We start from the raw sequence: 144,179 nt of genomic DNA on the forward strand, positions 1-144,179 counted from the left end.
TTCTCTCTTCCTCTCTCTGTTTTTCTCTTCCTCTTTGTTTCTCTCTTCCTCTCTCTGTTTCTCTGTTCCCCACTGTTTTTCTCTTCCTCTTTGTTTCTCTCTTCTTCTCTCTGTTTCTCTGTTCCTGTTTCTCTCTTCCTCTCTATTTCTCTCTTCCTCTCTGTTTCTCTCTTCCTCTCTGTTTCTCTCTTCCTCTCTTCCTCTCTGTTTCTCTCTTCCTCTCTCTGTTTCTCTCTTCCTCTCTCTGTGTCTCTCTTCCTCTCTCTGTTTCTCTCTTCCTCTCTCTGTTTCTCTCTTCCTCTCTGTTTCTCTGTTCCCCACTGTTTTTCTCTTCCTCTTTGTTTCTCTCTTCCTCTCTCTGTTTCTCTCTTCCTCTCTCTGTTTCTCTCTTCCTCTCTCTGTTTCTCTCTTCCTCTCTCTGTTTCTCTCTTCCTCTCTCTGTTTTTCTCTTCCTCTCTCTGTTTTTCTCTTCCTCTCTGTTTCTCTGTTCCCCACTCTCTCTGTTTCTCTGTTCCCCACTCTCTCTGTTTCTCTGTTCCCCACTCTGTTTTTCTCTTCCTCTCTGTTTCTCTGTTCCCCACTCTCTCTGTTTCTCTGTTCCCCACTCTGTTTTTCTCTTCCTCTCTGTTTCTCTGTTCCCCACTCTCTCTGTTTCTCTGTTCCCCACTCTCTCTGTTTCTCTGTTCCCCACTCTCTCTGTTTCTCTGTTCCCCACTCTCTCTGTTTCTCTGTTCCCCACTCTCTCTGTTTCTCTGTTCCCCACTCTCTCTGTTTCTCTGTTCCCCACTCTCTCTGTTTCTCTGTTCCCCACTCTCTCTGTTTCTCTGTTCCCCACTCTCTCTGTTTCTCTGTTCCCCACTCTGTTTTTCTCTTCCTCTCTGTTTCTCTGTTCCCCACTCTCTGTTTCTCTGTTCCCCGCTCTCTCTGTTTCTCTCTTCCTCTCTCTGTTTCTCTCTTCCTCTCTCTGTTTCTCTCTTCACACTCTCACTGTTTCTCTGTCCCTCACTCTCCTGTTCCTCTCTCTCTCTCTCTCTCTCTCTCTCTCTCTCTCCTCTCCTCCAGTGACATGACAGATCATTACATACCAATCCAGTGCAGGAGGACTGTATTTGTTGCAGGATTAATCAACCCGACACAACTGGGTCACACACACACACACACACACACACACACACACACACACACACACACACACACACACACACACACACACACACACACACACACACACACACACACACACACACACACACACACACACACACACACACACACACACACACACACACACACACACACACACACACACACACACCTGGTATTGTTGTCCATTAGTTTTCTTCAATTAGGGGAGGGGTGGTAGCATTAGGGGAAAATATAAAAACATATTTAAAATACATATATTTACAACTCTCTGTAAATAACCCACCCAATTGTACCTACCTCATCCCCATACTGTTTATATTTATTTACTTTTTTGCTCTTTTGCACACCAGTATCTCTACCTGTACATGACCATCTGATCATTTATCACTCCAGTGTTAATCTGCGAAAATGTAATTATTCGCCTACCTCCTCATGCCTTTTGCACACAATGTATATAGACTCTTTTTTTCTACTGTGTTATTGACTTGTTAATTGTTTACTCCATGTGTAAGAGGAACAGAGAAACAGAGAGGAAGAAACAAAGAGATTCACAGAGAAAATAGAAAACTAGAGAGACAGGGAGAAAAAAAAGAGAGATAAGGAAAGAGTATGGAATGAGAGTCTGTTCACACTGCTATGCTTTATCTTGGCCAGGTCGCAGTTGAAAATGAGAACCTGTTCTCAACTAGCCCACCTGGTTAAATAAAGGTGTTCTCAACTAGCCCATCTGGTTAAATAAAGGTGTTCTCAACTAGCCCATCTGGTTAAATAAAGGTGTTCTCAACTAGCCCACCTGGTTAAATAAAGGTGTTCTCAACTAGCCCATCTGGTTAAATAAAGGTGTTCTCAACTAGCCCACCTGGTTAAATAAAGGTGTTCTCAACTAGCCCACCTGGTTAAATAAAGGTGTTCTCAACTAGCCCACCTGGTTAAATAAAGGTGTTCTCAACTAGCCCACCTGGTTAAATAAAGGTGTTCTCAACTAGCCCACCTGGTTAAATAAAGGTGTTCTCAACTAGCCCACCTGGTTAAATAAAGGTGTTCTCAACTAGCCCACCTGGTTAAATAAAGGTGTTCTCAACTAGCCCACCTGGTTAAATAAAGGTGTTCTCAACTAGCCCACCTGGTTAAATAAAGGTCTTCTCAACTAGCCCACCTGGTTAAATAAAGGTGTTCTCAACTAGCCCATCTGGTTAAATAAAGGTGTTCTCATAGCCCACCTGGTTAAATAAAGGTGTTCTCAACTAGCCCATCTGGTTAAATAAAGGTGTTCTCAACTAGCCCACCTGGTTAAATAAAGGTGTTCTCAACTAGCCCACCTGGTTAAATAAAGGTGTTCTCAACTAGCCCATCTGGTTAAATAAAGGTGTTCTCAACTAGCCCACCTGGTTAAATAAAGGTGTTCTCAACTAGCCCACCTGGTTAAATAAAGGTGTTCTCAACTAGCCCACCTGGTTAAATAAAGGTGTTCTCAACTAGCCCATCTGGTTAAATAAAGGTGTTCTCAACTAGCCCATCTGGTTAAATAAAGGTGTTCTCATAGCCCACCTGGTTAAATAAAGGTGTTCTCAACTAGCCCATCTGGTTAAATAAAGGTGTTCTCAACTAGCCCACCTGGTTAAATAAAGGTGTTCTCAACTAGCCCATCTGGTTAAATAAAGGTGTTCTCAACTAGCCCACCTGGTTAAATAAAGGTGTTCTCAACTAGCCCACCTGGTTAAATAAAGGTGTTCTCAACTAGCCCACCTGGTTAAATAAAGGTGAAATAAAAAAATAAAAAATAAACAACCACAACAAAAAATTGGGGGTCGGAAATGATGCAGATAATTACATTGATGGAAGCCACAATCTCTCTGCAATATTAAATCTGATACCCCTAAATTATTTGTATTTTTTTTACACATTCCCAACCCTCCCTCCTCCAGCCTGTCAGAAGCCCACAGTAAACAACAGTTTCATCATTAGCATCGCTAACACTGCCAGCTTTCTTTCTCTCTCTCTCTTTCCTCCCTCCATTTGGCTCCCTCTGTATTTTCTCTTTCCTCTTTGCCTTACTTGTCTCTCCTCCTCTCTTCTCCCACTGCCTGTATGATGTTTCTAGGGCTGTGTGTGTGTGTGTGTGTGTGTGTGTGTGTGTGTGTGTGTGTGTGTGTGTGTGTGTGTGTGTGTGTGTGTGTGTGTGTGTGTGTGTGTGTGTGTGTGTGTGTGTGTGTGTGTGTGTGTGTGTGGTGTGGTGTGGTGTGTTCATCAACCAGTCTAACAGTGTTTTCTCCTCTTGTCCTGTAGGAGGCGACAGCATTAGAAGTGGTTTCCTGCAGTCAGGAGAAGGAGAGTCTGCCCCCAGAGAAGATTCCTTCTAGTCCGGTTTACTCTGAGAGAGAGGCCTTGCTAGTTGGTAAGATAATCTAAAATTACAATAACCTTACTTCAACATTATAACAATGTTGTGCTAACCTAACTATAGAGGAGTAGATCACCCCAGTCCAGTCCACTCTGAGAGAGAGGCCCAGCTAGTGGGTACATTCACCTAACATAACTATAACGTTACTAGGCTTATAACATTAGTATAACATTACAATAACATCACTATACCATTACTACAACATCACTATAACATTTCTATAAAGTGAAAACACTCACCCAGAGGCGGCACTCCTAGAGGCCGGGGACTTTAATGTAGGGAAACTTAAATCCGTCTTACCAAATCTCTAAGCATGTTGTATGTGCAACCAGAGGGAAAAAAACCCCGGACCACCTTTACTCCACACCCAGAGATGCATACAAAGCTCTCCCTCACCCTCCATTTGGCAAATCTGACTATAATTCTATCCTCATGATTCCTGCTTACAAGCTAAAATTAAATCAGGAAGCATCAGTGACTTGATCAATAAAAAGGTGTTGAGATGAAGCAGATGCAAAGCTACAGGACTGTTTTGCAAGCACAGATTGGAATATGTTCCGGGATTTCTCCAATGGCATTGAGTAGTTCACCACATCGGTCATTGGCTTCATCAATAAGTGCATCAATGACGTCGTCCCCACAGTGACCATACGTACATACCCCAACCAGAAGCCATGGATTACTGGCAGCATCCCACTGAGCTAAAGGCTAGAGCTTCTGATTTCAAGGAGCAGGACTCTAACCCGGAAGCGTATAAGAAAACCTGCTATGCCCTCCGACGAATCATCAAACAGGCAATGCGTCAATACAGGACTAAGATTGAATCGTCCTACACCGGTTCTGACGCTTGTCAGATGTGGCAGGGCTTGCAAACCAATACAGACTACAAAGGCAAGCACAGCCAAGTGACACAATCCTACCAGATGAGCTAAACTACTTATATGCTCACTTCGAGGCAGGCAACACTGAAACATGCATGAGAGCAGCAGCTGTTCAGGAAGATCACGCTCTCCCCAGCCGATGAGAGTAAGACCTTTTAACAGGTCAACATTCACAAGGCCACAGGGCCAGACAGATTACCAGGGCGTGTACTGCGAGCATGCGCTGACCAACTGGCAAATGTCTTCACTGACATTTTCAACCTCTCCCTGTCTGTAATACCAACAATGTTTTAAGCAGACCACCATAGTCCCTGTGCCCAAGAACACTAAGGTAACCAGCCTAAATGACTACTGACCCGTAGCACTCACGTCTGCAGCCATGAAGTGCTTTGAAAGGCTGGTCATGGCTCACATCAACACCATTATCCCAGAAACCCTAGACCCACTCCAATTTCCCTCAACGTGATCAAGACAAAGGAGATGATTGCGGACTAGAGGAAAAAGAGGACTGAGCACGCCCTCATTAACAAATCGACGGAGCTGCAGTGGAGCTTGTTGAGAGCTTCAAGTTCCTTGGTGTCCACATCACCAACAAACTAACATGGTCCAAGTAAACCAAGACAGTCGTGAGGAGGGCAAGATAAAACCTGTTCCCCATCAGAAGACTGAAAATTTGGCATGGGTCCTCAGATCCTCAAAATGTACTACAGCTGACTGGTTACATCACTGCCTGGTATGGCAACTGCTCGGCCTCCAACCACAAGGCACTACAGAGAGTAATGCGTATGGCCCAGTACATCACTGGGGCCAACCTTCCTGCCATTCAGGACCTCTATACCAGGTGATGTCAGAGAAAGGCCCTAAGAATTGTCAGGCTACAATCACCCAGACTGTTCTCTCTGCTACCGCACGGCAAGCGGTACCGGAGCGCCAAGTCTAGGTCCAAGAGGCTTCTAAACAGCTTCTACCCTCAAGCCATAAGACTCCTGAACATCTAATAAAATGGCTACCCAGACTATTTGCATTGCTCCCCACAGTCCTCTCTTTTACATCGCTGCTACTCTCTGTTGTTATCATCTATGCATAGTCACTTTAGTAACTCTACCTACATGTACATGTTACCTCAATTACCTCAACTAACCGGTGCCCCTGCACATTGACTCTGTACCGGTACCCCCCTGTATATTGTCTGCTATTGTAATTTTACTTCTGCTCTTTAATACTTGTTACTTTTGTTTCTTATTCTTTTTCATATTTTGAGTAAGCATTTCACTGTAAGGTTTAGACCTGTTGTATTCGGCGCATGTGTCTATGACTATGATTTTATTTTATTTTTTTGACATTGTTTGCTAACTGATGTGTGACACGTAAATGAATTAATGCCAAAATAACATGCAAAACAGGCAAGCCCAAAGTTGTATTTTATCATGTTTTTTTGCAAAAAATGTGTGGCTAAAAATGTACGGTGTCACGCCTTGGTCATTGTATTTTGTGTTTTTGTTATATGTTTGGGTAGGCCAGGGTGTGACATGGGTTTATATGTTGTATTCGTATTGGGGTGTGTATTATTTGGGATTGCGGCTGATTAGGGGTGTGTCTAGTTAGGCTCGGTTGCCTGGGGCGATTCTCAATCAGAGTCAGGTGCTTGTCGTTGTCTCTGATGGAGAACCGTATTTAGACAGCCTGACTTTCGCATTGTAATTTGTGGGTGTTTGTTCCTGTCTTAGTGTTGTAGTCACCAGATAGGCTGTAATAGGTTTCACGTTTCGTTTGTTGTTTTCATATACAGTTATTTCATGTACCGCGATTATTTTCATTAAAGTCATGAGTAACCTACACGCTGCATTTCGGTCTGACTCTCTTCATACAACAGACGAATGTGGTTACATACTGGTTGCCCCTGGCTGAAGGTTAGCTGCAGGTTAACTGTAGCGAAATGTCGGCTATTCTCGGATGCTATTTACATGAAATCAAAGATAACGAATTGGCTATAAAAAAGAGACGCTCTCTGCTGTGCACTTCATAGCTGATTGTTTATCTGAAGGTGTCCTGTAACACTGTGCTAAGTGACAATTTTCTCTGTTGTGGTATTTTCTTATTGATTTAATATATTTGGTTTGTGGTTAAGCTGTTGGACACAAACACGAACAGTTATTTAAACTCAGAGACTTGTATCAGTGTAGAGTTTTATTTGTTTTACTAATGACACTTTTGCTTCTCTTTCAACAGGAGTATAGCCTACTTGGCGGCATCCATTTGCTATTTAAGTGCATAGATGTTATGTATTTTTTTCCCATGCCCCTGTTCAGAGACAGGGGCTTGATAATGGTTCATTCAAAATCAAAACTAATTTCACACATTTATTATTTAGTACATGAAAGACAACATTAAATTAAGAATAGTCTGATGGGTGACAATATTTGCCTATCACTTGTGAATGATATAAACTCAGCAAAAAAATAAATGTCCCTTTTTCAGGACCCTGTCTTTCAAAGATAATTCATAAAAATACAAATAACTTCACAGATCTTCATTGTAAAGGGTTTAAACACGGTTACCCATGCTTGTTCAATGAACCATAAACAATGAATGAACATGCACATGTGAAATGATCGTTAAGACACTAACAGTTTACAGACAGTAGGCAATTAAGGTCATAGTTATGAAAACTTAGGACACTAAAGAGGGCTTTCTACTGACTCTGAAGAACACCCAAAGAAAGATGCCCAGGGTCCCTGCTCATCTGTGTGAACATGCCTTAGGCATGCTGCAAGGAGGCATGAGGACTGCAGATGTGTCCGGGGCAAGAATTGCAATGCTCGTACTGTGAGACACCTAAGCGAGCGCTACAGGGAGACAGGTCGAACAGCTGATCGTCCTCACAGTGGCAGACTACGTGTAACAACACCTGTACAGGATTGGTACATTCGAACATCACACCTGCGGTACAGGTACAGGATTGCAACAACAACTGCCTGAGTTACTGTACATCAGGAACGCACAATCCCTCCATCAGTGCTCAGACTGTCCGCAATAGGCTGAGAGAGGCTGGACTGAGTGCTAGTAGGCCGGTTGTAAGGCAGGTACTCACCAGACATCACCTAAACAACGTCGCCTATGGGCACAAACCTACCGTTGCTGGACCAGACAGGACTGGCAAAAAGTGCTCTTCACTGACAAGTCACGGTTTTGTCTCACCAGGGGTGATGGTCGGATTCACGTTCATAGTCGAAGGAATGAGCGTTACACCGAGGCCTGTACTTTGGAGCGGGTTAGATTTGGCGGTGGAGGGTCCGTCATGGTGTGTGAGCGGTGTGTCACAGCATCATCGGACTGAGCTTGTTGTCATTGCAGGCAAACTCAATGCTGTGCGTTACAGGGAAGACCTCCTCCCTCATGTGGTACCCTTCCTGCAGGCTCATCCTGACATGAACCTCCAGCATGACAATGCCACCAGCCATACTGTTCGTTCTGTGCATGATTTCCTGCAAGAGAGGAATGTCAGTGTTCTGCCATGGCCAGCGAAGAGCCCGGATCTCAATCCCATTGAGCACGTCTGGGACCTGTTGGATTGGAGGGTGAGGGCTAGGGCCATTCCCCACAGAATTGTCTGGGAACTTGCAGGTGCCTTGGTGGAAGAGTGGGGTAACATCTCACAGCAAGAACTCAAGAACTGTCAAATGGTGCAGAACTGGTGCAGTCCATGAGAAGGAGATGCACTGCAGTACTTAATGCAGCTGGTGGCCACACCAGATACTGACTGTTACTTTTTATTTTTACCCCCCCTCCCCCTTTCTTCGGGGGCACATTATTCAATTTCTGTTAGTCACATGTCTGTGGGACTTTTGCTTAAGTTTGCTGAAAATAGTATGTTTCTTTTTTTGCTGAGTTTATTGTCACATGTGAATGATGCCCAGCTGTTTAAGGCAAGAAACAGCGCATTCCGTATTTTTTCAACTTGTTCAACTCATAGTTCAACACCTCATGTAGCATAGCCCATAGGCCTATATGTTTTGATAAGGTTTGTATCACAACTAAAGTGGCCAAATAACTTCTTAAAATGAATCACATTAATCCGCTTTACAACTAGTCTAGATCCTAATTGGTATACATAGGCGGCACGTGAGTTTTGAGTTTGGAGAAGATCATTTTCACCATAAAAATGCACATTTATAATAAAGCATTATATGCATAATCGCATTTGTGGTCACTTTTGAGAACAGTGTTTTCCTGCTAATTGATAACATTTTAGAACATTCGCGCTTATAGCCTACTGATACTGTATGTGCGCATTCCCATGCTCATAATGTGAAGAAATAGCTAAATGTTCTGATCTGTTGCATCAGCCTCATTTCTTTAAAAAAATGTTTTGATGCAAGTGGTTGTATTAATTTGGGATCTATCGCATCCCACAACTGTTATAGAGTATGTTTTGGAATATTTATTTCTTGTTATAAATTGATCAATAGAATAGGTCAACTTTTGTACTATGGGCGATAGCAGATTGACATAGGCTAGTGATTTTGCTGTTCATTAGGCCTACTCATCTTGTTGGCTGACAAAATTAGGCTAAATGTGGACAGTTCTTCTACACTATATATGCAAACGTATGTGGACACCGATTCAAATGAGTGGAACCGGCATTTCAGTCACACTCATTACTGACAGGTGTATAAAATCGAGCACACCGCCATGCAATCTCGATAGCCAAACATTGGCAGTAGAATGGCCTTACTGAAGAGCTCAGTAACTTTCAATGTGGCACCGTCATAGGATGCCACCTTTCCAACAAATCAGTTCATCAAATTTCTGCCCTGCTAGAACTGCCCCAGTCAAGTGTATGTAACAGTAATGCTGTTATTGTGAATTGGAAACGGCTAAGAGCAACAATGACTCCGCTGCGCAGTGTTAGGCCACACAAGCTCACAGAATGGGACCGCCGAGTGCTGAAGCACGTAAAAATCATCTGTCCTCGGGTTGCAACACTCACTACCAAGTTCCAAACTGCCTCTGGAAGCAACGTCAGCACAACTGTTGGTCGGGAGCTCCATGAAATGGGTTTCCATGGCTGAGTAGCAGCACACATGCCTAAGATTACCATGCATAATGCCAGGCGTCGGAATTGGACAGATTCGCCGCAATTGGACTCTGGAACAGTGAAACGCGTTCTCTGGAGTGATGAATCACACTTCACCATCTGACAGTCAGACGGAAGAATCTGTGTTTGATGGATGCCAGGACACTACTTGCCCCAATGCATAGTGCCAACCGTAAAGTTTGGTGTAGGAGTAATAATGGTCTGGGACTGTTTTTCATGGTTTGGGCTAGGCCAGTGAAGGGAAATCTGAATGCTAAAGCATACGTACAATGACATTCTAGACCATTCAGTGTTTCCAACTTTGTGGCAACAGTTTGGGGAAGGCTCTTTCCTCTATCAGCATGACAATGCCCACGTGCACAAAGCTAAGTCCATACAGAAATGCAGCCTTGACCTCAACCCCATCGAACACTTTTGGGATGAATTAGAATGCTGACTGCGCGCCAGACCTAATCGCCTAACATCAGTGCCTGACCTCAGTAATGCTCTTGTGGCTGAATGGAAGCAAGTCCCCACAGGAATGATGCAACATCTAGTGGAAAGCCTTCCCAGAAGAGTGGAGGCTGTTATAGCAGCAAAGGGGGACCAACTCAATATTAATGCCCATGATTTTGGAATGAGATGTCTGACGAGCATACTTTTGGTCACATAGCATAACATCTTCAATATGTACCTCGAAATTCGATAAGAGGGACAGTTGCGCCCCCCCCCCCCCCCCCCCCCCCCCCCCATGTGTCTGTCTTCTTAGCTGAGATGGAAATTATAATTATTCATTATTATTATAATATAATTATTATATTCATCCCAAGTGTAAGGGGTGCGTGTTGGTGGCAGGGAAGTCAAGTGCAGGAGAACGAACTTGGTGTAAACGGAGTTGTTTATTAATTGCTGACAAAACTCCACATTTTATCACTACAGCCTTATTACTTTACAGTTTTTTCCTCATCAATCTACACACAATACCTCCTAATGCCAAAGCAAAAGCAGGTTTTTAGAAATGTTTGCTAATATATACTTTAAAAAAATGAAAATGTTACATTTATATACACTACCGTTCAATGCTGATGTTGAGACTGGTGTTTTGCAGGTACTATTTAATGAAGCGGCCAGTTGAGGATTTGTGAAGCGTCACTGTAGGGATGGTGCCAGGTTTCCTCCAGATTCTTGGCATTCAGGCCAAAGAGTTCAATCTTGGTTTCATTGGACCAGCCAGTCTGGTTTCCCATGGTCTGAGAGTCCTTTAGCTGCCTTTTGGCAAAACTCTAAGCGGGCTGCCATGTGCCTTTTACTGAGGAGTGTCTTCCAACTGGCCACTCTACCATAAAGGCCTAGTGGAGTGCTGCAGAGATGGTTGCAGAGATGGTTGTCCTCCTGGAAGGTTCTCCCATCTCCACAGAGGAATGTTGGAGCTCTGTCAGAGTGACCATCGGGTTCTTGGTCACCTCCCTGACCAAGGCCCTTCTCCCCCGATTGCTCAGTTTGGCCGAGCAGCCAGTTTTAAGAAGAGTCTTGGTGGTTCCAAACTTCCATTTAACTATGATGGAGGCCACTGTGTTTTGGGGAACCTTCAATGCTGCAGAAAGTTTTTGGTACCCTTCTCCAGATCTTTGCCTTGACACGATCCTGTCTCGGAGCTCTACAGACAATTCCTTCGACCTCATGGCTTAGTTTTTGCTCTGACATGCACTGTCAACTGTGGGATATTATATAGCAGACGTGTGCCTTTTCAAATAATGTCCAATCAATTGAATTTACCACAGGTGGACTCCAATCAAGTTGTAGAAACATCTCAAGGATGATCAATGGAAACAGGATGCACCTTGAGCTCAATTTTCGAGTCTCATAGCAAAGGCTCTGAATATTTTTGGTATTTCTGTTTTTTGTATATTTGCTAATTTTTCTAAAAACCTGTATTCACTTTGTCATTATGGGGTATTGTGTGTAGACTGATGAGGAAAATGTTTTATTTAATCCATTTTAGTATAAGGCTGTAACGTAATAAAATGTAGAGAAAGTGAAGGGGTCTGAATACATTCCGAATGCACTGTATGTCACGGGTAAGCGTATCCGAGCATAGAAGATGACGCGCTAGGTTAGCTGTAGGTCAGTTGTATGTTAACTATAGGTTAATAGAATACAGTTTGATACTCTTATGTCTATTGAATGGCATATTCTCGCTGGCTTTCATTTAGGACAGATGGGTAAATCAACACTCAGACTGAATTGAGGTGTTTGTACGTATGATTGTAGGGTTGTAGTTTTCGAGAATTAAACTACATGTTAATATGGTATTCCAGTTTGATTGACAGATGTATTGATGTCTCTGTTTGTTCTTCCTCAGGGATCATCTCTACGTTCCTCCATGTCCACCCGTTTGGAGCCAGCATCGAATACATCTTCTCTTACCTACAGCAGCTGGACACCAAGGTACTGCTGGCACACACACACACACACACACACTCACACACACACACACACACACACACACACACACACACACACACACACACACACACACACACACACACACACACACACACACACACACACACACACACACACACACACACACACACACACACACACACACACACACACACACACACACACACACACTGCCACACATGAAGCTGCCAGTGATCAACCATTTTCAGCTACAATAATGATAGTTAGTTAGGCTACATGGAAAGTTAGGCTACATGGAGGGGATTATTGGGTAGTCAGGCTGACCCCTAGTGTTCGCTTGAAGTTAATTAGGGATGATGAGGTTGTGGCAATGTGAAGATAAGAATTCCAGAGTATGGTACCTTTGTATCTGAAAGAGAATTGACTATGTGAGGTGTGGCAATGGGGAGGGTGAAGGTTATTGCAGTGTCTTATGTTAAATAGATGGATTTCAGAATTAACCTGGAAGAATCCATTGAAGGTTTTAGATAAACTGTCTAAGTATGAGTGTTTGTAGATGAAAGTGCATAATTGGCGTACATTAATGTCGTAAATAGACAAGAAATGGAGTTTCTTTAAACAAAGGTGTAGATGGAGCCAGGTAATGACAAGTGGTGGCTAAGTCTTGCTGTATGATGAGTCATTTGTGTTGGTAGGAGTCCTATGTACTGTCCCAGACAATATTATAGTTAATGAGATATGGATAAATGAAGCTATAGTAAAGAGTTAGGAAGCAAGCCTGATGAACCAAACCACTAATATTTATGAGAAATTGAATATGATCTTTCCAGGATTACTTTTCATCAACTAGAACTCGGGGGAATATAGTGGATGTGACTTGTTCCATTTCATTACCACCAATTTAGATTCTGGCTCTTTCTTTTACAATATTTCTTATTCTTACTAGTGAATACAATAAAGTTAGATTTTTTTAACATTTAAAGATCATTTGTTTATCTGACACCATTCCAAAGATGTGGCCATACCTGAGTTGGCTTCATTAATTAGTGAACCAACATTCTTGTGCGATAAAATCAAATTGGTGTCGTCAGCAAAGAGAAGGGGAAGTACGGTAGAAGACACAGCAGCAAGGTCATTGGTATAAATTAGGAATAACAAAGGTCCAATTATAGAACCCTGTGGCACACTGCAGGATGACTTGACCCTGGTAAATGCACAGCCGTTTGCATAAACACATTGTTCTCTATCATAAACATCATTATATAATAAATCATATATATAATCATGGAAACCTTAATAATACAATTTAGAGAGTAATATTTCATGATCAACCGTGTCAAACGCTTTGGATAAATCTAAAAAGATTCCAAGAGCGTATTCATTGTTGTTAAGGGCTGTAAAAGCTTTTATCCACAAGTTGCAGATGAGACATATCTGTGGAGTAGGTTTTACAAAAACCTTTATTGGTGCTCATATAGAATACAGTGTTGATTTAAATGTTTCAACATTCTCTTATCCACCATTTTTCTAGGATTTTTGTCACAAACGCCTGGAGTGGTGGGTGCAGAGTCAAATGCAGAGAGCAGAGGATACTGGGGAAACCGACTTTATTAGGATTCACAAAACCAACGCCCAGAACAACGGGTGAGAAATCGACAGAAAATAGTCCAACCCAACACATGGCACAAACGGACAGGAACACAACACGCACAACCTGACTAACAGAAAAACAATCCCGCACAAAAAATAGGCGGCCTAACAGGCTTAAATAGAAACGAAATAAGAGACAGGTGCAACCAATAAGACCAAACAAACAGAAAAGTTAAAGGGGATAGGCTTAAATAGAAACGAAATAAGAGACAGGTGCAACCAATAAGACCAAACAAACAGAAAAGTTAAAGGGGATAGGCTTAAATAGAAACGAAATAAGAGACAGGTGCAACCAATAAGACCAAACAAACAGAAAAGTTAAAGGGGATCGGTGGCGTCTAGTAGACCGGCGACGACGAGCGCCGAGCGCCGCCCGAACAGGAAGAGAATCCACCTTCGGTGGGAGTCGTGACAATTTTAGAAAAACATGGTGGTGCAGATATTGGACGATAATTTGTTAAAGATCCCAGATTTATAGAGGGGTATAACTTTGGTAATTTTGAAATCTTCAGGAACAATACCAGTTTGCATAGATTTGGTGAAGATATACGTTAGAGGCTCAGTAATCGAGGAAGACACTGATTTCACCAAAGAGGCACCAATCTCATCATGACCTGCTGCTGATATCTTTAAATGATCAATTACCTCCATCACCTCCATTACATCAGGAGGATCAAACTGAAGCATCTTAAAGCGCTATAAAAGACACCTGTCCACAACCTAAAACAGTCACACTCCAAACTCCACTATGGCCAAGACCAAAGAGCTGTCAAAGGACACCAGAAACAATATTGTAGACCTGCACCAGGCTGGGAAGACTGAATCTGCAATAGGTAAGCAGCTTGGTTTGAAGAAATCAACTGTGGGAGCAATTATTAGGAATGGAAGACATACAAGACCACTGATAATCTCCCTCGATCTGGGACTCCACGCAAGATCTCACCCCGTGAGGTCAAAATGATCACAAGAACGTTGAGCAAAAATCCCAGAACCACACGGGGGGACCTAGTGAATGACCTGCAGAGAGCTGGGATCAAAGTAACAAAGCTTACCATCAGTAACACACTACGCCGCCAGGGATTCAAATCCTGCAGTGCCAGACGTGTCCCCCTGCTTAAGCCAGTACATGTACAGGCCCGTCTGAAGTTTGCTAGAGAGCATTTGGATGATCCAGAAGAAGATTGGGAGAATGTCATATGGTCAGCTGAAACCAAAATATAACTTTTTGGTAAAAACTCAACTCGTCATGTTTGGAGGACAAAGAATGCTGAGTTGCATCCAAAGAACACCATACCTACTGTGAAGCATGGGGGTGGAAACATCATGCTTTGGGGCTGTTTTTCTGCAAAGGGAGCAGAACGACTGATCCGTATAAAGGAAAGAATGAATGTGGCCAGGTATTGTGAGATTTTGAGTGAAAACCTCCTTCCATCAGGGAGGGCATTGAACGAAACGTGGCTGGGTCTTTCAGCATGACAATGATCCCAAACACACCGCCCGGGCAATGAAGGAGTGGCTTCGTAAGAAGCATTTCAAGGTCCTGGAGTGGCCTAGCCAGTCTCCAGATCTCAACCCCATAGAAAATCTTTGGAGAGAGTTGAAAGTCCGTGTTGCCCAGCAACAGCCCCAAAACATCACTGCTCTAGAGGAGATCTGCTTGGAGGAATGTGCCAAAATACCAGCAACAGTGTGTGAAAACCTTGTGAAGACTTACAGAAAATGTTTGACCTCTGTCATTGCCAACAAAGGGTACAAAAAGTATTGAGATAAACTTTTGTTATTGACCAAATACTTATTTTCCACCATAATTTTAAAATAAATAAATTAAAAATCCTACAATGTGATTTTCTGAAATGTTTTCCCTCATTTTGTCTGTCATAGTTGAAGTGTACCTATGATGAAAATTACAGGCCTCTCATCTTTTTAAGTGGGAGAACACAATTGGTGGCTGACTAAATACTTTTTTGCCCCACTGTAAGACCACTGAAGACTTCAGAGGGTTATGACATTTAGAGCAATGTGTGTTTTTGGTCATGAGGGTAGAGTTGGGTCCTCATTCAAAGGCTAGGGCAGTATAAACACAAAGAGAACTGAGTTATTTTGCTTGTTTTACCCCAGATTCCACTTTAAAGAGGCCTGAGATTGGTTATTTTTATGAGGGCTAGGTATGAAAACACCCTTACAATACATTATCACACACATCACACACAATCAGCTGAGCAATAGAGGCATCCTGGCACCTTGCTCCACGCGCACGCACGCACGCACGCACACACACACACACACACACACACACACACACACACACACACACACACACACACACACACAGCGAGCTGTCCTGCCTCCTCGCTCCAACACACACACCATGTCACGGATTAAGCATCCCCACTGGGTTGACATATGGGCCTGATGTATGCCAGAGCCCCACTGCGCAGTTTGAGCCTCCCGGCTCAGTCAGCCTTGAATCCCCTAGTGCGGGCAGAGTCCCATGGTGCAGCCAAAGTCTTCTCGTGCAGTCTCATCTAATTTCAGGCCCTTGATGCAGGCTCAGCTTCAGGTTTGAGTTGGGGTTGATGCTAAGCCATTAACTTTCCTCTCCTCTCACTCCCTCCAGATACAGTGTATGCTATTTCCTATTATCTCCCATAGCTCCAGCACTGTAGACACAAGGAAAGGATATCTCTCTGTATCTCCCAGTGCTTCAGTACTATATACATGAATATAGGATGTACAGTTGGAAGTTTACAAATACATTGAACTCAGCTTTCACAATTCCTGACATTTAATCCTCATCTTAGGTCAGTTAGGATCACCACTTTATTTTAAGAATGTGAAATGTCAGAATAATAGCAGAGAATGATTTATTTCAGCTTTTATTTCTTTCATCACATTCCCAGTGGGTCAGAAGTTTACATACACTCAATTAGTATTTGGTAGCATTGCCTTTAAATTGTTTAACTTGAATCAAACATTTTGGGTAGCCTTCCACAAACTTCCCACAGTAAGTTGGGTGAATAAGTTGGCCCATTCTTCTTGACAGAGCTGGTGTATCTGAGTTAGGTTTGTAGGCCTCCTTGCTCATACAGGCTTTTTCAGTTCTGCCCACAAATGTTCTACAGGATTGAGGTCAGGGCATTGTAATGGCCACTCCAATACCTTGACGTTGTTGTCCTTAAGCCATTTTGCCACAACTGGAAGTATGCTTGGGATCATTGTCCATTTGGAAGTCCCATTTGCGACCAAGCTTTAACTTCCTGACTGATGTCTTGATATGTTGCTTCAATATATCCACATATTTTTACCTCATGATGCCATCTATTTTGTGAAGTGTACCAGTCCCTCCTGCAGCAAAGCACCCACACAACATGATGCTGCCACCCCCGTGCTTCACTGTTGGGATGGTGTTCTTCGGCTTGCTAGCCTTCCCCCTTTTCCTCCAAACATAATGACAGTTCTATTTTTGTTTCATCAGACCAGAGGACATTTCTCCAAAGTACGATCTTTGTCCCCATGTGCAGTTGCAAACCGTAGTCTGGCCTTGTTATGGTGGTTTTGGAGCAGTGGCTTCTTCCTTGCTGAGCGACCTTTCAGGTTATGTCGATATAGGACTCGTTTTACTGTACATATAGATACTTTTTGTGCCTGTTTCCTCCAGAATCTTCACAAGGTCCTTTGCTGTTGTTCTTTGCTGTTGTTCTGGGATTGATTTGCACTTTTCGCACCAAAGTACGTTCATCTCTCCTTCCTGAGTGATATGATGGCTGTGTGGTCCCATGGTGTTTATAGTTGCGTACTATTGTTTGTACAAATGAACGTGCTACCTTCAGGCATTTGGAAATTGCTCCCATGGATGAACCAGACTTGTGGAGGTCTATTTTTTTCTGAGGTCTTGACTGATTTCTCTTGATTTTCCCATGATGTCAAGCAAAGAAGCACTGAGTTTGAAGATAGGCCTTGAAATACATCCACAGATACACCTCCAATTGACTCAAATGAGGTCAATTAGCCTACCAGAGCCTACCAGAAGCTTCTAAAGCCATGACATAATTTTCCAAGCTGTTTAAAGGCACAGACAACTTAGTGTATTTAAACCTCTGACCCACTGGAATTGTGATACTGTGAATTATAAGTGAAATAATCTGTCTGTAAACAATTATTGGAAAAATTACTTGTGTCATGCACAAAGTAGATATCCTAACCGACTTGCCAAAACTATTGTTTTTTAACAATAAATTTGTGGAGTGGTTGAAAAACTAGTTTTAATGACTCCAACCTAAGTGTATGTAAACGGTCCTTCTGTAGCTCAGTTGGTAGAGCATGGCGCTTGTAACGCCATGCTCTACGATCCCCGGGACCACCCATACGTAGAATGTATGCACACATGACTGTAAGTCGCTTTGGATAAAAGCGTCTGCTAAATGGCATATATTATTATTATTATTATATATTATTAAACTTCCGACTTCAACTGTATCTTTATCTCCCATAGCTACAGTACAATAGACATGAATATATTATTTACCTCTGTATCTCCCAATGATACAGTACTATAGACATGAATATAGGATATCCATCTGTATCTCCCAGTACTACAGTACTATAGACATGAATATAGGATATCCATCTCCCAGTGCTACAGTACTATAGACATGAATATAGGATATCTCTCTTTATTTCCCAGTGCTACAGTACTATAGACATGAATATAGGATATCTCTGCATCCCCCAGTGCTATAGTACTATAGACATGAATATAGGATATTTCTGTATCTCTCAGTGCTACAGTACTATAGACATTAATATAGGATATCTCTATTATCCCAGTGCTACAGTACTATAGACATGAATATAGGATAGCTCTATTATCCCAGTGCTCTTGTGGAAGTGTCTCAGTGTGATTTCCCTGGACACTGAGACCTGTTACATCTGGATCCTTCCTGTCTCTCCCTGACAAAGCAGAGCGGTTTTATTTATTCTGACACTTTGCTAAAACACCCGTCTCCATGTCGGGCTCCTCAGGGGCCTTTCTGGGATCTCAGCACTCCTCTGCTCTCGACTGTCAGATTGATTCTGTTATTTTCTCTCCTCCACATATGACCACCACACTCACTGACACCTCCGCAAGGAGGCCATCAGATATGCTATATGGCCAAACTTACTACTACCTCCATGATGAGGCCCTCAGATATGACTACTCTTACTGTCACCTCCATGAGGAGGCCCTCAGACATGACTACTCTTACTGCTACCTCCATGATGAGGACCTCAGACATGACTCCTCTTACTGTTACCTCAATGTGGAGGCCCTCAGATATGACTACTCTTACTGCCACCTCCATGAGGAGGCCCTCGGATATGACTACTCTTACTGCTACCTCCATGATGAGGCCCTCAGATATGACTACTCTTACTGCCACCTCCATGAGGAGGCCCTCAGACATGACTACTCTTACTGCTACCTCCATGATGAGGACCTCAGACATGACTCCTCTTACTGTTACCTCAATGTGGAGGCCCTCAGATATGACTACTCTTACTGCCACCTCCATGAGGAGGCCCTCGGATATGACTACTCTTACTGCTACCTCCATGATGAGGACCTCAGACATGACTCCTCTTACTGTTACCTCAGTGTGGAGCCCCTCAAACATAACTACTCTTACTGTCACCTCTATGATGAAGCCCTCAGGCATGACTCCATTTACTGCCACCTCCATGAGGAGGCACTCTTATACACTACTTTACCAAAAGTATGTGGATACGAGCTCGTCGAACATCTCATTCCAAAATCATGGGCATTGATATGGAGTTGGTCCTCATTTTGCTTTTATAACAGCCTCCGCTGTTCTGGGAAGTCTTTCCACTAGATGTTGGAACATTGCTGCGGAAACTTGATTTGATTCAGCCACGAGAGCATTTGTGAGGTCAGACATTGACGTTGGTTGATTAGGCCTAGCTCGCAGTCATCGTTCCAATTCATCCCAAAGGTGTTTGATGGGGTTGAGGTCAGGGCTCTGTGCAGGCCAGTCAAGTTCTCCACACCAATCTCGACAAACCATTTCTGTATAGAACTTGCTTTGTGCACAGGGGTATTGGCATGCTGAAACAGGAACGGACCTTCCCCAAACATGAGAGCGCCACCTTCCCCAAGACCTTCCCCAAACTGCCACACATTTGGAAAAACAGAATTATCTTGAATTTAATTGTATGCTGTAGCATTAAGATTTCCCTTCACTGGACTAAGGGGCCTAGCCCGAACTATGAAAAACAGCCCCAGATCATTAAATCTCCCCCAACAACTTTACAGTTGGCCCTATGCATTCGGCAGGTAGCGTTCTCCTGGCTTCCCCCAAATCTAGATTAGTCTGTCAGACTGTCAGATGGTGAAGTGTGATTCATCACTCCAGAGAATGTGTTTCCACGGGTCCAGAGTCCAATGGCGGCGAGAGTCACACCACTCCAGTCGTCACTTCACATTGCACATTGTGATCTCAGGCTTGTATGCGGCTACTCGGCCATGGAAACCCATTTCATGAATCTCCCGATGAACAGTTATTGTGCTGACATTGCTTTCAGACGCAGTTTAGAACTCGGTACTGTGTGTTGCAACCGAGGATAGACCATTTTTACAACCTCTCTGCACTTATCAACACACTGACTCATTCCTTTTTTCTCCGTTTTTTGTTTTCCATTAAGGTCTGAGGGTGTGTTTGTTCCCCCGCTGCTTCTCTGTAACACCACACAACAAGTCCACAGAGCTTTGTCAACAGTCATCGCTGGATTCTCCACTAACTACATTACTCTCTACTTATCTACTGTGTTCATGATTCACTACTACATTGTTGAAGATGACACACCATTGACATCTTCATGATATAGTGTTTAATACATACTGACAGGGTTTTACCCATCTGGTACTTACACATGTTTTTTCTCGGTATACAATGATACAGTGCTTCCTGCTGTCATTGTTTGGTGTAATCTCACCTTTTTAAAGTGACGCTATATCCTAGTTTGATGCTATTGCATATGTACAGTTGAAGTCGAAATTTACATACACCTTAGCCAAAATTCATTTAAACTCAGTTTTTCACAATTCCTGACATAGTAAAAATTCCCTGTCTTAGGTCAGTTAGGATCACCACTTTATTTTAAGAATGTGAAATGTCAGAATAATAGTAGAGAGAATGATTTATTTCAGCTTTTGTGTCTTTCATCACATTCCCAGTGGGTAAGAAGTTTACATACACTCAATTAGTATTTGGTAGCTTTGCCTTTAAATTGTTTAACTTGGGCCAAACATTAATGGGTGGCCTTCCACAAGCTTCCCACAAGAAGTTGGGTGGATTTTGGCCCATTCCTCCTGACAGAGCTGGTGTAACTGTGTCAGGTTTGTGGGCCTCCTTGCTCGTAAAATTTTTTTCAGTTCTGCCCACACATTTTCTATGGGATTGAGGTCAGGAATTTGTGATGGCCACTCCAATACCTTGACTTTGTTGTCCTTATGCCATTTTGCCACAACTTTGGAAGTATGCTTGGGGTCATTGTCCATTTGGAAGACCCATTTGCGAGCAAGCTTTAACCTCCTGACTGATGTCTTGAGATGTTGCTTCAATATATCCGCATCATTTTCCTACCTCATGATGCCATCTATTTTGAGAAGTGCACCAGTCCCTCCTGCAGTAAAGCGCCCCCACAACATGATGCTGCCACCCCCGTGCTTTACAGTTGGAATGGTGTTCTTCGGCTTGCAAGCCTCCCCCTTTTCCCTCCAAACATAATGATGGTCATTATGGCCAAACATTTCTATTTTTGTTTCATCAGATCAGAGGACATTTCTCCAAAAGTATGATCTTTGTACCCATGTGCAGTTGCAAACCGTAGTCTGGCTTTTTTTATGGTGGTTTTGGAGCAGTGGATTCTTCCTTGCTGAGCAGCCTTTCATGTTATGACGATATAGGACTCGTTTTACTGTGGATATAGAAACTTTTGTACCAGTTTCCTCCAGCATCTTCACAAGGTCCTTTGCTGTTGTTCTGGGATTAATTTGCACTTTTCGCACCAACGTACGTTCATCTTTAGGAGACAGAATGCATCTCCTTCCTGAGCGGTATGATGGCTGCGTGGTCCCATGGTGTTTTACTTGCATACTATTGTTTGTACAGATGAACGTGGTACCTTCAGGCATTTGGAAATTGCTCCCATGGATGAACCAGACTTGTGGAGGTCTACAATTTCATACATTTTCTTTTCTGAGTTCTTGACTGATTTCTCTTGATTTTCCCATGATGTCAAGCAAAGAGGCACTGAGTTTGAATGTAGGCCTTGAAATACATCCACATATACACCTCCAATGGACTCAAATGAGGTCAATTAGCCTACCAGAAGCTTCTAAAGCCATGACATAATTTTCTGGAATTTTCCAAGCTGTTTAAAGGCACAGTCAACTTGGTGTAATGTAACTTCTGACCCACTGGAAATGTGATACCATGAATTATAAGTGAAATAATCTGTCTGTAAACAATTTTTGGAAAAATGACTTGTGTCATGCACAAAGTAGATGTCCTAACCAACTTGCCAAAACTATTGTTTTTTGAACAAGACATTTGTGGAGTGGTTGAAAACGAGTTTTAATGATTCCAACCTAAGTGTATGTAAACTTCTGACTTCAACTGTAGGTGTGGGTTTGTCAAATCAAATCAAATGTTATTGGTCACATACACATGACTACCAGATGTTATTGCGAGTGTAGCGAAATGCTTTTGAAATGTTTCTAGATCCAACAGTGCAGCAGTATCTAATAGATAATATCTAACAATTCCACAACAAAACCTAATTTTTAACAAATTCCACAACAAAATCTTATACACACAATCTAGTAAAGGAATGGGATAAGATTATATAAGTATAAAATATTTGGATGAGCAGTGACAGAGCAGCTAAGATGCAATAGATAGTGAAGGATATAGTATACATAATATACATATGAGATGAGTAAGGTGAGATATGTAAACATTATTAAAGTGGCATTATTAAAGTGACCAGTGTTCCATTTATTAAAGTGGCCAGCTGTAGGTAGGCAGCTGCCTCTCTGTGCTAGTGGTGGTTGTTTAACAATCAAATTACCTTGAGATGGAAGCTAATATTCAATCTCTCTGTCCCAGCGTTGATGCACCTGTACTGACCTCGCCTTCTGGACAGAAGCAGGGTGAACATGCAGTGGCTCGGGTGGTTATTGTCCCTGATTATCTTTTTTGCCTTCCTGTGACATCGGGTGTTGTAGGTGTCCTGGAGGGCAGGTAATTTGCCCCATGTGATGCATTGTGCAGACCGCACCACCCTCTGGAGAGCCTTGCAGTTGTGGGTGGTGCAGTTCCCATACCAGTCGGTGATACAGCCCGACAGGATGCTCTCAATTGTGCACCTGTAAAAGCTAGTGAGGGTTTTTGGTGTCAAGCCAAATTCTTTCAGCCTCCTGAGTTTGAAGAGTTGTAGTGGCACCTTCTTCACCACACTGTCTGTGTGCATGGACCATTTCAGTTTGTCTGTGAAATGTACACTGAGGAACTTAAAACTTTCCACCTTCTCCACTGCTGTCCCGTCAATGAGGATAGGGGGGTGCTCCCTTTGCTGTTTCCTGAAGTCCACGATCATCTCTTTTGTTTTGCTGACATTGAGTGAGAAATTATTTTCCTGACACCACATTCTGAGGGCCCTCACCTCCTCCCTGTAGGCTGTCTCGTTGTTGTTGGTAATCAAGCCTAACACTGTTGTGTAGTCTGCAAACTTCATGATTGAGTTGGAGGTGTGCATGGCATCGCAGTCGTGGGTGAAAAGGGAGTACAGAAGGGGGCTGAGAACGCACCCTTGTGGGACCCCAGTGTTGAGGATCAGCAGAGTCGAGATGTTGTTTCCTACCTTCACCACCTTGGGGCGGCTCGTCATGAAGTCCAGGAACCAGTTGCACAGGGCGGGGTCAAGACACTGGGTCTCAAGCTTAATGATGTGTTTGGAGGGTACTATGGTATTGAATGCTGAGCTGTAGTCAATGAACAGCATTCTTACATAGGTATTCCTCTTGTCCAGATGGGATAGGGCAATGTGCAGTGTGTTGGCGATTGCATCGTCTGTGGACCTATTGGGGCGGTAAGCAAATTGAAGTGGGTCTAGGGTGTCAGGTAGGGTGGAGGTGATATGGTCCTTGACTAGTCTCTCAAAGCACTTCATGATGACAGAAGTGAGTGCTGCAGGGCGATAGTAATTTAGTTCAGTTACCTTAGCTTTCTTGGGAACAGGAACAATGGTGCCCATCTTGAAGCATGTGGGGACAGGAGACTGGGATAGGGATTGATTTAATATGTCCGTAAACACACCAGCCAGCTGGTCTGTATATGCTCTGAGGACAAGACTAGAGATGCAGTCTGGGCTGGCAGCCTTGCGAGGGTTAACACGTTTAAATGTTTTACTCACGTCGGCCACGGAGAAGGAGAGACTGCAGTCTTTGGTAGTAGGCCACGTCAGTGGCACTGTATTGTCCTCAAAGCGTGCAAAGAAGTTGTTTAATTTCTCTGGCAGCCAAGACCTCGATGTTCGCGACGGGCTGGTTTTCTTTTTGTAATCTGAGATTGTCTGTGGACCCTGCAACATACATCTCGTGTTTGAGCCTTTGAATTGCGACTCCACTTTGTCTCTATACTGACACTTTGCTTGATTGATTGCCTTACAGAGGGAATAACTACACTGTTTATATTCGGCCATATTTCCAGTCGCCTTGCCATGATTAAATGTGATGGTATGTGTTTCCAGTTTTGCGCGCAGTATGCCATCAATCCATGGTTTCTGGTTAGGGAAGGTGTTAATAGTCACAGTGTGTACATCATCTCCTATACACTTCCTTATAAACTCGCTCACCGAGTCAGCGTATACGTCAATGTTGTTATCTGAGGCAACCCAGAACATATCCCAGTCCATGTGATCGAAGCAATCTTGAAGCATGGAATCCGATTGGTCACACCAGCAATAGATAGCACAGGCGTTTCCTGTTTTAGTTACTGCCTATATGAGGAGAGCAACAAGATGAGGTCATGGTCAGATTTGCCAAAAGGGTGGCGGGGGAGGGCTTTGTATGCAATCATCTTGTGATGAGTATTGTGTTGGTGTTGGCGTTTGTCACTCAGATCAGTTCATCTGAGATGTGGGGCTCTTTGAGTTTGTAGGAGCGTGTATCAAATCTGTGTGTTACGTTTGTATTGTGATTGTATCTGTGGATGTGTTTCAGTGTATGTATCAAATGTGTATTTATAGTGTGTGTGTGTGTGTGTGTGTGTGTGTGTGTGTGTGTGTGTGTGTGTGTGTGTGTGTGTGTGTGTGTGTGTGTGTGTGTGTGTGTGTGTGTGTGTGTGTGTGTGTGTGTGTGTGTGTGTGTGTGTGTGTGTGTGTGTGTGTGTGTGTGTGTGTGTGTTTCAGATAAACACCGGACAGGTGGGGGCTCTACTGGGTCGGCTGCCCTGTACCTTCAGACAGGAGCTGACAGGGGTGGGTGCCAGCCTGGAGAAACGCTGGAAGTTCTGTGGTTTCGAGGGAATCAAGACCACATAGAGCATTACAGAGACACAGCGGATATCACAGAGACACAGAAGAAACAGCATTAGGCTGCATTATGAGGGCACTGAGGAAACAACCTCTGTGTACGTGACAGAGAGGGTGACTCGTCTCCAGGGTGACACCTCCAACACCACACTGCTCTGCTCTGTGCCCGACTCTGCAACGCCTCATGAGATAGAACACTGGGATTCCCAGAGGAGTATCAGTCCGAAGGTGCTAGGGGATTGGCTGTTAGTCCATCACATTGGTGGACTGAACCGTTCTCAGAGCCTCTAACTGGTTAACTCTGCTGTCAATCAACCAAGACTACTACCCAGGGCCACGTTCAGTTGCCAAACGTTGTTGAAAGTTGCAAATGGAAATGCCATGAATAGCCAACATGATTCCTCAGTCAACGAGTTCGGAAAGGCATGTTTGTTCTATGTTGTACATTTCTATTGGAAAGTTCCTAAATGTTGTGGTCTGCTGAACGTGCCCCAGGGAGGATATCAGGGTCTGCTGAACACTTTCCACCTCCTTCTGCCTTTCTCTTTTCTCTCTTTTGTTCCTTGTTTGGGCAATTCTATAAATAGATTGTATATATATCCATACTTTTTGTATGGGCATCTTCATACCAGATGATTTCAGGAGCTATCAGGTGGTTGTTGTTTGTTTTCCATGTGAACCAACTGAAAATTCTCAACCAATGTGTATTCAGTTTTAATTTAGTATTCAGCACTCTTTGTTTGAACTCAAAGAATAATCAAGGACAAACAATTAGCATTTCTTATGCCCAAGTCTAGGTAGTCCCTCCCCGCTACAATCTGCATTTTTCTGTTTGGTAACTACAAACCTGGTAAACATAATGGACTTCCAGCAGTTGGCAGGGGTAATAGCGTTTTTATGAGTATACTTTCATGTGGTAGGGGTGTTAGGTAGTCTAGGTTAGAGCGTTGGGCCTGTAACCAAAAGATCTCTAGTCGAATCCCGAGCTGACAAGGTGAAAAATCTGTTGATGTGCTCTTGAGCAAGGCACTTAACCCTAATTGCACCAGGTTTGCTGTTGATAATGGCAGACCCTAGCTATGATCCCACTCTCTGAGGGTGGATGCAAAAAGCACATTTCCAATTTGCACGTGTATTAATACACACTTGTACATGTGTGAAATATAACAAATATAAGCACCCACCAAATTATTATTACGCAGTGCCTTCCTGTTGTGGCTAGTTCATTTGAGGATTGTTGGGATTGTTTGTTTGTATGTTTTTATTTTCTTATTTTACTTGATATCAACCATACTTGATGTCTTACTGTGTAAAAAAGTGTTATCATCATATACAGCATAGTAGTACAGTGCCCCTGGAGAAAGTTAGGGTTAAGTGCATTGCTCAATGGCACATTGACAGATGTTTTCACCTTGTCAGCTCGGGTATTCAAACCACAGAACTTGCTGTTACTGGCCCAACGCTCCTGCCGTTACTTGACCAGCCAATCATTTGATGTACATTTTTGTGTCGTTATTTGAAGATGTTTGGTGAAGTGCGTTTTGATAAAAATGTTAGTTTGATGACACGATGATGTGATTTGTTTTGTCAGAGGGTAAACATGATTTACATGCATCTCAAACAGCTTAGAGAATAACATTAGGGGGTTATGCGGTGTGTAAAAGTGAACAACCATATCCTGAAATGCAACAGCGATAGATTAAGGCTACTACATGAAACTTAAATTTGACCTATACCCATCATGAGGTTGCTACAACGTATGAATGAAAGTTTACAACATAGGTAGATAGACAGTGACATTCAATATCACCTTGCACACTCTTCCCTGCGTCTAGCTGATATAGGGTGTAATCATTAGTCCAACAGTTGCAAACAAGAGTTCATTTTGGACAAACTCAGGTATGTTTATCCACCTTTTGCTCCGTTTGCTTCCGTTTAAGAAGTGTTTTACAACAGAATCGGCGGAATGAATACCCCTGATCACGCGTAAACACAGTTTACTTTCATAGCCGCCACATTGTATTCATTCTCCCAACTCTCTTCCTCTCACCTCTTCCATTTGCTTGTGGAATTAAACACACAACACTTCAGCTGTATGTGACCAAGAAAAAAAACGTTCCAAGCCAAACCTCTGCACACAGCCGACATCATTGTCAGCATATTAGCTAAAGTCACGTCATAGTCAGCATAGCTAATAGAACTAATGCGCTAGTAAACCCGCTACAATCATGCAGTAACGTTACTGTACAGTCAGTAAGCAGTTATACCGGCAGGCCCCAGTGACAATACATTTAGTAATACTAAAAGCATACCTTGACTTGGAAGAGTTCCAGTGTTGTGTTGGAAAGTCATAGCCAGCTAGCTAACATAGCATCTCTCTGTTTAAGCAGGGTGTTTCAGTAGGCTAAACTAGCTAGCTGCATTTGCTAGCTAAGTAACTGAAACTGAAAGTGAAAAAGAATGACGAAATCTCTCTCTATTTCTCTCTTGCATCTCCTTAATTTTGGAAGGAATTAATTTGTTCAAAACTGTTCAACTATTGTCTTTCTCTCTCTTTTTTGTTAACTACTCACCACATGTTGTACACTGCAGTGCTCGCTAGCTGTAGCTTATGCTTTCAGTACTAGAGTAATTCTTTGATCCTTTGATTGGGTGGAAAACATGTCACTTCATGCTGCAAGAGCTCTGATAGGCTGGAGGACGTCCTCCAGAAGTTGTCAACAATTACTGTGTAAGTCTATGGAACGTGGTGAGAACTATGAGCCTCCTAGGTTTTGTATTGAAGTCAATGTATCCAGAGGAGGACGGAAGCTAGCTGTCCTCCGGCTACACCATGGTGCTACCCTACAGAGTGCAGTTGAAGCTACTGTAGACCTTCTTTGCGAAATTGTGTTTTAATCTGTTATTTGGTGAGGTGGTTATATTTAGTATAGTTTTATCTAAAATTGATACCTTTTTTAAATGTTTCACATTTTTTTCTTATCAGGTCACATGGTTTAAAAAACTCGGACAACTCCTGGCCTTAGGGAGGATGAAAACCCTGTCAAACTGCAGCAACCATGTACTGTTCATAGTAATTATATTTTTAAAGAAGTCCTTCTTTAAAGGAGGGTTTCCTATACACAGGGAAGGCAACATGATAGGACAATTAAACTGACAGGGCTTAGCTTGCTATATGCGGTTTTGCATCTTGTAGTCCTGCACTATACAACTGTAGGTCTAATTAAACTGGAGTCCGAGGGGGTACTGCAGGGGTTTTGTGATCAAAATATTTTGGGAGGATTTTTACAAGTGGGGATCATGTGCTAGCTGCAATAGAATAACATTGTGGATAGCATTTTTATGTCTCTGTGTTCAGTATGAAGGAAGTTATAGTTTCACGAGCCAATACTAACTAGCATTAGCACAATGACTGGAAGTCTACAGGAACAGTTAGCAGGTTAGCTGTTCCTCTTCTTTCAACTCTGGGGAAGTAGAGAAAGGGCTTCATTGCTAAAATCTCAAACTATTCCTTTAATATGGAGGAAACTACATTGGAGCTAATTACATAATTACATAATTGTGAACAATTATTTATTTGCTTTTATTTTTGCATGTGCTAAACAATTACAGTTTCAAGATACAATACATACACATACTGTATGTACGGTTCAGTAGGGGGGAAACAAGTACAACATTTATAAAAACAAACAAAAAAAGTACACCATACAAATGAAAAAGGACAAAACTGAACAGATTAAAGACAAATATGTTTAAGTATTTCCAAATTCAGTCGGTCCATTCAAATCTCATTCTCAAAGGCTACCAACCCAGAGTGGTATAGAAAACAGATAAATGACAGAGCCGGGCAGTGCTATCTCCCATCCACCAAACCAAACATTGTTGTTAAATTAGCTCTTGCACGTGGGAGATAGCATGTGACCAAATGATCAGAGTTGCGGGCTTGGCCCCACGTGTTCTGACAGTGGCTCTTTCCAGCTGTGCAATGTCCAAGTACATAAACAACCAACATCTGCAAAGGGTAATACTGGGTTCAAAGTAACTCCTTAGAATAGTTTTTGTGACTGCTGTTATTGCAGCCATAACAATCCGCCTCTCTTGATAAGACAAAATACACAATCCATGTCAATTGTCTCAAGGCTTAAAAATCCTTCTTTAACCTGTCTCCCCTTCATCTACACTAACTGGAGTGGATTTAACAAGTGAACTGAAGACTGACAATGTCAAAATCCAAGTCTCCAGGTTTGGATGATATCCCTCTTGAATAACTGTTGGCTGTGTCGAATTTAGTCATATCTGTAATACTAGACTTAAAAACCCACTTGCTGGAGATTGGGACATTCCATAGCGACCACAAAACAGTTCTTATTTCCTTGCTATTGAAAGGTGGCAAGAACCCTCTTGAATGTTCAAGCTACAGGGCCAATTTTGAACTGCGCATTTTAAACTTAGCCAAGGTCTTGTCAAAACGACTAGGAACTTGCATATCATCATTGGTTAATCCTGACCAATCAGGATTCATAAAGGGTCGGTGGTCCTCGGACAACATACTATTCCATATTATAGACTCCGCCGCTTCTCAACCACAGACTTGCACTGTCCTCTCATTAGATGCGCAGAAAATGTTTGACTGTGTGGAATTGGAGTATTTATGGGCTGTTTTGGAACATTTTGGCTTCGGATCATAATTTACTAGTATGGTCCGCACCCTATAGACCGGCTCAACTGCAATGTCCGAACTGGTCATTTCGCTGCCACAGAGTTTTCCCTACAAAGACCCACAAGACAGGATTGTCCTCTGAATCATGGCCTATTTGCCCTTTCATTAAAGTGCTAGTCCATTAGGCAAATATTAATATCTTGCCTATTAAGATCAAAGAAACAGTATACCATATCTCCCAGTATACTGATGTCATCTTACTGTATTTGTCCAATGTCTCTAATGCTATACCATACGGACATGACATCTTTAAAGATGTAGGCTCTTTATCTGGATATAAATGTAACTGGTCCAGGTCTATCTTAATGCCACTAAATCCCAAAGTCGAACAAGTCAGATTACCTTCTTACCTATCGCTTTAAAAAATAAGCGATTTACATACCTGGGCATTCAAATTCGATCCAATTTGCAACTCATGATTAATGAGGATTTTAGTGCAACATAAATAAAAAAGATCTAAGTAGATGGTCCCCACTTCATGTTACTCTTTATGCGAGAGTTTCGTTATGAAAATGAATGTCCTCCCCCGTATGAATTTCTTGTTTTCAATGCTTCCTCATTATTCTTTAAGGACATAAATAGATATCTCGGTGAGAAATGTAATTTGGAATGGTAAACATCCTAAAATTAGTATGGAGGGATTTCTCTACCCAACTTTAAACTCTGCTATTGGGCATTTAAGCTGTCACTGAGTATTTGGCTTGAATCTTCATCTGATGTGCGTTGGTGGAAATAGAGGAGGCCAAGTCTCACCCAATTAGAATTCAGGACCTTCCTTCTTCTGAGATAAAGCTAAAAAACTGCCTAATATTTTATGGGATCTATTGTAAAAAATCAAAATAAATACCTTTGTTAATAGCTAGCTATCAAAATAAAACATACACTTATGTTTGGTTTACCTCTCTTCATAGCTCTAACAAGCAAAAATACTAGAACTGGTATTGGTGGTCTCTTTTTAAAAAGCAGCTAGCCAACTAACGCTAACTATGGACAGACAGCATAGCTATGAAGTAGCTTAACTTAGCTAGATAACTTGATAGAAAATGTTTCTAACAAGGAAGAAAAGGAACTTGCCCCAAATGCCCAGACAACTAGAATTGCCTGCCAGAGACTTTTTTCAGCTTGTAGTCCTAAATAACGGATATGAGTTAACTCTGGTTCGTTCAGTCCGTCCTATGGGGAGAGTTAATGGGGAAAGAATAGGGTGTTGGGATAAATGCAGAAAATAAGGTCTGAGGTTAACACAGGCTTAGATCTTATACATTTGGTTCTGTGAGATAATATCATTCAGCTAACATGACCTTTATGAATTGTGAAGCCTTTTATGTGCTTTTTGTTCATTAAAGATGTCCATTAATTCTAATCCACATACCGTGAAACTGAATCTCAAATAGACGCCTGTCCCTTTTAATAGGAACACACATTTAAGCAAATAACCTCCTGTTTCAAAGTAACACAGGGTGTACATGAGTTGTTTAGGAGTGTACTTCAGTGAGTACTGTAAAGATTACACAAAAGAAGAACAACATTATTGCCATGCATGAAACAGCAGGGTGATTTGACATGTTTGTAATGAACCCGAGGGGCGACAGAGAGCAGGTTTCAAGCGCAGGGCACACCAGGTGTTTATTGCATAGGACCACAGGGGCAGGCAGAAGGCCATACACAGGGGGTCCAAAAGGGCAACAGTACAGGCAGGGAAAAGGCTAGTAGTCCGGGAGATCAGGCAATAGGTAGACAACAGGAAATCCGATCGGCTAAAGTACAGGCAGGAAATAGGGGTCGTTAGTGAGGTAGGCAAAAACTATCATTCCCGGTGGAAACCAGCACTTTGAAGACGTGTGTCACAAAACAAACAATACCTCACAGTAATGGGGTGCAAAGAACTGAACTAAATAGTGTGTGATAATGACATACAGGTGTGTGAACAGGTGATCAGAATTCAGGTGATTGGGATCTGGAGAGTGAGCTGCGTTCAGGGGATCTAGGTGTTTGAGAGTGTGGGCTGGAAAGTGAGCTGCGTTCAGGGGATCTACGTGTTTGAGGGTGTGAATTGGAAGCAGACATTGCAATGCTCGGCTTAACTAGTGGTCTTACTTCAGTATTCAATGTTTGTCCCAGGGAGGGATAAACATCTATGGTGAAGTGAAAGTGGGTAAGGGTTAAGGTTGACGGTTAAGCATAAACAACTCGACGATTAAATTGCTCCTAGTGGATGGTTTTAAAGGCAACTCCCAATGTCCTGGGAACCTGGACAAACGTTGAATACTAAAGTCTATCTGGTGTGATTGTGTTGCAACTACAGGGGATACAAGGTGCAAGGAGGTGCAATAACTAAGATAATGGTGCTGAAACACAAAATAAGGGGTATACATATGATAGGCAGCCTATAGTCTCTGTGATGGATTTGTTACTATAATGTTTATACGGGTCGTACTGGTCACAATAAACAGTGTGGGAGTTTTTTCAAAGAAAAAGCTGTTTCCAGAAAGGAAATAGACGCTTGGCTCAAATAGAAGCCTGTCTCTAATAAGCGCCATTATGTTCAGTGATTGAAGCCCTGGGCTATTAACTGATTTTCCCTTTCAGTCAGTCACTCGATACAACATACTATGGAGGAGTCAATGAACAATCATATTCACCTGAAGAAAACAGAAATCACGCCCAATGGGCCAATGGATGCCGAGCCCGCCCTCGGAAGCCCCGCCTTCCTAGCTATAATACCAGGGCTAGCATCCATTTCCTCAATTCTTTGCTCTTCAGTTCCCCTGAAGAAAGAACGAATCAAGCCATTTTCAAACTATTCATGCAGACTAAGACTATGAGATTTGGCTCCGGCATAGGTGTCTTTTATTGGGAAGAGAGTACTTGTCCCCCTAGTTGTTGACAGTTTTGGGTCTTGGTTTCGGTTTTTGTGTTTGCTAAAAATCCATTACTTTCTGCTCTGCTTGTGGAGCCAGTGCTTCTTTGCTTGAGTAAGATGGCCAGTGGTTAAGTTAAAAAAGGCTAACCAGCCAAGTTTGAAACTCCGACCGTGCCCTAGTGCTGTCCTGTTTACCTGGGGTGGCTTTGGCTCAGACCAATTGATGTGACCAATGTTGCCCACTGGGCTCAACTTCCATTGGATGTTGGGCTGACTTTGTGAGAAAGATTGGGGCTGCTGGCAAAGGGTCTGGCATAGCAATTCACTTTTTGGGGCAAATCCAATACAACACATTACACACTACCCATCTCCATATTTTCAAGCATAATCTTTGCTGCATCATATTAATTCCTAACTCATTTTTAACTGTAGCCAAGTATGAGACAGAGCCCCACAGTGGAGGTGTCATAATAGTCATAACACCTTGAGGTCAAACAGGGAAATGGTTCCGATAGTTTTTCCACCATTCATTTTTCCTATAGGGGATTTTAGAAACACTTCAAAAAAGGGCTGTGTTTTGTTTAGGCTTACCCTGGCGTGACGTTTTGATAACCATGTGCTGTAAATCTCTCTCGGTCAATATGATTTTTATCAACATTTTCGGCTCTATTTACTTTCAAAATCGAAAATGCTAATTTGCATCAAAGTAGACTTCATGCAAAACTGCTAAACATATATATATTATTATATATATTATATATATATATATATAAATCAAAGTAGACTTCATGCAAAACTACAAATCCCTGCAAGTTCCTGCATGTCATCTCTCGCTGACACATTTGCTGACAGGTAGTGTCAACAAGACAGTTCACAAAATTGTTAATTTGAAGAAAATGTTTTCGTTACTACATTTAGTAACATTGATAATTAATCCAGAGATTCTTACCTTTGTCTCGATTCGACTATGTCTCGATTCCGCAGTCTCGTCCAGATCGTCATGGCATGTGTAGTTCTTTATGATAGCCTTCACGAAACACAGCCCTGATTTGAAGTGATAAATATGAATGGTGGAAAAACTATTGGAACCATTTCCCTGTTTGACCGCTAGATTTTATGGGTATTATGACTCATACTGTAGTACTCTATTATCATTCCCTTATACAAGATATCAGAAAAGATAAGATATCAGAAAAGATATCAGGACACCTTGCAATCATAACACAAAATGTGCCTACAAATACTTGTTACAAAGTTACAGAAAGCTAAGCCAACAACCACACAAAACCACGGAAATTTGACACATTCAAAACGCTGGTCCAACGAATACATTATTTATTTATTTTTTCACTCACCACGTACTCAAACATGGTGAGTGAAGAACATTAATTTCTCTGGTCCCTATTGTTGCAGTCATGACGCATGTGGAGCTATGCTGTCAAATTCTAGCATGACCATCTGTTTTCAGCAACTGGTATTTTAAAAGTTGGTTGTTATATTAGCAGATTTTTTAGCAACAAATTCGGGCAGGGCCGACTTAGATCTTTACGCATGGAGAGAAAACGCGCATTGTAGTCTGTTCTTCTCGATGAAGGGTCTGGCCGCTTGGTCTGTCAGGAGGGTGTGTTGTTTATTCTGGTGGCGCCACTTTGGCCCAGACAACGCTGGTTCCTGGATATCATCCGCCTGTTGGGTGGAGACCTGTTCAGTATTGTCAGAATCTATTGTCTCATGCACAGGGGAGAGTTTGGCACCCACAACCGCAGCAATGGGATCTGTGGGTTTGGCCCCTGAAAGGTTGCATTTGACGGCTAGGGGTTTACCCTCGAACCTGATTATGACTATACAGTTGGCGCATGTGCCTTTTATGAGAGGATTGCATACATATAAGTGGAGAACGTTTAAGGGTCGCTTTATGCATGAATGGATAGGATCAATGATATCCGTGTTTGTGAGCATTTTTGTCTGTTTCGCTAATCCAGCTCGGGATAGGACGTTTTCTAAGCAACGTCTCTCATTGAATTGTGGAATCTCTCTCTCTGACGTATGACAGCGAAGCACAAGGGTTGCCTAGCGGTGTGTGTGTTCACACTAGAGGTGTGGAGGCTGCTTGGGCATTATCCAGGGCATAACAATTGGTGAAATCTCTGCTGCAGCGAGGTGGGGTTCGTGAAATATCTTTGAGGTTTTATCACTTGCATGTAACTGCTCCAAGTGTGGCTCATAGTGTTCGTATTGCTGGGCCCGGGATTGGGTGTTAGGCAGGATGCAGGTTGCACATTTATCCAGGTTACCACAGTTCCCAATAGGTTTGAGCCTTCAAATTAAAGTTTATTCGCCACGTGCGCCGAATACAACAGAGTGAGAGTGAAATGAGTGAAATGCTTACTTATAGGCTCTAACCAACAGTGCAAAAAAGGTATTGGTAAGTAAAGGAATAAAAACAACAGTAAAACGACAGTGAAAAATAACAGTGGTGAGGCCATAACTGTAGCGAGGTTACATACAGGCACTGGTTAGTCGGGCTGATTGAGGTAGTATGTACATGTAGATATGGTTAAAGTGACTATGCATATATGATAAACAGAGAGTAGCAGTAGCGTAAAAGAGGGGTTGGCGGGTGGTGGGTGGTGGGTGGCGGGTGGCGGGACACAATGCAGATAGCCCTGTTAGCAAATGTACAGGGGCACTGGTTGGTCGGGCCAATTGAGGTAGTATGTACATGAATGTATAGTTAAAGTGACTATGCATATATGATAAACAGAGAGTAGCAGCAATGTAAAAGAGGGGTTGGGGGGAGGGTGAACACAATGCAAATAGTCTAGGTAAGCATTTGATTACCTGTTCAGGAGTCTTATGGCTTGGGGGTAAAAACTGTTGAGAAGCCTTTTTGTCCTAGACTTGGCACTCCGGTACCATTTGCCATGCGGTAGTAGAGAGAATAGTCTATGACTGGGCTGGCTGGGGTCTTTGACAATTTTTGGGACCTTCCTCTGACACCGCCTGACACCGGCGTGTCTGTGTGCATTGCCAAGTTGCAGCAGGTTCTGGTTCCTTATATGAGGCTGTAACAGTTCAGCCCTCGTGAGGCTCTGACAGTTCAGGTGTCTTGGTTAAGTATTAGGGAACAAAGTGGCTTCTGGAACCCTTTTTTTGGAGCCGGTGGAACTTGTATGTGTTTGGGCTGCCATGGGTACCCTCTGAGCCGGCTTGGGGCGTGATTGTATTTCCCCATAGAATGTTATACAGAGTGACCGACTGAAAGGAAGTATACAGTTATGAATATAACCACTGTTCCTTGAAAGAGGGAATGAGGTGTAACATATTTTTGCCCAGCGCTCTCAGGGGATTTATGCTCGGTGAAATGGGTGCAGGCCTGTTGGGTGTGATTTCATGTTTGATTGGTCGTTGACTCCCCTATAGTATGTTATAACTCATTCCCTTCTTCAGGGAACAGTAGTTATATTATAACCGTATGTTTTGCGGTAATAATTCTAATGTATTGTTGCTTCAGGATTATTTTCCTGCTGTAGCAAACTGTCTCAAATTAAGATCTTATATCTGGATCCTAAAGATGTGGTTCTGTTTTGTCTTGAAGTGGAGCAGAATTTATCACATCAAAGGATCTGAATGAAAAGTGCTGATAAACTGTCAGTTATTAGCATACTGTTGATAATACAAAACTATTGTACTATTCAAATGACTCTTCAATCTGGTGGTTTTTGCAGATTGTGTTCTTGTCATAAGTCTGCCCATCCATGTTCAATGTATCGTGGTTTTCAAACAGGATCATTTAATCAATTGGACTTTTTCTACAATGTTGTGCTTATGAGTTTCTGTCTCGAAATAGCCAGCATTGACGTAGGCATACGAGAACAGCCTGTGTATGGTAATTGTGAAGGAGTTGTGCGGTAGTATTGCTCAGGTTCTTTAACACTGATTGCTGCCTGCCAGCATGGATGTTCTGGAATCACATTTCTATTCCTCAAAGATGGGATGTCATCCAGAACCTATTTGAGGTATATGTTCACTCACCTAGATTTATTGTCAATTTATCTTAAGTGAAATCAAAGTTTAGCCGTTATTGTAAATAAGAATTTGTTCTTAACCGACTTGCCTAGTTAAATAAAAGGACTGGAATTCAATCCAACCGCGCTATGTCAACACTGAACATTTTATGTTGGTAAACACTGCATATGTCAATCCACATTTTTATTATGTTTTTTTCCACCTCATAATGTGGAAATATAATTTAAAAATACAGGGAAATTACGTTTTTGACTGCACTTCCCTTTAAAAAATTCCACTCTACTCTGAAGTGTTGAAGGCAAAACAATTTATCTGACACAGCTGTGATCTTTAGGGAACAGTTTGTTCATAACACCTTTTGAAATGTATACATTGGCTTTAAAAGCAGTGACACTAGAAACCACTGCAAAGAACAGCTGACAAGTAACAAGTCTGATAATAAGACTACACAGAACTCTCCTCTGAAAATCCAGGTTTAGGTTATTCTAGGTGGGTTTATAGTGCCATCTATTGGGACAATTGCACAGGGTGAACTCTCTCACAGATCTGCAATGTTGTGAAACTATCAACCAAGAACTCGAAAGGGAGGACTGTTTTACACGTCTTCAGAATGAGGTAATACAGTACAGAAAGTGAGCAATATGAACATGTTAATCTGTTGCAGTGTGATTATAATTAAATACAAACATTCAAATCATTTAAAAGGCTTTATTCGTTTGGTAACAGCTTAAACAGCAGGAAAGCAGTATACTGTGCAACATATTTGTTTGTTTTACATTAATATCCTGTATGTTACTTTGTAATTGCTGAAGTTATGGCACAATTGCATTGCAATCTGGCCAATTCATTGTGAATTGATATTGTATAAGTAACCAAAAATATTGAACTATAAACAACCATGACTATCTGCAGATCCCAGCCTAAAACCAAAACAATGTTGATCTTTATAAATGTTTACCTTATTCATATACAACAATACAATGAGCTTAAACATGTTATATAAAGGTAGGATGTGGGTCAGGGGCAGAATTAGATAATGCCTTGTGTTGTGCAGAATTTCTCATAATACAATAAGAAGAGAGATTAAAGAGTATGTTAAATATTTTAGCAACTATATAGATAAAGCAATTACATAGATTAAGCAACTACTGTACGTCAATCAATCACATTTATTTATAAAGCGCTTTTTACATCAGCCGATGTCACAAAGTGCTATACAGAAACCCAGCCTAAAATCCCAAACAGCAAGCAATGCAGATGTAGAAGCACGGCTTATACTTAACAAATAAAAAAGGTGAAAATTGTGGTCCATCTAGATTTCAATTTCAGTCAACTACCGGTTGCAACCCAGTCACAGTCTAGTACTCTTGGAGTCAAAGGGCCTTAACATGTACTGAGTCAAAGACGTGTAAATTTGGTGTCCGAAGGCCATTCATTTAACATAAAAAGATAAATATGTATGAATATAATATTAAATCACTCAACTCTTACCCTTCTTTTCACCCAGAAATATTTGTGTTGCAAACTATTAAATTAAGAGATTTATTGAGCTCTAAACTGTCAAAATGTCCTTCAGTGTAACTGTCCGGGTAAAAATTTGAATTACAAAAGTGTTTTTAAAATGTAAAAATTCATCCTAAAAATATAAATGAACACCCATGGCATAATTGTGTTAGTTTTTGTAACAATATATAGAATAATGGGCGACATACTGTATCTAAAAAATATTTTAAAACTTTAATAACTTTTGTCCGGAATTTTGAGTTTCATCAAAGTCATTCAGTATAACAAAGGTAAAAAGCCATTTTTAAGCATATCACATGATGGTAATCATGTGACAGTGTGTGACATCACAAAGAAGACCCATTGAAGACCCTCTATCAATGTGATGAGGTGAGTAAATCTCTCTGAAATATTTGATGATTTCACCTTTCATTGTAACGAAAATGCATGTCCTTCAGTACAATACAGAAAATAATATTTTAATGTTATTATTTTATAAAAAGCTCTATTAAATATAAAAAGTAAGAATAATCTTTATTCAATGTCATTCATTTATATAGATGGCCAAGGAACTGCCTGTTAAATATGTTTATTTATGAAATCCATCCTTAAGTATCACGCTTTTGTTCTTCAGCACAACAAAAGTTTCATGTTATACCACATTGTCACCATTATGCTGAATGACAGTAGCTTTGTTATCCCATGTTTTCACTAGTTTACAACATTTAATCATGCAATTGATATTTACTTGATGTTTGAATACTGAATATTAACATTGTAAACAAATGTATGACATTTTAAGGTTTTTCAAGGCACATTATATTTATACTGTAGATGCCGTTGTCTAATAAGAAGAGGGCTGCACGACACAGACAACAGATTAATGCAGATCCAGTTGCTAGGGAGGAAAGACTAGCCAGAAGAAAAGCAAGGTATTGTTTTAATTGTTTCATGCTACTGTCAGCAACAGAATAGGATACAATAGCATATAAAGCTGGGTGGATAACGCTTAACATTAAGTTGCACTATTACACTGTAGTTAATATTTTATTGCACTGCAGTTAAGGTATAACTGATGGTGTATATTAGTTCATATAATATTACAAACACACACACGATTATGAATTAAAAATGGATTTTGGTTTATTGCTGCTTCACATTTGGGGCATTATATGAAAAATCGAGACTGTACAAATTTGAAATGAAGTAGTTTGATGGCCATTTTATGTAGCTATTTTGTGTAGGTATCTTGGAATTACATGTGTACCTGCATTAAATATACATTTACCAGTTACAGTGTAACAATGTATAATTATAACATTAACTATTATGTAATAATCGTGTAATAATGCAATTTAATGCAACGTAAAGTGTTGCCACAGGCTCAAATTATAGTAAAGTGATTATTATTAACATTAGCAATGAAATAGTAACAAAACATGTTTGGAAGAGAAAAGGAGAGGGAGTTGATTTAACTTTTAAACTTTGATTAAGTGTTATCATTGTATAGCCTACTTTTAATAGACTACTAATAACATTTCATGGATGTGAATCCTATTCTGTGCCAGTGTCATAACTATTACATTTGAGTTTTTTAGCTATCAGAGAAGAAAGAAGGATGTCTATCCTGATCATCCACCGATCCATACAATGACAATCTCATGCTGAAAAAGAGGGAAAATGTGAGATTAAATTAGAGAAAGCACCGTGAAAGAATCAAACAAATGAATGTGGTGATGAAACTCTTTTGAGCAGCCACCTGAACAACTTGTACAAGTACAACATGAACCTGCACCTCCAGAACTGGATTAACCATCTGAGTCCTTGAAAAATACTATTGTGGCTACTAATAATTATTCATAGGATCATTATTGTTGTTGCTAAAAGGAATCACATTTAATCAATGTTTTTGGGCCGTAGTGATGTGTCATTCAGGGTAACAAAATATTGTCGTACAGTATAATACCAGTATATTATATTAAAATGCAATAACTTAACTCGGATAGATAAAAACAAATCTCAAAGGATGAAGTAAAAGATATTTTCGTCGATTTTACAATTTTTACAAAGTTTTTGTAAAAGACCTTCATTAGATTTTGAGTTGTACCTGTGACACATAAAATATGTGGTATTCAAAATAAAATAATGGTCATTTTTTCTGGGTAGTTATATTTCTGCCAGTCTAAGCATGAATATAACCTTGGGATTATGAAAAATGGGCATACATTTTTTTTAAACACTTAGTGTTATACTGAATGACATTTTACTAGGGTACATTCATATGAATCACATTTTTTTTATTGGCTTTATTCTTGAATATAACTAATATAAGGGCATATATGACACTCCAATGAACATAAAAAGGATTTGAAGGGAATTGTAATTGCTGTTTTATTTTTTTGCTACTTTGAAAACCTTATATGTCTTTGACCCAGTTTACAAAATAGATTTTGTATTTTAGGGGGCTCAAATCAATTCATAGAGCTGAAGATTTGCACTGTAGTGCGATTTTACATGAACGGTAATTTCTGATCGAGCCTTCTTTGAATGCAGTCTCCGCAAATGCGGGAACATTATCTTTAAATTTCTATTGAGCTTTAGCGTAGGTCTTCAACGCTACAAATTGAATCAAGGCCTTGGTATCAGTCCTTTTAGAGTTCTCCCTCCGTCTGTCTACATGTGCTGAGAATCCATGATGTCCAGATACTTCGCCTCGATTACCCTTGGCAGCAGGTTAGTCCTGGTGAAGAGATACAGAGACACACATTAAACCCAATTAATTCAAAATCAAACTCACTACTGTAATAAGTAAGAACTACAGTCTTGGTTGTTTTCAATGGTAAATACACCTGTTATAATCTTTGTTAATAGAAAGCCAGAACAATCAATTATTGGTGATCTTGAATATTTAACCATGGAAATCAACCAGGCATGTTTTTCTAACCACTAGGGGCTACTGCTACCCTTTGTTCAAAGCCAAAAGCCCCTGGTTCAGCTTCCCAGTTTTTTTGTGGACTTCTCTGCCCCCTGCTGGTCAGGAGGACTATACCAATTCAATAGAGGTACAATAAAATGTGTTCTATTTAATTATGTGACTGTTACCTGATGGGAATGAGCAGGATCATCAAGAAAGGGAAGATCATCTTAATATAGGGCAGAGGGTACATGCCAAACGCACACAGGATGATCAACTGCAGTATCTGCAGGGCTGTGAAGAAGTGCACCTTCTTCTGGGGCACCCTCCGAATGTAGTGGGTGGGAGGGTAGGAAGTCTGAGGGGAGGGAGAGGAGATGGTTTAACATCATGGTTGACAAGGATATCTGAGGGGAGGGAGAGGACATGGTTGAACATCATGGTTGACCTGGACGTGTGAGGGGAGGCAGAGGGAGAGGAGATGGCTGAACATCATGGTTGTCTAGGACGTCTGAGGGGAGGCAGAGGTGATGGTTTAACATTATGGTTGACTAGGACGTCTGAGGGGAGGCAGAGGAGATGGCTGAACATCATGGTTGTCTAGGACGTCTGAGGGGAGGCAGAGGTGATGGTTTAACATTATGGTTGACTAGGACGTCTGAGGGGAGGCAGAGGAGATGGTTTAACATCATGGTTGACTAGGACGTCTGAGGGGAGGCAGAGCAGATGGTTTAACATTATGGTTGACTAGGACGTCTGAGGGGAGGCAGAGCAGATGGTTTAACATTATGGTTGACTAGGACGTCTGAGGGGAGGCAGAGCAGATGGTTTAACATTATGGTTGACTAGGACGTCTGAGGGGAGGCAGAGCAGATGGTTTAACATCATGGTTGACTAGGACGTCTGAGGGGAGAGAGAGAAGATGGTTTAACATTATGGTTGACTAGGACGTCTGAGGGGAGGCAGAGCAGATGGTTTAACATTATGGTTGACTAGGACGTCTGAGGGGAGGCAGAGCAGATGGTTTAACATCATGGTTGACTAGGACGTCTGAGGGGAGAGAGAGGAGATGGTTTAACATTGTGGTTGACTAGGACGTCAGAGGGTAGAGAGATGGAGAAGAGATGGTTTAACATCTTGGTTGACTAGGACGTCAGTGGGGAGAGAGATGGAGAAGAGATGGTTTAACATCTTGGTTGACTAGGACATCTGAGGAGAGGGAGAGGAGATGGGGGAAGATCTTCATAGGTAAGTGATTTATTTTATCGCTATTTCTGACTTTTGTGACACCTCTGCTGGTTTGGAAAATGTTTTTAATGCTTTTGTGTGTGGGGCGCTATCCTCAGATCATCTCATGGTATGCTTTCACCATAAAGCCTTTTTGAAATCTGATACGGCGGTTGGATTAACAAGAAGTTAAGCTTTTAAACGATGTAAGACACTTGTATGTTCATGAATGTTTAATATTACTATTTTTGTATTTTGAATTTCGTGCTCTGCAATTTCACTGGATGTTGTCGAGGTAGGACGGTAGAGCCCCACCTATCCCTTAACATCATGGGGGACGGAGAGGAGATGGTTTAACATCTTGGTTGACTGGGAAGTGTGAGGGGAGGCAGAGAGAGAGGAGATGGTTTAACATCATGGTTGACTGTGACGTGTGAGGGGAGGCAGAGGGAGAGGAGATGGTTTAACATCATGGTTGACTGTGACGTGTGAGGGGAAGGAGGGGAGATGGTTTAACATCATGGTTGACGAGAACGTCTGAGGGGAGGCAGAGGAGATGGTTTAAAATCATAGTTGACTAGGACGTCTGAGGGGAGGCAGAGGAGATGGTTTAAAATCATAGTTGACTAGGACGTCTGAGGGGAGGCAGAGGTGATGGTTTAACATCATGGTTGACGAGAACGTCTGAGGGGAGGCAGAGGAGATGGTTTAAAATCATGGTTGACTAGGACGTCTGAGGGGAGGCAGAGGAGATGGTTTAACATCATGGTTGACTAGGACGTCTGAGGGGAGGCAGAGGTGATGGTTTAACATCATGGTTGACAAGGACGTGTGAGGGGAGGGAGAGGAGATGGTTTAACATCATAGTTGACTAGGACGTCTGAGAGGAGGCAGAGGAGATGGTTTAACATCATGGTTGACTAGGACGTCTGAGGGGAGGCAGAGGTGATGGTTTAACATCATGGTTGACTAGGACGTCTGAGGGGAGGCAGAGGTGATGGTTTAACGTTGTGGTTGACTAGGACGTCTGAGGGGAGGCAGAGGAGATGGATTAACGTTGTGGTTGACTAGGACGTCTGAGAGGAGGCAGAGGAGATGGTTTAACATCATGGTTGACTGGGACGTGTGAGGGGAGGTAGAGGGAGAGGAAATGGTTTAACATCATGGTTGACTAGGAGGCCTGAGGTTAGGGAGAGGAGATGGTTTAACATCATGGTTAACCATTGTAGCTGCTCTGCTATTCACCATTACATCACTTATTGCTAAGATAGATACAGTGGGGAGAACAAGTATTTGAAACACTGCCGATTTTGCAGGTTTTCCTACTTACAAAGCATGTAGAGGTCTGTATTTTTTTAATCATATGTACACTGTGAGACTGTGAGAGACGGAATCTAAAACAAAAATCCAGAAAATCACATTGTATGATTTTTAAATAATTTATTTGCATTTTATTGCATGACATAAGTATTTGATACAACAGAAAAGCAGAACTTAATATTTGGTGCAGAAACCTTTGTTTGGAATTACAGAGATCATACGTTTCCTGTAGTTCTTGACCAGGTTTGCACACACTGCAGCAGTGATTTTGGCCCACTCCTCCATACAGACTTTCTCCAGATCCTTCAGGTTTCGGGTCTGTCCCTGGGCAATACGGACTTTCAGCTCCCTCCAAAGATGTTCTATTGGGTTCAGGTCTGGAGATTGACTAGGCCACTCCAGGACCTTGAGATGCTTCTTACGGAGCCACCCCTGTTTGTCCTGGCTGTGTGTTACGGGTCGTTGTCATGCTGGAAGACTCAGCCATGACCCATCTTCAATGCCCCTTGTCCTGTAGCCCATCCCAGCCTTGTGCAGGTCTACAATTTTATCCCTGATGTCCTTACACAGCTCTCTGGTCTTGGCCATTGTGGAGAGGTTGGAGTCTGTTTGATTGAGTGTGTGGACAGGTGTCTTTTATACAGGTAACGAGATCGAACAGGTGTAGTTAATACAGGTAATGAGTGGAGAACAGGAGGGCTTCTTAAAGAAAAACTAACAGGTCTGTGGGAGCCGGAATTCTTACTGGTTGGTAGGTGATCAAATACTTATGTCATGCAATAAAATGCAAATCAATTACTTAAAAATCATACAATGTGATTTTCTGGATTTTTGATTCCGTCTCTCGCATTTGAAGTGTACCTATGATAAAAAATTACAGACCTCTACATGCTTTGTAAGTAGGAAAACCTGCAAAATCGGCAGTGTATCAAATACTTGTTCTTCCCACTGTATATATTTCTACAACAAGGACGACGCACAAGATATTCTCCAAACACCCCACAGGGCCGACATCCCCGTTATTTGCAAGAGGAAGTGACGCAGGTACAGAGGACAAAGAGCCGGATGCCTGGTCAGGACCCGGAGAAGGCGACAGGGAAAAGCTGCCGTTACTGACAATACTACTCGCCAATGTGCAATCATTGGACAACAAATTAGACGAGGTACGATCACGAATGCCCTATCAATGGGACATTGAAAACTGTAATATCCTATGTTTCATGGATTAGTGGCTGAATGACGACATGGATATTCAGCTAGCGGGATAAATGCTGCACCGGCAAGATAGAACAGCACACTCCATTAAGACGGGGGGTGCATATTGGTAAACAACAACTGTTGCACGAAATCTAAGGAAGTCTCTAGATTTTTGCTCGCCTGAAGTAGAGTATATTGTGATAAATTGCAGGCCACACTACCTGCAAAGAGAGTTTTCAGCTATACTTTTCGTGGCTGTTTATTTACCACCACAGACAGATGCTGGCACTAAGACCGCACTCAGTCAGTTGTATAAGGAAATAAGCAAACAGGAAACCACTCACACAGAGGCAGCGCTACTAGTGGCCAGAGACTTTAATGCAGGGAAACTTAAATCAGTTCTACCAAATTTCTATCAACATGTTAAATGTACAACCAGAGGGAAAAAAATTCTAGATCACCTGTACTCTACACTCAGAGACGCTTACAAAGCTCTCCCCCTCCTCCATTTGGTAAATCCGACCACAACTCTATCCTTCTGATTCCCGCTTACAAGCAAAAATTAAAGCAGGAAGCACCAGTGACTCGGTCTATGAAAAAGTGGTCAGATGAAGCAGATGCTAAACTACAGGACAGTTTTGCTATCACAGACTGAAACATGTTCTGGGATTCTTCCAATGGCATTGAGGAGTAAACCACATCAGTTTAGAGAAGATTTTAGAGAAGGCTGTTGCACAGCAACTCACTGCCTTCCTGAAGACAAACAATGTATACGAAATGCTTCAGTCTGGTTTTAGACCCCATCATAGCACTGAGATGGCACTTGTGAAGGTGGTAAATGACATTTTGATGGCATCGGACCGTGGCTCTGCATCTGTCCTCGTGCTCCTAGACCTTAGTGCTGCTTTTGATACCATCGATCACCACATTCTTTTGGAGAGATTGGAAACCCAAATTGGTCTACACGGACATGTTCTGGCCTGGTTTAGGTCTTATCTGTCGGAAAGATATCAGTTTGTCTCTGTGAATGGTTTGTCCTCTGACAAATCAACTGTACATTTCGGTGTTCCTCAAGGTTCTGTTTTAGGACCACTATTGTTTTCACTATATATTTTACCTCTTGGGGATGTTATTCGAAAACATAATGTAAACTTTCACTGCTATGCGGATGACACACAGCTGTACATTTCAATGAAACATGGTGAAGCACCAAAATTGCCCTCGCTAGAAGCATGTGTTTCAGACATAAGGAAGTGGATGGCTGCAAACTTTCTACTATTAAACTCGGACAAAACAGAGATGCTTGTTCTAGGTCCCAAGAAACAAAGAGATCTTCTGTTGAATCTGACAATTAATCTTAATGGTTGTACAGTCGTCTCAAATAAAACTGTGAAGGACCTCGGCGTTACTCTGGACCCTGATCTCTCTTTTGAAGAACATATCAAGACCATTTCGAGGACAGCTTTTTTCCATCTACGTAACATTGCAAAAATCAGAAACTTTCTGTCCCAAAATGATGCAGAAAAATTAATCCATGCTTTTGTCACTTCTAGGTTAGACTACTGCAATGCTCTATTTTCCGGCTACCCGGATAAAGCACTAAATAAACTTCAGTTAGTGCTAAATACGGCTGCTAGAATCCTGACTAGAACCAAAAAATTTGATCATATTACTCCAGTGCTAGCCTCTCTACACTGGCTTCCTGTCAAAGCAAGGGCTGATTTCAAGGTTTTACTGCTAACCTACAAAGCATTACATGGGCTTGCTCCTACCTACCTCTCTGATTTGGTCCTGCCGTACATACCTACACGTACGCTACGGTCACAAGACGCAGGCCTCCTAATTGTCCCTAGAATTTCTAAGCAAACAGCTGGAGGCAGGGCTTTCTCCTATAGAGCTCCATTTTTATGGAACGGTCTGCCTACCCATGTCAGAGACGCAAACTCGGTCTCAACCTTTAAGTCTTTACTGAAGACTCATCTCTTCAGTGGGTCATATGATTGAGTGTAGTCTGGCCCAGGAGTGGGAAGGTGAACGGAAAGGCTCTGGAGCAACGAACCGCCCTTGCTGTCTCTGCCTGGCCGGTTCCCCTTTTCCACTGGGATTCTCTGCCTCTAACCCTGTTACGGGGGCTGAGTCACTGGCTTGCTGGGGCTCTCTCGTGCCGTCCCTGGGGGGGTGCGTCACCTGGGTGGGTTGATTCACTGTTGTGGTCGGCCTGTCTGGGTTTCCTCCCCCCTTGGGTTGTACCGTGTCGGAGATCTTTGTGGGCTATACTCGGCCTTGTCTCAGGATGGTAAGTTGGTGGTTGAAGATTTCCCTCTAGTGGTGTGGGGGCTGTGCTTTGGCAAAGTGGGTGGGGTTATATCCTTCCTGTTTGGCCCTGTCCGGGGGTGTCCTCGGATGGGGCCACAGTGTCTCCTGACCCCTCCTGTCTCAGCCTCCAGTATTTATGCTGCAGTAGTTTATGTGTCGGGGGCTAGGGTCAGTTTGTTTATCTGGAGTACTTCTCCTGTCCTATTCGGTGTCCTGTGTAAATCTAAGTGTGCGTTCTCTAATTCTCTCCTTCTCTCTTTCTTTCTCTCTCTCGGAGGACCTGAGCTCTAGGACCATGCCCCAGGACTACCTGACATGATGACTCCTTGCTGTCCCCAGTCCACCTGGCCATGCTGCTGCTCCAGTTTCAACTGGCCTGGGCCCTAGGACCATGTCCCAGGACTACCTGACATGAGGACTCCTTGCTGTCCCCAGTCCACCTGGCCATGCTCCTGCTCCAGTTTCAACTGTTCTGCCTTACTATTATTCAACCATGCTGGTCATTTATGAACATTTGAACATCTTGGCCACGTTCTGTTATAATCTCCACCCGGCACAGCCAGAAGAGGACTGGCCACCCCACATATGCTCTCTCTAATTCTCTCTTTCTTTCTCTCTCTTGGAGGACCTGAGCCCTAGGACCGTGCCCCAGGACTACCTGACATGATGGCTCCTTGCTGTCCCCAGTCCACCTGACTGTGCTGCTGCTCCAGTTTCAACTGTTCTGCCTTATTATTATTTGACCATGCTGGTCATTTATGAACATTTGAACATCTTGGTCATGTTCTGTTATAATCTCTACCCGGCACAGCCAGAAGAGGACTGGCCACCCCACATAGCCCGGTTCCTCTCTAGGTTTCTTCCTAGGTTTTGGCCTTTCTAGGGAGTTTTTCCTAGCCACCGTGCTTTTACACCTGCATTGTTTGCTGTTTGGGGTTTTAGGCTGGGTTTCTGTACAGCACTTTGAGATATCAGCTGATGTACGAAGGGCTATATAAATAAATTTGATTTGATTTGATTTGATTTTGATTTGATTTGATCAGTAACTGGCTTTATCAATAAGTGCATCGAGGACGTCGTCCCCACAGTGACTGTACGTACATATCCCAACCAGAAGCCATGGATTACAGGCAACATTCGCACTGAGCTAAAGGGTAGAGCTGCCGCTTTCAAGGTGCGGGACTCTAACCCGGAAGCTTACAAGAAATCCTGCTATGCCCCGCGACGAAAGATCATACAGGCAAAACGTCAATACAGGGCTAAGATTGAGTCATACTACACCGGCTTCGATGTTCGTCTTATGTGGAAAGGCTTGCAAACTATCACAGACTACAAAGGGAAGCACAGCCGCGAGCTGCCCATGACACAAGCCTACCAGACGAGCTAAATCACTTCTATGCTCGCTTCGAGGCAAGCAACACTGAGGCATGCATGAGGGCATCAGCTGTTCCGGACGACTGTGTGATCACGCTCTCTGTAGCCAACATGAGTAAGACATTTAAACAGGTCAACATACACAAGGCTGCGGGGCCAGACAGATTACCAGGACATGTGCTCCGGCATGTGCTGACCAACTGGCAGGTGTATTCACTGACATTTTCAACATGTCCCTGATTGAGTTTGTAATACCAATACACTCAGTTAGTGTTTGGAAGCATTGCCGTTAAATTGTTTAACTTGGGTCAAATGTTTCAGGTAACCTTCCACAAGCTTCCCACAATAGGTTTGGGGAATTTTGGCCCATTTCTCCTGACAGAGCTGGTATAACTGAGTCAGGTTTGTGGGACTCCTTGCTCGCACACGCTTTTTCAGTTCTGCCAAGGAAATCTTCTATAGGATTGAGGTCAGGACTTTGTGATGGCCACTCCAATACCTTCACTTTGTTGTCTTTGAGCCATTTTGACACAACTTTGGAAGTATGCTTGGGGTCATTGTCAATTTGGAAGACCCATTTGTGAGCAAGCTTTAACTTTGACTGATGTCTTGAGATGTTGCTTCAATATATCCACATAATTGTCGCTACACTCGCACTCGCATTTAACATCTGCTAACCATGTGTATGTGACAAATTAAATTTGATTTGATTAGACCTCATGATGCCATCTATTTTGTGAAGTGCACCAGTCCCTCCGGCAGCAAATCACCCCCACAACATGATGCTGCCTCCCCCGTGCTTCACGGTTGGAATGGTGTTCTTTAGCTTGCAATCCTCCCCCTTTTCTTCCAAACATAACAATGGTCTTTATGGCCAAACATTTATATTTCTGTTTCATCAGACCAGAGGATATTTCTCCAGAAAGTACAAAGATTGTACCCATGTGCAGTTACAAACCGTAGTCTGGCTTTTTATTGTGGTTTTGAAGCAGTGGCTTCTTCCTTGCTGAGCGGCCTTTCATGTTAGGTCGATATAGGACTCGTTAACTGTGGATATAGAAACTTTTGTACCAGTTTCTTCCAGCATCTTCACAAGGTCCTTTGCTGTTGTTCTGGGATTGATTTGCACTTTTCGCACCAAAGTACATTCATCTCTAGGAGACGGAACGCATCTCCTTCCTGAGCGGTATGACGGCTGCGTTGTCCCGTGGTGTTTATTCTTGCGTACTATTGTTTGTACAGATGAACGTGCTACCTTCAGGCGTTTGGAAATTTCTCCCAAGGATGAAACAGACTTGTGGAGGTTTCCAATGATTTTTCTGAGGTCTTGGCTGATTTCTTAAGATTTTCCCATGATGTCAAGCAAAGAGGCACTGAGTTTGAAGGTAGGCTTTGAAATACATCCACAGATACACCTCCAATTGACTCAAATGAGGTCATTTAGCCTATCAGAAGCTTCTAAAGCCATGACATCATTTTCTGGAATTTTCCAAGCTGTTTAAAGGCACAGTCAACTTAGTGTATGTAAACCTCTGACCCACTGCAATTGTGATTTAGTGAATTATAAGTTAAATAATCTGTCTGTAAACAATTTTGGGAAAAATTACTTGTGTCATGCACAAAGTAGATGTCCTAACCGACTTGCCAAAACTATAGTTTGTTAACAAGAAATTTGAGTGGTTGAAAAATGACTCCAACCTAAGTGTATGTAAACTTCCGACTTCAACTGTACACACACACACACACACACACACACACACACACACACACACACACACACACACACACACACACACACACACACACACACACACACACACACACACACACACACACACACACACACACACACACACACATACGGATGGATGGACGGACTTATGTATGTACAGTATGGATGGATGGAATACACACACACACACGTACACACACGTACACACAAACACATACATGCCCCTATATTCCTCACTCTCACCTGTTCTTTGAGGAGGAGGAGCATGCGGTCAAACATCTGGTTGCCGTCGAGGGAGGTGGCTGCTATGTAGAGGAAAAGGCCGTAGAGGACAGGCTTGGGGATCCACTGCAGAGGGATGGGTAACAAGAACACTGACAGGCCGATCAGGATGTTAGCCGTCAGAGCCGTGATCCGCGTCTCCTTCACATTGACAATGCTGTAAACCGACAGAAACAGAAATTCTTGAAGAGAGAGCCTCTTGTTTGGTCTCATTAGAAACACCCACCCATAATCTTGTTTCAAGGGCCATTGAAGAATAGATTCCAAATAGAATATTGGAGATTGCACAGACTACAGGAATACAAATTTTAAATGAAAAATCTTCATTAAAGTAGGCTTAAGTTGTCTTCATCTGGGACTGTGCAACCGTCCTTGTAAGTAACTGCTTCAAAAAATAATAAATATAAATAAGTTATGCAGAACACTGCCTCTAAATCTTTGGTCAAGCTGTCCTCACTCACGTTTCATAGAGGTGTCCCCCCTCCACGTGCAGCTCCACCTTGGCCAGCTGACGTGCGTGCAGGGAGGAGTGTGGGAATGCTGCGTGCATCCACGGCAAACCCAGACACGACATGAGGATGTTGATGAAGCCGGTCAGCATCAGGTCCCAATGGAATGCAGTTCCCTTCAACAACCTGAAACATTACCACATAGACACAGAACAGTTTGGCATTATACAATTCAGACAAACATGGACTAATCGTGGACCATGGATGACATCGCGCTGGATAGGCTACCAACATACTGGCTGGATAGGCTACCAACATACTGGCTGGATAGGCTACCAACGTGTTGGTTGAGCTGGTCAAAGCCAGTGCTTAATTTGTAAATCGGGAGGGGCTGGAACAAAAACTGAGGAAAAGAGTGGGGCACCGAAAAGCATTGCATGCATATCATCATATTTGTGTAGTGGCAAAGAGCAGTAGAGTAGAGGCACTTACAGAAGTAGCACACATGGGACCCTAGGCCACATTTTAGTGGCCTATGGTCCAGGACATATTAGGCCTTTAATAAACTAATTTCATGCAATTCTACCTCATTTTACATGAATGTAGACTTTGGCATAATCTTTTTATGGAAATCTCAGACTTCCGACTTTAGTGCGACTTTAGAACTAGGTAATGGGGGAATGTAACACGGAATTCCAAGTGGGAACTCTGGATTCATTCTAGAGCTCCAATTTTCCAATCTGAAGATCACTGACATCATGATTCGACCCTGTTTTTTTCAGAGTTAAAAGCACCATAATACCCCACAAATTATGGAAATGGCAGGCTACTTTGACACTGACAAACTGAGTTTCTGAGATCAATGAAAACGACCTTGTCTTGAATCGATCAATAGTCTAGTCCTGTGTGTGTGGACGCATATTGTAGGCTACAATATGAGGAGGAAATTCTAGTCCTAAAAATGCTTTCCAGTTTCACTGACTCTCCCAATGAATCTTAGCTCACTCACTGGTGATGGCATAATGCACTCATGCCAAAAGCCTCTCTCTCTTGTTTTACTTTGTTAAACAATATTTGGAAGTTTATCAAATATTTGGTTATCTTACAGCTGACAAATTAGAGTATTCTCCTTTCAGCGTTAGACATTTTACATTTACATTTTACATTTAAGTCATTTACATTTGCTTTCCAACCTGTGTTTTCCATGATTGTAGACTATTTGAAATATTGCGAAAGGCCAGTTTTGTCTGCATGCTGTTTGTTCACTGAGAGATTTGTTGCGCATTCCCTACTGTAGGCTATGCCTCATTGGGCTACACTCCATAGCTAGGCTATTTTTTAAATAAGCATTTTATCCTCTGTGGCAAATATTTTGTCTTTCTCATGGTGGAGTAGGCTATTTTGAATTATTTCATTTATTTTGGAACACACAGCAGTAACTCTATAACTTTGGAAAATGTATTTCAATTTATCAGGCGTGCTGAAGCTCCTCCAGAACCCTTCGCGCGGCTCTAAAATTAACGAAGAAGCAACGCGAATGAACTTTGATCGCGTTTGTTCGAATTTTTACATTGCAAAAAGTGACAATTTTTCATGCAACGAGAGGTACCGAATCCGCCTCAAATTAAGCACTGGTCAAAGCCTTACGACAAAGTCATATTTAATGAAAACCAAATATTATATACAGAATAATAGAGTAGCGTTTTAGAGTATACTATACAGTTGAGTGTGTTGAAAAAATGCATGTGCTGTGCTGCAGCAAAAGTACATCATTGTGACAAACTCTCTTGCAGGTTTGTTTGCAATCATCAAACATTAATGTAATGATTCTGCAATATTCATCTGGCGGTGCAGTTATATCCACTTTGCAGCACACGTTCTTTACCTAGAGTATAAAGTAAAAATATGGAAGATCCTACTTTGCTTCGGGGACGTGGGTGAGTGATATGACAATATTCTGGTCGATGAAGATGAGCAGCGCCAGGAGGAAGCCTAAGCCTACAGCGCTCAGACAGTTCATGCCCGTCAGCTTGTCAAACTGGGCCAGCCTGAAGATCTTCCCGTTGTGGAAGTTGAACACAGGAACTGTTTTGAAATGTTGGGAACAGTTTAGAAAAGTGGCAAGATTTGTCTTGTGGCATTTATCTCGTCTTTTTCAAGGCTTGCTTGAAACATTTTGATCAATGACAAATTGGTCATTTTAAAACAGACAATTCCCTTTTATGAACAATAATGTGTACTACTCACGCTCTACATCAAGGAAAAGGAAGGAACCAATGAAGGAGAATATAACGACAGCGATGGGTAAGGCACAGTCGGACACCACCTCTCTCACTTTGGCATGCAGATAAGGACTGTGGGAAGTAAACCAAGCCACATAGCAGTATGTCAACTATGCATTGGGTACACAATAACATTTTGCTACTCTAAATTATATAAATTGAATTTAGCAGTAGACGGTTCGACAATGAAGTGATAGTGCTGGGCTGGAACAAAAACAATCAGCAGACTGGAGTTGGAAACCCCTGAGATAACGTGTGTCCTTTAGCCACCATTGAACGGGCAGTGGTCAGCCTGGTAGTGGTCAACCTGGCAGTGGTCAGCCTGGCAGCGGTCAGCCCACATATTAGTGCAACTTGATCTGAACTTACCTCCTTCTCAGCTGGTAGAGGGCATACCCCAACCACAGAGTCCCCAGCATGAGCAGGAGACAGAGGATAGGCCTCTCCCTGGTACACAGGACCAGAGACTCGGGCAGAAACACATGCGTGACATGCTTCACCACAGGGGCCCCATCGCTGGTCCTACTCCCCAGCCTCTCTGTTGAATTTGCAGCCTTCTCCATTAACTCCTTGATCTCTAGAAGCACCCGAGTGCTGTTATTGGTTGCCAGCGTGGGCCCGTGGTAGAAGTAATTAAAGACTATAGGGAGAGAAAGAAAGGGGTAGAAATAGGGATAAGGGCAGGGAACTAAAGAGTTAATCGGGCAGCCCAAGGATAAGAGTGAGACCGCAACATATGTATACGCTCGTCTGCCACTTCCTCAGCCACTTCCTTGTGCTTAACTCAAGGGCGTCCTCCGGAACACATGTCAGTTCCCTTCAGAGCCTGCCCAGGGGAATGGTTTGATTGCATGCTTCGCTGGCCTCTTTAAAAAACGGATGGATATATGCTGGGTACATTTACTGTGCAGATGACGGGTAGCCCGCTTAGGTTCCTCTACATTTACACTAAGATGGATTTCCCCGGCGGGCGGAACACCTGAATATGTTGTGTAAATGTAAGCCCCCCATCCCCAGACTCACTTTTGACAGTGCCTTTCACCGAGTCCCCAACAAAGGCTATTGAAATGAACAGGGCTATGATTTCCTCTGATGAGCTGTAAGGAAAGGGTATAAAAGAAACACAGAGTATACCCCTTTATCTGAACAGAATAAACCACAGACCAAGACATAACAAACCAAGGCAAAGTCACAACACTGATTACAAGTGAGTACCTTCAATGAAATGATGAGTACCTTCAATGATGTTTATGGGAAAAATGAAGTCAAAACAGACAGGAATGTCACATGTTTAGTGGGTTCAGTAGTCATGCTGTCAAGGTCCTTTCCTAACTACAAAGTTGAGCCAAACAGAGCTGAACCAAGCTGTACTGCAATGGCCTGCACTGGTCTGGCTATACATCCAGCAGAAGCCTGATTCACTGAATGGCTGTTTGTCCACTGACCGTTTGAAGAGCTTCATGAACAGACTGACATTCAAAAGTGCTCCCAGGATGAGAAAGAAGCTGTTCCACAAGCCAATGCAGGCATAGAAGGCAGGGAAGTCCAAATCGTAGTCATCACAGATTCCCCGGATCACTACAAACATAAAATATCAGACAAATAATTCAAGTCTACAGGATATTGATGTAGTATTTATGTTGTCCAGATGTTTCTCTAAGATCATCTTCCAGTGTAGTAGACCTACCGCTAATAAAGATGGCCAGGGGTGCAGTAGTCAGTGGGATAACCAAAGGAGCACCAGCAAACAGAGAGTAGATCACTCCCCCGATGCTCTGGCCAACGATGACTTTCCGGACATCTATCAAGAACAGCATTATAATGTTAGTGTAGGGAAAGATTTTATATATATATTTTTTTTAAAGATGCAGTGAGTGACTATATATATTTTCAGGATTCAATCAACAGAAAATATAATTTATTTGACTTGAATTGAAAGCTGAATTATTCAAACTTTTAAGTCAGGGTCATTCATGCTTTGACAGATGGACAGGCACAAGACAGGGGGATAGGGAGACATCCAGATGATTGTACCTATCTCTCCCCGCGTGCTCTCATCGTTCAGCGAACCAAAGGCGATGTTAGGAAGTAGAATTGCAATGTACAGGAAGATGGCGGTGGTGGTGTACTTCAGCCAGGAGCGGTCTTTGCCGTACATACCTGTACGGACCAACAGGTGAGCAGTTTAGAACTTTGCCAACCAACCAGAGAGCAGTTTACAACTCTGCTAACCAACCAGAGAGCAGTTTACAACTCAGCCAACTGTAAATACAGGTACAATCTTGGATATGAATTAGCTGTGATAATCGTAATGACAACAGCAATTGTAAGGTGAAAGATTGAGCTTTTTTCACAAGTTTAGGCTATGTGATGTGTTAAATATGATTTAAAAAACTAAAATAATTATTCATGACCGGTCTAAATAGAGGGGCCGTAACGGCAAAGTATCTTTTAAAATGTAGTGACAAGAGGAAGGCTAAGTTAAAAGTTATACCGTCTGTGAAGTCTGAGGGATAGAGTGGTAGTCGCCGACGAAGATCCTCATAGATACCTCGGCCAACTTTAAAGAAATCTGCACACTGTGGAGAAAAAAGCGTTTTATTGATTGGTTGAACTGTCCTGTACTATTGTGTGGTCTGTAGGTCTACTGCAAAGCACGTAGTCCTTTAGGGATAATAAAGTCTATATACAGTAATACAAGACACTAAACCAGAGGGGCCACCACAGTTGTGTTTGTTAAGGCACACAGAAATAAAAGCCCTCTGGAATAAGTATTTGACCTGGATTATTGTGGATGCGTTGGTTGGTTATTCAAAATCCTTTTTACTAAGGTACTTCAAGCGCAACTTTTCTTTAACCGGCAGGCATTTCTGTGGTTGCGTCTCTACACACTAAGTCTAGAAATTTCCCCTTGATTAAAGAAGGCTACATAATGAAGTACTTTGTCGTTACAAGAGCCTAGATGCAGTCTGCTGCCAGGGAAATACAACATTTTGGCATACAGCTGAATGTGCAGTCCAGCTGCTTACCATTCCTGAGGACTTGATGATAGAGGGGGGAAAGGGATTAAATAAATTGGCTGAAGTATTACTACATAGTGGAGCGAGTCTTTATATGTCTGGATAAAGGAAAACCCGAGGGTGGTCCATCTCCACATGGGGGAAATCTCATAAGGGGACCACACCACTAACAGGGAAAATACTTTTATCATGCCGCTTTAAAGGAATAGTTACTCAAAGTAAAAGTAAAGTAATGCTCTTTATTTTATATGCGTTTTAGCTTAGTTTCGACTTAGTGTTTCATCCAAACCAAATTTAAGATTGTTAGCTGGTTATTTACATCCATAATCTTTTGAATGAAACAACCCACACCCTGTGTCAAAAATAAGATTGAAAAACAGTGAACCATCCCTTTAACTAACAGGTAGTGACTTCGGAACATATTCAGACCCCTTGACTTTTTCCACATTTTGTTACGTTACAGCCTCATTCTAAAAAATACTCAGCAATCTACACACAATACCTCATAATAAAGAAGCAAAAACAGGTTTTTAGAAATGTTAGCAAATGTATTAAAATAAAAAAACAGAAATACCCTTTACATAAGTATTCAGACCCTTTGGTATGAGACTCAAAATTGAGCTCAGGTGCATCCTGTTTCCATTGATCATCCTTGAGATGTTTCTACAACTTGATTGGAGTCCACCTGTGGTAAATTCAATTGATTGGACATAATTTGTAAAGGCACACACCTGTCTATATAAGGTTCCACAGTTGACAGTGCATGTCAGAGCAAAAACAAAACCATGAGGTCGAAGGAATTGTCTGTAGATCGCCGAGACAGGATTGTGTCGAGGCACAGATCTGAGGAAGGGTACCAAAACATTTCTGCAACATTGAAGGTCCCCAAGAACACAGTGTGTTGATTGATGAGGGGAAAAAGCAACTTAATACATTTTAGAATAAGGCCTAACCTAACAAAATGTGGAAAAAGTCAAGCCATCTGAATACTTTCTGACGGCACTGTGTTTCCAACTGAACAGTGAAGCTGCTACATGTTGGCCATGTCAGTCCCCGTCAGATTGATGAGGTAGTCCCTGCCTACTTTTAGTGTTTTTTTGCTGCGTGGGTCCGTTTCTGCATGGATCATCTGCTTCTCTGTAGCTGGTTTCTCATTGACTATGGAGAGATGATGACGCTGGTGCACCAGCTCTTGTTTGAACTCCTCCTGGGTCTTGGCGTCCAGCAGTTTCTGTCTGAAGGAGATGTCTGAGAACATGGTGGCGAATGTGCGGCCCAGCTCGATAGCTGTCTTGGTGCTTTTCTGGGGAGCGAGAGAATACTTAGAGAATATTTGAGGAACATAATAGAACTATTAAGATATTAATCAGTTGCCAGGAAATTTCTCTCAACTCACAAAACACATAGATATGGGCATTACTGTAATATTGCCACAGACATATTGGTATTAGTGTAATATCATGTTCTGCTTGTTAAATCGTAGATGAGTCAAATGGAGCATTACCGTTCTGGGTGGGGAGAGAATGAGGATGACATATCGAGCCTCACAACAGTTTGCTCCCCAGTTCTGTGGTCTCTCCAGACGGGCGATGCAGACGTGGCGTCTCTGGAGGCTCTTCACATTGCATCTGGACAGACGTACACAGACAGACAAATTCAGTCAAACCTCTTGTCCCTACTCAGAGGTTTGACTGTGTTGGAAACATTACTTAGGTAAAGTAATAACAAGTAATGACCGATAATGCAGTACGTCAGCTGTTACTCACAGGACACAGAGCCAGGACTGCTGGTAGCGGACACCAGTGGCAGAAGCAGTCACACCCTGAATGGTCTCGGACAACAATTGCACTGGAGAGAGCAATCAGAGGGTACGAATATCAACGAATGTATCTTTTTCTAGTACATTGAAAAACAAAGCTAAATCATGATGAATGTTTTCACTGAGATATTAGGCCTACCTTGATATAATATTCCATCTAATTTATCACCAATACCTTGTGTGCTTCAAGGGATACTGCATGATTTTGAGGATTCTACTTACCCAAAGTCAGATATAAGTTTTATGTCTGTACGTGGAATTTAAAAAATAATTGAAGTTAGCTTATTGTTAGCTTAGCACAATTGCTGGAAGTCTCCGGGCACAGTAGCCAGCTCCTCTCAAAAGCATAGAAATTGACCTAACTATTCCAAAGCTGGGTGGTTGGTCATTTATAGTCTGACAAAGCTTTACGTAGTAATCTATCATTTTTACATACGGACATTTTTACTGATAATCATAAGAAACAAGATTCTATCAACTTCCTCATTTTAGAACTACATTGGCCTCTTCCAGCAATTGCCATTTGCAAACTGCACTTTGCATTTTATTCCCCAATGCACACCATTGTCCTCATCTCCTCCTGTGTCTGCGAACACAGTGTTCATGACCTCGTCCATGTCACAGCCCCCGTGGCCGTCTTCCGTTACATGGGTCAGCATGCACCTTAGCACCTCGTCTAGAGTGGTTGCCTTATCATCCAATAGGATACTGGCCTGGGCCAGGAAGCCATCTAGGTCCCGGTGGCCGCGCACTTCCTCCTGGAAGTTCATCGGCTTCACATACTGGTGGAGGCAAAGCCAGGGAAGATGTTGGTAGGAGTAGACTTGTAAAGGGTTCCAACACCATACAGATACACTATGCGAATCTCAAACCTTCTCATGCAAACATCCCATTGAAGTTAGTACTCGGTCTGGGTGAAAGTTTGATTTCAAATATGTCATAATTCCACTGGGATTCACTTCTCAAGTTCCTTTAGCTAATATTAGAGCTCTACAGAGAGTGTTGTAAAAGAGTAGCTTACTTTTCTTGATGTGTTCAGGAGCCCAAACCCAGGGTCATCCCCAGGGTCATCTGGAACTACGGATTAAAGGTTTTTAAGTCGGCATCGTTTTCAACAGGCCACATAGGCACATAGCTCTGAAGAGATCTGTTGCTCCATATTTATAAATAGTCAGTTCTGACAGCAGGTGGAATAGTAGAAGGACACACAATGACAGACTGTTTATTTTCTTGACTTCTGAGGAACTCTTGGCACTGACTAGTACCTCATTACTATAACAAAATGTCAAAATATGGAAGTTAGAAAATAAAGGAGAGCCGCACACTCTAGGTGCTCAGATGCAAAAATGTAATATCCAACGTTTCGACAGCCAAGCTCTCTTCATCACGTTTCTACCCTGATGAAGACAGCCTGGCTGTCGAAACTTTGGATATTACATTTTTGCATCTGAGCTCCTAGAGTGTGTGGCTCTCCTTTATTTTAAAGTTTTCTACTCCGCTAGCCAGCACCTCGCCTAAATAGGTGTGCGTTTCTTTTTCTTCTAAAATATGGAAGCTAGACAGAGAATAGTGGTTGTTGGCAGCCCTTGGTAAATACTATTTAATTGATTAGTATGATGCACACACACACACACACACACACACACACACACACACACACACACACACACACACACACACACACACACACACACACACACACACACACACACACACACACACACACACACACACACACACACACACACACACACTGACCTGAAATCCCTGTTTGGATCGGAGTGTCATGGTGGTCCTTAGGTGTATTGTCATGGTTCCCCACTTTGCCCTCAACACATTCCTCCCGCTCCACGTCTCGCAACTCTGCAGACACAACAACACAGCAAGGGTCAGAGGTCAGGGATTAGGATACCCTCTCCAATGTCATAAATTACCATGCAGGTTCTTCTATCTCTGAATAGGCTAGTTTACTTCACTGGAGTGCCTTGCTTGATGTTATGGTACATTCATATATGAATGATGGAAAAGTACAGTTATATTTTCAGAACCTTGCCCTCCCTCCAAAGACAAAGCTGCAGAAAACGCATAGTGTTAGCCTAATGGATGTAGCTACTACAATATCGATTGATTCAGTCAGGACGATAACCCTGTTTTGGTCTCAAGGTTAAGGTATTAGACAAGGTCAACAGTATTTAGAGTATGAAGCTATTGGTCTGCCCTCTGGCTGTATTACCATCTGTTATAGAACACACAGTACAGAACATTGAGGTCCTATAAAATAATCCCCCTAAAACCAGAAATGGCACAATATAACAATAGACGTCCCCTCGTAAATTCTTTCATCGTATTGAAGAGAAATATGTGTTGTAGATTCATGCATGTTTTATGAGAGAGAAAGAGGGCATGAAGACTGTATCCATGAACAACAATGCAGCTTGATCTGGTAATTAGCTTGGCTGAGCTATAACTTTGCACACATGTGATATATGAGTATTCCTCCATGGCACCGGCTCATTTGTCATCTACCTAGTTATTTACTAGTTTGTTTTCTTTGTTACTACCGCTAAAGGCCTGACGGTGCTCATTGGTGTATGAAATGAAGGATTAGCAGAGGTAACCACTGCAATCAGTGCATATTAGCTTTGCTCAGAGTGATCTACAGTATGTCTTACCACTGGTCAGTACCTATTCAAAATTGACACATTTTGTCAAACAAATATGAAATATCTCATCATGTGATATAATGTCATGTCACATCCTATCCATCATCCTATCATGTGATAGAGACCACAGCAGATGAGAGCACCGCTGAGCAAAGGGATCAAAGTCAACAATGAAACTCTGTTCCATACTCACCCATCTCCTGGAAAACATATCCATTCTTTGACCTCCCAGATGATGGAGCCTCTGTGGGGAAAAGAGAGAGAAATATGGGTATTAAAAAAGAGGAAATGGTCTGAGTTTTGTAATGTCAAAGAGTGTTTTCGATATTTTCACTTGAATCGATAAAACAATCGGTCAAGCCAGCTATAATGTGTACCAAGAGACTGAACAAATCAATGTTGTAAATGTTTAATTACTCATGACATATTTGTACTCTGGCTGTACAACATAGATAGCATAGGCCTTACAGTATACAGATGTAGGATCTTCATTTGATCACCCTGTTGAAGGAGAACTTTCCTGCAATGCTGGAAATATAAAATGTGTAGTGTAGTTGAGGTTTAAAAAGGCTTCTGAAGTTTGTAATTTCCACTTAGAAATGTCATACTTGATTTTCCCTTAAGAAATATGTATCAACCCCTACAAAAATGTTCATTAATTATAATCCACCTAATAATTCACATTTCCTTTTGCTGCAGGATTATGTTCCTGTTGTAGCAAACTGGCTTAAATTAAGATCCTTCACCTGTATTGGCTATGCTTGATGAGATGCATCAGCAAGCGTTATGATGTCCCTTCTCTTTATACTGTATGTAAACGACTTTGTTATTTCCACATGGGATATCCTGTCCCCTACGTGTTACTAGGACATAGTGGAACCTGGCACCATACAGTGCAAAGTAAAAGGTTAAGAGTGTATGTCCCCAGGTCTCAGTGAAAATGGATCTGACACAGAGTCGATCTGACACAGAACTGACACAGGGTGAACCCAATGTTCTTGGCATTAGCATGCCTTCAAAAACAGCTCACCGAATGCAGGCGACAACAATAAATGTCGTTTGTTAGCTTTCAAATCCACCGGCAGGCTCGTAGCACTGAAACGCCTGACAGATATACAGCAGCAAGTTGTGTGTAAAGTCATAGCATTGCAAATGGCATTGCTAACATGGTTGAAGTAAATTCCATTTAATCTGGAAGGTTTTTATTTCCTATGAATTTATAGTTTTATGTATGCGTCTGTAAGGAGAAGTATTGTATTTTGTAGAATGCCAGAGCACTATGAGAAGATATTTAGGACATTGAAAGAGGTGTCTTCTCATATGTCTCTTATTTGTATCATTGAAAGTGTCAAGACATTTGATCCCCAAAAGAAACACATGAATTCAGTTAAGTTACCGTGAACCTGACCCCAGATGGTGTTTGAAGGGCATGAGGAAATGTTTGTGTGTGTAGTCAGGTATCTCATAGAGACAAGTCTTGTTCCTAGCAAACTACTGGGAGAGAGTAGCCTCACAGCCTTTCTGCTATAGAAATAAAAGGACTAGAAGAGAGAAAAAAATTCAGACCATAGCACATCGACTTGAATGGGAGTGTCCATTCAATGACTTCTATTTCTATGGCTCCAGTATACTGTATCTCTATGGTGATTAGAGGGAAGATTCTCATGCCTCTCCCATTTCACAGGGTTTCACCTCATCAACTGACTGTGGACCTTACGTAACAGGGCCCTTATGTGACTGTGAGCAATGTGTGAGGAGACCCTGTGATATTTTATGCCAGCCTTTTTTGTGTGTTATATAGACGACCACTTGGCAAGTTGAAGTCTTCTGTCAATAGTGTATATTTTAGGTCATGAACATCTATAGGTATAATTCTTATTATTATTTTGATTTTTTTTAACCTTTATTTAACTAGGCAAGTCAGTTAAGAACAAATTCTTATTTACAATGACGGCATACCAAAAGGCAAAAGGCCTCCCGGGGATGGGGGCTGGGATTACAAACAAAAATACATGAAATTATGCATAATGCATTATGAAGTGGTCATAACGCACTGGAATACTTCCTCATACGGATGTATGATCCCTTACAGTGTGTTATTGTCTTCTCAGAAAGACAGTGACTAAATAACAGCCATTCAGTCTGTTGTAGAAGTTTCCTACGTGAACAGATGTAACAGTAAGTTGTACACATGCAGTAAAGGATGATCCCTGTGGGCTGGTAGTCTTACCAAGACATGTCAAAAACAAAATGTAGTACCAATTGAAGCCTACTGTACACCTCCCTCCACTACAGCATGTCTCCTCCCCAGGGCTTCTTCATGTGCTTGTGCTTGTGGATGTCCTGTTTAGAAGGCTGTCTGACTTCCTGAGGGCGCTGTCTCGTGGTATTGACAGAGATATACTGTCCTGCTGCAGGCCGCATGGCAACTTGCCCATTGAAATCAATCCCCAAAATAGTTACCTACCACTGTCCTGCTGCAGGCCGCATGGCAACTTGCCCATTGAAATCAATCCCCAAAATAGTTACCTTCCACTGTCCTGCTCCTGGTTGTATTCAGTTGCTAAAATGTGTATCTTCCTGTTTGCTTTGGAAGGTGACATTTTTTTATTTTGTTTTTATTCAATCTGCTTTTAATTGACCACGTGATCTATTTTACAGTCACATTGCGCTCTGAGGCAGATTCTTGGACTAGAAATAGAGTTTTAAATTTGACTATTTGATATTCCCAGCATGTTTTTCATTAAAATGGCTGTCTTGTTTCCAGAAAGCCATATGGGGTCTGAGCTAACATGTCTTCAGACAACTCCTTTTATATTTCTATTCTAATGATGCTGTTTGGTTTGTATTGCCTTCCCAGGTATGATAACATGTCATTCCTATGTTCTCTTTGAGAAATGCAGGAACTGCATGGTAACTGCATGAAATGCAGGAACTGCAGGAACTGCATGGTAAACTGCATGGTAAACTGCATGGTAAACTGCATGATCAACTGTATGATCAACTGCATGGTAAACTGCATGGTAAACTGCATGGTAAACTGCATGGTAAACTGCATGATCAACTGTATGGTAAACTGTATGGTAAACGGTATGGTTAATTGTACAGTTAATGGTATGGTTTCAACTCTCCGAATGACAGCTAATGAGGGAATATTTGTGGTTTGGGGAAAAGTTATTACCTTGAATAAGGACAAGAAGCTAGGTTCATACCTGGGGCGTGGCTCGGAAAGCCTCACTATCGTTGTTTAGGGAAAAGGCTATCAGCTTGAGGCAACTGGCCTTGGGAGTTTAGAAACAGAATAGCCTTGTCCTAGTTAAGTCTTTTCAAATAGTACATTCAGCTAGTTGCAAAAAGTGGGAAATGTTATGAATTCTTTATTCTGTTTGAGCAGTTTCTTTTACCCCCTTTGGGATAAATATTATCAAGGTCATAACCCCTCTGGAAGAATGGGATACATTTGGCTAAATCAAATGATTATCTCCCCTTCTGAAATACAGTCTCCCCATATTGTATAATTTATGTGGATGAGAAATTAAATTAATGAATAAAAAATGCAGGACTACCGTAAACATGAAAAGCAACCGGCAGAAAAAATAGTCGTACTGCCTCACATGTACAGGGTGTAATAACATTAACAGCAGGTTGTGTTGTGTAATGTAGACCATGTCACTACGCCAGTGTGAAAGCAAGACATACAGCTCTTTCTACCACAATACCTTACACCGGTGAGAGTGCTTTTGCATGCCAGGTGGAGTGATTACCTCGTCAAGGTGCACAATAGGTTTGTCTCCGTAAAGATAACCGGACCAATAGTGTATGATTGTGGGGTTTCTGGCATCAGAATCTCAGATGCCAACTACTGCCATTGTGCTCTCCCATTGTTTCAAGGCACTGAAGCCCTACCCTGCAGCTGTGCTGACGTTACAGATATGCACACACATGCTGTAGAAGAACAAGGAAATCAGTCAAAGTAGGGCAAGTTCCAGCTTGGTGCCAATACATGAATAGTAAAAGACAACTTCAAACAGTTGCTTCTCCTTGACACCAATTCTGTGTGGCAACGAGGGATAATCCTTTTGGAGGCAAAGAATGTAACGACGAGAAAAATCAAGCTAATTATCTTCTGTTTTTAAGTGGATTAAATAAAACTCTATCTCAAGCAACTGGTTCAAAGTAAGGCCACAGGGAAGAGCGTCTTATCCGCTCCATGAAGTGCCTTATTAAATAATTCCGTATGGTCATGATATTTGTGTTATTAAATAAGTCTCAACAAACCATCCCAGGTCTAATAATACATTCAACGAGTGGAAACCTTGAAATTTACCAGATTAGAACATGTGGCTTTTTTCTACTGGATAATCTTACTTAATCCCTTGCCTGAGAAAATTCAACCAGAGCACATTAACCCATGAAGACCACAGAAGAGCCAATACAGCAAGTGCAGAGGGGTGGATGCCCCAATGATAACTACAGAGATTATCTGAGCTACCTGTGTCATACATATTTTTAGTAAAAGGCTGTGCTATTCATAACTTGCCTGTTGTGCTATTCATATAGAGTGCCCTACATACTGTAACTAATTGGTTGGTGGCATGCAGCCGTCTACGTTGTTTGTACAGTGAGAAGTTTGTGTGGTGAAGGAGTTGAGTTGGTAAGATGTTATAGTTCAAATGAAATGAAATCAAATGTTATTAGTCACATGTGCCGAATACAAAAGGTGTGGACGTTGTGGTTGTATGTAGCCTATATGTAGAAATAAGTAGGAGGTTGTCTTGGTGTTTGGGCAGACGACTGTTACAGAGGCGCATCTTCTGCCCTAAGAAAACCCATAATACTATTCACCTCAGGCAAACAGTCCTGCGCCTCAGACAAAGAGTCAGTCACCAAGCAAACAACCCGAGTCATATCAGAAATGGTCAAATACGCATCAGATGATATCCTTGTTATGTTCACCCATGGGCAACCAGATAAAATGTGTCAGCCCACTTCAGAATGACAGTTAACGGGTGCAGCTGTACTTCCCATGGCACGGCCAGGGTTCCATTTACAGTCATATTGTAAATATTGACCCACACCATTTGCTTTTGAAATTTCCAGCTGTCCAGGCCAATAAAGGCATCTCATTTAGCATGAATGGTTTCAATATCAAGATGCTGGTGGAAAAATATCAAACATGATTCATTCAGTAACCAGTTGTAACAAGTTGTAAGCACACGTAGATAATGCCACAGATTCATTTAAAAACAATACTCACTCACACATTATACATGTAAAACTAGACAAAAATCAAGGCAAGTCTTGTTGAAGTGTAAAATGACAGTCCTACCGTAAAATTCAACTTATTCACTAAACATACAAGACTTCCCTCCGGGTTGTCAGGTGTAAAGTCTAGAAGGCAAATGGTACACGCTTGCACGTCTGGCACAAGGGTTCTCGGGTTGCACAGCAGGGAAACCCTCCAATCCTGGGCAAACTGACTTACCAGATGGCACAAAATGAAGGACCTTTATGGCTTCCATAATTTCCAAGTTTTCAGGTGAGAGACCCTCCCAGGTCAACCCATCATCCTCAGAAGTTCTAGTGGGATCACCTCAGCTATACTCCCTATGCCCACAGTCTTCACTGGAGTTCACACTCAGGAAGGGAGGATATCAGTACCTCCCCTAGCACATGGGGAAGGGGGGAGGGGACTGTCAACTCCTGGGTCCTTGTGTCTATCTTTCATGTACAAATAGTAACATGCCCACTTTTTTATATTTGGTAAACCTGGTTAATTTCAATGTCTGTATGGCCTGCACTCATAAAAGGTGCCTATTCAATCAAAATGGATTTCTGGGACAACGAATAATGAATGCTTGGAAGTTAAAGGGACGTTGCATTTTATTTTTGTGTCTTCCAAAGCACGAATTTATGCAATTTGTTTCCACTAGCATTACTACATCCAAAAAAAGCAGCCAAGTGACTCAAGAGATCGGTAATTAACCAGCTAACAATTTGAGGAAAATAAGATCAAATAAACTATCACTTTAACGCTAGAATCTGCATTTGGAACATGAAGGGCGTTCGATTAAGCTGAACCACTGTGCACCGGTCTTTGGCTCATGACGTGAACGGACAAATGCTGTGAGGGAGGAGCATCATTCTTTAATCAAATCGTAATCTGAGTCGCTCTGTCATGTCGTCAACAAGGCAGCATAATGCATTGTTCAAAACATACAACACCTTTTCCATATAACATACATTTTCATAAAGGTAGGGTACAGGGGGAAGGTAGGGTAAAGTGTTTTTTATCAAAAGCAATCACTTTTGCATGTGAAAACACTGAATACTACTCATTACTCCACATGCTTAACCCATGTCACTTTTGCATGTGAAAACACGGAATACTACTCATGCTTAACCCTCCTTTTGCATGTGAAAACATGCTTAACCCATGTCACTTTTGCATGTGAAAACACTGAATACTACTCATTACTCCACATGCTTAACCCATGTCACTTTTGCATGTGAAAACACTAAATACTACTCATTACTCCACATGCTTAACCCATGTCACTTTTGCATGTGAAAACACTGAATACTACTCATTACTCCACATGCTTAACCCATGTCACTTTTGCATGTGAAAACACTAAATACTACTCATTACCCCACATGCTTAACCCATGTCACTTTTGGCATGTGAAAACACTGAATACTACTCATTACTCCACATGCTTAACCCATGACACTTTGGTTTTGAGCCGACTTTGCCGTCAGCCAGAGCAGGGTAGCTATGATTTGTCAAACGAATACGTATTGATCTTAGCATGTATGGACTATAAGAAGATAGAATAAATATCATGTCTATCTCCTATTACTATCAGATTACTTTGAACCTGGTAAGAGCATTGAGAGTCTGCCTGTAAATGAAAAGTGCTCTACAAATAAAATTAATTATTGGTATAAATGGATAATTAGGATCAAATACAAAAAAAGATTAAATGTGACATGCAGCTTTGTACACCTGATACAGATGTTGTTGTTGTTCAATATGTCCTAGAACATCTTATTGTATAAACATAGGAAAATAAAAGACAATATGCATCCCGCTACTGCAGTTTTCATTTGTTGGAATGGGTTTATATAAAATCTCCATTCAGGGTATGGCCTGAATAGGCTTACTCATCAGGGAGTGGAAGGTTGTTGTTGTAACACTGTGTACGATTGAAGACATAGAAACCGTTTTGGGCCTTGAGACCATATCTACTGGCTGGGGCCAAGAAAACTGACCTTGATAGGAAAAATAAATAAATGAAGCAATGAAATGTTTTACGCCATAGTCTGAATTTGTCTAAAGATGCATCAGAATATCTGCAGAGCCTCGTGTTTTTACTGTAGGTGCTTTGTATGCATGTGTTTTACTGATTACCAAATAGCATAATAATGAATTACCCTGTTCTGTTGGGCTGGTTGGTTATAGTTCCTCCTCCTGCTGGGGTTTGTCCAAGATGAAAAATAGATTTTGGAGTCAGTTTTGCATATCCTTAATTCCTTTTTACTTTTTGAATTTGATACGGTAAAATATTCTCAGAAAATAGTTTCAGAGGGAAAAGATAAAAGGATGGGGGACTTCAAAATCATTTCCCAACCAAATAATGAGCTTAGTGATTTTATGCTCATATTTTTAAAATAGGTCTGCTCTGTTTGAATGACCCTGTGTTATATTTCCATGGATACCTTCCATCGAATTCCTCCTATCGGGATGTAATTACAACTGTCGTATCTGCTTGTTATTTCTGCAAAGGTTACAAACCTTGTAAAACTTTTAAAATTGACATCAAAGGCAGTTCTACACACCGTAGGCTCACAGTAAACTTTCATTTCAGATAGTACAAAGATAGCATGTGTGTTAATAGACAGATGCCAAACAAGTCTAGATAGTAAAGCCTCTCGCTGAGATGCTATAGGCATCGTAATAAGGTGGGAAAGGCACTGTGTTACCTCTGTGCATGTGGTTTCATTGCTGGTTTCTCTTGCCAAGTGGGATGTAGCCTGAGGCTAAAGCCAGGGGTCGAGAGCAGCACCTTACAACGGTAGCTCTGAACTATACAAACTGTCTGAGCTTGAGAAGACAAGGTTCTGCAGGATATACATATACTTCTGGCCCGTCCTTGGACACTGTGCTATCGAACCTCCAAACGAGCTTCAACGCCATACAACACTCCTTCTGTGGCCTCCAACTGCTCTTAAACGCTAGTAAAACCAAATGCATTCTTTTCAACCGTTCGCTGCTTGCACCCGCACGCCTGACCAGCATCACCACCCTGGATGGTTCCGACCTTGAATTCGTGGACATCTATAAGTACCTAGGTGTCTGGCTAGACTGTAAACTCTCCTTCCAGACTCATATCAAACATCTCCAATCGAAAATCAAATCAAGAGTCGGCTTTCTATTCCGCAACAAAGCCTCCTTCACTCACGCCGCCAAACTTACCCTAGTAAAACTGACTATCCTACCGATCCTCGACTTCGGCGATGTCATCTACAAAATTGCTTCCAAGACTACTCAGCAAACTGGATGCAGTTTATCACAGTGCCATCCGTTTTGTCACTAAAGCACCTTATTCCACCCACCACTGCGACCTGTATGCTCTAGTCGGCTGGCCCTCGCTACATATTCGTCGCCAGACCCACTGGCTCCAGGTCATCTACAAGTCCATGATAGGTAAAGCTCCGCCTTATCTCAGTTCACTGGTCACGATGGCAACACCCACCCGTAACACGGGCTCCAGGAGGTGTATCTCACTGATCATCCCTAAAGCCAACACCTCATTTGGCCGCCTTTCGTTCCAGTACTCTGCTGCCTGTGACTGGAACGAATTGCAAAAAGTTGAAGTTGGAGACTTTTATCTCCCTCACCAACTTCAAACATCTGCTATCTGAGCAGCTAACCGATCGCTGCCGCTGTACATAGTCTATCGGTAAATAGCCCACCCATTTTTACCTACCTCATCCCCATACTGTTTTTCTTTATTTTATTTTCTGCTCTTTTGCACACCAATATCTCTACCTGTACATGACCATCTGATCATTTATCACTCCAGAATTAATCTACAAAATTGTAATTATTCGCCTTCCTCCTCATGCCTTTTGCACACAATGTATATAGACTCTCCTTTTTTCTACTGTATTATTGACTTGTTAATTGTTTACTCCATGTGTAACTCTGTGTTGTCTGTTCACACTGCTATGCTTTAAGTTATGGGAACTTGTTCTCAACTAGCCTACCTGGTTAAATAAAGGTGAAATAGAAAATACATTTTAAAAAAGTTTACGGATTTATAGAAGAGCGAATAATGAAAACCCCTTAAAATATAGATAAAGATAAAGATCTCTGAATCTCTTGAAATATTTTACGTGTAATGGTTGCTGTCGGTTTCACGCTTATGGGTGGCACAAATTGTGAGGGGATTGGGAATAGCATATACAAATCAAATACTGTATTATTTACTATAGCTAAAGCAGGGTGTTTTTGTTGACTGTAGTGTTTTTGCAGATATTACTGTAATATTTACTACTGTGCTTTTTTTGCTGATAATACTATTGTATAACATGGTTGAGGGATACTACAATGTGTATTATATTATTCTACAGTACACTACAGTTTACTATATAATTCTGTAGTAAGTACTGTAGTATTCTATAGTAAACTGTAGAATGTTTTCATGTGGGAGATCATTCAAATGTAGGACTGTATGACGGACAGTTGATTTACACAAGACCTCAGGGCATGGAGAATTTTGCACCCTCCAATTTTTGTTGACGTGCACTTGAGCATTCAGCCTTAAGCATTTTGGATAAATGGGTAACATACCACTCCCAGTCAGAGTAATCAATTAAAACATAAGCTTTCATACAGAGGCTCCCCTTCTCCAATCCTAACACTAACCATTAGTGGGGAAAATGCTAAACTGACCCAAGATCAGGCTCGAGAGGCAATTTTATCTGACACCCATATGCAGCTGAGCTGTGGAGTCGGACTGTGTGCTTAGCATAAGGTGATGGAGGGAAAGGGAGGCAGAGTTCACAATCACATCAACACAGCACCATCTTGTGGACCAATAGGGAACAGCCTTACTAGAGTGTGTAACTGATCTGTTGTGATCTTAACCAGAAAACTGGCTGTTCATTACTCCAATTAAAAAGTATTCTCTGCTCATATCTGGCATGTCTGTATGGATATTAAATGTTACCTTCATATAACCTCACCCAAAGTGGGATACCGCTAGGTCCAAGATCAGCTCAAACACATAAATTAAAACATATACATGACACTATTTGCTAACATACAGTGAAAATTATACTGTTTACAGTAGTAGTTGCAGGGTCACATGTACAAAGGCTCTGTGCAGGAGCCTTAAAGAGCCACTGAATTCTGGCTAAGCTATTAGATAGATAGAAATGAACGCAGCTGTTCAGCCCATGTTAGTGGGCTGATGGACATCTTCAAATCAAACCCAACCTTAATTTACCTGTTGTGACACATGGATGTTCCAAACTCAATTTTTGCAGAGTGACTTTATGATCAAATTATCCTATTTACACTATGTACTCAATTTTGACACTGGAATAACTGTTTCTGACTCATAGGCTGTTTCCAAAGGGGTTCCTTGCTTTTTAAAGGCAGTCGCTCTTTAAAGGTGCAATATGCAGAAATTGCTCTGCCATTTCCTGGTTGCAAAAATTCTAATAGTTCTCCTGATTTAATTTTATGTGACAAGATAATCATTGTACCATCTAAACCACTGTGAAATATATTTTCAAAAACTGCAAATATTGTATTTTCAGCTGTTTGAAGCTAGTGTACCAAACCCCAAAGCAAAAGACGCAAAAACTAAACATAACGAAATTGGGGAGAAAAAAGGGGGTAAAATTACTTTTTTTTAAATAAATTAAAAATAAGTTATTCTAAACGGACCGTGCTGTGGTCAAAGAGGCTAGATAGCCTAGCTTGTGCTGACTAACTTCAGCTCGCATGCTTAACTTCCAGCAAGTGAAACTTGCAAGATTTCCCCAAGCGTTATGGCAGTGAAGGAAACGGGGTTGGCATGCACCTCTGATGAAGAAGCAGCCCCCCGAGCACTTGGCTGGGCTGACCCTGGAGCAAGAGGCCTTGGCACGGGTCTGAGTGATCCGTGCCCCCCTCCGGCAGAAAACAATGTGACAAAAATGCCGCCCATGTTTGGCAAACAAGGTACTATGTCAGCCATTGCCAGAGCCCCCTGTGCCCGTAAAGGTGCCAGGCTTCATGCAGGCTATACAGTCTCATGGAAGCACAGCGTATGTTGGACGCTTGTCCATGTTAATTGCTGCCCCCTCTGTTACTCCACATTCCACAGTCTTCACAGGGTTCACAGTTAAATAAAGGTTGTGAAATGAAAAAATATACTTAAAAAATTCAAGGGGTATATCATTCTCCCCAGAGTGAAAGTGACAAGTTGGGTCACTGTCCACAAGGGGGCGCCCCTCCCCCATGGGTGGCTCATTATTGGGATTCCTTGCTGATTCCTGCCTGTAGCTCATTAGTCCCTATGAGGTGTCTAGTGGTACAGGTTATTGGCTCTATAGGCGATTAGTTGTTGGTAGCGGAGTTGAGGAAAGGAGCAGAGTTGGATATGACCACCCTATTATCCCACACGCAGTCTCTGTGGTTATATGAGCCCCCAAATAAGCTGTCTGTCTCCAGTTCAACGCTTAACCTCCATAATAAAGTTTTTTCTCTGGGTCTATTTTTAATGTGTGTGGTCCAGCACCCAGCCGGTTACCTGAATGCATCTTACCACCTAAACTGAGTGAGGTTAGTTGTGACAACAGTACCCCCAAGTGGCATGGCCAATCGGGGTACGGCACTGATCTCCGGAGCCCGTGTACCAAGAGTGGGCCGGGCTTTAGGCAAACCTTGCCACATAAACACAGTTGATTCAACTGAGTTCCACAGTGTTCACAGGTGTTAAAAGTGTTGTCTCCCGTATGTGAGTTCTATGAAAAGTGTTCCTTCTCCATGCTCTGACACATGGTTTTCAAGAGTGGTTGAAATGGAAGAAGAACCAATCTCCCCCAGTCCACAAGGTGGCATCCCGCCCCATCAGATAGTACTTCACAGGAGTCTCGCTGTCTGCTCCGACCAGTGGAGCGCATGCGCAGTGTGGCCCTGGATCATGCTAACAGTGATGTCAGGGTACAGGCTACAATTTGTTGTGTGTCCCGCACACTTCGGCAGCGTCATCACATCGACTGTTCATGAGGCGTCAGTGCCTGTTTTGAGGAAATATCCTCCCTTCTCCAGAAGCAGGCAATCAAAGTGGTTGCTATGTGGAAGATCTGGAACTGCTGGTAAAGCCGGTATTCCTGGTTACGAAAAGGGGCGGGACTTTGCATTGTGTTCTAGACCTACGAGCCCTCAGCAAGTACGAGCCGCCGGCTGTTACAGCGATTGGCTGGTGGCGGTGGAGTCGAGGGGGCAAGCATTGTTACACACATCCATGCTACTGTCCCATATTTAGTCTCTCGGCTTCATAAGAAACCAGAATAAGAGCTGTCTGACTCCAGCTCAGTGCATTCTGTTTCTGGGTCTCGAGCTAGACTCACTCGCGTATCACGCTTTTCTATCCCCACGGAGGGTGTCCGGGTTATGGCTTTGCTTAGCCATAATTTGGCTGGGTAACACTGTGCGCTTACGCCACTGCCTATGCCTACTGGGGAAGATGGCTTCTGTAAGGAAGTAATTCCCGTGTGGCTATTGTTGATACTGTGCTAGCCCCTCACCTGGACGCATCTCGCAGCCTTAGCCGATCACTTCGGGTGTCTCTGTTAGGCCTACTGGCCATGACCCAGTGGTGGGACCCTCTGTTATTGTCAGGGGGCTCCTATGGACTGAGTTGTATCCCGCAAGGGGATCACGACAGATTATCCAGAGTTTCTGGCGCTCAAGCGCATCCCCCTGATTTTGTTGGGCCGGTTGGTGGCATGCATCAACAGATGGGGAGAGACTGCGTCCCTCCTAACCTTGGCTCGCTCCCTATTGCTGGAGAGCAGTGTGCACATGCTTTCGCTTTGGAGGATGCAGATCTTTTATCTAGGTTGGACCATCTCTCTCAGGAGTGGAAGCTCTCTCAGGTATGGGACATTATTGGCAGGAGGCGATGTAGATCTTTACGGATGGGAAATGAGGTACAACACATGTTTAGCCCCTGGGCTTGTCGAAGAACGGTATTAAATTGAAGGAATGAATCCAAGCCTCACGCTTATCACCTGTGGAAGGCGGGCTTCCAGTGAGGTGCAGATTTCATTGGCCTTGTCAGGCATGATTGTGGATCCTTCAACCGTGTGACTCCAAATAGTATGTTGTACCTCTTTTCCCTCCTTCAGGGAACAGTAGTTCTAGTCATAATGTTACGATCGGTACATAAAACATTTACATTTTTGTCATTTAGCAGATGCTCTTATCCAGATGTGCATTCATCTTATGATAGCTTGGTGAGACAAGCACATATCACAGTCAAATATGCAGGATATGAACCGTGTATTCCAGCTAAACAATGGATATATAGTGTTTAGCAAAAAACACATACAATCAAAAAATCAGTCATATTTTACACACACACATGAAGGTACCCATAAGCAATTATAAAAAAAATGGTGAATATAATGTTTTGGAAATAAAGTTTTCATTTCCAGGTACAAACCAACTGTGATGGAGAGAGAGGGTGGATGTGTGAAGGCCGGTATATTTCTGCTTGGGGGAGAGGGTGGCCCGGAAGGGTAAGAGCCTAATTACACACACCTGAATATAATTAGCTTGGAGGTTAGGTGGTTTTAACCTGGCTTCGGCCAGATCTGTTTTTTGTTCTGGAGCAGCAAGAGCTGACATGCAGGGCCCTCCTAATACTGGGAGGGAAATTTAACCCAACTGGACAGGAACCTACCGGATGTTACTTGGCCGTAGACCTGATCCCAATAAGGGCAAGTCTGTTGGATCTCTGTTCTCTTTTGTTGGATATGCCGGTAAACAGCTTAGCTGTCCATTAGCAGAGAGGGACCGGAAGACCCATGTAGAAAGGCTCAAAGTGGAGCTAGGTGTTGGTTTGGTTTTATTGTTACTGTTACACTCCTTGTTTGGAGAATGACCGGACCAAGGTGCAGCGTGGTAGGCGTACATTTTCTCTATTAATGTTCCACCAAAAACCAATAAGCAACACAACGAATGTAAAACTTCGTACTGCTAAACCTGCAACAAACAACAACAACAACAACAACAACAAGCGCACAGTTCTGTAAGGCTAAGAAACTATACAGAAAACAAGATCCCACAAAACCCAAAAGCAAAATGACAACTTATATGTGATCCCCAATCAGAGACAACAATAGACAGCTGCCTCTGATTGGGAAACTCACACGGCCAAAAGCAAAGAAATAAAAAACATTTTCCCACCTGAGTCACACCCTGACCTAACCAAACATAGAAAATAATAAGGACCACCCCCCCCCCCCCCCACCATTTTTTGGATTGATGACACAAACAAACCAAAATATATTTTTTATATAAAAATAAAACTATGAAAAAAGGTGACTGAGCCTTTAAGATAATTGTTTTTTGTTGTTGCACAATGTCTCTGTGCATTTTACCAGTAGGCCTATGTTCTCTTAACTACCCACTGTGGATAGGCCAAGTACCCCCAGGGGTCCTAGTACCCTGGTTGGGAACCACTGTACTATAATGAGCCTTTAGCTGATCAGTGGGCAACGGCCGGCCCCCCTACCAAGATGGGCCAGCTGAGCTGAGGTCATGTAAACTCAAATGCAGCATCAGTAAAGAGACCTGCTGGGCCTCTGTCATTGGAAAGGGTGCATGTAAACATTGAAAAATACATTCTACATTGTCACCTCACTCAAAACTTCCTTTTTTTGGGATGCTAAAACCATGATTTGGTAAAACAGTCAAGTGCATTATCCACAGGATTCCTGTAATGAAAGTGTCTGCCCTCCCCCTGCGCCCTCGCCTCCTCCCCCATCCATGCACTTGAAAGAAAAATGTGTTCCGATCATGTAACATTTCAAAATGCAATTACAGGAAAAACACAGCCTTGGAAGATTCGCCCCCATGTCCCTGTCGAAGAGAGGAGGGCCTCAGCTTTCTGTAGGTATAATTTGCATTTCCCAATATTCAACTCAATACCAACTATTTTACAACCAATATATTTTATATGGCTTTGAGACACAGTATGTCCCAGTCCACCACTGAACATTTATCAAAATACTCCAAACTCAGTCCAAATGTCTAACTTGACTGCTGACAATGAACAAGCTTTCATAAATAACCCATATTCAGTGTTTCATAGTGTTAATCATCATTGTACTTGAACCATCATCAAGTCGTTGTAGACCGTGAGATACACAATACACTCTCTTACCTTCCAAAACACTATTCGCTGTGATGAGTACGACCCCCGGCTCCTTCTCAGTTTTCATCTCACCGTCAAGGTTGTTGTTTTGTCGTTTTGTCAGTCACTTCAGAGTCAGAGGTTGCTGGACACAGACCAGAAATGCTTTGTGAAGCTATGAGACGGTGTGACAGAGACTCGTAATGCTTTGTGGGATGTGTAGCATGAGTGGTTACTGTCACAAAGCCAGCCAGGCCCCACAGGTAGAGGGTACAGGGGACTATCAATGAATAACATTTCACAGTCTTCTTAACCAATCACAGTGGAGTTGGTCACTTAAGCTTGAGGTAAGAATGGGGGTGGCACCTTTGATATTTAAATGTAGATGACAGAGTGAACGAAGGACCTTCCACTTACCAATGGACTGTCTCACTGTTATACTGAATGTTCTGCAATGGACCACCTTGGTTGTGGCTGCAGCAACAACTGCTGCAATGGACCACCTTGGTTGTGGCTGCAGCACCAACTGCTGCAATGGACCACCTTGGTTGTGGCTGCAGCACCAACTGCTGCAATGGACCACCTTGGTTGTGGCTGCAGCACCAACTGCTGCAATGGACCACCTTGGTTGTGGCTGCAGCACCAACTGCTGCAATGGCACATAGCAGCCTGTGATGTAACAACTCCTAAATTCCATCAAAGACAAGGGGTGGGGTGTGCAGCCATATATATTGAGCAAACAGTAACACCTTCAATGGCTAAGATGGCACCAACAGATGGCACATCGCCTAGAGCTGCTAAAAAACATTCTCTTTTTTTCTAGTGCTTTTCTCAAATGTGCTTACTCAGTTTGTTTTGTGCATCACTTCATACACCTGGGCTAGAAATATTGGAGTATGAATATGAGTATGGGTACTCACTTTCCACCCGACTGTAACAAATTCCTGGAGACGGCGGAATAATGGTCACAGTTGTAAATATATTATAAGTATTGTTATTATTATGTTTTATTTTTCTTGTTTCATTCACACCACCACTGTTGGAGCTTGGATCTTAAGTATTTCACTGTACACTGCAACTACATCGGTGACCGCGTGCGTGTGACTAAATAAAAATCGAATCTAATGCTTTCAACATACTTATGTTGCCACCCATGGAGTTTATCTCCCACACGTGGAACATTTCTCAGATAAAACTACAGCTCTGTCAGCCTTAAATACAGTACTTTCAAATGTACCACAATTGAAGTAAACAAACAAAAAAATGTGTTAGCATGAACCCAGTTCACCTCTAACCTCCTCAAAATCTCACACCTTTCCCAGAGCCCCCCTTGGCTCCCTTCTGCAGCCCCAGACCCTCAGCCCACCCCTACCCCTGGAGGGTAGCGCTCGTGGAAAGTTGTGCCATTGGTCTCTATCAGCTGCTTTGTAGTATTTTTAGGTCTGTCATCCCCTCGCCGTGGAAACCCTACACATCCCAGCCCCGAGGAGAGACACACAGAGTATAAAACAGACACAGGTTCGGGAGGTGAGATCTGTCAAGACATAGATGGAGAGAACACAGACAGACAGCCAGACAGATTTACCATTGCTGACAAAGCATCAACACCAGGTAGGAATAATGTATCTTTATTGGGATCCCATTAGCTGACACCATGAGGAAAACTCATCTTCCTGGGATCCATAAACGCAACAAAAATACATTACCCTCTTACCAATCCATTTTTTGGGATTTATTGAGAATATCACTTGAATATGAGGCATGGCGTGTGTGTTTACTTCTGGGCATTATTACGATTCATTTGCAAGTTATTATCTGTATAGTTCAGTTTGAGGTTATCATGAAACTCTGCAAGCTGCTGCGATAAGACAAAGGGCTCAATTCAATCTGTTGCGCTGAAGATCCACTTTATAGTGCGATTGACAAAGGCAATGAAACTGCATTCACGGTAAACGCTGCATACGTCAGCTCAATCGGAAGTTACCAATACATTTTAATGTTGATCTTCCAGGATACCTCGGCGATATGGATTGAATCCAGCCCTAACATAGACTAACATAAGACTAACTGTACAGACTGCTGCTACTGTATATGATTAACATAGCACACACTAAAACAACATCGTCTGCACATAGCACAAATCATCTGCAACTCACATATTGCTGTCACATTTTCAGAAACACACAGAGGAAACTTGTATTTTACCTTAATTAACATGTCAAGTGCAATAGCATGGTCTCTCTTTGTAATGACTTCGTCTGTCATTTATTTGATGTGTTTACAGAAGTATATGTGTGTGTATGAAGGGCATATGAGTACAGATGTATAGAGGAAGTAGATATCATAAAGCTACTATTTACCCACACAATCAATAGCAACCATCTGTTTTCAGGTATAATTTGATGCCTATATTTTTTCTCCAGCAGCATTGCCTTGAGTGTGAACCTTCTTTTTTACACCATTGTCTTTTTTGAAAATACCAAGTTTCAGTCTGAATTTAGTATTATGTGCCCTTCACTTCACAATGCAGAGGTGCAGATTCAAATAACTTTCACTCTTATTGCAGTGTTATTATTTACAGCTCTGTGTCCCAGGATCAGTTTTAATTGGTTTAATAGTGCGTCTTTCATTAACAGTTATTTTTCTCTCTCAGTTTTCAGCTCCGATATAACCAAAACTGGAAACGATGGGCAATGTTCTTCAAATGAGGTCTGTAGAGGTCCCTTTCCCAAAGAGATCCCTCAACCTCCGCAGCGTCCATTGCCCCCTCCCTACCAACAATTACCAACAGCACTACTGCTACAACAGCAACAACAGCAACAACACTAAAGTGACCGAGGAGGAGTCCTACCCTCAGGCCACACAGAAGGCCTCAGGTCAGGAGGTCAAAACTGGGGAAAGTGGTGAAAAGAAAGCCTCCAAACCCCAAGATGGCCACTCTAAAGACACCTCAAAAACAACGTCAGATGACAAAAAAGGTCCGTCAGTTGTCCAGCAAGAGTGGAAGCTGGAGGTTCTGTCACTAAATAACAGCAATATCATGAAAAGCCACAAAACTGTAGCGTCAACCGTAGCAACCAAAACGACAGTGGCAACTGTTGCCGGTGCGGCCCAGTCCAAGACTAGTTCTGTGTTTCAGAAATGGGCTGCCATGGAGTTGGAGGTCCAGAGACCCATGGCCAAGCGACAGCTGTCAGATGAGTGCACTGCTTACTCCCTCAGGGTGGTGAAGAAGAGTACAGTGAGGAGGGAGGAGGGAGACATGCAGAGGGATGTGGAAGGACGAGCCCCGGTGAAGCCCAAACTCCAGCCAAGACCAAGGGAGAGCTCCAGTACAGTGAAGAGTGGAAGCGTCTCAAAAAAAAAGCTCAAAAGGGAACTCTTTGCCACCACAGAAGTATTCAGCAGTGTGGATAACCATGCCATCAATACTGGAAAAGTCTGTTTCTAATAGTGTATTATTTTTGTGTGTGCATGTAGGATACCACTGTGTGTGTGTGTATGTGTATGTGTGTCTATGCATATATTTGTACATCTCAGCGTGCGTGTGTATATTTGTATATGCTTTTGTATATTTGTGCACTTAAATGCTTGAGTGAGTGTGTGTGAGTGTGTGTGTGTGTGTGTGCATTTAAGTTTATTTTTATCCATAAATCCTGTTTGTTTTGCAGTTGCTCAGTCAAAAGATCATCTTAGTTCCGACCAACACCCAGACCATCACCCAGACCATCACGCAGACCATCACAGAAGGAGCACAGAATGAGCTGGAGAAACTGAGAGCCATCTGGATCTGGCTCTGCCACAACATCGGTCAGTAACACACACACACTTTTAACAGCCGTACACTCCTACACACCTTCTCAATTATCCAACCCACGGCTTACTCACGACAGCGCAGCGACACTGCAGCAACCTGCCAATAACATAACACCACTTAGAACACTGTGCATCAGAGAGCTTTACTCTAGAGCCCCATACTAAAAGGTAAGAGTTGGTCTCATTAGGCTCTTTACCATACTAGATATACATCCCAAACTTTCCATCCCTACACAGCTGTCCTAACAATGCTACCCTAAGGTCTTTCCACTGCGTATATACAGGGATCAGCTGTTGGTGGATGGGACCTTGCGGTTCAACCTAACGAGGACAGACGTTCATTAAAATAGACATTCATTCATCTCACTCTGGGTCCACTGGAAATGTTAATGAAATAGCCGCACAGTTTCAGTCTGACGTGATAAGTGGCCTCGTTATCTAATTGAATGGGCAAGCAGTCCCGTGGTTATAGTGGGGGATTAAATCCTTATAATTCAATTTAAGTTACACTGTGTCTTTTTTCATATGTCCCAATGTTAGACATGGAGTCTTTCCAGGGAAGTTGATTGCAGAATACCTTGATCGTGACATTTTGAGTTAGTGGCATAATTCTCGACATATCCTTCCCTAAATGTTATGGGGTGGGCGGTTCTTTTTGCAGAGTACGACGTAAGTGGCTACCTTGGCCTGACGGACAAGTTGTGCTCCCCAGAAAGGGTCATTGAGACGGGCCGGGGCGTGTGCTGTGGGTACTCCAGCGTCTGCATGCAGATGTGCCAGTAAGACAGCATTTGGTCCATTGAAAAATCATTTGTAAAAATCTAATAAAAACATCAAACACATTGACAATTGAGTGGTCTAAAATTGCATGCCATTGTCAGTAATAAACACATCAGGCACTCCACCCTTACATGTTTCCTGCTTCATTGCAGGGAGGCAGGAATCGAATGCCAAGAGGTGTCTGGCCATGGCAAAGGTATTGGGTACAGGCAAGGCCAGAGCTACCAAAACACAAAGTCCCTCCACATGTGGAACGCAGTGAAACTGGGAGGCCACTGGTATCTACTGGACGCATGTTGGGGAGCAGGGAGAGTAGACATGGACAACAAATCCTTTATTAAGAGGTGAATATGAGTTCCAAGTAAAGCAATTGGCCTACATGATTGGTAGCTGTGCTAGCACAGAGTTAAGTACATTCTATACTGTTGAGCACAACATTTATTATGTTGACAAGCTGCCAATAGATGCAATTGAATCACTAAGAATAGCAAAGAACTAGTGTCTGATTAGCTATTCTAAAATAAACCCTGTGGGTTATTCGTGCATGGAATGTCAAGAACCGTGTTACTTGATAATGATGAAAACAAGTAATGATGATTGCCACTCATTACAAAGGTTATTTTTGTAATGGACCAATTCTAACAAGGTGGTCCACAGGACCATACATACAACAGTACTAGTGCCAAATACGACTGGAATTATCCCACTACAATCATATAAAAATAGAGTTCCAAAAAGGATTCTCCGGCTGTCCCCATATGATAACACTTTTTTTGGATCCAGGTAGAACACTTTTTAGTTCCAGATGTGTGGAAAGGGCTTTACAATGGAACCTAAAAGAGTTCTACCTGGAACCAAAAAGGGTTCTTCAAGGGGTTCTGCCATGGGAACAGCAAAAAAAAACTTTTAGGTTCTAGATACCATCTTTTTATCAAAGAGTGTACTTGTGGAATTTATTTTAAAAACACTACTGCAACATCTCCCAAACGTTGTCACTTTCGATTAGCATTAGCTTTTCCGCTATTAAGCCATTCTCCTTGTCGCCCAGGTACGATGACTTCTACTTCCTGACAGACCCTGAGGACTTCATCAACTCCCACTGTCCAGATGAGAAAGAGTGGCAGCTTCTGGACGATCCCATCCCACTGGAGGAGTTTGAGAAGAGGGTTCTAAAGACCTCGGAGTTCTACAGACTGGGTCTGACCCTCCTCCATCCCAAACACTTCCTGCTGGTCACAGGTCAGTCCCGCATCCATATAAAACTAAAATGGCGGCACAGTCCATAAAGAACTGGAGACTAGTGCTCAAGGTTGAATTATACAGCATAAATGGTAGGCTAACACATTGTTGAAAGTGGACACTGTTCACAGAAGTTATTCACAGTTAGTCATAAAGTAGTTGTAGATGAATATGTAATTGAAGAGTTACCATTGAAGAGGTACCATCATTCAGGCCTATACTGTACAATATGTTGATTTTGCTAATTGCTGTTTCTGTTTCTGGTCAGAAAATGGTGAGGCCTCGGTGTCCATGAAGTTCACCAAGCCTGTCGACTTCACCTACCAGATCTCTCAGTGGAGCGGCTGTGAACCCAAAGCGGTCAATAGCTCATCTGGCCTGCTCACTGTGACCCGGGAGAGCATGAGGTTACGACTGCTGCCCCCTACAGGTGGCACGTATGATGTCATGATCTTTGCCCGGTCAGGCAACAACTCAGGGACATTCAGCTGGGTCTGCTCTCTCCTGGTGGAGTGTCCAGAACAGGAACCAACTGAAGAACTCCCTGAGAACCCCTTCTTGTCCTGGGGTTTGCAGCGGAGCGCAGAGAGCCTGGGGGTGAAGAAGTGCAGCAACGGAGCAGAGGCTGCGGTGTCGGAGACTGGCTCCTTCGAGCTTGTCCTGCACACCTCCAGACCACTCATGATGCTGTGTGAACTGACCCAGAAAGACCTTGACCCGTCCATAGCCAAGAGGTGTCTGGCAACTCAAATCCAATCTGACCGCCTCACCTGTAACGTCCTCTGTCCCTATCTAGGTTACTATCGGTTGTCTGTGTTTGTTCGGAACTACGAGCGAACCCAAGATGGCTTCCAGAATGGAGGCAACTTCCTCTTGCACTGCACAGGAGGTGCTATCAACCTCAATGAGCTCTTTCCCCCTGCCCTTAGCACTGCTTGTGGGCCTGGCATCCGGACGCAAGACGCTGGCCTCTCCAAGTTCAGCCACACGGGGGCGCTGGTGAGCACCCAGCAAGGAAAATGCAACATTACCTTCCAAAACCAACAAGACCTGGAGCTCCACGCTGTGCTGTTCAAGGAACAACGCAAGAGACTGGGGCACCCACTCTGCCGGCACGTCTTCTTCACCTACAACAGCAGCAAAGTGACCATCAGCGTGGCCCTACCCGAGGCCGGAGTCTACAAGCTGGGCCTTTACGCCAAAACCTCCACTGACCAGGACTTCAGTCTGCTATGTGACTTTGTGCTGTGCAACAGCTCAGGGAGCAGCTGGCCTCCGTTCCCCTGCACCTACACAGCCTGGCAGAGGGGCAGCGTGCTGTTCGAGCCCCGCGGGGGTCTCCTGGAGCCCCTGTCCTGGGTGCTGTTCAGGGTCAGGGTGCCTGGGGCCCAGAGGGTGAGCGTGGTGGGAGAGCAGCTGATGGAGCTGCAGCTCAGTAAGAGCCGTGTGTGGGAGGGAGAGGTGTTCACCGGGGCCAGCATGTCCCAGCTCAAACTGGCAGCCAGCGGGGGTGGAGGGGGCTCCACTGACATGGCCATTATCATGTCCTTCGATGTGCTGAGCCAGCAGAACGAAATGTAAAGCGATAAGCAGGTGGGCGGGGAGGCGAGGGATTAATAAGAGACTGTATAAACAGGTCTTTTACCATAGCCTTGTTGAAGCACAGTAAAGCACGGATGGGTTAGGCTCAAGGAATAAGGTGCTCCATCAGAAATACCTTGGTTTGACAGAGGTACTGAATGGCATAAATGTGAAATTATTTGTAGCTTTCGTTTCTGGTTCTGATTTGTTAGTTTGTTTAGTTCATCAGAAAATTATATCTGACTATGCCTCAAAGTTTCCTTGCAAGGTGCTGTATGAAACACTAATTCATTCTTCCTGTGTATAATAATTATTAGTATGGACTTTGCTGCTCTGTATAAAAATGCATTTAGAATCATTACCATTTGTCAGAATCCTATTAAATTAGTAGTAACATGAATTGCTGAATGCTTTATGAGCTGTGCAATGATGGATGAAACCGTTATTATACTTACAGTACCAGTCAGAAGTTTGGACACACTGAGGTCGGGTGATTGTGGAGACCAAGTCTTCACTATTATTCTACAATGTAGAAAATAGTAAAAATTATAGTTATTTTATCCTGTGCAATACTTTGATCCTATATTGTCTGTTATACGTTATTGACTTGTGTTTTTACTGCTAAAGAAGGTGCTAGTGGTTAGACTTTCAAGTTTTCAAAAGGTTCTGTTCTCTTGAAGGTTAATAAAACCCTTTTAAATCACAAATCATTGTCGTTTCCTTTTTTTTTCAAGTCTTTTTTTGTCTAGATGGGTGTTTATCTCTATATTAGTTTCACGCCCTGACCTTAGTATTCTTAGGTCAGGGTGTGATGTGGGTGATGTATGTGTTTTGGTGTGACGTATGTGTTTTTGTACTGTCAAGGGTTTTTGAATGTTTATGGGGTTGTTTATCATCTAGGTGTTTTATGTATGTCTATGGTTGCCTAGATTGGTTCTCAATTAGAGGCAGCTGTTTATCGTTGTCTCTGATTGGGAACCATATTTAGGCAGCCATCTTCTTTGGGTATTTTGTGGGTTATTGTCTATGTCTAGTTGCCTGTGTTTGAACTCAGTTTATTATAGCTTCACATTTGTTTTGTTATTTTGTATAGTTTGTTTAGTGGTCTTTGTCTTCATTAAAGTATCATGTATTCACATCACACTGCGCCTTGGTCACCTCTGTACAACGAACGTGACAATTAGACTCCCGTTGGATATGATTTTTTTCATTATTGACAGCTTATATGAAGGTGAAATCAGTGTCTAAAGCCCTTTATACCTTTAGCTTGTACTTGGCCTCTAGCACAGAAACTCATTTCATAATGAACACTATGTACTGATACTGTATTTCTAAGTAATGCAACACTATCTCATGAACAGTCTTCTTTATAAGCTGTTATGAAATCTGAAGAGTTATGAACCCTGGCTCTGTGGACATTGTCACCACCTCACCATCAACTTATTTTTGGTTTTATTTTACATCTGGGCTGTGGATCTCACCTTCTTTACTGTTGTGTCAGTTACTATGTCAACAGCGAGCTCAGCATATTTTCCATTAGTCAGCCTGCCTGCTAGATGATGTCACCCCCTGGCTAAAGCCAGACATAGTCTTTTAAATGTGTAGGATCTTAATTTGAGCCATTTTGCTATACCAGTGAATTATGTGGATTATAAGAAATTGACATTTTTGTAGGGGTTGATATTTAAAACTTTTAAATCTCAGATACACTACATGTTTTAAATGTTTAAAGTTCTACTGCAACAGGGTGATCAAATTAAGATCCTACACTTGTAGGCACGGATCATGTTCATCCCTGTTCGCACCATTCCCTGTACCTGCTGCTCGCTCACGCAAATCAAAGACCATTTTTCCCCTCTTGCACTTTGTTTCACACCTTCAATATTTATACACCAAAGAGAATGACAAACATTTGTTCAGCCAGTCTGTAGTTGCGAACATTGCTTGGCAACATCAAAGGTAGAGGCTAAGGCAAGGAGTATGAGACTGCATGTGTTAGAGCCGATTTGGACATATTTGTATAAAGACCGAACATATGGAGCTCCATGTATATTTGTGTAAATATATTAAATATGAATGTAAATGATGAAATATTAAGTACGTACCGTTATGGTTTGAGATATATTCATTTGTTTTTAGTGTAACTCAGTTTTTGCCCCCCCTCTTGCCTATTAATTGTATTGTGGTAAGTGTGTTAGGATAAAGGCAGGAAGTTGGGCCTTCGGTGGAGGGAGTCCTTGCTAGATGCGGGAGCGGTATAGTTTTTTGACCATACAGACATACAGACAGGTCATAATATGTATTTTCCATATCAAGTATTCTATGCTTTAAGTTGATTGGAGAATCATTTATTTGTTAGATATAAGAAGAATAAATATTTTTGTTGCACCATATCCCTGGATGTCATTGAATGTTTGGTCGTTTGGAAACCTTGAGTGTGGACTGTATGCTTACCAAACAACCCCGCTTCAGGCTTGGGCAGTGGCTATGGTAAAGACGAAAGGAAGCCACTACAGCATGTTTGAGACCTAGCAATACACTGATCTCCATGAAATTGCTATTGTGGTACACAAGCAGACCATTAATGTCTAAGAGTGGTCTGGTCAAAGCTGCACAGTCCATTGTGATACACATCCAAGACTCGATAACAGCCAATTACAAGAGCAACATGTAATATTTAGTTACACTTTCTATGAGATTTACACATATAATGCCTTACACAGTAAGTCAATTTATAATGCCGTATACTACACTTATAGTTCCTTATAATACTCGGCTATAATTGCTCATAAGTAGTTATAGTATTATTATAAAACATTGATATATATACGTTATAAGTGCAGAAAGCATAATTCATTATATCCCTACTGATCGGGAAATTGTGTTTTCAACAACATATATATTTGGAAAAGCCAACACTTAACTTGCTATCTAATTGTTTGATAGGAGACAGTTGGCTGTGAAGGAGGCTAACGAGCTAGCAGAAGCTAATGACACGACTTGCAAGCTGCCACTGCTCTTGGGAAAGGCAGTCAGTGCATCTTTTCCAACCGAAGTTGGACACATTAGCCGATGTTGTTAACTTAAAGTAGCAACGGTCATCAAAATTGTTAAAATGTTTTCAAAACAATTCTAATAAATGTAAAAGTTAAAGAAAGGGTGAATATACTTTTTATTTATGAATTCATTAACATAAAGGGGTGTAATAGGGCTGCAACCACAAAAACTTCCTCTGGCTAGGCCTACCTGCACCAGAGAGGAAAATGCGAAGCGAGAGAGATAACTGGGCCCAAAATCTGTCTTCTCCTGCAGGTGGCATTTTTTGATGTTGTTTTTTTCGCTCACCAAGCAAGGAACTTTTGTATGGAGGTCAATGAGAATGTCTGTTTATATCCAGCTGCCAAAGAGAAGTAGAAAAATGGAAAGTGGTCAGGAATGTCAATGAAAGTATATCTGTACTAGCCACGTTATTCAAAGAATTAGTCAAATTATTATCGATAAGGGTAGACCAATAAGAAAGTTCCAAACCTCTCTGGCAGTAATAGCTGGTTTTCCGTTTTCAACTCCCCACTCAGACCACTCCCAGAAAGTGCTAGCGGGGTTCTTGTTTGGGAGATTGCTCTTTGCTAAGAAGCTATTTTGGTTAATTTTTTACCAACGTAACATCATAACGTCACAATGTTAACGGGGAAAAAACAACAGGCACAAGCAAGAGTATGAAAGAGTCGTAGTAGTAAAATGAAAAAAATCAACAGAGGGAAATGTAAGTGAAAAGTGTATTTTGCACCCTAAAAACACAGGAAATAGATGGCTGAAAAAGACAGATCCTGGGTGGGGCATTGCTACTTAAGGACTGACCTGCCTATGCCAGCGAGCTACATTTTTTATAATGGAAGGAAATTGGGTGGAAAGATCATTATAGCCAAAACATGTCAATTAGATTGAACCCCATGGACATCAATAATGACAGTGAAATTTTGTTCAGTTTTGGAACCAAGCGCAAGCTAGCTAAGTTACCTAACTAATGCCCATTCAGCTCTAGCTAACAGCCACAGCTAATTGACTAGTATTTAACCCCCCCCCCCCCTCTTGATGTAATAGTGAACTGATTAAACAAGTAAACATATAAATATGATTGATAGAATAAAATGCATCTGATGAGACTTATATAAAACTCTCCCCACTGCAAGGAAAACCTGTCCCTTTAACAGACACATACGCCTTATTCAAGGTGAGCAGGCGTCTGATCAGTTTTAATACATCCACCTCAATCAGCCGTCCCATTTGAAGTGGCTAGAGCTTCCATTAAAGCCTGATTCAATAGGGGCTCAGTAGTGACCAGTCAGTTGAACCCAGGCAAAGTCTATGTCTGGCTGTGCCATCGAGGGGTGTTGGTCTGCTTGACAATCTTCCACCGGATGGACTGATTATCACCATTCCCCTGAGGGACAGCACATTACACATAACGCAACCTACTATAGCCTACAGCCTAGTGCTTACACAATCTTCTATACAGCACATACTAGTGGCTATGTACTGTAGCATAAGGTTTGAAACTGTGAATGCTGGACTTTTGGTACCTCTAATGCCTTAAAGCTGGAATCTGCATAAGGGGAAGCAGTGCCACTGTTGGCCCCCCAGCACATCTGTTATTGTTTTTGGTTTTGTTGATGAAATGGAGGAGAGGGGTGTCCAGCATCGAGGAGCGTCCAGCATCGTGGTAAAAACATGGCAATACATACTCTACTGTTCTATCATGTGTGTAATGATGTGCAATGATGTGCAATGTTGTGCAATGAAGTGCAATGATGTGCAATGATGTGCAATGATGTGCAATGATTTCCGAGGGGGAAAATACAGTGTTTGTTGTTTGAAGTAATTTCTTTGTTGTTGTAACATCACAAACGGACATGCTAGTTTCACCATTAAGGATTTAACAGTGGCTTTAAATATAACTGCGGATATAGTTGCTCACTAAATAGTGAACTATTTTGTATTTTGCCTTGTCATATTTCTCTGTTATTCATTTGAATGAGTTAGAAGTCAATGACTGTCTAATGGTGTAGTACAGAGTGTACCAACATACATATTTAGCCCTTGGTTATGAAGGCATAATGTAAATGAGGACATTATGTAATCAATGCATTTCATGTAGATGCATTATTCAGTGTTCACATACTTGGTCATCATGATACATATATGCTTGAGTAATACATTTATACTGTAGGGCTTAGCACATGCCCCTGGGAGGGTGTTGGTGCCAAATGTTATCTGAACAACACTTACAGTCAATTATGTGATGATACATCCATGTGCCACACGCTGCCTATTCTCCTCCTATTTCATCACTGACAGTCATATTATTTAGATGATTGTGTTATGACACAGATGTGTCCTCTTGTATATTGGGGTCCCCTGTATTAGAAAAGGACGGCGTGAATACGGGTGTATTTATCATCACAATTAGTGTCACTCACTTCAGTTGAATACACGTACCCACAGCTGTCACTGCATGGTTGAGTTAAGCAATGTGAGAGATAATATAATTCACAGCAGGATCTAGATAATAAGGTCTATTGTTGCAACCATTCAACACGGAAAGGTTGTGCCGATATAAAGCAAAACAACTTTTCATGTGTGCATATCACACATGCAAAAACAGATTGAGAATGAAAAAGGTGTAACGAGGTGTTCTTTTGTTAAAGATAATCTGTGTATAATTTCTGAAATCGTGCCAGTAAATTCAAAAGAAATTAGAATAGAAATTGAGGTGCCTGATGAGCGCAGATAAATAGCATAACAATTGCCAATATTTTTTAAATGGAGATATCATTTCCCAATCAATCAACGTATCATTGTTAAAGTTAATTTTAGGATACTCTTGTCTCATACATAGCCTATACAATATCTTTGTCACTTTCTGGTGGATACACAGGCATACAACTAATGGTAAATCTGTTTCTAAATGGTTGGTAAAAGTCTGTTTCTAAACAGTTGGTGAGCTCTGTTTATAAACTAATGGTAAAGTTTGTTTATAAACAGTTCGTATAGTCTTTAGTCTGTTTATAAACAGTTGGTTGATATAGTCTGTTCATAAACAGTTGGTAAAGTCTGTTTATAAACGGTTGATATAGTCTGTTCATAAACAGTTGGTAACGTCTGTTTATAAACGGTTGGTGAGGTCTGTTTATAAACGGTTGGTAAGGTCTGTTTATAAACGGTTGATATAGTCTGTTCATAAACAGTTGGTAAAGTCTGTTTATAAACGGTTGGTGATGTCTGTTCATAAACAGTTGGTAAAGTCTGTTTATAAACGGTTGATATAGTCTGTTCATAAACAGTTGGTAAAGTCTGTTTATAAACGGTTGATATAGTCTGTTCATAAACAGTTGGTAAAGTCTGTTTATAAACGGTTGATATAGTCTGTTCATAAACAGTTGGTAAAGTCTGTTTATAAACGGTTGATATAGTCTGTTCATAAACAGTTGGTAAAGACTGTTTATAAACGGTTGATGATGTCTGTTCAGAAACAGTTGGTAAAGTCTGTTTATAAACGGTTGATATAGTCTGTTCATGAACAGTTGGTAAAGTCTGTTTATAAACGGTTGGTGATGTCTGTTCAGAAACAGTTGGTAAAGTCTGTTTATAAACGGTTGATATAGTCTGTTCATGAACAGTTGGTAAAGACTGTTTATAAACGGTTGGTGATGTCTGTTTATAAACAGTTGGTAAAGTCTGTTTATAAACGGTTGATATAGTCTGTTCATAAACAGTTGGTAAAGTCTGTTTATAAACGGTTGATATAGTCTGTTCATAAACAGTTGGTAAAGTCTGTTTATAAACGGTTGGTGATGTCCGTTCATAAACAGTTGGTAAAGACTGTTTATAAACGGTTGGTGATGTCTGTTCATAAACAGTTGGTAAAGTCTGTTTATAAACGGTTGATATAGTCTGTTCATAAACAGTTGGTAAAGTCTGTTTATAAACGGTTGATATAGTCTGTTCATAAACAGTTGGTAAAGACTGTTTATAAACGGTTGGTGATGTCTGTTCAGAAACAGTTGGTAAAGTCTGTTTATAAACGGTTGATATAGTCTGTTCATAAACAGTTGGTAAAGTCTGTTTATAAACGGTTGATATAGTCTGTTCATAAACAGTTGGTAAAGTCTGTTTATAAACGGTTGATATAGTCTGTTCATAAACAGTTGGTAAAGTCTGTTTATAAACGGTTGATATAGTCTGTTCATAAACAGTTGGTAAAGTCTGTTTATAAACGGTTGATATAGTCTGTTCATAAACAGTTGGTAAAGACTGTTTATAAACGGTTGATGATGTCTGTTCAGAAACAGTTGGTAAAGTCTGTTTATAAACGGTTGATATAGTCTGTTCATGAACAGTTGGTAAAGTCTGTTTATAAACGGTTGGTGATGTCTGTTCAGAAACAGTTGGTAAAGTCTGTTTATAAACGGTTGATATAGTCTGTTCATGAACAGTTGGTAAAGACTGTTTATAAACGGTTGGTGATGTCTGTTTATAAACAGTTGGTAAAGTCTGTTTATAAACGGTTGATATAGTCTGTTCATAAACAGTTGGTAAAGTCTGTTTATAAACGGTTGATATAGTCTGTTCATAAACAGTTGGTAAAGTCTGTTTATAAACGGTTGGTGATGTCCGTTCATAAACAGTTGGTAAAGACTGTTTATAAACGGTTGGTGATGTCTGTTCATAAACAGTTGGTAAAGTCTGTTTATAAACGGTTGGTGATGTCTGTTCATAAACAGTTGGTAAAGTCTGTTTATAAACGGTTGATATAGTCTGTTCATAAACAGTTGGTAAAGTCTGTTTATAAACGGTTGATATAGTCTGTTCATAAACAGTTGGTAAAGTCTGTTTATAAACGGTTGATATAGTCTGTTCATAAACAGTTGGTAAAGTCTGTTTATAAACGGTTGATATAGTCTGTTCATGAACAGTTGGTAAAGACTGTTTATAAACGGTTGATGATGTCTGTTCATAAACAGTTGGTAAAGTCTGTTTATAAATGGTTGATATAGTCTGTTCATGAACAGTTGGTAAAGTCTGTTTATAAACGGTTGGTGACGTCTGTTCAGAAACAGTTGGTAAAGTCTGTTTATAAACGGTTGGTGATGTCTGTTCATAAACAGTTGGTAAAGTCTGTTTATAAACGGTTGATATAGTCTGTTCATAAACAGTTGGTAAAGTCTGTTTATAAACGGTTGATATAGTCTGTTCATAAACAGTTGGTAAAGTCTGTTTATAAACGGTTGGTGATGTCTGTTCATAAACAGTTGGTAAAGTCTGTTTATAAACGGTTGATATAGTCTGTTCATAAACAGTTGGTAAAGTCTGTTTTTTAAACAGTTGATATAGTCTGTTCATAAACAGTTGGTAAAGTCTGTTTATAAACGGTTGATATAGTCTGTTCATAAACAGTTGGTAAAGTCTGTTTATAAACGGTTGATATAGTCTGTTCATAAACAGTTGGTAAAGACTGTTTATAAACGGTTGATGATGTCTGTTCAGAAACAGTTGGTAAAGTCTGTTTATAAATGGTTGATATAGTCTGTTCATGAACAGTTGGTAAAGTCTGTTTATAAACGGTTGGTGACGTCTGTTCAGAAACAGTTGGTAAAGTCTGTTTATAAACGGTTGATATAGTCTGTTCATGAACAGTTGGTAAAGACTGTTTATAAACGGTTGGTGATGTCTGTTTATAAACAGTTGGTAAAGTCTGTTTATAAACGGTTGATATAGTCTGTTCATAAACAGTTGGTAAAGTCTGTTTATAAACGGTTGATATAGTCTGTTCATAAACAGTTGGTAAAGTCTGTTTATAAACGGTTGGTGATGTCCGTTCATAAACAGTTGGTAAAGACTGTTTATAAACGGTTGGTGATGTCTGTTCATAAACAGTTGGTAAAGTCTGTTTATAAACGGTTGATATAGTCTGTTCATAAACAGTTGGTAAAGTCTGTTTATAAACGGTTGATATAGTCTGTTCATAAACAGTTGGTAAAGACTGTTTATAAACGGTTGGTGATGTCTGTTCATAAACAGTTGGTAAAGTCTGTTTATAAACGGTTGATATAGTCTGTTCATGAACAGTTGGTAAACTCTGTTTATAAACGGTTGGTGATGTCTGTTCATAAACAGTTGGTAAAGTCTGTTTATAAACGGTTGATATAGTCTGTTCATAAACAGTTGGTAAAGTCTTTAGAAGCGGTTGGTAAACCATTACAGACATAGTATGTTGACCATTCATACAATTTGTAGAAATGTGTAAAGATGTTTGTCCTAATTTGTGAACACATTTATTACGTGTTAACCATTTATTACAGGATCCTGTAATCATATATGCATGAACAACAGGACTTAATACACGTATTAGCAAAAGTATAGTAATTTACACTGATCGTACAAAACATTAAGAACTCTTTCCATAACGTAGACTGACCAGGTGAATCCAAGTGAAAACTATGATCTCTTATTGATGTCACTAGTTAAATTCACATCAATCAATGAAGGGAAGGAGACAGGTTATGTAACGATTTTCAAGCCTTGAGATAATTGCAACATGGATTAGGTATGTGTGCCATTCAGAGGGCGAATGGGCAAGACAGAAGATTTAAGTGCCTTTGAACAGGGTACGGTAGTGCATCGGTTTGTGTCAAGAACTGCAACGCCACTGGGTTTTTCACACTCAACAGTTTCCCGTGTGTATCAAGAATGGTCCACCACCCAAAGGACATCCAGCAAACTTGAGACAACTGTGGGAAGCATTTGAGTCAACATGGGCCAGAATCCCTGTGGAATGCTTTCAACACCTTGTAGACTCCATGCTCTGACTAATTGAGACCAAAATGTGTTGGATATACTCAGTGTACACTAGCAGTTGTTAAGCGGAAAGTTTGACCACTTTCTTGTACAGTATTTTTAAGTCCAACCCAAGGCCTAAAACACACTCCAGCACACACAATTACGTAATTACAACGTAGACTTATATAATAATACCCCCCAAGATGAAAACTTTCAACAGACTGAGAAATAACATTGTATTCACTTGATAAGCAGAACTTAGTCACAAACAATAACTTCACATTTGACCATGCGTGGCTTGGACGCGGCTTGGCACAGTGAATGAACAAAGCCATGGTCTCTTGAAGACAAACAGACATTTGGGTAAAGGTCAGCTGCACTATAAATAGCCCCAGTTCCCCATGTCCCAGGCTGGAGACAAATTACCAGGCAACCTCCCACTCAGAGAGAGGTGATTATTACACCACACTATCAGTTACTGTTTCACTCACTGTGGTTCACTCCCTGTGATTCACTCACCGTGGTTCACTCCCTGTGATTCACTCACTGTGGTTCACTCCCTGTGATTCACTCACTGTGATTCACTCATTGTGGTTCACTCCCTGTGATTCACTCACTGTGGTTCACTCCCTGGATTGGCTGTTGATACCTAGCACTACCTAGCATGCTTGCTTGAGTGCACATGAGGGCTAAGCTAGAGTGGCTATCCAAATGATCATGCTATGTGGAAATCATCTTTAAGACAGATGTAAACAGACCTAGGGCTGGATTCAATGCTGCACACTTCAAGGAGTAGGGCATTTAATGAATTGGTCTGATGGTCAAATGTGATGTCATCTTGCTTGAAGAATAATAGAGGAGCAATAGAGAACAAATAGGCATGTACAACAAACTGCAAGTGAAAACCAAGTTAGCCTTGCTTGTAAGGAGACAAGTGACAGCCAAGTTAGCCTTGCTTGTAAGGAGACAAGTGACAGCCAAGTTAGCCTTGCTTGTAAGGAGACAAGTGACAGCCAGGTTAGCATTGCTTGTAAGGAGACAAGTGACAGCCAAGTTAGCCTTGCTTGTAAGGAGACAAGTGACAGCCAAGTTAGCATTGCTTGTAAGGAGACAAGTGACAGCCAAGTTAGCATTGCTTGTAAGGAGACAAGTGACAGCCAAGTTAGCATTGCTTGTAAGGAGACAAGTGATAGCCAGGTTAGCATTGCTTGTAAGGAGACAAGTGATAGCCAGGTTAGCATTGCTTGTAAGGAGACAAGTGACAGCCAAGTTAGCCTTGCTTGTAAGGAGACAAGTGACAGCCAAGTTAGCCTTGCTTGTAAGGAGACAAGTGACAGCCAAGTTAGCCTTGCTTGTAAGGAGACAAGTGATAGCCAGGTTAGCCTTGCTTGTAAGGAGACAAGTGACAGCCAAGTTAGCCTTGCTTGTAAGGAGACATAGTCCTGAGATTGCCCATGTAAATGCTAAACAAGGACCACCCATACGTAGAATGTATGCACACATGACTGTAAGTCGCTTTGGATAAAAGCGTCTGCTAAATGGCATATATTATTATATTATTATAAATCTAACATCAAGTTTTGGTCTAAGCTAACATATGGAATTGTTTTAAGATGTTCATACCATGGACAATTTAGTTATTTGATTTCACATTTTAGGAACCTTTTAGGTATCCAACAAAAAATGGAAATAAAATGTGCCCATAGAAACACATTGAATAACACATTCATAAATAGCAAAACAAGACAGTGAAAAAAATGATAAAGAATAAGGTTTTGAAGTGTCTGTCCTAGGACATATAAAAAAGCACAGGAAATATGGCACAGTTTTGTCAAGTTGGCTGGATGTTGTTCTTGACACAAACCGGTAAGCCTGGCACCTACTACCATACCCCATTCAAAGCCACTTTTCTTGCCCATTCACCCTCTGAATGTTACACATACACATTCCATGTCTCAATTGTCTCAAGGGTCAACAACTTATTAAACCTGTCTCCACCCCTTCATCTCCACTGATTCAACTGGATTTAACATGTGACGTCAATAAGTAATCATAGCTTTCACCTGGATTCAACTGGTCAGGTTATGTCATGGAACGAGCACGTGTTCATAATGCTTTGTACACTCACAGTGCATATTTAAGCAGGGTCAAGTAAAAGATTATGCTGTGGATGATGTATTAAACCACCCAGACAGATGAAAGATACAGTCATCCATCTAGACTGAGCTGCAGGACAGGAATGGGTATGGGTATACTTGGTATGGGTATGGGTATACACACATACTTTTCTCTATTTTACTATATTCTACATTATAGAATAATAGTGAAGACATCAAAACTAAGAAATAAACACATATGGAATCATGTAGTAACCAAACAAATGTTAAACAAATCAACATTTATTTTAGATTTAAGATTCTTCAAAGTAGCCACCCTTTGCCTTGATGACAGCTTTGCACACTCTTTGCAGTCTCTCAACCAGTTTCACCTGGAATGCTTTTCCAACACTTGAAGAAGTTCCCACATATGCTGAGAACTTGTTGGATGCTTGTCCAAGCAAAGCACCCCCACACCATCATACCTCCTCCTCCATGTTTCACGGTGGGAACCACACACGTGGAGCTCATCCATTCACCTACTCTGTGTCTCACAAAGACACAGGGACTGGAACCAAAAATCTCAAATTTGGATTCATCAGACCAAAGGAGAGATTTCCAATCTAGGTCTTCTTTTCCTGTGGCGTTCCTCATGAGTGCCAGTTTCATCATAGTGCTTGATGTTTTTTTCGACTGCACTTGAAGAAACTTTCAAAGTTCTTGACATTTTCCACATTGACTGACCTTCATGTCTTCAAGTAATGATGGACTGTCATTTCTCTTTGCTAATTTGACCAGTTCTTGCCATAATTTGGATTTGGTCTTTTATCAAATAGGGCAATCTTCTCAAAATCACCCCTACCTTGTCATAACACAACTGATTGGCTAAAACGCATTAAGAAGGAAAGAAATTCCACAAATTAACTTTTAACAAGGCACACCTGTTAATTGAAATATATTCCAGGTGACTTGTAAAGCTGGTTGAGAGAGTGCCAAGAGTGTGTAAAGCTGTAATCATGTCAAGGGGTGGCTACTTTGAAGAATCTCCAGTATAAAATATATTTGGATTTGTTTAACACTTGTTTGGTTACTACATGATTCCCTATGTCTTATTTCATAGTTTTAATGTCTTCACTATTATTCTACAATGCAAAAAAAATAGTCAAATACATTTTTTAAAACCTTGAATGAGTATGTGTACAAACTTTTGACTGGTACTATATACAAATCTGTACTGAAACTTTATGACTACTTGCATAAAAACTGTGGGTGGAAATGTGGTAATGACAAAAAAAATCATAATTAAATTTATGTCAATCCCACTCTGTAACTAAACAAAATGTGCAAAATTCCAAGGGAGGCGGATACTTATGATACCCACTGTGAAAACTCAGAGTTTGAGACAGTGTAATTTATATTCAATTTATGTACAGCTCGAAAGGTTCGTATTGACAGTGGAGCACTATATCCTTATTGATGATGCACAGCCACGCACTTACACACAGCTATGCATCAAGAGGCTTTCAACGTGTGCCCCATTGGCTGCTTGCCAGACAGGCTCACTGACAGCGGCGCTGGAGGTTCTGGGAAGGAACACAATGTACTCAACCAGGGATGGAGGCCTTTAAGTAGCTATGACACAAATGTAACACATTATGAGCCTGAATATATATTGGAGAGGACACTCACGTGGGAGATGTGTTGTGATCATGGCGGAAACTAAACTAACTAATGAGAATGATATAAGTCGGATTTTGTTGCTCGCTATCTAGTGACTTTTAAATGATTTTGTATGTTTTTTTATTATTATTACCATTATCATTAGGTCATCAGATACTGAACTTAAGCTGGATTCAAAGAACCCACACTGCGCCGACATCTCACTACAATTGACATTTAAAGGGAATTTCCCAGACGTTTGCGCAATTATATTTGTTGTTAACACGTGCAACGCCAGGATAGTGGGTTCAATTCCCGGGAACACCCATACGTAAAATGTATGCACGTATTACTTTGGATAAAAGAGTCCGTTAAATAGCATATATTATTATTATTGATATTAAAAGTCAGGTGCGATCGATGTTGGCACATTGCAGTTTGTTTGAATTCTAGAAAAACGTCTACTTTGATTTTATTTTTATATTCCATGAAAATCTCTATCTTTCTCCCATCATGTCTGTGCTTTTTCTCCCATCACTTTCAGCATCATCTTTGAATTAAGACCTGCTCCTTTGCCAGCTCTATCCATACGACTTCCATTCCAGTAGAATATTACAGGAAGTCGTACAGTAGGTGTCAATTGTCTGTAACGAGCCAGGGTCCTGTGTCCAGATTAGTCAGCTGAGGTGTGTCTGTAAGCTGTCTGATCACTAGTCCTGACAGTGTGGGAAAGACCAAGTAGCCTGCTAACTGTAGCAGGGTAATCACATGATCTTGGAAGAGAAGATTGGCAATGCATCAACAGGGTTGAACAAGGATTTTCAGTAAAACTTATATAGTCCCTAGTCTACAGTCTGGACTGTGTGTAAAACTACATTACACAGCCATTAACAGTTTAACAGTATACTGTATGTCACGTTAAAGTTATAGCTTAGCCAAATTACAAATTCACATATTTGTTTCCGTTCCTTGAAGCAGATTTAGTCATGATATTTAACACAGAGATATTAGTGGTTGGAGGCAGTAGCTAGTTGAACTAAACCAAAATGTCAAAATGTCCTTTATTTGTCCATAGACTGCTTTTAAGGTAAAGAAACAAATGTACACTTTGACTAAACTATCCCTTTAATAAGCAATATAAACAGTAGAGCTAATATTCTGACATGAAGGGTATGTAACATGCTATTCAATAGGACATGAGCACGTTAGCAAATGCCTCAGTCGAGGTAGTTGGCCAACTGGAGTGATGCCTTTATTAGCAGAACCAGTGGGTGAGTGGTGAAAGGGCAGTAATACTAGTGGTACGCACTTGGCAGAGTCCAACTCTATAGTCTGTGTTCATTAGTGTTAGAGGACTGAACCAGGACAAGGGGTTGCCAATCCTGCTACTGACCTGACCTGTATCTGACCAGTGCCAGTACCTGACCTGTATCTGACTAGTGCCAGTACCTGACTTGACCAGTACCTGACCTGAATCTGACTAGTCAGTACCTGACTTGACCAGTACCTGACCTGACCAGTACCTGACCTGACCTGACCTGTATCTGACTAGTGCCAGTACCTGACTTGACCAGTACCTGACCTGACCAGTACCTGACCTGACCTGTATCTGACTAGTGCCAGTACCTGATTTGACCAGTACCTGACCTGACCTGTATCTGACCTGTACCTGACCAGTTCCAGTACCTGACCTGACCTGTATCTGACTGGTGCCAGTACCTGACTTGACCAGTACCTGACCTAACCTGTATCTGACTAGTGCCAGTACCTGATTTGACCAGTACCTGACCTGTATCTGACCTGTACCTGACCAGTTCCAGTACCTGACCTGTACCTGACCAGTGCCAGTACCTGACCTGACCTGTATCTGACTAGTGCCAGTACCTGATTTGACCAGTACCTGACCTGTACCTGACCAGTGCCAGTACCTGACTTGACCAGTACCTGACCTGTACCTGACCAGTGCCAGTACCTGACCTGACCTGACCTGTACCTGACCTGTACCTGACCTGACCTGGACCTGGACCTGGACCTGGACCTGACCTGGACCTGTACCTGACCTGACTTGACCAGTACCTGACCTGTACCTGACTAGGTCCAGTACCTGACTTGACCTGACCTGACCTGACCTGAATTGTACCTGACTTGACCTGTACCTGACCTGTACCTGACCTGACCTGTATGTACCTGACTAGGTCCATTACCTGACTTGACCAGTACCTGACCTGACCTGTACCTGACCTGAACCTGACCTGTACCTGACCTGTACCTGTACCTGACCTGACCTGACCTGACCTGACCTGACCTGACCTGACCTGACCTGACCTGTACCTGACATGACCTGACCTGACCTGACCTGTACCTGACCTGTACCTGACCTGTACCTGCCCTGACCTGTACCTGACCTGTACCTGACCTGACCTGTACCTGACTAGATCCAGTACCTGACCTGTACCTGACCTGACCTGACCTGACCTGACCTGTACCTGACCTGACCTGTACCTGACTAGATCCAGTACCTGACCTGACCTGTACCTGACTCGGTCCTGTACCTGACTTGACCTATACCTGACCTGTACCTGACTAGGTCCTTTACCTGACTTGACCAGTACCTAACCTGTACCTGACTAGGTCCTATACCTGACCTGACCAGTACCTGACTAGGTCCTGTACCTGACCTGACCTGTCCCTGACTAGGTCCAGTACCTGACCTGATCTGTACCTGACCTGACTTGACCAGTACCTGACCTGTACCTGACCTGACCTGTATGTACCTGACTAGGTCCATTACCTGACTTGACCAGTACCTGACCTGACCTGTACCTGACCTGTACCTGACTAGGTCCAGTACCTGACTTGACCAGTACCTGACCTGACCTGTACCTGACTTGACCTGTACTTACATTTACATTTACATTTAAGTCATTTAGCAGACGCTCTTATCCAGAGCGACTTACAAATTGGTGCATTCACCTTATGACATCCAGTGGAACAGCCACTTTACAATAGTGCATCTAAATATTTTAAGGGGGAGGGGGTGAGAAGGATTACTTTATCCTATCCTAAGTATTCCTTAAAGAGGTGGGGTTTCAGGTGTCTCCGGAAGGTGGTGATTGACTCCGCTGTCCTGGCGTCGTGAGGAAGTTTGTTCCACCATTGGGGAGCCAGAGCAGCGAACAGTTTTGACTGGGCTGAGCGGGAACTGTACTTCCTCAGTGGTAGGGAGACGAGCAGGCCAGAGGTGGATGAACGCAGTGCCCTTATTTGGGTGTAGGGCCTGATCAGAGCCTGGAGGTACTGAGGTGCCGTTCCCCTCACAGCTCCGTAGGCAAGCACCATGGTCTTGTAGCGGATGCGAGCTTCAACTGGAAGCCAGTGGAGAGAGCGGAGGAGCGGGGTGACGTGAGAGAACATGGGAAGGTTGAACACTAGACGGGCTGCGGCGTTCTGGATGAGTTGTAGGGGTTTAATGGCACAGGCAGGGAGCCCAGCCAACAGCGAGTTGCAGTAATCCAGACGGGAGATGACAAGTGCCTTGATTAGGACCTGCGCCGCTTCCTGTGTGAGGCAAGGTCGTACTCTGCGGATGTTGTAGAGCATGAACCTACAGGAACGGGCCACCGCCTTGATGTTAGTTGAGAACGACAGGGTGTTGTCCAGGATCACGCCAAGGTTCTTAGCACTCTGGGAGGAGGACACAATGGAGTTGTCAACCGTGATGGCGAGATCATGGAACGGGCAGTCCTTCCCCGGGAGGAAGAGCAGCTCCGTCTTGCCGAAGTTCAGCTTGAGATGGTGATCCGTCATCCACACTGATATGTCTGCTAGACATGCAGAGATGCGATTCGCCACCTGGTCATCAGAAGGGGGAAAGGAGAAGATTAATTGTGTGTCGTCTGCATAGCAATGATAGGAGAGACCATGTGAGGTTATGACAGAGCCAAGTGACTTGGTGTATAGCGAGAATAGGAGAGGGCCTAGAACAGAGCCCTGGGGGACACCAGTGGTGAGAGCGCGTGGTGAGGAGACAGATTCTCGCCACGCCACCTGGTAGGAGCGACCAGTCAGGTAGGACGCAATCCAAGCGTGGGCCGCGCCAGAGATGCCCAACTCGGAGAGGGTGGAGAGGAGGATCTGATGGTTCACAGTATCGAAGGCAGCCGATAGGTCTAGAAGGATGAGAGCAGAGGAGAGAGAGTTAGCTTTAGCGGTGCGGAGCGCCTCCGTGATACAGAGAAGAGCAGTCTCAGTTGAATGACTAGTCTTGAAACCTGACTGATTTGGATCAAGAAGGTCATTCTGAGAGAGATAGCGGGAGAGCTGACCAAGGACGGCACGTTCAAGAGTTTTGGAGAGAAAAGAAAGAAGGGATACTGGTCTGTAGTTGTTAACATCGGAGGGATCGAGTGTAGGTTTTTTCAGAAGGGGTGCAACTCTCGCTCTCTTGAAGACGGAAGGGACGTAGCCAGCGGTCAGGGATAAGTTGATGAGCGAGGTGAGGTAAGGGAGAAGGTCTCCGGAAATGGTCTGGAGAAGAGAGGAGGGGATAGGGTCGAGCGGGCAGGTTGTTGGGCGACCTGTCACAAGACGCGAGATTTCATCTGGAGAGAGAGGGAGAAAGAGGTCAGAGCACAGGGTAGGGCAGTGTGAGCAGAACCAGCAGTGTCGTTTGACTTAGCAAACGAGGATCGGATGTCGTCGACCTTCTTTTCAAAATGGTTGACGAAGTCATCTGCAGAGAGGGAGGAGGGGGGTAGGGGGAGGAGGATTCAGGAGAGAGGAGAAGGTGGCAAAGAGCTTCCTAGGGTTAGAGGCAGATGCTTGAAATTTAGAGTGGTAGAAAGTGGTTTTAGCAGCAGAGACAGAGGAGGAAAATGTAGAGAGGAGGGAGCGAAAGGATGCCAGGTCCGCAGGGAGGTAGTTTTCCTCCATTTCCGCTCGGCTGCCCGGAGCCCTGTTCTGTGAGCTCGCAATGAGTCGTCAAGCCACGGAGCGGGAGGGGAGGACCGAGCCGGCCTGGAAGATAGGGGACATAGAGAGTCAAAGGATGCAGAAAGGGAGGAGAGGAGCGTTGAGGAGGCAGAATCAGGAGATAGGTTGGAGAAGGTTTGAGCAGAGGGAAGAGATGATAGGATGGAAGAGGAGAGAGTAGCGGGGGAGAGAGAGCGAAGGTTGGGACGGCGCGATACCATCCGAGTAGGGGCAGTGTGGGAAGTGTTGGATGAGAGCGAGAGGGAAAAGGATACAAGGTAGTGGTCGGAGACTTGGAGGGGAGTTGCAATGAGGTTAGTGGAAGAACAGCATCTAGTAAAGATGAGGTCGAGCGTATTGCCTGCCTTGTGAGTAGGGGGAAGGTGAGAGGGTGAGGTCAAAAGAGGAGAGGAGTGGAAAGAAGGAGGCAGAGAGGAATGAGTCAAAGGTAGATGTGGGGAGGTTAAAGTCGCCCAGAACTGTGAGAGGTGAGCCGTCCTCAGGAAAGGAGCTTATCAATGCATCAAGCTCATTGATGAACTCTCCGAGGGGACCTGGAGGGCGATAAATGATAAGGATGTTAAGCTTGAAAGGGCTGGTAACTGTGACAGCATGAAATTCAAAGGAGGCGATAGACAGATGGGTAAGGGGAGAAAGAGAGAATGACCACTTGGGAGAGATAAGGATCCCGATGCCACCACCCCGCTGACCAGAAGCTCTCGGGTGTGCGAGAACACGTGGGCGGACGAAGAGAGAGCAGTAGGAGTAGCAGTGTTATCTGTGGTGATCCATGTTTCTGTCAGTGCCAAGAAGTCGAGGGACTGGAGGGAGGCATAGGCTGAGATGAACTCTGCCTTGTTGGCCGCAGATCGGCAGTTCCAGAGGCTACCGGAGACCTGGAACTCCACCTGGGACCACCAGATTAGGGTGGCAGCGGCCACGCGGTGTGGAGCGTTTGTATGGTCTGTGCAGAGAGGAGAGAACAGGGATAGACAGACACATAGTTGACAGGCTACAGAAGAGGCTACGCTAATGCAAGGAGATTGGAATGACAAGTGGACTACACGTCTCGAATGTTCCAGTACAAGAATCTTATTGACTAAAATGATTCAAATGATACAGTACTGCTGAAGTAGGCTAGCTGGCAGTGGCTGCGTTGTTGACTTTGTAGGCTAGCTGGCAGTGGCTGCGTTGTTGACACTACACTAATCAAGTCGTTTCGTTGAGTGTAATAGTTTCTACAGTGCTGCTATTCGGGTAGCTGGCTAGCTAGCAGTGTTGATTACGTTACGTTGCGTTAAAAGAACGACAATAGCTGGCTAGCTAACCTAGAAAATCGCTCTAGACTACACAATTATCTTTGATACACAGTGCTATGTAGCTAGCTATGTAGCTAGCTACGATCAAACAAATCAAACCGTTGTGCTGTAAAGAAATGAAATGAAAAATGTGATACTACCTGTGGAGCGAAGCGGAATACGACCGGGTTGTTGAGTGCGGAAGTTCTATTCAGTAGACGTTGGCTAGCTGTTGGCTAGCTTGAGTCTCCCGTTAAGGACGACAAATAGCTGGCTAGCTAACCTCGGTAAATTAAGATAATCACTCTAAGACTACACGCTCTAAACTACACAATTATCTTGGATACGAAGACAGCAAAGACAACTATGTAGCTAGCTAACACTACACTAATCAAGTCGTTCAGTTGAGTGTAATAGTTTCTACAGTGCTGCTATTCGGTAGACGGTGGACGTTTGCTAGCTGGCTAGCTGCTGGGCAGATAGCAGTGTAGACTACGTTAGGACGACGAAATACGAAGTTGCAATAGAAGTGCTGACTGTTTCACTTTGTTGTCCTCTTTCTTTTCCTTTTTCTTCTGTCCTTCTTTTGTCCTTATTTTATCTTCCTTTCTTCTGTTAACTAGATATTTTTATTACTTGACCTGTACCTGACCTGTACCTGTATGACCTGTATCTGACTAGTGCCAGTACCTGATTTGACCAGTACCTGACCTGACCTGTACCTGACGTGACCTGTACTTGACCTGTACCTGACCTGTACCTGACCTGACCTGTATCTGACTAGTGCCAGTACCTGACTTGACCAGTACCTGACCTGACCTGTATCTGACTAGTGCCAGTACCTGATTTGACCAGTACCTGACCTGTATCTGACCTGTACCTGACCAGTTCCAGTACCTGACCTGTACCTGACCAGTGCCAGTACCTGACCTGACCTGTATCTGACTAGTGCCAGTACCTGATTTGACCAGTACCTGACCTGTATCTGACCTGTACCTGACCAGTGCCAGTACCTGACTTGACCAGTACCTGACCTGTACCTGACCAGTGCCAGTACCTGACCTGACCTGTATCTGACTAGTGCCAGTACCTGATTTGACCAGTACCTGACCTGTATCTGACCTGTACCTGACCAGTGCCAGTACCTGACTTGACCAGTATCTGACCTGTATCTGACTAGTGCCAGTACCTGATTTGACCAGTACCTGACCTGTATCTGACCTGTACCTGACCAGTTCCAGTACCTGGCCTGATCTGTACCTGACCAGTGCCAGTACCTGACTTGACCAGTACCTGACCTGACCTGACCTGTACCTGACCTGTACCTGACCTGACCTGGACCTGGACCTGACCTGGACCTGTACCTGACCTGACTTGACCAGTACCTGACCTGTACCTGACTAGGTCCAGTACCTGACTTGACCTGACCTGACCTGACCTGACCTGTACCTGACTTGACCTGTACCTGACCTGTACCTGTACCTGACCTGACCTGACCTGACCTGTATGTACCTGACTAGGTCCATTTCCTGACTTGACCAGTACCTGACCTGACCTGTACCTGACCTGAACCTGACCTGTACCTGTACCTGTACCTGTACCTGTACCTGTACCTGACCTGACCTGTACCTGACCTGACCTGACCTGTACCTGACCTGTACCTGACCTGTACCTGACCTGACCTGTACTTGACCTGTACCTGTACCTGTACCTGACCTGTACCTGACCTGACCTGTACTTGACCTGTACTTGACCTGTCCCTGACCTGTACCTGACCTGTACCTGACCTGACCTGTATGTACCTGACTAGGTCCATTACCTGACTTGACCAGTACCTGACCTGACCTGACCTGTACCTGACTTGACCTGTACCTGACCTGTACCTGTACCTGTACCTGTACCTGTACCTGTACCTGACCTGACCTGACCTGACCTGACCTGACCTGACCTGACCTGACCTGACCTGTACCTGACCTGTACCTGTACCTGACCTGACCTGTACTTGACCTGTACCTGACCTGTCCCTGACCTGTACCTGACCTGACCTGACCTGTACCTGACCTGTACCTGACCTGACCTGTACCTGACCTGTACCTGTACCTGTACCTGACCTGACCTGTACCTGTACCTGACCTGACCTGTACCTGACTAGATCCAGTACCTGACCTGACCTGTACCTGACCAGTGCAGGTACCTGGCCTGACCTGACCAGTATCTGACCTACTAAACCGCCTACTACTAAATGTTTGCTTTTTTTTGCTAACAAAATGACTACATGGACTATTTGCATTGAACCTTATATTTTAGTTTTAGTTTTGCATTGACCCTATGCACACTCACAGGACTCTACACACTCATACACACTCACACTTACACTTCAACACACACACACACAATATGCTGCTGCTACTCTGTTTAACATATATCCTCATGCCTAGTCACCTTACCCCTATAGTCACCTTACCCCCCATTTTTGATCTATTTTACTTTATTTATGTTTTTATAGTGCTACTGATATTGATTACTGCATTGTTGGGAAAGAGAAAACAAGAAAGGAATTTCACTGTACTTGTGCGTGTGACAATAAAACTTGAAACTTGCCTCAGCTTGACAAACACTGCTAGAAATCTTACTCTGTTTCAACACGTGGTGGACTGGACAAGTGCCTTATTCCCATCGTATGTATTCTAATAACTAAGAACTATTGCAGCTCACAAACATGCCGTTTCTGAAGGTGTTCTGTTTTGCTTAGACATGCTACATAGGACCACATGATTACTTGATATTCATTGGGCCTAGCGACGGCTTCTCTTCAACTCTTTATTGCCCAAACTTTTTAGTCCATGACTAGGCTTAATTTAGGTCTGAGAAACCGGCCCATGAAGTGCTACCCAAACCTTTTTTCAGAAGCCATCAGTTGGCTTGCTGGAACAGGTCTATGTAACTGTTACGAAGGTATCAAATGTCTTTCCGAGTTAATGAGAGAGGATGAGATAATCAGTGACTCAGGTTTGCTGAATTGTGCAGAGAATGGAGGTCTCCTTGGTGGCTGGTTAAAGGCCCAGTGCTGCCAAAAACATAAATTTCTTGTGTTTTAAATATATTTGCACACTATGAGTTTGGAATAATAAAGTGAAATTGTACAAATGATGATAATCCCCTGTTTGAAAAGATCTGATTGAAAAGACAGACTGATATTTCAGAGTTCCTAAACGCTCTGCAAATAACAGCTAGTTTTCAGTTTCCCCCTCCCCACACAGACTACTCCCATACAAATTTGCCACTTGAAAACAATCACAGAAAGGTACTTCATTGTAACCCACAAATGATTTGATACTGAGATTTAAAATAGGCTGCATTGGACCTTTAAAGCAAGACAATGGACGTGAATTGGGGTGAGATGTGGACTGTGAGCTCTCAGAGACCTGAGGACATGATGTGACACAAAGGTGACATATTTGCTGAACTAGCAGGCCCGGCGCTGTGAAGCAGCACTAATGAGGTGACTAGAGGAACTCCTATCACTGCATTTCAACCACACATCTGACCATTCATTCTCAAATGCATTGAACCGAGACTGATTGTTTCTGTTGGGATGATCATGAGTGTCATTCGGAAAACTATAACACGAATCATAACATTTGAAAATAAAACATATGACATTCGGATCAATCCAAAAAGGACAGTGGTGTGAGGTAAAGTTACAACATAAGGGAGTGAGCTTTATTTATAATAAGGGTTACATGGAGAAAGACGGACCTCTCTGAATTGAAAATGGATGTCCCTCCCTTTAGCAATATATACTTACAGTACTAGTCAAAAGTTCGGACACCTACTATTTGCAAGGTTTTTCTTTATTTTTACTATATTCTACATTGTAGAATAGTAGTGAAGACATCAGAACTATGAAATAGCACATATGGAATCATGTAGTTGGCAAAAATTGTTCATCAAATCAAAATATAAAACACCAGCCTCAACATCAACAGTGAAGAGGTGACTCCAGGATGTTGGCCTTCTAGGCAGAGTTGCTCTGTCCAGTGTCTGTGTTCTTTTGCCCATCTTAATATTTTTTTGTATTGGCCAGTCTGAGATATGGCTTTTTCTTTGCAACTCTACCTAGAAGGCCAGCTTCCCGGAGTCGCCTCTTCACTGTTGACGTTGAGACTGGTGGTTTGTTGGTACTATGTAAAAAGCTGCCAGTTGAGGACTTGTGAGGCATCTGTTCTCAAACTAGACACTCTAATGTACTTGTCCTCTTGCTCAGTTGTGCACTGCGGCCTTCCACTCCTATTTATATTCTGGTTAGGGCCAGTTTGCTCTGTTCTGTGAAGGGAGTAGTACACAGCGTTGTACGAGATCTTCAGTTTCTTGGCAATTTCTCGCATGGAATAGCCTTCATTTATCAGAACAAGAATAAACTGATGATTTTCAGAAGAAAGTTATTTGTTTCTGGCCATTTTGAGCCTATAATCGAACCCACAAATGTTGATGCTCTAGATACTCAACTAGTCTAAAGAAGGACAGTTTTATTGCTTCTTTAATCAGGACCACAGTTTTTATCTGTGCTAACAAAATCGCAAAATGGTTTTCTAATGATCAATTAGCCTTTTAAAATGATAAACTTGGATTAGCTAACACAACGTGCCATTGGAAAACAGGAGTGATGGTTGCTGATAATGGGCCTCTGTACGCGTATGTAGATATTCCATTACAAATCAGACTTTTCCAGCCACAATAGTCATTTACAACATTAAGTGCAAGCGGGAGGGATCGTTAATTGCACTGCACCGTACTGCCCCTAATCAAAACAAAACAAAACGGCCTAAACCAAGCTGTCGGAAAACACAGAAAATGTTACTTTTTTTCAATGTGTCATTCACTCTCGAGTCATCTGGGACCCACGAGCTAAGCCCAAGGGACCACTAGGGGGGCACTTGAACATTCGCAGTGTCATTCCAAAAAGTGATACAATTCGACATCTTCTCACAGACTCCAACCTTGACTTCCTCTTCCTTTCAGAGCCCTGGCTCCATAAAACCTCTCCATGTGCTGCTTTGATTGTGCCTGGCTACAATGTTTTCAGGAGAGACAGGTTTGAAGGAAGAGGAGGGGGTCTGATGATTTACATTAAAGAACATATCCGATGTAAACAAATTGAGTGGTCATGTGATAATGAACTAGAATGTATTGGCCTGAACGTTACACTGTCTCCCCAAATGTATTTTACCCTTATTGGAATGTATTGACCACCTTCCACCAAAAGTGTGTTTTTTGAACAGTTTAATAACATGCTTAGGGAATGTGATTTTGGGAAAGAGGTCATCTTAATGGGAGATTTTAACATTAATTATGAAGACAAGTCTTGTAGGAAAACCCTCAATAATTTTGCACGCCCATTTTTGCAGTTTTTGATTTGTTAAAAAAGTTTGAAATATCCAATAAATGTCGTTCCACTTCATGATTGTGTCCCACTTGTTGTTGATTCTTCACAAAAAAATACAGTTTTATATCTTTATGTTTGAAGCCTGAAATGTGGCAAAAGGTCGCAAAGTTCAAGGGGGACGATTACTTTCGCAAGGCACTGTACTTTCAAAAGTTAGGCCTACCTTTCCGCCCCAGACAGAGTAGGCCAACTGACACAGAATAATATAAGTTTTATCTGCTGGCTACTCTTCTTCTGTGGCTTAACCCAATGAGAGAAGGTCACAAGTGTTTCTCTAAAAGCTGTCTGGATTTAAACATCTTCTATTCTACAGAAAGTGAATAGCTTAATTAATTGATAGTGACAGAATTAGATTACTTCCCAAGAAAAGTACATTTTTTGTCTCCTCAGCTATAGAAGGTTGTCAAAGAAACAAAACAATGATATCCCCATATGCATTGGAGTCACGGTCTTTCTAGAATAAAGCATCACAGACCAAAGTGCTCTTATAGATCCCTTTATATAATCAATCTGTTTAATTGTATTCAAAATCTTAAGCTAAAAAGGGGTAGGTCTGTCAAGATCGTCGTAATAACATTCGGACCAAGGCGCAGCGTGATATGGGTTCCACATCTTTTTATTCGTGAAACGCACAAAAACATTAAAGAGCAAACTACACGTGAAGCTATGGAGTGCTCACAGGCAACTACACATAAACAAGATCCCACAAGAACCCAGTGGGGAAATGGCTGCCTAAATTTGTTTCCCAATCAGAGACAACGCCAAACAGCTGCCTCTGAATGGGAACCTTACCAGGCCAACATAGAAAAAAAACAACCTAGATTACCCACCCTAGTCACACCCCGGCTTAACCAAAATAGAGAATAAAAAGGCTCTCGATGGTCAGGGCGTGACAAGGTCTATGCTTTTTGCCATTTTCTGTAATAACAGGTGGCATACCCTCTCATTCCCACTCAATCCGAGTACTGGTTTTAACTTAATAGCCCTTCACTGACACTGGGCTAGGCTCGGCTATTAAAGAGTGCATGGTGGGAGTAATTGGCCGACAAGCCTATAGCCTAATTTTGTCTGTCAAACAAGTATAAGAAGAAATAGGCTTCAACACAAAGCCCTCTTGTTGCTAGTAAAGTCAATTCAAAATTAAGACGGGTCAAATGAATTATGTCTATTCAAATGTGCCTTCTTTTTCTACATATTCGTCGCCAAACCCACTGGCTCCAGGTCATCCATAAGTCTTTGCTAGGTAAAGCTCCGCCTTATCTCAACTCACTGGTCACCATAGCAACACCCGTAGCACGCTCTCCAGCAGGTATATTTCACTGGTCATCCCCAAAGCCAACACGTCCTTTGGCCATCATTTCTTCCAATTCTCTATTGCCAATGACTGGAGCGAATTGCAAAAATCAATGAAGTTGGAGACTTATATCTCCCTCACTGACTTCAAGCATCTGCTGTCAGAGCAGCTTACCGATCGCTGCAGCTGTACACAGCCCATCTGTAAATAGCCCATCCAACCAACTATCTACCTCATCCCTATATTTGTTTTTTGTTTTATTCTGCTCTTTTGCACACCAGTATTTCCAATTGCACAGCCTCATCTGCACATCTATCACTCCAGTGTCAATTGCTAAATTGTAATTACAGTGAGGGAAAAAAGTATTTGATCCTCTGCTGATTTTGTACATTTGCCCACTGACAAAGAAATGATCACTCTATAATTTTAATGGTAGGTTTATTTGAACAATGAGAGACTGAATAACAACAAAAAATCCAGAAAAACATATGTCAAAAATGTTATAAATTGATTTGCATTTTAATGAGGGAAATAAGTATTTGACCCCTCTGCAAAACTTGACTTAGTACTTGGTGGCAAAACCCTTGTTGGCAATCACAGAGGTCAGACATTTCTTGTAGTTGGCCACCTAGTTTGCACACATCACACATCTGTCCCACTCCTCTTTGCAGATCTTCTCCAAGTCATTAAGGTTTCGAGGCTGATGTTTGGCAACTCGAACCTTCAGCTTCCTCCACAGATTTTCTATGGGATTAAGGTCTGGAGACTAGCTAGGCCACTCCGGGACCTTAATGTGCTTCTTCTTGAGCCACTCCTTTGTTGCCTTGGCTGTGTGTTGTAGGTCATTGTCATGCTGGAATACCCATCCACGACACATTTTCAATGCCCTGGCTGAAGGAAGGAGGTTCTCACCCAAGATTTGACGATACATGGCCCCGTCCATCGTCCCTTTGATGCGGTGAAGTTGTCCTGTCCTGTCCTCTGTGAAGGATTTCAGTCCTTCACAGCGTAGTGTGTTACAAATTGTTTTCTTGGTGACTATGGTCCCAGCTGCCTTGAGATCATTGACAAGATCCTCCCGTGTAGTTCTGGGATGATTCTTCACCATTCTCATGATCATTGCAACTCCAAGAGGTGAGATCTTGTATGGAGCCCTGGCCGAGGGAGACAGTTCTTTTGTGTTTCTTTCCATTTGCGAATAATCACACCAACTGTTGTCACCGTCTCACTAAGCTATTTGGGGATGGTCTTGTAGCCCATTCCAGCCTTGTGTAGGTCTACAATCTTGTCCCTGACATCCTTGGAGAGCTCTTTGGTCTTGGCCATGGTGGAGAGTTTGGAATCTGATTGATTGATTGCTTCTGTGGACAGGTGTCTTTTATATAGGTAACAAACTGAGATTAGGAGCACTCCCTTTAAGAGTGTTCTCCTAATCTCAGCTCGTTACCTTTATAAAAGACACCTGGGACCCAGAAATCTTTCTGATTGAGAGGCGGTCAAATACCTATTTCCCTCATTAAAATGCATTTTTGACGTGTTTTTTCTTTTCTTTTCTCTCACTGTTCAAATTAACCTACCATTGAAATTATAGACTGATCATTTCTTTGTCAGTGGGCAAACGTACAAAATCAGCAGGGATCAAATACTTTTTCCCCCTCACTGTACTTCGCCACTAGGGCCTTTTTATTGCCTTACCTCCTTGCTTCATTTGCACACACTGTACACTGATTTTCTATTGTGTTATTGACTGTATGTTTGTTTATGCCATGTGTACCTCTGTGTTGTTGTTTTTGTCACACTGTTTGCTTGATCTTGGTCGCAGTTGTAAATGAGAACTTGTTCTCAATTGACCTACCTGGTTAAATAAAGGTGAATTCAAAAATAAATCATTTAAACATGTGCTGTCCATTTCCAAATGATTGTGCTGCGGATGCCACTTCAAGTTTCAGCACCACTATGTACAGTAAATTACTCAAATCTGGATAAATAGATAATGGACTAGAAACATATTATTTTTAATAAAATATATTATAGTAGTAGCAAGTTATCAAAGTTGACCTCTGGTCCTCCTTCTCGTCATCGCTCTATCCTTTCCAAGCTGAACAGAACATGTACACAATATTGACGTTTTTTGACTAGGCCTAATCAAAAATAATTTTTGTGAAGAAGCCTTGGACTTCTCCTGAACTGCCATTATAGGCCTACACAGCACAGCCAATGATTAGGTAGCACAAAACACATTTTTGATCAGCAAGAGCAGAGCAGGCGAGGGTTACGGGTTGGAATATCCATTGAAGTGTGTAATGCAACCTCGTTTTATTTACACCATACCAGCAGTGCAAAATACTTGGAAAGGAAGTATATTTTCTTAGAAATATAACTTTGCTCTGTGCTTCTCCGAGCATGCACTTCGTAGTACTAAATCATACTAAAATAAATAGCCTGTAAGTTCACTTGATATTGCACGCCCAGAAGAGAATCAGAGATGAGTATGGCATCGGGCACACATTGATATATAGCCTAATAAGCAACTAATTTAAAAAATGTTTTTATCAATTAGAAATGACATGACCCTCCCCTGGACTAGATTTTTTTTTTAAATGCTAAACCCTCCCCTTAACTGAAATTGAAAAAGTATGACCCTCCCCCTATTATGTACAGGTCCCCATTCTGTACATTTCAAACCATCCCTTAAGCGGTGATCTTTCATGTACTTGTGCCAGCTGAAGAACAATATTCAAGCCCCAAACTCTCAGCCCCCTAAACCACACTTTCAGCTTCATAGCTGGTAACCTGGAGGTAATGTCTGTCAGGTTGCCTAAGAGCTGGAGGCCAAGGTCAGTGAGGCCAAGGTCAGTGAGGCCAAGGTCAGTGAGGCCAAGGTCAGTGAGGCCAAGGTCAGTGAGGCCAAGGTCAGTGAGGCCAAGGTCAGTGAGGCCAAGGTCAGTGAGGTTATGAGCAGTACAGTGTCCCATGTGGTTCTGCTCCCACAGGGGTCAGTGATAGTAAAGTAATAGCCCCAGCATGTGACTTTCCCTCCCTCCCTCCCTCCTTCCCTCCCTCCACACTGCTGTGCATGCTGGGATAGTGTTCAGCGCCCTCTTCCACTCCACACCCCCTAGATCAGAAGGCGAGTGCTGAGACTTAAGTGGCATGGCATTGTTGATACACTCCAGCTGGTGCTGGGTGTAAAACTAGTGATGCCACCACTTACAACAGTACCACAGTGCCATCTTGGTGGTACTCTAGCAGGCCACTCCAGGATTCCTTATACTTTTCAAAATCTGATTAGGCTATCAGTGTTCTCTGATATTTTGTGTTGGTTCAAACATGAATACATTTTCTGCATTAACTAAATTTTGAAGATTTACTTTATTTTACCAGGTAGGTTGATTGAAGACTCATCATTTACAACAACCAGAGTAACATGTGAAGAGAAGAAAAGAGTAGTGAAGTGAAGAGAAGAGAAGAGAAGAGAAGAGAAGAGAAGTGAAGAGAAGAGAAGAGAAGAGAAGAGAAGAGAAGAGAAGAGAAGAGAAGAGAAGAGAAGAGAAGAGAAGAGAAGAGAAGAGAAGAGAAGAAAGAAGTGAAGAGAAGAGAAGAGAAGAGAAGAGAAGAGAAGAGAAGAGAAGAGAAGAGAAGAGAAGAGAAGTGAAGAGAAGAGAAGTGAAGAGAAGAGAAGAGAAGAGAAGAGAAGAGAAGAGAAGAGAAGAGAAGAGAAGAGAAGAGAAGAGAAGTGAAGAGAAGAGAAGAGAAGAGAAGAGGGGTCAAGCCGAGGTTTATCAGACAGCCATGGTAGTATCCAGGTTAGGAATTCCACTTGTGCACTGGCGTTAACGACGCTACTCTTGCGATATGTGCAATAAACTCTAAATGACCACTGATAGTCACACTCAGTGGTCACACAACTTGCCAGTCAGTGTTTCCCGTTGCTTTAACACTACTTCCCAGATGTCCCAGATGTCAGTATCAACTTCTGGTCCAGGCTTGCTTCAAATAAAAGCTATCAGAGCATTGTTTATGGTGACTGAAATGTACCACAAGAGAAATGCGTAATTTATTTCCATGAGATTACCTGGAAGTTCTATTCTAATAAGTGCAGTTTGCCATTTGCAGATATCAACCTTTGGTGGCCTGCATTAAACTTGACATTTCTTGATATGAGTGTCTGACCACCTGTGAAGGATGTCCTCTCTCCACCCCCTGGGTTACCATGACAGCAGCGAGGCTGATTGGCCACCTGCTGCCTAGCACTAGAGTGTGCTTATTACAGACCTCTAATGTAAAAAAAAGCTACAGGGACTATTCCATAACCTTGTAATGAACAAATGACATACTGTGGTCTGCCGTGTCCATTCCAAGTAACTATGTTTTTTCATTTTAGACCTAAGTGATTAAAGAAAGCAAAATCTTTCTGAACTGAACTGGATTTAAAGTTATTATTGACTCACTTCTGTATTCCATTGAATGAGATTTGTTGGAGTAGGTCTGCAGTGCACTTTCTAAACAGAAGGGGGCAGTCTAGCAACAGCCTCGTTTCCTCCACTAACAGCTCCAGGGTTCGGTCGCAATTATTCCTTTCCCTCGCCGCTCCTTCAACTCTCCCATCTAAAGGAACTGACCAGGTGAAAGCTAACCTTATGAGCTTCCACTACATTGTTTTCACCTGTCCAGTCTTGATTAGGGGGAGGAGATGAGGAGAGGATGGATTTTCAAGCATCGGAGACAGAGCCAAAGTCTGTTATTCATATGAGTCACGTAAGCAAGAGCTCCTACCCTGTCTCCCTCTGTTCCTTACTCCTTTTGTTAACTAAGGTCTTGCCTTTGAATAAGAGTGCATGGAAATTAGATTGTTGCCTGGATATCTCAGCAAACAGCAGTAGCCTAAAGCGGACCTGTGTTGCTAAAGCATTTAATGACCTATATCAGTGTTTGATTGTCTAAGGTACTCTACTGATTGCCTGTTCCGTGTGTTTTGATTGCTAATTGCACCCTGCCTGTGTTCTAACAAACGTTCACGCCACCTGAACTTAGCTTAGCTGCGGATCACAATTACAATCATACAATTGAAAACATACAATGAGTATTGCCTTTGCATCTTGACAAAAATATTGGCAAGCCAAAAGCATTTGTCATCTGTATACTGCACAAATCTGTAAAAAGAAGGATTCAACACAATCAGAAAAGTTTGCTTTTGAGGACCGGAAAAATGTTATATTTTTACTAGGCTATCATCTTTAACATTAAGCTCAGTAAAAGGTCATGAGTTGATATCAAGGCAGTTGGTTTCATTGTGTTGTGCAATGTCATTCTGGCTCTTATTAGGTATAGAGCAGACACATCTGTTTAGCTAACCCTGTTTTCATTGTTAGCTCTAGGTGAGCCTGGGTCAGGCTCTTTATACATTACAGACAGGTGCTGGCTTTGGCTTGCAGCTGGAGCCATATGCATGGAAATACATGGCAGTGATTGATGTCTGTCTCAGAACGTAGAAGAGAGCGAGCGACAGAGTCAACATGCTAACCCCCAGCCCATATCTTTACCTATCCAGAGTCTTGGCCCAGGGCAAAATACTATGCTGGCTCCACTCAGCACAGCTTCCCTCATAACAATACTGACCAAGCGAGGACATCTAGGGGATCAGATGTCATGCGAACTGACATTCCCGTGCACTGACCTCACCAGCCTGTTGCGTTCAGAATGTCTTATTTCGCAACCAACCAGAAATGCACAAACAACGCTCAAAAGAGATTTACGGTCAACGAATAATTTTGAGTCAAGACATCGAGACCGAAACAAAGGCTCTTTCTCAATTCATCTTTCCTTGATACCTCGTATTCTCTCTCCTCACCTCGTTATTAAAACGCATCGGAGAAGAATGTCCAAGGGGAGGGACCTGGGACCTTTAATTCAAGAGGCATGGCGATTGTGCGACCGACAGTACTTGAATTCGGCCTGAACACATCAGTATTGGGTACCAGAACCTCACATTGTTTACTGCTTGAGTTACATATATAGGTTGAAAATATTATAACAAATATATAAATAGTGCAAGCACTGGCGATCAAGGAATCGTGGAAAGATTAATTGAGATTGAGCCACAGACTGAGAACTAGGTTAGTTTTTTCTCTCTTTTCAGCAGGAATAGCTCAAAGACCACAGTTGATCTGTCGAGAGAGACGACAGATGTAGATTAAGCGATGAATTACTTGAGAAACTTCAAAGTAATTTCCCAATGAAGTATTCTAATGGTGGCTGGAAATCTCGACTTCCCACTTGAAAGTTGTGTAAAGTCAAGGGGTTTCTCAGCTTCGTCAGCCAATTAATGGGAGTCTGGGGCTTTTTCAACTGTCAAGGACGCTGTTGACATTCTGCTTCTCTATTCTTATGCTCAATTTGATGATACCGTGGTGCTTTCCAATTTAAATGTGCAAAACTGGAAGTCCATATTATCTGGAACATAGCTCTTCAACACCCATCAAGGGTGTATTGACCCCTACTTTCGTCTTGTGTGAGATGAGAATTCCGACGACGTGTCTCTATTCAGTCTGTTTATTGATTTGTTCGCACTCTTCTCGCTGGTTATTACAGTGCAAGCGTATGTTACCTTGGACCGGCTTAATTAGAGTGCACCCTTGCAGTGACACAGGTTTGACACATATTGCTATGAGGCAGAGTCAACGGTGGGAAAACAAGCAATACATATAATACAGAAGTCTCCAAGGACGTGAGGGTGGGAGTTGTGTTGATGTGTCATTGGGCCTTTTGTCCTCTCCTGTACAGAGTGCAAACCAGCAGTAAGGAGCCATAGAGCAGATATCTCACACTGTAGATGTATTGTACCAGAATTCAGATGTCACTTTAATATGCACTACCGTGCCTTCTCGCCATGTCTTCACTCACAAAGACTTCACAAGTCTGGATTAAGGAAATAGCATCAATGTAAAAACCTTATTGCCACCCATTTCCAGGTAGCCATGCAATAGCTACATAGAAGCCTCAAGAGTCTGGATGGTGATACCTGTATTAACTGTACAGTGTCATGAGTCTGGGTGGTGATACTGTATTAACTGTACAGTGTCATGAGTCTGGGTGGTGATACTGTATTCATCAACAAGGGCACCAGGACATTACATGTCATGATTAATGAATGTACTTTAACCAAAAAGAGTGACAGGCTAAATGGCCCCTTGCAGGCAGAGTTTTATGTCTTGGGCCAGCCTGGTCGGCCCCCAGGGAGTCTCTAGTCTCAGATGGAGGGCTCAGGGGTAGTGTGAGTGGGGCCCCACAGGGACCAATGGGCCAGCAGAGGGAGAGGGAGTGGGCAGCCAACCCAGTCCAGCTGATCCCCCCCATGACTCCTCTGTTCAGGGACATAAGTGCATCTGCCACACTGCAGCCGCTGGCCGCTGTGATAAGAGCACCACACACACGAACGCATGCAAGCACGCACGCACGCACGCAAGCACACACAGAGAGAGAGAGAGAGAGAGAGAGACAGAGAGAGACAGAGAGAGAGAGAGAGAGAGAGAGAGAGAGAGAGAGAGAGAGAGAGAGAGAGAGAGAGAGAGAGAGAGAGAGAGAGAGAGAGAGAGAGAGAGAGAGAGAGAGATTGATAAACACAAGATATGCACGTGCATACACACCCACTGCCGGACACACACACAAGCATGTGCTCATTTGGAGCCACTCTGACCCATTTGCTGAACCCCCACTGTAACCGGTGTGTGACTTTTCAACTTCCCACAGAAAGCCAGCTGGGAGACAGGAGACAGGAGACAGCCACAAACACACACAAACATGGAGATCAGGGCTGCAAGACACACACACACACACACACACAGCTGTTATTCATGAATGATGGATTTTATTGCCATACAAGGGGGAGCACAGAAAGATGGATTATTTCACAAACCCAACATTTCATAGTTTTCCACTGACATGCACATGCACTTGTATTGAATACAATCTCTGAAAATATTATTGTAGAACACCTACATCACTGAATTACGTTAGATTTGTGTCAGACCTGGCCCTATGTGAAATTCTTGAATGTATTTGAGATGAGCTTGCCTTATCATGGAGTTCGTACTTTGGGGACTCTTCCATCGGTTCCATTGTATCGAGCAAACCTGTCTCGTTGGCATGAAGGATCGGGAGACAGGCGCAGGAATGCGTAATAGGGGTTAAGCCCAAATTACGACATGCCGTGTAAAGGCACGGGGACGAAGACCAAACAAACATGTAACAAAAACACAGGGTTGAAACACAAACAAAAGAGCGAGGAGTACCTTGAATAAATAACACGCACGATGATGAACACACGGGACGAGACCCGTAATAATCTGTGCAATCCACAAGGCCATGAAAGCTCAAAACACACAGCACAGATACTCATACGCACCAACGGACAATGTCGCAATAATCGCCAAGACCATGGAAACCAAAGGGCACAACTTATACAAGTACTAATCAGTGGGAATAGGGGACAGGTGTGCGAAATGAAAGTTCCGGAGGGATCCGTGACAGTGCCCCCCTCCCCTCCCCGATACACTGCTCTGGCAGCACAACGACACCGGCCTCGAGGACGGTTATAGGAATGCAGTGCAGGTCGATCAGGACATGATGCAGCTGCCGAAGTTGCGGCGGCGTCGGACGGACCAGTAGCAGTGGTGTCGGACAGACCCGTTGTTGCGGCATCGGTGTCTCCCTTAATGGTCAATTATTTTGTCACGTTGGTATGAATGATTCGGGAGACAGGCGCAGGAATGCATAATAGGATTTTTTATTTAGCCCAAGTTACGGAATGCTGTGTAAAGGCACGGGGACAAAGACCAAACAAACACGTAACAAAAACAAAGGGTTGAAAACTAAACAAAAGAGCGAGAAGTACACTGAATAAATAACACAAGCACACAATGATTATTAACACACGGGACGAGACCAGTAATCATCTGCACACTCCACAATGGCACAAAAGCCAAAACAACAAGGCACAGATACTCACACGACCATCGGACATTGTAACAATAATCGACTGCCCAATGGTGAAACAAAGGGCACATTTATACAAATACAATCAGTGGGAATAGGGGACAGGTGTGCGTAATGAAAGTTCCGGAGGGATCCGTGACAAAACCAACTCAAAGCTCAGCACAAATATTTTAACACGTTTGACATGCATGTGACCCAGGTTGACTACAGTAGGCTGATGTTCCAAAAATACTTAGTTTCAAATGTCATTGAATGCTAGTTGATTGTTCCAGACTGTGCAGTGCAGTAACAGGTTTGCATTAGCCTCAACTCAGTCAGTGTTGAGGACTGAGCTAGAGCAGAGATGAAGCTCCTGCTTGGGAAACACAACAATGCCCTTCAGACAGATTATTAACACTGAGTTGGACTGATTAAAGCCAAACTGTGCAAACAGGCTACAGTATGTGGATTACATTTTCAACCAAATAAAGCTCAAACACAAAGGCACAGCTTTACTCTGTGTGTCCTCATTAGACAACTAGAGAAAATAGTTATCATAATTTATGATGAAAGCTGTGCAAAACACATAAAACTCACACCATCTCAATGAAGTTCAATTAGTTATTTGAGTGTATGACGGAAATTTGATAAACTGTGCCAAGCAAACATAACTCACCCATCTCAATGGATGACAATGAAAACAGGGGCATGGTTTTGAATGTGTTTTTTTTGTGTACGTACAATATTATACTATATACAATGTGTACGTATATAGTATAATATAGTATTACCTTTCCCCAATTTCCAAATTGAGAGTAAATACTAAGTTGATGTGAGCATTTGTCACAGGCTTTAAAGAAGGCAAGCAATGGGGTTTACTCTGTGTTTCATTGTTAGGGGTTGAACTCATAAAATGGCTGCAAACAAGTCATTACTCAGGAGAGTAGAGCTCAGAGAAAGTTAAGTTGACATGTTTCATGAACACAGGCTCTACTTTGTTGCAGTGTTTACAGCAATGAGCTGGGCCAAATCGATCCCAATTCTCCTTTGCAAAGGCGGGCTTTAGAAGGTAATGGAAAAAGCAAGCAACTCCTTGGAATACAAAGATATGATTGGTAAAAAACCCTGGGTATATATTTGCAGGTGAACTCGGGACTCTGCAATAAATGGCAAAGGGTTGCAAGACTCCCAGGGCAATACTCGAATGTTTCCATTGATGGTGTCTGAATTCCAAACCGTCATTGGGTAGAAATTGAGGTGAATCGGGCATTGGCCCAACTGATAGTCCCAAAGGTCCCTGCAGCTTTTGGGGGGAATACATGTATATTGGAAGCAAGGGAATGGCAGAAGGAAAAGGTCAGGTACAAATAATTACTGTTCTTTTCTTTCACCTAGCTGTTTATGATGTCAGTCTTCAATTTGTATTCTTATTTGTAATTCTAGATGGCTGCTTGGAACATGAAAGATTGAAAGAGGGTGGTTTGGAACATGAAAGATTGAAAGAGGGTGGTTTGGAACATGAAAGATTGAAAGAGGGTGGTTTGGAACATGAAAGATTGAAAGAGGGTGGTTTGGAACATGAAAGATTGAAAGAGGGTGGTTTGGAACATGAAAATTGATTGGAGAGGGTGGCTTGGAACATGAAAGATTGAAAGAGGGTGGCTTGGAACATGAAAGATTGAAAGAGGGTGGCTTGGAACATGAAAGATTGAAAGAGGGTGGCTTGGAACATGAAAGATTGGAGAGGGTGGCTTGGAACATGAAAGATTGAAAGAGGGTGGCTTGGAACATGAAAGATTGAAAGAGGGTGGCTTGGAACATGAAAGATTGAAAGAGGGTGGCTTGGAACATGAAAGATTGAAAGAGGGTGGCTTGGAACATGAAAGATTGAAAGAGGGTGGCTTGGAACATGAAAGATTGAAAGAGGGTGGCTTGGAACATGAAAGATTGAAAGAGGGTGGCTTGGAACATGAAAGATTGGAGAGGGTGGCTTGGAACATGAAAGATTGAAAGAGGGTGGCTTGGAACATGAAAGATTGCGACCCCATTAGCTTTATTATTCTTCAAAATATTTTTCATCCCATCATCCTCCGGAAATGTGTAGGTCACTAGCTGCCACTGAGTTTCATCACTGTCGGGCTAAAACAAGTGCTGTGGCAATATTCCCTCATCCTGTAGAGTACTGTATATAGGTTGTATCTTCTTGCAGAGGGTCACGTCATCACCACGTGGTACCAAAATCATGAAATATTAGACCCATCTTAAAGGGAGGCCAGAGCAGTGTCACTGCACTGTCTGGTAATAAGTAATTGAGGGATTCCATGTGTAGCAACATCAATCCATAACTGAAGTCATACCATGAAATGTCCATTAATTGCACATTCCTTTGGAGCTTTAACATGGGAGATAGCATAACCATTTGAATTACTTGTGAAGTTTGTAACCCCCAAACAGACTTTGATTGCAGTTTTGCAGCTATCCAATTAATTAAACTCTGCCCATATTGTTGTAATACAGGTAACTCTTTAAAAAAAATGCTTTTCAATATTGGACAAGATAAATATGTACAGTGAATGTTTCCTAGGATTCTTGGCTACATATTCTGGTTTGGGAATTTTGGGATGAGTAATGTCTATCAAATTCTATTTTAAAAAAGCAAGCATACATTTGATTTGTGTTTACACTTGTGTATCCCAATGAATATTAGGCAATTTTCAATGTCAATATGAATTGATTCTTTTATTTTAAAGTAAAAGTCTACTTTCGGCGACTTCCAACCAAGTTTTTATGTTGGTTCTATGGTTCTACGGCAGCTCTTTCAGTAAGCTCTCTGGGTTCAAAGACTACTCTTATCTCTTCCTCCCCTGACATTTTTGTGCATTTGTGTTTGCAACGGAAGCCGAAAGTAAAACGGATCCACAAAAATAAATGGGAAACAGCCTATTCACATTCTCAGAGGACGTCTATTACTTCTGTAGTCTTTAAATGTCAAAAGCAATTTTCTGCTCAGTAAAAAAAAAATTGAGGCCTAGACTCATCATAAAAATTATAAATGTTCTTTTTATATTCCCTCTGATGTTGTGGGCTTTCTTCATTCCTTATCACGCCATACATGTTTTCTTGGGCTAATCAAAAGCATTGTCAGAGAGGATAGTGAAAGAAATGCCGACGCATACCTGGGAGTGCAGCCAAGTCCAGTGGTGTACGGTGATACAAACCTGGCAGCGCTGATATCCTCTCAACACCGCACTTCCAATATTACTATTAACTGCATTCAGAATCATAGCCACACCATTGTTATATTTTGTGGTGTGTTATGGCCGCATGGCATGATACACCACAATGAAAGGTCAGTGTAATTCTTTTTTTGGAGAGAGAGAGACCTCTTTTCTGGGATACAAAATCCATTGAATACAATTGTAGCCAGGTCATTCGAGGAAGCCATGTGGACCTGTTCCATGTTTTTCTCACAGAACGTTAAATTAAAAGCCATCAGTCATGCTATGTGATGATTTGAGTATACAGTCGCACCAAGCCAATACATCCCTCTCACTGGAAATCATCCGAACCACTCCAACTGAGTATTCATATTGATTGCTACAATCTGTTTCATATCAACAAAGTAGGTAGGCCTACAAATGCGAACAGGGGTTTTCCCTGTAGTACTAGTCTTTTGGAAGTCACCTCTTGAGAGTGGTTTAACCACTGATAAACTTGCCACAACCTCACATTGAGATATCCTTGATTTAGGGCTCTATCCAATCTGGATTGCTGAAGCGTTACAGATTGAGCGATATAAGAGTAAGGTAATTTCTGATTTAGACGACATCTCGTTCCTCACCTTCTTCAACGCGTCATTCTCCGCCAATGCCACCTGACTCTCAGCCGATGATGAGTGACTCCGCCAATGCCACCTGACTCTCAGCCGATGATGAGTGACTCTGCCAATACCACCTGGCTCTGGACCAACGCATCAGATGATTCATTTTACAATCACAGGAAAAGCGATTTAATTAAGGGGTTCAGTTAAGAAAATATGGTGCTGTACAGCGGGACCGGTTGGGAGTAGGCCTAAGCTACTAATTGACTGCAAAGGAAGAGCAAAATAATCCTAACATTTCCAAATAAAAATCTGATTGATTTATTAAGACCAGTCCCCATGCTCTGTCATTCAGTCATATGTATTCCATATTATCCTGCTGATAGTTGAAATAAACATCTGCATTTTGAAAGAGTATTTTTATCATTATTTTATTAATGAAAGCATAAATACAATACAGTATATGCTTGATCCGACATTTGCGGTTGCATGAGGTTTGGAGTTAGTGTAATGCTCTGGGTGTCGTGGGTGTGGAGTCAAACGCAGGAGACAGAGAGTGCAATGCTGTGCTTTTTAATGCACCAACGCACCACAGGGTGCTCACAATAATAACGGCCCCAAACACGGGGAATGAAAAATGTACAAATGAAAATGCACGACCAGGAACAAACACGTTCCTCTACTACAGAGCCGAAGGTTACAATAATTAATCCCGCACAACAAACAGGCGGGCCGGCTGTCTAAAGAAGCCCAACTAATCATCACAAACAGGTGCTACCAATAAACATACAAGGAGGGGGAGGAAAGACAATCAGTGGCAGCTAATAGGCCGGTGACAATAGTCATAATAGGAAGGGAGTTGTAATCGATAACACACCTTGTTTATTCTCCTCAGTACTTTAAATGGCCCTACACACTGTGGACACAGCTTCCGACAGGGCAAGCGGAGGGGTAGGTTTCGGGTCGGGAGCCAGACCCTGTCCCCCGGTACAAACACGGGGGCCTCACTGAGGTGGCGGTCAGCACTCCTCTTCTGCCGTCCACTCGCTTGTTGTAGAGATTCCTGGACGGCCCTTCAGGTCTCCTTGGAGCGCTGTACCCATTCCTCCACCGCAGGAGCCTCGGGGTGATAACCGGAGGTCAGGCTGACAGAGACCCCCAAAAGTTCCATGAAGGCCCTCCATACCCGGGACGTGAATTGGGGGCCCCGATCAGAAACGATGTCCTCCGGCACCCCGTAGTGCTGAAAGACATGGGTGAATAATGCCTCTGCAGTCTGTAGGGCTGTAGGGATTCCTGGCAACGGGAGGAGACAGCAGGACTTAGAGAACCGATCCACAATCACTAGAACCGTGGTGTTCCCCTGAGACGGCGGAAGATCGGTCAGGAAATCTACAGATAGATGTGACCATGGCCGTTGTGGAATGGTAAGGGGTTGTAAGTTCCCTCTAGGAAGGTGCCTAGGAGCCTTACTCTGGGCGCACACCGAACAGGAGGAGACATAACCCATAACGTCCTCTGCCAAAGTAGGCCACCAATACCTCCCCCGAAGGCTCCCCACTGTCCTCGTCACCCCAGGGTGACCCGAGGAGGGTAGGACGTGAGCCCAACGAATCAGTTTGTCCCGAACACCAAACAGCACGTACTTACGCCCCGCCGGACACTGAGGAGGCGCGGGTTCCGCCCGCTCAATGTCCAAGTCCACCTCCCATACCACTGGTGCTACCAGTTCTGAGGCGGGAAGGATGGGAGTAGGTTCGGTGGACCCATCCTCCGTGTCGTAAAGACGGGACAGTGCATCACCCTTTACGTTCTGGGAGCCCGGTCTATACGACAATGTAAACCGGAACCGGGTGAAGAATATGGCCCAGCTTGCCTGACGTGGGTTAAGTCTCCTAGCTGCCCGAATATACTCCAGATTCTGGTGGTCAGTCCAGATGAGAAAGGGGTGCTTAGCACCCTCAAGCCAGTGTCTCCACACCTTCAGAGCTCTAACCACCGCTAGCAACTCCCGGTCCCCCACATCATAGTTACGCTCCGCTGGGCTGAGCTTCCTTGAGAAAAAAGTGCAGGGGCGGAGTTTTAGTTGGCGTACCCGAGCGCTGTGATAGCACGGCACCCACCCCAGCCTCGGACGCGTCCACCTCCACTATGAATGCTAGAGAGGGGTCCGGATGCGCCAACACGGGTGCATCAGTGAACAGCGCCTTCAACTTGTTGAAAGCTCTGTTCGCCTCTGCTGACCACTGCAACCGCACCGGGCCCCCCTTCAGCAGTGAGGTAATGGGAGCCACTATCTGGCCAAAACCCCGGATAAACCTCCGGTAGTAGTTGGCAAAACCCAAAAACTGCTGCACCTCCTTTACCGTGGTCGGAGTCGGCCAATTACGCACGGCCCTAATGCGGTCCATCACCACCCCCGAGGTGGAAATGCGATAACCCAGAAAGGAGACGGCTCGTTTAGAGAACACGCGTTTCTCAGCCTTTACGTATAGGTCATGATCCAGCAGTCTACCAAGCACCTTACGTACCAGAGACACATGCAAGGTGTGAGTGGCCGAGTAGATCAGAATGTCATCGATATAAACCACCACTCCCTGTCTGCACAGGTCCCTGAGAATCTCGTCTACGAAGGATTAGAAGACGGCTGGAGCATTCTTTAACCCATACGGCATGACGAGGTACTCATAGTGGCCTGATGTGGTACTAAATGCGGTTTCCCACTCGTCTCCCTTCCGAATACGCACCAGACTATACGCGCTCCTGAGATCCAGTTTTGTGAAGAACTGCGCTCCGTGAAATGATTCCACTGCCGTAGCGATGAGAGGTAGAGGGTAACTATACCCCACTGTGATGGCTTTTAGACCTCTATAATCAATACACGGACGCAAACCTCCCTCCTTTTTCCTCACAAAAAAGAAACTCAAGGAGACGGGTGAGATGGAGGGCCGAATGTACCCCTGTCCCAGCGACTCCGTGACATATGTCTCCCCATCGCCAACATCTCTTCCTGGGACAATGGGTACACGTGACACTTGGGAAGTGCAGCGTTTACCTGGAGATCTATCGTACAATCCCTTTCTGGTCGATAAGGTGGTAATTTAGTCACTTTCACTTTACTGAAAGTGATTGCCAAATCGGCATACTCGGGGGGAATGCACACGGTGGAACCCTGGTCTAGACCCTCCACCGACGTGGCACCGATGGAAACTCCCAAACACCTTCCAGAACACTCCTCTGACCACCCCTGGAGAACCCCCTGTCTCCACGAAATTTTAGGATTGTGCCGGACCAGCCAGGGAATCCCCAGCACCACTGGAAACGCAGGCGAATCAATAATAAAAAGACTGATGGGACCATGGTCTCCCTGACCATCCCTGACCCTAATGGCCGGCTATCTAGGGAGTGCACAGGAAAAGGAGAATCTATCGGAACCCCTAATTTAAGGGCGAGTCCACAATCCATAAAGTTTCCAGCTGCGCCTGAATCGACTAGTGCCCTATGCTGGGAAGAGGGAAAAAAGTGAAGGAAAAAAGTTAAGACAAACAAGTGGCCAACAAGGGGTTCTGGGTGAGTTTGATGCTGACTCACCTGGGGTGATCTAGAAGCATTCCGCCTGCCATCTCTACTCCCAGACGGACCCCCCCAGCACCGATCAGACGTGTGTCCTCTCCGACCACAGTTGATGCAGGGAAGGCCTCCTCCTCCGGTACCCCTCGGCACAGCCCCTTCCAACTCCATCAGAATGGGAGCGGAGGGGCTGGGTAGTGGAACGCACAGGACCCTCTCCGAACACCCGCGGGCAGCCAATCAGATTGTCCAGTCGAATGGACATGTCAATCAGCTCATCCAGGGAAAGAGTGGTGTCCCGACACGCTAACTCCCTGTGGACGTTCTCCCGGAGACTACACCTGTAGTGGTCAATAAGGGCCCTGTCGTTCCACCCAGATCCTGCTGTCAAGGTCCGGAACTCCAGCGCGTAATCGTGGGCGCTCCTCCTCTCCTGCCTGAGATGAAATAGACGTTCTCCCACCGCTTGGCCGTCTGGAGGGTGATCAAACACGGCACGGAAGCGGCGGGAAAACTCTGGGTAGTGCTCCCGCGCTGAGTCTGGGCCATTCCAGACTGCGTTCGCCCACTCCAGAGCACGACCCGTGAGGCAGGAGATGGGGACACTCACCCTCTCCGCTCCTGAGGGAGTGGGTCTGATGGTGGCCAGGTATAGCTCCAGCTGAAGCAAAAACCCCTGGCAACCCGCCTCCGCTCCATCATAAGCCCTCGGTAGCGTCAGACAGAGGGTGCTGGAGTCGGGTGATGGGGAGTCCGGAGCCGGGGGTGCCAAAGGTGGAGAGAGGAGACCACTCCTCTCCCATCGGTCCATTCTCTCCATCACTTGATCCATCGCGGATCCGATCTGATGGAGGACGTTGGTGTGGTGGAGAACCCGTTCCTCCATCGATGGGAGAGGGTTGGTTGCTGCTCCTGCTGACTCCATTCAATCTTTTGGTGCGGGATTCTGTAATGCTCCGGGTGTCGTGGGTGTGGAGTAAAACGCAGGAGACAGAAAGTGCAATGCTGTGCTTTTTAATGCACCAATGCACCACAGGGTGCTCACAATAATAACGGCCCCAAACACGGGGAATGAAAAATGTACAACTGAAAATGCACGACCAGGAACAAACACGTTCCTCTACTACAGAGCCGAAGGTTACAATAATTAATCCCGCACAACAAACAGGCGGGCCGGCTGTCTAAAGAAGCCCAACTAATCAACACAAACAGGTGCTACCAATAAACATACAAGGAGGGGGAAGAAAGACAATCAGTGGCAGCTAATAGGCCGGTGACCGCCGAGCGCCACCCGACCGGGAAGGGAAGCCATCCTCGGTCGGACTCATGACAGTTAGAAATGTAAAACTTTAGAGTACTTAATACATTGCAAGTTGGGGAGATTGTTTTTCACTCCTACAATAGCCAAGCTATTAGATTATCCTTTTGTAAAGGTTGAAGAGTCTATTGTCCTGCTAATAGCCCATCCTGGAAATGTTGTTTTCAGAATTCACAGCCTGCTACGCTTGTGAAAAACAAAATGCCTCCAGCTGTCCAACACTACTGTAAATAAAAACACAGAATATCTAAGGGGCTTTTATATAATTATACTGCAGAGTTAATAATGATAATAATCGATGGATAACAGATTGTCTCTCGGAACTCATGAAGAGGCGGCTTCTATCTTCAATATAATCATTAATTCAGAAGGTTAAACCCACAGGTTTTTGGCCTGCAGTAGGTTATAATAAACGGAACATTGCGTGTCAATTCATAAACCATGTGCCATGGAATCGGTACATCGAAAATCTCTTCCCAACCACTTTGCAATCTATACGGCACAGCTGTCAATTTTTTGGCCCTTAAATTAAACTGGTATATATTTTTATTTATCACAATTTTCTTAAACAAATGTTGGTCTTTAATTCAGGGCCGACAGACAAGTTCCTTACTATCCCCCTTGGACTTGATAAAGGTTCCAATTGATAATGTTTTTTTAAATCAATTAGTATATTTGAGTTTAACCACAACATTTGTTGTATTATTTGTTCTGTATTTTCTGATGGATCAACTGAATTTGCAACCAACTTTCTATGGCTTGTTTAAAAAATAACGATATTTTGGAGATGATTTTGTTTTCAAATAACCAAAAGTGAGCGGTTGTAATCTTAATAAAGGGAAAAAGGCCATTCTTGAACATGGGATGAGACATTCTTACTAATTTGTAGATAAAGGCAGTTCGTTATTTAGAATGATTTATTTCTGTTTTTAGAGGGAGAGAAACCAAAAGCCCACCGTGCCTATTTTTCGAAAATCGTCAATCCACATGTCAAGTGTTATTCCTCCATTGTATTTACACAAGTTCTCTCTTAAAACTTCAGGACCGCCGACAGTTTTTGTTGTTGTTGCCTGATGCAGGACTCCAGTGCCAGAGAAGAGAGACTCTTAAAATGCCTCCATTAATTTACAAACATTTGTGCCACAGTTTATACTATCAATAGATCAGCGCTCTAACTCCCCCTTGTGATAGTGTGGTGCAATGACAGAATGCCACTATCTACAACTAACGGTTGCGGCATAAGCTTGTAACTTTTAAAGGAAGAACCCTTGTATGCAGCGTTAACCTTGAATGCAGTCTCCGACAGAGTATGTGAGCGGAACTAGAGCAGAGAGAGGAACGGAGTGAGCCCAATTTGACTGGAGCGTGTCGGCCTTCTCGCCAGCTCCAATTTCGCTCCAGTAGCGCTCACTTCACGAGCTCAGGGCATACCCGACCCAGCATGCATTTGTAGTGTACTTGTGTGCCTAGTGTGACTAGTCATTCAACTGAGACTGCTCTCCTCTGTATCACGGAGGCGCTCCGCACTGCTAAAGCTAACTCTCTCTCCTCTGCTCTCATCCTTCTAGATCTATCGGCTGCCTTCGATACTGTGAACCATCAGATCCTCCTCTCCACCCTCTCCGAGTTGGGCATCTCCGGCGCGGCCCACGCTTGGATTGCGTCCTACCTGACAGGTCGCTCCTACCAGGTGGCGTGGCGAGAATCTGTCTCCTCACCACGCGCTCTCACCACTGGTGTCCCCCAGGGCTCTGTTCTTGGCCCTCTCCTATTCTCGCTATACACCAAGTCACTTGGCTCTGTCATAACCTCACATGGTCTCTCTTATCATTGCTATGCAGACAACACACAATTAATCTTCTCCTTTCCCCCTTCTGATGACCAGGTGGCGAATCGCATCTCTGCATGTCTGGCAGACATATCAGTGTGGATGACGGATCACCACCTCAAGCTGAACCTCGGCAAGACGGAGCTGCTCTTCCTCCCGGGGAAGGACTGCCCGTTCCATGATCTCGCCATCACGGTCGACAACTCCATTGTGTCCTCCTCCCAGAGCGCCAAGAACCTTGGCGTGATCCTGGACAACACCCTGTCGTTCTCAACTAACATCAAGGCGGTGGCCCGTTCCTGTAGGTTCATGCTCTACAACATCCGCAGAGTACGACCCTGCCTCACACAGGAAGCGGCGCAGGTCCTAATCCAGGCACTTGTCATCTCCCGTCTGGATTACTGCAACTCGCTGTTGGCTGGGCTCCCTGCCTGTGCCATTAAACCCCTTCAACTCATCCAGAACGCCGCAGCCCGTCTGGTGTTCAACCTTCCCAAGTTCTCTCACGTCACCCCGCTCCTCCGTTCTCTCCACTGGCTTCCAGTTGAAGCTCGCATCCGCTACAAGACCATGGTGCTTGCCTACGGAGCTGTGAGGGGAACGGCACCTCAGTACCTCCAGGCTCTGATCAGGCCCTACACCCAAACAAGGGCACTGCGTTCATCCACCTCTGGCCTGCTCGCCTCCCTACCACTGAGGAAGTACAGCTCCCGCTCAGCCCAGTCAAAACTGTTCGCTGCCCTGGCCCCCCCAATGGTGGAACAAACTCCCTCACGACGCCAGGACAGCGGAGTCAATCACCACCTTCCGGAGACACCTGAAACCCCACCTCTTTAAGGAATACCTAGGATAGGTTAAGTAATCCCTCTCACCCCACCCCCCCCCTAAGTTTTAGATGCACTATTGTTAAGTGACTGTCCCACTGGATGTCATAAGGTGAATGCACCAATTTGTAAGTCGCTCTGGATAAGAGCGTCTGCTAAATGACTTAAATGTAAATGTAATGTAAATGCTATAGCCCCTTGCTTCAGCTACTGTCACGGAGTTCGCGAAATAGCATGATGGTGTACTTACTACATGCACATGTTAACAGAAAGGAACGAGGTTGGTAGCTAATTAAGTTCATCATTGTATTTATAAATAAAAACTCAGATCTCTTAAAATGTTTGTTAATTTTTGTTCTATTATCTATACAATAGGCCAAAATTGACTTTGACCCAATAAGCTTGACATCCCTGAGCAAGGCACACTGTTCCCCAGGCACCGATGACGTGGGTGACGATTAAGGCAGCTGATTCAGAGGGGTTGGGTTAAATGTGGAAGACTGAATGCATTCAGTTGAATGCATTCAGTTGTTCAACTGACTAGGTATTGACAAGCCGATCTTTATTCCCACTTTCAAGGAGCTTTCCATTTTGATAGGGTTACACCTGTAGGTGTTTAGCATCCCCAGTGGCTCTGCAAGCATAGAGAGGATATTCTCAGCTGCTGGCCTGCTCTCTAGACACCATCGCATGAGCTTCAAGCCACAGACTGGCCAAACTCTTGTTCCTACAAATGAATTCAAATGCACTGTAGACTGAGCCTAATAAGGCATTTTTTGCTTCATTTGTATTTAATTCCAAGTCACAGCCTATTTGCACAATTTATTGACTATAATGATTTAATACAATGAAATGTTGAACTCCCTATGGTTGAGTTGATATCCACGCCTCCCGTGGAAATAGAATTAGTATTATAATAATTAAAAAACATGAAAATCTGTCAATTTAAACTAGAGATCTGTTTGTTTGTTTTGCGTTGGCTGCGTCTCAATCCACCAAATCCACTTTTGTATCACATCTGTTAGGTGGAGCAGCACAGGGGAACCCAAGAGCAGACTCAGACCAGAAAACAGGGATGAATGAACCAATATATTTATTGTAACAGGGAGAGATGAAGTGCAGATCCAGGGAAGTTCAGATGAGTTGTAGGAAACCAGATGTGGAGGCTGAGGTTGGAGTGAGCTGTGTTGGGACAGGGTAAACAGGTCCGGAGGGGAATCCAAGGGAGTGATGGTGAGCTGAATCCAGAACAGGGTAGCGTCATGGTGAGATGTGGAACAGGAGACAGGAACCAGAGTCAGAGTAGCAAGACTGTTGTAAGAGGAGAAGCAGTCTCAGGCAAGGAAACCGGCACAGCAGGTTACAGGATCTTAAATAATAACAAACACCTAGAAGCATGACTGACTGAACAGAGATAACGATCTGGCAGAGTGGAAGTGGCAGGACTGAGTATTTGTAGAGGTCTTGATTATGGAACGGGTTGCAGCTGGTGGGGAACTGCTCTGACTCCAGCACACCTGTCTCCAACCACACAATCAGACACAGAGAGGGAGAACTAGGGGAATGGCTGCAGACACCGGATGTCACTAGGGGGTGTGGCAGGAGCAGATGTGACAATTGCCGCATCTGCAGTGAAATGTGATTCAGACCATGAGACATCCCAAAAATCGGTCTTCACACAAAATCATCTATAGCGTCCGAACGGTTTGGCCTTCAAACTATTATAACCCGTCTACGGAAAGATGAGAATCTCACAAACACAATTGTGTTCTCCATTTTGCTCTACGACTCATTTGAAGTTAGTACAGGTGATCTGCCAACTTCCGTCACTAGCATCCGAACAATTTGGCCTACACACTAATATGTCCCCTCTGTGTAAAGGTGAGACTCTCACAAACTAAATAGTTGGTATGTGTTGGTTGTTTTGCTCTACACACGTCTAACGGTCCCCCGGTACCAGTCGAAATTATGGAAGTATATATGGAGGCTGTTTAGTGACAGAAATAAGGGGTTAAATACATGTGAATAAAATTTGTTTCCTGATCTTTCTTATATCTCTCACATATAGAATAGACACTTCAGAACAAACTTCCTTTACATTACCAGCCTAGTGTCGCATTCTCAAATGCTTCACAGTGTATTTCTTTGTAGGCTATAGCCTTGAAATAATTGAAATAATAGGCTCCCTATCTGGTTCCTGACCTATTTAGTGTGTTAATATGCTGTTTAAAATGACATGAAATGATGAGTGCTTCTTACATTCACCTTTTCATGTTCATTAAAATACTAGGGTTTTATTTCAGAACTTCAAAACCAAATGGTAGTTCCAGGTAGTCACATAAATAGATGGGTGTTGGTTGAATTGTGATTTTAATGAATGGAGCGAATTCGGAGCAGCAGTTTTTTTTTCATGTGAGAGCAGAGCGGTTTAAAGAATGTGGAGTGCCGGAGCGTGTGCACTGCTCCATTAGCAATGAGAGGGATTGCCTTTAAATTTCAATCACACTGTAAAGCTGAATTTCTGTATAAAGCCCTTTGCTTACAGTAGTAATACACACTGCCAACCCACTCCCTGGTTTCCAAATAATTTTTCATAGAAGAGCTGGCCACCAGACGGTTGTTTCTGAGAGTGAAACGGCTTGGATTCACCTGACTGATTCTACCTCACAGCTACTTCTCTGTTTATTTTCTAATCATGGCGCTCTCCAAGGCATCCTTCTCTTCCATTATTGAAATGTGCAGAATACTTAGAGTTGTCATTAGTGTTCTTTGCGTATACGGTGCCTGATAAGACCTCAACTTTTCAACTTTAATTAATCAAGCCGTTAATTGCGTCCAACCCATACCCCTATGGTCCAATTAATATTAGAACAAACATAAACAAATAGACATATTACTGTACTCAGCAAAAGCTCTATGGGATAGAAATCTGCTTGAATTGTCATAATCTAATTGCTTTTTTGAAGAACTGATAAGGATGTTTATTGTCCAATCACTGAACAGGACATTTACTGTATATTCGGAAAGAGAGAAGCATTGGATTTTCTGACAGCTTTTATTGGCAGCAATTCAAATGATTCCTATGACATTGGAACATTTCCGTCCTCCCGATAACATCATTCATGACCATCTTTTATTATGAACAGGTAATATATACCGCATTTCACACTATTGTGCTGACCCAAACTGTACTCTGCTTTTGGCTCTGGCATTTTCTTTTCACATTGTGCATTCCAGCATGGTTTCAGCAACTACGGTGGCTGCGTTGAGGCCAGCACAGTACAGCTCGGCTTCTCTTGGCTAGGCTCAGTAGTGTGAAAAGGGTCAAATTTAGCCTGAAATGTTGAGACGCAAGTCTTTCTTCCAATATGGCACACCGATTCCGACACCCTTTAAACAATGTCCATTTACACAATGAGGAACAGAGGGCAGTGCTTCCACACAAACACAGAACAATGGTACTGTACACAAAGAGAATCTGTTTGCTCATAACTTCATTTCAACAAAGGAGAAGAAAGTGTTTTATAATGAACACTTAGCTAATCATTAGTGAGAACAAATGAATTGGCAGTAGACAAAGAGCCCAATCTTCACTGCGGGCATGATAATCATTAGGTCCAGGTATTCTGAGGTGTCCACATCTCTTGTAGCCGACAGCACTCGGAATGATCTGAGTCAGGGTATTTGTCCAGAATGCCTGAATAAGCCGTAGCTCCATTGTCCATCTCTACCATTCCAGTATTGATTAGAAATAATGTTCCTCCTTCAGTCAAGTCAAAGCGAACGGTATTAAAGCACTTATATCCTCAAGGGTCTTTTCCAATCAGTTTGTGCAGTTGAGTACCAAATAAAGACAAAGTTTCGCAGTTCATTGACAACATTTTAGCTACGAGCTTTCCATTTATATATAGATCTTAATGGATAACCGCGTAGTTTCCAATGGTGCTTTTTAAATTCACTCTTGAAAACAATGGAGGTGCTTGGATAGCTGGATGGTAGGTTAGTCCACATAAAAAGTAATTTTATCTTGACTTGAAGCGATAACAATGTACAAGTGTACAGATTGGTTTCAATCTGTCTCAGTCCCTCTCTGTACACTTAAATGGCTCGCAGATGCAGTTGAACCACTAAGACACAAAAATATAAAAACGACTATGCTGTACATGTTTCGGAGGAGGAGAAGCCTATTGGCCAAAGAGTCAAATTTCTCTAGAATTTGTCAACAAATCATCCCATCTGCTCTATGGGTGGTCCTTGGCAGTGCTTCCTCCTTTAATGTCCATATAAGAGCAAAGGTAGGAGCACAAGGCCGGTAAAGGCCGTTGGAGGCAGAAGGCCAAGTGTGGGGGCAGAGTTTGGGAGCCCATCCAATGGGAGGGTAGAATCTCCCCACAGTCGATCATTTCCGCTGGCCTAAGGGTGAGAAAGAGAAATCAATGTTGACCAAAAAACATTGAAGCCCACATGGTTAGCCTGAAACAGAACAGAACAAAACTAGGGAGGTATTATTCACTGTCGAGGGCCAAATCTAAGATATGCTCCATCATTCTGATTCAAATTTAAAAGGTCAAAGGTGATCGGGTGGGAGTACTGTAAATATGCAACTATAACCTCCCTGAACTTAACTGGCAAAGGTTTCAACTCTTGGCAAATCTTTATACTGTACAAACAACTGAACAAGTATATATTTTATCCCATTCTAGCTCTGACCCTGATGAAACAATCACCACACCTGTGTTGGTATAATTGGGTCCGGAACATTCCGTGTGGTCTCCATGGTAGCAGGCAGAGGGGTGGTGGCATGGTTCTCTCTGCCTGCGGCAGGGCTGAGCAGTCCCGATAGACTGGGAGTGGGCGCCATATCTGTCCCGCTCCCAAATGCCAGGAGGGCATTCCCTGTTTAACAAGATGACAACAGCCACAGTTTGAAAAGAGACAATTTGACTCAAGGCTCCCGAAATGGACCTGACACGTCTTCACCAATTTCCAATCACGCCCACATTCAGTTACTGCATCCCATTCTGCATTCTGCCTGAGTGGCTTGGCTTTGGCAAGTTTGGATTTGCTCGGTGGAGAAGAAAAGGCAAATACTCAGTATTCTCTTCAGGTTCCCCAACTGCACCTGCCTCTCCACATCCTCTCATTAACTCACAGACGAGTGGCATTGGCCAAACAAGACTGGAACCTCGCTCTGTGTCTTTTTTTGTCATGGAGAGAAGAGGCCACCGAGGAGAGGAGAGACCACTGAGGAGAGGAGAGGTCACGAGGAGAGGAGAGGAGAGGAGAGGAGAGGAGAGGAGAGGAGAGGAGAGGAGAGGAGAGGAGAGGAGAGGAGAGGAGAGGAGAGGAGAGGAGAGGAGAGGAGAGGAGAGGAGAGGAGAGGAGAGGAGAGGAGAGGAGAGGAGAGGAGAGGAGAGGAGAGGAGAGGAGAGGCTATCTGATGGCTTTAGAGTTACTGGTCGTCACCATTTACCACAGCCACAAAGTCATAAAGCCTGCCTATTTCTACAATTTCATTTTAAACCTAGCCTTAACCATAACCTTATCCATGCTTCAAACCTTATGTCTCTCTCTAACCTTAAATGAAGACCAAAAAGCTAATTTTGACTTTGTGCCCATACTATCAGGTGGAAACCAGATTTACCTTGCGCTCTCCGGGAGGAAGATAGCCCCTGTCAGATGAAAAACACTGTAGCAAAGTCAATAATAAGGACAATTAAGTATTCACTACATAGAAAGGGCATAAGCAAAATTGGAATAGAGATGGAAGACCATTAGGGTGAGAGAGAAAAAAATCCCAGGGAAATGTGTGTACTGAGTCACGGTGCTGACGCATGATGCTCCTGAAACAAAGCTGAAAGTGAAGGTCTGGTTCATGTGGTTGAAGCACTATTCATCTTCTACAAGGGATCATAAACATATCGCACAAGCACCATATTGTCTTTCATCCTTGGTTCCCTTTCTGTAAACCATGGTGGAACTAGCTTGCCTCCCATCATGTGAGGTGATATTACACTTATTACATGTAATAACGCAATTATTACTGTGCCATTATGGGTTAAATTTGTAGGTTGAGTCTTCTATGCCAATATTTACATCAACTGTTAAAACAGGAATAAATGCACAAGTCGTTAAGACGGAGAGGGTGAATTCATAAATAAGTGATTCCTTCAGAATCACAGGGATAACCTATTTCCTTTTCACTCAGGGAAGGCACTGTGAACACCCAGGTGGAATTACCAAGGATACAGCAGCCATTCATCAATGAAAATAGGCTAGGTTCAACAAGGAGTAACATATTTCCATCATCAAGAAAAAAACAAGTTGAATAATTCCAAAGGCATTGTTGCGCAGACCAATTATTGTAATAGAAAACCATAGTGTTGGATGAATCATTCCTCAGAGAGAAAATAAATCTAAGCAAAAATCTAAATCAAGTATAGTAAATACATTTACCAGTACATAGTTAGAAAAAATAGGTGCTAATAACCAACCTAACACTTTTGGTTCCATGTAGAAAGAACCCTTTCCCCAGAGTGTAGGCTACTGACAGGCAAAATCCCCAGAACTCATGGAGTTCTGCTTTATCCCCTAAAACCTGCTACAGATGTCACACATTCACGCTAACAATCACGATGGCTATTCAACTGTAAGTGATCACTACCTTCCACGAAACCGCCCCATTAGAACGTAAGGAACAATACTTTATAGAAATAGCGCTTTTTTGAGATACAAGATGATGTTGCTCTTGTTCTTCCCCAGTCTAAACCTTGCAAACATGTTCATTAGGGAACACCATAGCAAACTGTTTCAAAATATTTCCAAAAGTTCAGATAGTACCTTGGGCTGTTTTCCTTCATTTCATGCCTAGTGAACACAACCCTACACTAAGGCTGCATCCCATATTAAACCCTACTCCCTATATAGTGCACTGCTTTTGACCAGAGCCCTATGGAACCTCCAGCCTAAGTCACTGGAGACTGCTTTCAGTGATGACTTGATGGATTAGGAGCCATTGGGAGCCACTCACTGAGACAGACGTTGTCGGTGAAGTATTCCAGGAAGTCGGAGCACTCTTCTCTCTGGTTCCCACTGGCAGAGCAGGAGCACCATGGGGCCACGCTAGACGTGGAGTTATCCACATAGTTGGGAGTTATCGAGCTGCCTGTAGAAACAATGTGTGCTCAGTTCAGTATCAAATATTTATTCCCTCCAAAGACCGATTGTTACAAGACTGTTTTTACAATGTTATAGAAACTAAAACATTTATGAACAGTATTTGCAATTCACTGTTCACTCGCACAATGTAAGGTGGAATACTGTTCAAGAAATTAGCAGAGATGCAAGTGTGTTGAGGGTAATTCTTGCCAGTTATCTGTTGTTTGTTTTTATGAAGTCAAAGACGCTTCAATTTGTGCTTCCTTTGAAAACGTTTAGAAGTGTTTGTTGTGCCATTTCTCTCCCAAGTTCTGAAATGGAGTGGAAAGTTTTCAAGTGCTTAATAAATACAGGCCAGGAATGAAAATGCCAAGTGTTTGTTTGTGCTGAAGGGCACCATAGGAAGCTCTTGAAATGCATTAGGTCGCTTTGTGCTCTTTTGAAGAGCATGAAAAAGAAGCGGACGTTCTTTGAGCGAGTGCATAAAACAAAGCTAATAGCCTAATCACTGATCAAGCAACGTTATGGACTAAACTTTGAAATCCTGTTGCTGCAGGATTGTTTTTCTACGACAATACGGTTCAAATTAAGATCCTATATCTGTACTGCTTTAAACCTCCACAAATAAGATCTACTCAAATCCTACTCAAACTCATTCATTATAGGCCTACAGTATTAAAGAAGGTACGTACATCTAGCATTTCCACCTGCAAATAGAAAATAGTCTCCGTGTAGGTACATGCATCAGCATCTTCCTGTTTCATGATTGGTTCTCGTTCGTAAGGTTGCAAACATAAACAACATAACATTACCTTTCGCCCATGCAGCAGATGTAATTTGGGTTATGATAAGGTCAGAAAGCAGTGCATAAGCTATTTATGCTATTTCTAAGATATATTTTGAAAACCACAAGGGAATCTGAATTATTGCTAAATTGTACCATGTAGCTCCTTTAAATAGCAACTTTCACTTCCCCGCCAAAGTAATAATTTCCTTTCACTCTTTCTCCTGTTCTTTATTCATTAGTTTACCTTTTCTATCCTTCCCTCACTCCTCATTTCCCCTGTATCTAACTGCTTTCTCCATTTCAGTACACTGTAGGCTAGTTACATTTTCTCCACTCACATTCTGTATGTTAAACACTTAATTTTCTCTTTCTCCTGTTCTTTATTCATGGATTTACCCTTTCCTCCACATGTTCGGCTTTCTCCCATCCGTTTCACATTCGCTCTCTCCATCTCTGTACCCACCTATCAGGCCTGTGTAGGCGAGTAGACAGGCTCCATAGTTCCCCTGCTTGCAACCGTTGGCAGACGACTCGGCTGGTTGGCAGTCGTACTGGAACTGAGCCAGGCGGGACCTATACAGAGCCAATACAACTAGCACTGTTTAGCAGTGAGCAAGGGCCGGACACCAATTACAATGATGGCATATCGTAAAGATAGCATGTTTTATTGAATGGTTTTCACTGGAGGAAGAGAGGGTTTCGCTATCTCCATGTGCTATAGATTTGGTACAACACTCGTATGTTTAAGGCTATGTGGCAAACTGCAGCGAGGGGCATTGGTTTATTTTATTTGTTTCATTCCACAAGCCAGAATCATTAGTTCAGCCCCAGAGCAGTAAAAGGGGGGGTGAAAATAATGTTCATGACCAACAATTGCAATGAGCGATAACTCTAATCCATCTTATGTTTTATCTGTGTTAAATATTTGATGTGTTATTGCAGCACACTCTCCAGGGGGGTTGGGGGTAGACTATTGAACCATTTTGTTGATTGAGTGGTTTGCTTGTTCTGTTTTGTGTGTTGATAGAGTGGTGGTTCCCAAATAATGGGTCATGGCCCCACTGGTTGGTCACAGCTGGTACTGTCTGGGTCAGGACTAAAGAATGTCTTTGTTTGGTTGAGTTGGTGGGTCACAGTTTTTCTTTAAAAGTGACAACAAGTTTGGGAGCCACTGTTAAACATCTTATACTCTGAGAGTACAAGACTGGAAGAGATGAGCTGGCAGAGATCTAACTCTCTGGGAGCGAGCTGAGGCACAACTTGACCAAGAACAGAAAGAAGTGGTACAGTAACAGCTCATTGTGCTCTATGTCCCAAAGGATATAAGTCAGTATGTTGTGTTACTGGAGCGTCTCACTCACCTGCACACATAGTCAGCCTTGCAAATACGCATCTGTGTCAGGCAGCTGGGTTTTTCCGAGCCCTCGAAGGAGCAGCCGGGAACTATGGTCTGCCTGCGTCGCTCTGCGCACGCAGTGTCCGTGCAGGGGCAGAAGAGTAGCTCATGCGTGTAGTCTGGAGGGATGCGATCAAAGAACCGGCGTAAGGCCTTGCTGCACTTGGCCTTGTTGCAGAGGCCAGACTTGGCCGAGGGCTTGATGCAGACAGATACGTACTCTGTGCGGAGCTTCTGGCACAGGTCGTCGACATTACATGCCTTGGCTGCATCCAGGCAGCGGTTCACCGTCACCATACCAGCCTCGGAGTCTGTTGGCAGAAGGGGAAGGAGGGATCAGAGAACCATACAATAACAAGAGAAAGACATAAAAATACTTTTTGGGTAAATGGTATATCACCTATCAGTGATACAGTGCCTTCAGAAATTTGACTTTTTCCACATTTTGTTGTGATACCACATGAACTTAAAATGGATTAAATTTAGATTTTGGGGGGGGTTACTGGCCTACACACAATACCCTATAATGTCAAAGTGGAATCATGTTTTTATTTATTTTTTACAAATTAATTAAAAATTAAAAGCTGAAATGTCTTGAGTCAATAAGTATTTGACACCTTTGTTATTGTATAAGTTCAGGAGTAAAAATGTGCTTAGCAAGTCACATAATAAGTTGCATGGACTCACTCTGTGTGAAATAATAGTGTTTAACACTATTTTAGAATGACTACCTCATCTCTGCAGTGGTAGCTGCATTATGTTATGGCTATTGTTGTAATCGTTAAGGACTGGAGCTAAGCACAGGCAAAATCCTAGATTTTGAGTTGGAGGAAAACCTGGTTCAGTCTGCTTTCCACAAGACATTGGGAGATGAGTTCACATTTAAGCAGGACAATAACTGAAAACACAAGGCCAAATCTACACTGGAGTTGCTTACCAAGAACACAGTGAATGTTTGAGTGGTCGAGTTACAGTTTTGATTTAAATCTACGGCAGGTCCTGAAAATCGTTGTCTCGCAATGATCAACAACCAAGTTGACAGAGCTTGAAGTGTTTTGAAAAGAATACTGGGCAAATGTTACACAATCAAGATGTGAAAAGTTCTTAAAGAACTACCCTGAAAGCCTCACAGCTGTAATCACTGCCAAAGGTGCATTTTACTTACAGTACCAGTCAAGTTTGGACACACCTACTCATTCAAGAGTTTCTCTTTATTTTTACTGTTTTTTACATTGCAGAATTATAGTAAAGACATCAAAACTATGAAATAACACATATGGAATCATGTAGTAACCAAAAAAGTGTTTAACAAATCAAATCAATTTTATATTTGAGATTCTTTTAAGTAGCCACCCTTTGCCTTGATGACAGCTTTGCACACTCTTGGCATTCTGTCAACCAGCTTCACCTGGAATGCTTTTCCAACAATCTTGAAGGAGTTCCCACATATACTGAGCACTTGTTGTGTCACGTATACTCCCTCTCTGGCCTCTAGGTCAACAGGCTGCTTGTTATGGCGCACACCTGTCACCATCATTGCACACACCAGCGCGTGCCTGATTACCTTCCCATTTACATTACATTTAAGTCATTTAGCAGACACTCTTATCCAGAGCGACTTACAAATTGGTGCATTCACCTTATGACATCCCTATATATGTCACTCCCTTTGGTTCCTTCCCAGGTGTTATTGTTTCTCTTTCAGTTTCCTGTCTGTGTTTTGTTCGTGTTTCTTGTTTTGTATTACGTTTAATTTATTAATTAAATTATTCACTCCCTGATCTTGCTTCCCGACTCCCAGCGCACACGTTACATGTTGGCTGCTTTTCCTTCACTCTGCGGTCCAACTCATCCCAAACCATCTCAATTTGGTTGAGGTCAGGTGACTGGGGAGGTAAGGTCATCTGATGCAGCACTCCATCACTCTCCTTGGTCAAATAGCCCTTACACAGCCTGGAGATGTGTTAGGTCATTGTCCTGTTGAAAAACAAATGATAGTCCTACTAAGCGCAAACCAGTTTAAGTGTGCCTTGAATTCTAAATAAATCATAGACAGTGTCACACTTTCTCCTCCATGCTTCACAGTGGGAACCACACATGCGGAGATCATCCATTCACCTACTAGGTAGCCATTTGATTAGCTGTTCAGGAGTCTTGTGGCTTGGGAATAGAAGCTATTTAGGAGCTTCTTGGACCTGGACTTGGTGCTCTGCTACCGCTTGCCGTGCGGTAGCAGAGAACAGTCTATGACTGGGGTGGCTGGAGTCTTTGACAACTTTTAGGGCCTTCCTCTGACACCGCCTGGTATAGATGTCCTGGATTGCAGGAAGCTAGGCCCCAGTGCTGTACTGGGCTGTACGCGCAACCCTCTGTAGTGCTTTGTGGTCAGAGGCTGAGCAGTTGCCATACCAGGCAGTGATGCAAGCAGTCAATATGCTCTTGATTGTGCACCTGTAAAATCTTTTGAGGATCTGAGGGGGGATAGGTTTTGTCATGCCCTCTTCATGACTGTCTTGGTGTTCTTGGACCATTTTAGTTTGTTGATGATGTGGACACCAAGGACATTTAAGCTCTCAACCTGCTCCACTACAGCCCTGTCGATGAGAATGGGGGCATGCTCGGTCCTCCTTTTCCTGTAGTCCACAATCATCTTCTTTGTCTTGATTACGTTGAGGGAGAGGTTGTTATCTTTGCACCACATGGTCAGATCTCTGACCTCCTCCCTACAGGCTGTCTCATCTTTTTCGGTGATCAGGCCTACCACTGTTGTGTCATCAGCAAACTTAATGTCCTGGTAATTCCTCTGGCTCTGCGACCTTATGAATGCTGACCTGTTTGAAGGTCTTATTCACATCAGCTGTGGAGAGCGTGATCGCACAGTGGTCCGGAACAGCTGATGCTCTCTTGCATGTTTCAGTGTTACTTGCCTCGAAGCGAGCATAGGAGTTATTTAGCTCGTCTGGTAGGTCCGTGTCACTGGGCAGCTCTCGGCTGTGCTCCCCTTTGTAGTCTGTAATAGTTTGCAAGTCCTGCCACATCCGACGAGCATCGGAGCCGGTGGACTACGATTCGATCTTAGTCCTGTATTGACTCTTTGCCTGTTTGATGGTTTGTTGGAGGGCATAGCGGGATTTCTTATCAGCTTCCGGGTTAGAGTCCCGCTCCTTGAAAGAGGCAGCTCTTCCCTTTAGCTCAGTGCGAATGTTGCCTGTAATCCATGGCTTCGGGTTGGGGTATGTTCATACACAGTGGGGACAACATCCTCAATGCACTTATTGATAAAGCCAGTGACTGATGTGATGTACTCCTCAATGCCATCGGAAGAATCCCGGAACAGTCTGTGCTAGCAAAGATAGCAAAGCAGTTTAGAATCTGTTTCATTTGACCACTTTTTTATAGACAGAGTCACTGGTACTTCCTGCTTTAATTTTTGCTTGTAAGCAAAGAGCTTTGTACGCATCTCTGTGTGTGTAGTAAAGGTGATCTAGAACTTTTTACCGCTGGTTGCACATTTAACATGCTGATAAGTTTCCCTGCATTAAAGTCCCCGGCCACTAGGAGCTCCCCCTCTGGATAAGCGTTTTCCTGTTTGCTAATTGTCACGCCCTGACCTTAGAGAGCCTTTTTATTCTCTATTTTGGTTAGGTCAGGGTGCGACTAGGGTGGGCATTCTAGTTTTGTTATTTCTATGTTGGCCAGAGGCAGATTGGGGATCATATTTAGGCAGCCTTTTCCCACCTATTTGTTGTGGGATCTTGTTTGTGTATAGTTGCCTTGAGCACTGCAATACTGCACGTTTGTTCAATTTTTTGTTGTTTTTGTTGTAAGTTTCACTATTAAATATAATGTGGAACTCTACGCACGCTGTGCCTTGGTCCACTCATTTCAACAAGCGTGACAGAAGATCCCACCACAACTGGACCAAGCAGCGTGCCCGGGAGGACATGGCATCCTGGTCTTTGGAGGAGGTTGAGGAGAGAATATCCTGGACTTGGGAGGAAGTCTTGGCAAGACACGAAAGCCTGCCATGGGAGCAGTCGGAAGCAGTGAGGGAGGAACAACGACGACACTGGGGTTCGCGACCACGACGGAAGCCCGAGAGGATTTGGGTGGGCACACGGGGTGGTTGGCGGAGCCAAGATGGGAACCAGAACCAACTCCCTGTACTCACCGTGTGGA

The 144,179-nt window shown here is 42.8% G+C and overlaps 4 protein-coding genes across 5 annotated transcripts in view; 2 read left to right on the top strand and 2 right to left on the bottom strand.

Moving 5' to 3' along the window:
* LOC124019466 (ecto-NOX disulfide-thiol exchanger 2-like) overlaps positions 1 to 26,624 on the top strand; it is a gene marked incomplete at its 5' end in the record, with an annotated part of 91,762 nt that extends 65,138 nt beyond the window's left edge. The window contains 3 exons of the mRNA XM_046334812.1: positions 3,433 to 3,541; positions 11,868 to 11,953; positions 25,052 to 26,624. Of these exons, the coding sequence (XP_046190768.1) occupies positions 3,433 to 3,541; positions 11,868 to 11,953; positions 25,052 to 25,183 (327 nt within the window). The remainder of the gene's footprint in view (positions 1 to 3,432; positions 3,542 to 11,867; positions 11,954 to 25,051) is intronic.
* Positions 26,625 to 37,480: 10,856 nt separating this feature from the next.
* On the bottom strand, positions 37,481 to 76,536 carry LOC124019464 (solute carrier family 4 member 11-like). 2 transcript variants are annotated; one of them, XM_046334808.1, is made up of 20 exons: positions 76,340 to 76,536; positions 61,078 to 61,128; positions 59,980 to 60,084; positions 59,243 to 59,298; positions 58,784 to 59,003; positions 58,169 to 58,250; positions 57,907 to 58,030; positions 57,487 to 57,705; positions 55,877 to 55,961; positions 55,417 to 55,542; positions 55,070 to 55,183; positions 54,828 to 54,960; positions 54,406 to 54,479; positions 53,752 to 54,022; positions 53,348 to 53,454; positions 53,020 to 53,185; positions 51,113 to 51,286; positions 50,613 to 50,808; positions 41,392 to 41,561; positions 37,481 to 41,029 (listed from the first exon to the last, which is right to left on the bottom strand). In XM_046334808.1, exons 1-20 carry the CDS (start codon positions 76,395 to 76,397, stop codon positions 40,963 to 40,965), a joined length of 2,598 nt encoding a protein of 865 aa, XP_046190764.1. In that variant the 5' UTR covers positions 76,398 to 76,536; the 3' UTR covers positions 37,481 to 40,962. The 2 variants fall into 2 exon arrangements, with proteins under 2 accessions (XP_046190764.1, XP_046190765.1); XM_046334809.1 differs by lacking the exon at positions 76,340 to 76,536 and adding an exon at positions 66,370 to 66,510.
* A 1,253-nt stretch (positions 76,537 to 77,789) lies between these two features.
* ky (kyphoscoliosis peptidase) lies at positions 77,790 to 84,432 on the top strand. The gene is made up of 7 exons (XM_046334807.1): positions 77,790 to 77,920; positions 78,963 to 79,748; positions 79,981 to 80,119; positions 80,787 to 80,904; positions 81,058 to 81,249; positions 81,954 to 82,144; positions 82,413 to 84,432. Exons 2-7 carry the CDS (start codon positions 78,996 to 78,998, stop codon positions 83,723 to 83,725), a joined length of 2,706 nt encoding a protein of 901 aa, XP_046190763.1. The 5' UTR covers positions 77,790 to 77,920; positions 78,963 to 78,995; the 3' UTR covers positions 83,726 to 84,432.
* A 49,263-nt stretch (positions 84,433 to 133,695) lies between these two features.
* LOC124019465 (GDNF family receptor alpha-4-like) overlaps positions 133,696 to 144,179 on the bottom strand; it is a 12,886-nt gene continuing 2,402 nt past the window's right edge. The window contains exons 3-7 of the mRNA XM_046334811.1: positions 139,966 to 140,311; positions 139,068 to 139,177; positions 137,690 to 137,824; positions 135,392 to 135,555; positions 133,696 to 135,072 (exon numbers count right to left, since the gene is read on the bottom strand). Of these exons, the coding sequence (XP_046190767.1) occupies positions 134,932 to 135,072; positions 135,392 to 135,555; positions 137,690 to 137,824; positions 139,068 to 139,177; positions 139,966 to 140,311 (896 nt within the window). The 3' untranslated portion in view covers positions 133,696 to 134,931. The remainder of the gene's footprint in view (positions 135,073 to 135,391; positions 135,556 to 137,689; positions 137,825 to 139,067; positions 139,178 to 139,965; positions 140,312 to 144,179) is intronic.

The sequence above is a fragment of the Oncorhynchus gorbuscha genome, unplaced genomic scaffold, assembly GCF_021184085.1.
Source record: "Oncorhynchus gorbuscha isolate QuinsamMale2020 ecotype Even-year unplaced genomic scaffold, OgorEven_v1.0 Un_scaffold_995, whole genome shotgun sequence".
Classification (NCBI taxonomy): Eukaryota; Metazoa; Chordata; class Actinopteri; order Salmoniformes; family Salmonidae; genus Oncorhynchus; species Oncorhynchus gorbuscha.

What these genes read in the sequence shown, in the direction of transcription:
- ky (XM_046334807.1), top strand. Translation starts at nt 78,996, where the DNA reads ATGGGCAATGTTCTTCAAATGAGGTCTGTAGAGGTCCCTTTCCCAAAG. An exon ending in CTGGCTCTGCCACAACATCG is followed by an intron (nt 80,120 to 80,786) that starts GTCAGTAACACA and finishes TTCTTTTTGCAG; the next exon opens with AGTACGACGTAAGTGGCTAC. An exon ending in AACAAATCCTTTATTAAGAG is followed by an intron (nt 81,250 to 81,953) that starts GTGAATATGAGT and finishes CTTGTCGCCCAG; the next exon opens with GTACGATGACTTCTACTTCC.
- LOC124019464 (XM_046334808.1), bottom strand. Translation starts at nt 76,397, where the DNA reads ATGAAAACTGAGAAGGAGCCGGGGGTCGTACTCATCACAGCGAATAGT. An exon ending in AGCGAATAGTGTTTTGGAAG is followed by an intron (nt 61,129 to 76,339) that starts GTAAGAGAGTGT and finishes TTTTCCCCACAG; the next exon opens with AGGCTCCATCATCTGGGAGG. An exon ending in TCCTGAACACATCAAGAAAA is followed by an intron (nt 59,004 to 59,242) that starts GTAAGCTACTCT and finishes TGCCTCCACCAG; the next exon opens with TATGTGAAGCCGATGAACTT.